We start from the raw sequence: 125,655 nt of genomic DNA, 5'->3' as shown, positions 1-125,655 counted from the left end.
ATTAAAGAAGTCCTTCCTTCTCATTTTGAGGCGTCTGGACTCCAATGTAGCGCCCAGAAAATGCACAAGATGGCGCCCAAGCTCATTTGGAAATGGGCTGATTTGTCTGCTGGGAATTTGTGTCAACTAGTATCAAATAGTAGTCTTGGTGCAACACACAAACGATTCACTATCGCATTATTTGGTTTTTTTCCTTCTAATTTCGCAATCAACACGGTTCAACACGATGTTTTCAGACCAAACAAAGTACCCAAAATGCATTGTGTTGCTTTCTCGGTCAGGGGCGTTTCAGACGTGACGTCACGTCAGGCATTGTCATCAACTCAAAAACAAGACTTCCTGAATATTTAGTGCGAGTCTTAAAGGACAACCAACGTCACTTTTTTGTTTTATAATTGACACCAGAAAAACGTTTTATAGCATCTAAAATACCCAAAACATGCAGTCTGATATTTTTTGTAAAATGCAAAACACCAATAAAAATGACTTAAAGTGTCCAAAATCTGCAAAAAATCTGCGAGCTGCGAATTGGGCATTTTCAGAAAGTCCCGCCCCCATTTCATGACGTCACGCCAATACGTCTTGCATTGCTTGTGAAACAAAACAATGGCTTCAGATTCGGAGAATATGCTTTCTTGTTACGCATCCAGTTATGAATATGATTCAAATAGTCCTGATGAGCAAAGCATACAGGTTTGCAATCGATTAAATAATTTATTTGGGCCGTTTTGAGGCAACATTGGGGGACAATCTCTCACAAAAAAAAGAGGCACAAAATGGCGACCAGCTCCGGTGAAGAATGAATCAGCCCCTGATATATTCCTTCCATGGAGTTTGCCTCCCTCTGCTGGCGGCTTTTGGGTGTAAGACATGGTTTTCAAAAAAAAAAAAAAAACAGTACAGCAAAATACATTGACGTATTGGAAAGACGCTACAATGCGTCTTTTTTAACGGTGAGGAGGCGGTCCTTTTCTGACGTCACGTACGCACTCGTCACCAACTCATAAACAAGACTTCCTGAATGTTCAGCGCGAGTCTTAAAACGTAAAATATAGCTATATGCTGTGGAATCTTATTAAAATATGCCCAGTATAAGTCATTTGAAGCCATTTTACAAATTATGGACACAAGTTGTCCGGAGACGTCGGTTGTCCTTTAAGCAATGTTGTTTGTTATCGGTTTGTGTTATGACATCATGCTTGGTTCGGAGATAGGCAAAAGTCAGGGTAGAAATTCTGGTCCATATTTACATTATGACCTCAGGGCTATATGATCCACTTTGACAGCTGGGGCATGTTTTTTAGGGGTAAATCTAGGTAATAGTTCACTTTTTTGGGGGGAGGGTGGTAAAGTCTAAATGCTCCTATTCTGGCTGACCTGCGCCTGCCTCCTCGCATCCAGCCTTGGATCGAGGCCACCATGCTGCCACATATAATCCGCCAGCATGTACCTAACCAGCGTCTTCACTTCCTCTTCATTGTCGTTGCAATGAGGATGCCGCTTCGTTTCGCCGTTACCTACAGGACTAAAGGTGATTTCCTGTTAAAAAAAAAATCTTCATATTTGTTGCGGTTGTATAGAAAGCCTCATCTATCAATGTTTTTTTCTTCACCCTTGCGTTAACACAAAGATGGAGTCATCATCGTAAAAGTGAATCCAAGCTGAACCATCGGTGAGTCCCAATATCATTTTTGAGGTTTTTATTAGATGTTTCTGATTTTTTTTTGTCGTTCAACTCATCAGAGATAGTGAACATTTGATGTAAATAAACAACAAAACACTATTTGAAGGTTTATTTTTCAAAATGTCAAATATGATTATTAACATTATTGTATAGAGAAAGTGCACTTACTTCATCGAAATGACAACTTTTATACAGTTATTTTTTTTTGACATGGGAGGCGAAAAAACGAATACTGTGCTGATATTTTGTAATTATTTTTAAAAAATGTTACGTGTTGCGTGTATGGTTATCTTTGTAATTTATTGAAATATGCCAACATGGGTATTTGCCTATATGAGAAATGAAAATGTTAATGAAATGTTTCATTGTAAATAATATATTTGATCAATTTTGGTAATTTTTTTATTTAGCTCCGTTTGTTTTTTTTTATCAGTGGCGGACCGTCAAGGCCTGCATAGCCTTCTCTGCTGGTCTAAAATTATCTGAATCACGGACTGATGTGAATCATATTTTGTCCATTAATTCTTATGAAATAATTCCAAATTGTCTCGCATCTTCCTTTCATTACTTTACCCTGTTGCAATGCTTCCAGATGTGTGTTTTCATATTTAATCATTTAACCAATCACACCTTCATAATCAGTTCTGCAGGCCCTGGAGCTTCAAATATGTGGATGGAACTATTGTTCTAAACAATCAGATTTTGAGTTAGCAACTGGTTAACGTCAGAGTTTTTGCAAACTATGATTGGCTACTTATTAGCCAATCATAGTTTGCGAATATTGCTTTGATAACAAGCCCTTAGTGACAAGGGCATACTGGCCAGAGCTAGCACACTGTATCTGTAGCGAGCTGCATGTTGATTTAATAGCAGTTTTGTCAGACAACAATGGCTGATGGAGGACAACAAATGGATTTGTTTGGAGACATTTTCAAGAAGGACTTTTCAAGAAAAAAATGGACATCATCAAGTATGGTCGGTCAGTTATTTCCTGGCTAATGGTAGCCTCTAGTGGACTTGCATTAAATCACACCACACTTTTTTTCAGTCTGGATTGATTCAAGCGTAGCACTACTGAAGGCCTAGCGCTGAAATCCACGGCCCGCCACTGTATCTTATGAGATTTTTCAAAATCTGTTTGTGTTGTGACTGATGTTTGTCAACTCAATGATTTCTCACTTTGCTGCAGTTTCCTCCAGTCTGCTCCCATGCAGGCAAGCCACCATTACTTGCTGCGGTGGGGGGCTTTTTGCATTCTGACTGCCGGCTTGGCGGTGGCCTCACAAGCGTTGGGGTCTTGCCCTCACCGCTGCTACTGTGGCGCAACTGTGTCCGCTGTCAACTGCTCTTACGCTCAACTCGTCGCGGTTCCAGACCGCCTGCCGGTTGATTCGACCGGACTCAACCTGAGCCACAACGCCATTCGGACTCTGGCGCCTGAGCAATTTGCGGCTTTGTCACGACTGGAGGACTTGGACTTGAGCGACAACCACTTGGCGTACGTCGACGTCGACGCCTTCGTGGGCCTGTGGAGCTTGCTGGATCTTCGTTTGACTCGCAACCGCCTGAAGGTACTTCCAGTCGGAGCTTTTGCCGGCTTGTCGAGACTCCGGCTGCTCGAATTGAGCCGCAACGAGATCCTCGGCTTCCTGGATTTCACCTTTGGAGACTTAGCCGGCCTGCGCGTCCTGGAGGCGCTGCACAACGGTGTTGTCTTCATCTCCCGCCAGGCCTTTGCGGGTTTATCCGACCTGCGCCAGCTTCACTTAGATGCCTCCAACCTCACCTTGGTGCCCACTGAGGCTTTTGCACACCTCGGCGGGTTAGCCGTTTTACATCTGCACCGTCTTGATTCCAGCGTGTTGCCAAACAATGCTTTCCTTAGCCTGGCACATCTGAAGGAACTCATCATCGCCGATTGGCCCAGACTGGAGGCGTTGTCAGCAGACAGCCTGGTTGGCCTCAATCTCACGTCCCTTGCAATTCGAAACTGCAAACTAAGCACCGTTCCTTATGCTGCTTTAAATCACCTTGTCTACCTTGTAAACCTTGATTTGTCTTATAACCCAATCGGTTACATCCAAGGCAACCAGCTCAGGGACCTCCTCAGGCTAGAAGAGTTCCGCCTAGTAGGGGGGCGGCTACGGCGCATCAAAATGGCGGCGTTCCAAGGTTTGGCACATCTGAGCTCGCTCAACGTGTCGGGAAACCTCCTGAGTACCCTGGAGGAGGGCGTCTTTCACTCAGTGGACACCCTGCAACATCTTGGACTGGACGGAAACCCGCTATCCTGCGACTGCCGCCTGCTTTGGCTAACGCAAAGACGTTGGTCCCTGGACTTTGGGAAAAGCCTACCGACGTGCGGTGCTTTTGGTCAATGGGATTTTCTGGACTACACCGCTGTGGAATTGGCCGACCTGCTCATGTGCCGGCCCCCTCGAGTCCAACTGCAGCAACCTGGGGCGGTAAGCGTGGACCAGGGCCACACGGCAATGTTGCACTGTAACGCGGATGGTCAGCCCGAGCCGTGTGTGACCTGGCTTGACCCGAAGCGTAGAGTTTTAATGGATACTGGCAGGATACGGGCAGTCGCCAATGGTTCGATGGAGGTTCGCTACGCCCAGCCGCAGGATGCAGGCGTTTACCGCTGCGTGGCATCCAACGCGGCGGGATATGATACGCGGCCTATTGAGCTCCACGTCAGAACCCTCACAAAGAACAAGGCCTTTCACTTCAAAAGCTGGCTGGCCGCCTTGCCATCTTCATCGCCGGACACGCAGGAGCCACCGTTTGATGTCAAGACTCTCCTGATAGCGGCGTCCATTGGCTTCCTGTCGTTTTTCAGCTCGGTCGGTCTGTGTTTTGTCGCCATCTTTTTCTGGAGTAAGGGTAGAGGGCAGATAAAGCACACTGCTAACATTGCATATGTGCCACATAGCGCTGCTACCGGCAGGAATGGCGGCACAGGCAACTACATGGAGACGAGCAGGTTTACAATGAAGCTTATGTAAACATGGACGCGAATAAAAAAAAAGTTGATCGTTCAGTACGCAGAGGTTTTTCAAAGGAGGGAGTATGCAAAAATAACTGAAATAATGAGTGCCACAACTGTGCACAACCTCTAAAAAGTGGGATGTGGTTGTGTTCAGAATTAATTAGTCACATGTTAGGATTCAGATTAAGTGGGACAAATAAATGCCACCATTTAAAATGCCTCTGATGAATCACAAATAAAGTTCAGACCATCTTGGCTTTTCTTTACATTTATAAAAAATGTTTTACATTAGTTTCTGATCTGTTTATCCTTACAAGGATCGTATGTAGCCCACAGGTCATGTTTCCCATCATTGTTATAGAGCATGCTAAGCATGCATGTAAAAAACAGTCGGTGCCAATACAACAATGCATGTAAAATTGTATCTTGTATATTATATTACGAACCTGCAACATTCTTTCAAATCAAATAAAGTTAATCATCAAATTTTAAAATGTCATTTCGTGAGTTCATTGACGCATTTTCTTTTATTTCAAAATAAAATAAAGCACTCACACCACTATCACGGCGGAAATACGCGAGCTATGCAAGTTCGAGGATAGAATTTGATTTTGATAATTATTTTTTTTTTTTGTTTGAAAGCGGACATTTTTTACAAAGTAAGCCATTTTACTGGCCACCGGAGCAAATCAACCCTGAATCATTATTTTGACGACAAGCTATCGGTACCGGATGTACATATGATAAACCGGAAAAGAACTGGCAAATGCTAGCTAAAAACTTTCATGGTGATTTTCGACGCATTCATCCATTAAAAACTACTCAAAACACTTATTTAAACACTGTTGCTTATTTATGGATTCGACAAGATAGTTTACGTCCTTGAAAAGAGACCGAACTTTTAAGAAATACGTTTGATGGTAGCGCGCCGCACTAATTAAAACACAGCCGGCGATTAGCTTTGTTAGCGTAGCTAGCTTTGTTTGCTATTCAATGCAGAAAATGAGTCTTGCAGTTCACCGCGAGCCCCGAAAGACTGCGGGGAATCGCATGTCCAAGTTGCTGGACGCCGAGGAGGAGGACGAATTCTACAAGACCACATATGGAGGCTTCAACGATGTAAGGTTTTAGTCCTACGTGCACTGTACATGCAAATTCACAGTTATACTGGACCGCTCGGGGAAACCGAAACAGCAAAGATGCAATTTACCTTTTCAGATATTCATCGAACATTTCCCTGCATATTTTACGACTCAGTGAACTTTCAATCACGCCCCCTGGGGATATTTAGTGTATCTGCCGTTGACAGGGATAGGATGGGAGCATACAGTAATAACAAGAGCCAACTTTATGATGTTTTCACACCTATTTTACTTTTGATTTTTTTTTCGTGCCACTCAAGGAATCAGGAGACGACGAGTACCACGAAGATCACTCGGACACAGAGGACGAGGTGGACAGCGATTTTGACATCGATGAGGGAGACGAGCCTGACAGCGCCCAGGAGGATGATGCCCCTCGGAGGAAGAGTCGCGTTGTTACCAAAGCGTATAAGGTGGACCTGTGATTTTCAAAACAAAATAAAAATGCATCCGAGTACTACCATCATGACTACAATGCACTAGATCTAACAGAAAGTCATTTGTTCAGTTCCGACTCCGGCTCCATTAAGAGATGGGTTATGCTCGCAACAATGTTCTAACGAGCGCAGCAGTTGATTTTTCAATCTCCATGTTTATTTGCCTTTTTTGGACAAACACTCAGTGACAATTATTTAAACTTCTATTTAATGCTGTGTATTTGTGCATTCCCTACAGGAGCCCATCAAGTTGCCTAAACCCAAGCCCAAACCCAAAAGGCCATCAGAGGACACAAAAAAGACAGAGAAGAAACCCAGAGCGGAACTCAAGAGGAGGATTCCTCAAGAATTTCAGGACTATGGTGGTACGGCCATGCCTGATAATTACTAAATTGACTTATCACTTGTTGAAAAATGGAATGGTTTGACTGCACACAAGCACAGACCGTACACATACACAAACATGAATGTGAATCAAACTGATGTAATTCAAGGATTTTTGTTCTAACATCATCTTACTTACTTACAGTGCAATTAGAAAATTACATTCACAAAATTAACATGTGCGATAACTCAGCGCTTTGGAAAAACTCCTCTCAAAACTATTTGAAATTCTTTTAACGGTTTTATATTTCTCTTGTAGGCCGCAAGTCAGTGCGCCAGTCCACCAGCGAACACACCCGCAAGACAAACCTGCGACTGCAGGAGCGGCAGCATGCCCCTAGGCGCCGTCGGGGGGCTCATCGTGACCGGCCTCTCACCCAAGATGAACTGCTGGCCGAGGCCAAGATCACAGCAGAGCTCAACATTCGTTCACTAGGTACCGAGTTGTTGTTTTTGTTTGTTTAATAATTCCAGAGCTATGTTGAAGTAAGTTGAGGGGCTTGAATTGTTGTCAGTAGTGGCTTGTGCCGGTCCCAAGCCCAGAGGGTTGTGTCAGGAAGGGCATCCGATGTAAAAGCTTGGCCAAATCAAACATGCGGATCAAACCTCTAAAGATGGAGGACACTGATTTGCTGTGGCAACCCCTTGTAGAGAAAAGCCGAAAGGAAGAGTGGCTAATAGAAAAGTAGTGCTTTGCTGCCATCTTGTGCTAGATTTAAGATTTAAAAATATTTGTTTATTTTTGCGTTGGTGGTTTCTGTTCATTTAAAGTTTGACTCTTAATTTGGAATTAGTGTTAGAAAAGCATCATTTGAAGGACCATTTACAACATTTCATTCTTCGTGTAGAAAACTACGAGCGCCTAGAAGCGGACAAGAAGAAGCAAGTCCACAAGAAGCGGCGTTTTGAGGGTCCCACCATCCGCTACCACTCTGTCCTAATGCCCCTCGTCTCGCAGTCACTTCCCAAAGAGGAGAATGTAGATGTTGAAGGGTATGTTTGCAACACTGACCTGTATGAACTGATTTTTTTTTTAATCTGCTCACCAGAAGCAATTTTGTAGGGGATGCTTTAAATGCTTAATCCCTTTTTATATCGTCATATAAGAAAAAAAAACAGTAATATGACTGCTCATGTAATTTGACTGCGGTAATTTTTCATTTGTAGGAATTTCTTTTTGGGAGTATTAGGTTGCGCATGACGCTGAAAAATGCCTGCTTTTGATTGGATTAGCCTTTATTAGTCTCGCAGTGGAGAAATTTACATTTCACTGAATGCATCAAAGTGATGAAAGTAAGGAAAGGAATGGAAGAGGTAGAAAAATAAATACAGGACCTGCTATATATGTGATACAACACAAGACACCCACAGTCATTCAATTTTAAGCACTTTCTGCACCCTCTTTGTTGTATGTAGCAGTTCTCGATGAAAGATGAGAGGAACAAAGCTTCCTTTTCACCAGTGGATCATGGTGAAATTTGCATGTCTACTACAAGCTAAATGTTGAAAGCAAACACAAAGTAGCATCCATTGACGAAAATATATTGTCTCACATCTTCTGTCCCACGTAAATCCGCTTCAATTCCAAGCCGCGACAGTTCCACATAGGCATAGACACGTTGGCTCACCGCGCCGTCAACTTTGATTACGTTTTTGATCAAATGAGTATAAAACAATGATTGTTTTTTTTATCTTAAGTTTGGACCAAGACGTCGCTCCAACGGTGCCGCCCAATCCTGCCACGCCGTCTCAGCAGCCTACCGGCGGCCTCTGCTCACGCACCTACATGACGTTCAGCGACGACGAGGCGTTTGAGTGTGCGTTCTCTCGCAGCGCTCAGGCAAGTCCGCAGGTCCCCGTTCAGGAAATCTGCCCCGTCACCCACAAGACGGCGATGTACCGGGACCCAGTCACCGACATCCCCTACGCAAACGCCAGAGCCTTCCGCATCATCCGCGAGGCCTACCGTAAGTATGTGGCCATTCACGGCTTCCCCAACGCGTCGGGAGGGATGAAGGGACGCGACGCGGCCTCCAGGGCGGCGCGCCACAGGATGGCAGCCAAGCACAGCGCAGTCGCCACATAAATGGGATTTTTTTTTCTTCATCATGGGAAAACTCTAAAAACTGCACAATGGACAGGAGGGTTCATTCTGGAGATTAAGTCCTGGAACTGTAGCTACAAATTGAGTGCATTAACGCATACTTTTGGACTCTCTCTCCCATTCTCCCCCATTTTTCTGGGGGTGCGGGGGTTCTTTTCATGTTTGTACTGTGAAAATATGAACTTTCTACAAGAAATAAATCATGGAGTTATTTCCGGTTTTCCACGACTGCAGTTGACGGTTGCGGGGTAATTATGCAATGATAAATGTTGCGTTAAAAAGCAAGTACAGTCATTGTACATTTCGTGGAGGGGTTTTCCCCCTTCAAAACAAAATATTAGATTTTTTTTTGGAGGGAAAGGGGTGATGTCGTCATTCATATAATCTAATCGTATCGTAAATGCTATTCATTAGACTGATGGTCCTACTTTGCATTTCACAACAATATTTTTAGCATTTGCTACAAGCTACAAGGCCCTACAACTGATTTGTGTGCACTCCCATGGCGGTCATCGCCAGCGAGGCCTGCTGCTAATAGCAAAAATCTTCTCAAGATAGTCCCAAATCACAACTGTCGTATTAGACAGGCTAAAGGTATGTAACATGCACACTTACCGAAAGACTGCTTCAATTCTGCCATGCCAATTTAATCGTATCCAGTTTACTTTGATTGACAGCTTTCCACATCTCCTGCAAGCTCCTTGTTGGTAATGCTCTTCGAGCCAGGCATCAAAAAAATATTTCAGTGAATCGAGGACCTTCATTTGAACTAAAGTCACGCTTTGTCACCATCATGGGACATCTCCAGGTATACGCAACTATAAAGCTTGTTTCGCAGGGTCTTCGTTACTTTCAGGTTTCTGATATTCCCAGCAGTGCACAACAGCTCTCACTGAAGTCTGGATTCTTACCCCCCAAATAAAAGGTATTTTCTTATTTTCTGGCACCATGGTGAAAAAAAAAGTGATTAGAATGATTTGTTTTGATGTTACGGAGCCAAACGTGTCAACGTTCTGCCCATCCGGCACTCGCTTGTCATGATGCAAGTGAAGCATGTGAAGGTGAGCTCATCTTCCCCTTTAGATGATGGTTAATGATGATGGTGATGATGAAGCATGTGTCGTCACGGTGACAGAACAAAAAGAAATGCTTCCCCCAGCTTGGCTAATTGATTCGTGTGTTGTGACAGTGCAGCTCCAGCGCAATTATCATCATCATCTAACTGCGTGGCGCCGTAACATCAATTAGGTGAATGGAAAACATTGCAAACCACAAATAAGTTTTTGTGCACAAATGACTATGACGAGGATCTTCTATGACTGTCCCAGTTGGTGTTCACCTTTTTTTGGCACTTATTGGACGCGGATTTCAAATCGGTTGGTTGTGTCTTAATTTTGGGTGAATGCAACAATGCGGGTCTACAACAACAACAACAAACAACAGAGATGGATTTATGTGTACCTGAATGCAGTGGTGGCGTGTAGATTTCATCTCTAGGCCTTCAGTAGTGCTATGTCTGAATTAAAGGACAACCGACACCATTTTTTTTGTTTCCTTCTTGGTTTTTAAATTTCACCCATTGAAGTTTGCGCAATATGGATTTGAAAATAGTTGAACATTTATCACTGTGACGTTCCAGGAAAAAAAATATATCTGAACCGTTTTTGTCATTGTAATATTTGGCAAAATTTTACATGATTATTAGTATACAGTGAGACCTCAACTTACGAACTTAATTGGTTCCCAGACAGAGTGTGTAAGGCGAAAAGTGTGTATCTAAAAAAAAAATTCCCATAGAAAACCATTAAAATGGGAATAATCTGTTCCCAGGTTTCCATAAAATATTTACTTTTCAACTAAATAAGCCTTAAAACTACACACAACATACCTTATTCTATGTATAATAAATGTGCTATTGTATTGTAATGAAAGAAATACACTGCATTGTATCATAAAGTCACTTTATTTACATTTGTGATGGCTATTGATGGCTTGATGGAATGGCGTTGGAGGTCGAAGGTCAAAGGGAATTGCTGTTTGGAAAGAGGCGCATTACATGAGGACTGTAATTAAAGAAATAAGCTGCTGTAAAATAAAGTTTTATTTACCTTTTTGATGGTTGTTGATGGCTTATGGAAGGAGAGTCACCTTCCATAAGGACTGTTGGTAACTTAACCTCTGGTGCTGTTCGGTTGTGTGCTTCCGCCGAAGATCACTCCGCCAGCCGTGGTGGGTGTGTATTATGAAAATAGTCCTTATTATAAGGTTTAATTTTCAGAAATTTGACGTTTGTAAGACGAAATGTTTGTAAGATAAGGTGTTTGTAAGTTGAGGTCTGACTGTATTTTGAAAACCTGATGTTTGAGGACAAAAATGGAATTCATGCAAAAAGAAATGCACGTTTTCTTGCATCTGATGAAAAAAAATACAACATATACTGTATTTGGGTCTTCCGTCAGTGACCTGTGACTTGACTTCAGCATAGTTAGTGCAATTAATAAAAAATTTGTCATGACAACAATTTTGATGAAATTACTTAAAGTAATCAATGGGAAACATTGTGTGTAATGATTTTTTTCCTTACAAACGGGCCACGTGGCTCTTCAGAATTTCGCCTGTCACAAGCACATTTAATTCTATTTAATTTCACCTTCAACCGCAACGCTCAGCTTACGTCCAAACGAGTAAACACTTGGCACAACGGCGTTATCCCTCTCCTTCCAGTGTGGCAGTTGCTATGGCGACCAAGTGTAGGTGGTGTACTGTGCTGTACTCTCTTCTCATGTACAGCCCCCACCGCCACCCATCCCTCCTTTACAATCCTAACCCATGTTGATCTCTCGTCAATACATGCCCGATGTTGCCTTCGTGGACCTATAGTTAGATTGTGTATTGCGTGGGAACTGATGACAACGTCGACCAAATATGTCACCAGACAGCCATTTTAATTTACTTCAAGTTGTAAATTCAATTCAGTCAGAAGCGATTTCAGTCTCTCGCTTCGTGTCTCGGCCAGTCCTCAAGATTTTTTTTTTCTTTCGACTGGACATTCCATCCCCCAACTGCCCATGCATAAACTTTTTTTTTTCTTTTTACAGGCAAGCTATTTTATCAGTTTCCATGGAGATGTGCTTGATTTAAAGCTGATGTTTGATTTAAGAAGCAAGAAAAAAAATGCAGATAACATGGACGAAAAGACGTCAGTTGATTTTTGACGATTTATCGGTACGTGTGTTAAAAGTTGATGAAAGTAGTGGGCCGTGCTGTCCGCACAGCGCACCCTTCCACTTCTAAAAATACCCCCTTGCCCATCATCCGAGCTCTTGTTCTTGTTCATTTTTTTTTTTGCAGAAAAGTGATTCTGTTATCAGTTTCCATGGCAATGTTGTGTGGAAGATGGCAGGCAAAGAGTAAGAAAGGAGAAGTGTCACTTAGTCGCTGTTTATATTTAGGAGTGTGCTTCGACCACTGTCAAATTATGTTCCTGACAATCTAAAGTCGACTTGTTAAGTATGATTAAACCCATCTTCATTCATTGTTATTATTATGATGATAATTATCCTGTTTATACAGAACTGCCCAGACTCCTCCTTCCTGTGAACAATTCTGATACAAATATTTGAGTCATCGTCCCAACATTGCCTGATAAATGGGAATCACTGGAGGTCAGTTTTGATACAACATGTGCTTTTAAAAAATATATATTGTATCAGTATTTAGAGCGATTTTCATGTGAATTAATGAATGCTCAACAGCAAATATTTGGCAATCTGAAAAAGCATTGATCCACAGCCAAGCAGAGTGAGTGGATGTGGGCTGGGTGTGAAATTTGACACCATACCTGTCACCAGATATGTTGTGCTCCAAGCAATTGTCACTGTCTCGCAAATGTGCATTCTTTTCTCCATGTGGTGTTCTCCAGGGATGTATTCTTGGGCCTCTCCTATTTAACTCATTCACTGCTAGAAGGTCCGCAAAAATATATCCACTCCAGTGCCAGGGTTTTTGTCACTCGAATTCCAGGACCCACAGAATATTGAGTTTTAGGATTAATTCCTAAATTCTATGGATTTGGAGTTCTCTGAGCTTGAAATGAGGGTGGCTGTCCAAAATATAAGCTGAACAAAGCGCTAACATGGAAAAAAAGGAAATGCTGCCCCCTCGTGTAAGGAAAAAAAAATATTGTCAGAGGCCATGGCCAGCACTTTATCGGCACCCAAACAACAAAACCCGAACAAATTCAGAAATGGCACTCTACGTCATATTTTCAATTCCCGAATAAATTTGTGAATGGCAGTGAATGAGTTCATGTTGTGATTGCTCTCATGCTCTTTTTTTTGCTGGCTTAACAGATAAAGCACTCCAAAAGTCAAGTTCTTTCAACTGCTGTGGCCCAAATTCTATAAAAAGCAAAAAAGGTACAGTGAGACCTCAATTTACGGACTTAATTGGTTCCCAGACAGAGTGTGTAAGGCGAAAAGTGTGTATCTAAAAAAAAATTCCCATAGGAAACCATTAAAATGGGAATAATCCGTTCCCGGGTTTCCATAAAATATGCTTTTCAACTAAATAAGCCTTAAAACTACACACAACATACCTAATTTAAGTATGATAAATGTGCTATTTTATTGTAATGAAAGAAATACACTGCATTGTATCATAAAGTCACTTTATTTTCATTTGTGATGGTCATTTATGGCTTGATGGAATGGCGTTGGAGGTCGAATGTCAAAGGGAATTGCTGTTTGGAAAGAGACGCGCATTACATGGCGACTAATTAAAGAAATAAACTGTGCTGTAAAATAAAGTTTTATTTACCTTTTTGATGGTCGTTGATGGCTTATGGAAGGAGAGTCACCTTCCGTAAGGACTGTTGGTAACTTAACCTCTGGTGCTGTTCGGTCGTGTGCTTCCGCCGAAGATCACTCCGCCAGCCGTGGTGGGTGTGTATTATGAAAATAGTGCTTATTATAAGGTTTAATTTTCAGAAATTTGACGTTTGTAAAACAAAAAGTTTGTAAGTTGAGGTGTGTGTAAGTTGAGGTCTCACTGTATCTGTGCATCACTCCATTTTCATAGATTCACTAATTACATTAGAGCGCTTAGGTCACAAATTTCAAACTGCTGTCCTTCAGAGCCACTATCATCTGTGATACCTGATTCAAATGGTCTGCTTATTTGACTCAAGTGCGAAACAAATACAGTTTACATTAATAATTGCCAACTAGACTTGTCTACTCTGCACTTTTGTTTTTAGGGCAGTTCGAACATATTTGTGTTGACATTGAATGTCAAACAAGGGTTTCTCCCTCACAAATGCAAAATAATAAATCGCCATCAGTGATTTTCACGTCTGTGTGGGGGATAAAACTCACTCGTGTTGTAATTTGAGCTCTATCGCACACTTCCAATCTCCTCCCAATTAAGGGGCGCTGTGGGGTTCCTCCAGCTCGAGGAGAACACTCGCAGGGTGGACTATCGCCTCTCGTAGGCGGTGCTTCCTCAACCCCCAACCCCGCTTCACCCTCTATCCGGCTATCTCACGCCCCATCTCCGCCCTCCGGGGAGATTCGCATTCGTACAGCAAGCGACTCTTTTTTTCTTTCTCCTGCCACCGTGTTTAATCGCAATCGGGTTGCTGAAGAAGACGCCGGTTCGGTACGCGGCTCCCGTAGACCTCACTGTGGATTCACCCCCCCCCCTTCCAAGATTTTTGTGGGAATCGAAGCCAGAGAGAACCAATGCCGCAAAAATGTGGACGTTTACCTTATTGGGATGCGTGCGGGGCTCGTCGCTGTCGGATGGCAAAGTGCTGTTAATGCTTAACGGGAGTTCCTACTGATTCCAGGTGACCGTGAACGCATCATGTTCCCAGCCAGCAGGCACCAAAGAGACTGTGCAACCACTCAGCTGTCCCCAGTGGTCCTCACTAGAGTTGGAGGAGGAAGAAGAGAGGTAATGCTAATCATGAAGATGATGATGCTTCAGTCATTTGATTTACGCGCGCACTTTTGCTCATAAAACATGACCAAGCCCGACGCTCACGCATTTGCAGGGGATGAGTAAGGGGTCACTCCAGGGGGACGCACAGGTGTGATTCTCAGCCTAACCGCTGTCGCCGTGGCAACCTGACAACCGGCCCGGTGGATCCGCATCCTCGGATGTGACTGAGCTGTCAACGTTTCATCTCTAGGAAGCAAACCCCCCTTCATTTTGGGTGAGTGCTGTACACAGTATGCAATCAGTTTGGCAGCAAAACAAGCAAGCGGGGGTCTTCCATCTGTATGCTAACTGTAATCGCTATTAGGGACCCCCATTCAATGTCGTGTAGTAGATCCAAATGCTCCAAACAAGTGCCTAATACAGTATTGATGATCTTCACCATGCACATTTTCAGCAAAAGTGAACCCGTATGTTGATTCTAGAGCTGTTAAGAGGAAGCAGCAATGCTAAATTAGCAAAAAAATACTGTCCGGCAAATGTATATATATTTTCTGCTGAAATGTAACTAACCTTCTTATCCTTCAAACTGCTTAACTCATTCACTGCCAGATGATGTGCAAACGTGTCCACTCTAGTGCCAGGGTTTTTGTCAAATTTCAGAACCCACAGCATATTGACTTTTAGGACTTCATAAAGATGCAATGCAGTGTAAAAAAGACTTTTCATCTGAAAAAAAAAAAAATTCTAAATTATATGGGTCTGGAGTTATGTGAGCTTGAAATGAGGGCAGCTGTCCAAAATACAATGCAATACATACATATTGATTCATTTTGCGCTTAAACAGCTGAAGCTGGGAAAAAGCGCTAACATGGAAAAAGGCAAATACTGCCCTCTTGTGGACGGAAAGAACATTGCCAGAGGCCATTGCCAGCGCTCTATCGGCACCCGAACAAATTCGGGAATGGCGCTCTACGTCACATTTTCAATTGCTGAATAAATTAATGAAAGGCAGTGAATGAGTTAATTCGCTCTGCTCGTAGTTACTTTACTTCCTGTGCTAATTACCACGATTGCACGACATCATCCTATTTTGTATGAATTAGACGTTAAGTTAGTTTGTCTCTTGTTGCCTTTGGCCCAATTATAGTGTTTGGTACAAATGAGGTTTATACTTGCCTTATTTCCGACCAAGTATGAGTCACTACACTTCGTGTCCCACAACGTCGGTATGAATTGAAAGAGGTATGAGACATGGTTATCTGCAAAAGGACAGCGTTGACACAATACTATTTTACAAACATTGCGTCACAGCAATATGTATTCAAGATTACTCCGCATACACTTCATCTGCTTTTTCTCAAGTGACAACTTGGAATTGAAATGGAGTTGCATGAAAAGTTAACCAGGCCAAACATTAGTTTAATTGTTTCGCTTTGATACCCAGAGGTTCATTTTCTTCCATTAATAATGCATGCGAGGAAACACTCAGTTTCCCCACACTTGAGTGCTATAATACAAATCTATTTCAGAGTGTTTAAATATGTTTCCCTCTCAAATTAATGATAGAAATAAATACTGGATTTTCTGGCGTATAAGGCGCACCCCCAATGAATGGTATATTTTCAAACTTTTTCCATTTATAAGCCGCACCGGACTACAGTTAAAAAATGAAAAAGAGACACTAATCAAAAAAAAAATGTAGAATTTGTGTTAGTAGACTACTTCCTAGTTCAAAACAATTGGATATTTTAGATTTCATATTTCTGTTAATATACAAAATCTCTCATGTACACGCCAGTCAGGAATAAGAGCGAGCGTAACATGCATGTGGAATAAAAAAAAAAAATCCCATCAATTAATCATAAGAAGAACAGCTTGAGGTTGAGCAGGGGCCACGGTGACATTTGGGCCGTAAAAGGGCAACCGTGATAAGCTTGCAGTTTTGTTTCGACCTGTGACACAGGATGCTGAAATTCATATGATTGTTTCCCCAAAAAATATCGCAGGAAAATATGTACAACAACTCCAAGATGAAGTTGACTTTGTGTGTGTGTGTGTGTGTGTGTGTGCGCGCCTTGTAGCTGCATGGACGCGTCGTCAAAATCGTGGCTGCCGCATCAGGGTCAGTTTGGTTTGGGTGGTCAAGTGGAAGTGTGCTGTGGCGGACCCGGCGTGTTAACCCCAAGTGAGTGCGTTCTGACCAATTTTTGTGTTTCACGTCCCCCCCACCGTGAAGGTTGTCTCTATTTGACGTGGTGCTTTGTTTGTTTTGTTTTTTTTCTTGCATGTATGTATCGCCTTGGGAAGTGTTTTTTTTACTTATTCACTGCCAGATGTCCAAAAATGTGTCCACCCCAGTACCAAGGTTTTTGTCATTGTCACTTGAATATTGAGTTTTAGGACTACATAAACATTCAATTCAGCATTACAAACCTTAGACTCTCTTCTTTCATCAGAAAAAAAGTTTTAATTATTAAATTATTAATTAAAAAGGTCCAGCCTTAATTGCCAAAATAAAGCCCAAATATTCTAGAATGTTGTCATTTTATAATAATTACCAGTATTCTAAGTGAAATTGGGGTGAAAAAAAAGGAAAACCAAGTTATAATCTCACTTGAATATTGAGATTTTTCTCCTTGCTAACATTTAACCGTAATCACAGTTTTCCCCCCATTTTAGTTTTTACTTACACCATACATTTTATCCCACATTGGATCACATGTCATCCCCCCAAAAAAATGTATTCCAGTTCCAACTCAAGACCACAGATAACATAAGATATAAAATAATAAAGCCTTTAATAGTTCCGCAATGGGGAAATTTGCAAAGAATGCTAAACCTGCATCTTTAATGACATCTTAACATTTAACAAAAGTGATAGCTTGGCTCTCGGGGGTTTATGCAAAGTGGGCAAAGAAAGACAAGTGACACTTCTGACTGCAACTATTTTTAGACCCGCAGGTAGCAATCAAGTAAAAAAAAAAGAAAAATAAACACGGCAGAAAAAGGAGAAGAAGGAGCGCTGCAGGATTTGAACAGCAAAGGTGGGTGGAGCGGTTGAGGTAGCGCAGTGTGGGGGCGGGAGGAAGTTGCTCAAGGCCAGCTCCCATTGGCTACAAAAATGGGGATGAGCGGGAGATGACATCAGCACGATATGTCACAAAAAATTGAGGCAAAAAAAGGCTGTCAGAGAAATGTTATATCTTTTTGTTGTTTTTGTAGTTCTGCATTCTCGCCTTTTACCAGAGCACAGGCAAAAAAAAAAGAAAGAAAAGACCATGGCCTGGTTGCCATAGGAACATCGTTAGCTCTCCCTATGTGTGTGTGATTTTTTTTTTCTTATAAACACAGCATGGCGAGTTTGCAAATAAGCAGGTTTATCCACCCTTAAAACGTCTCATTTTCTGGGATAGTTAAAACGAAAAAAAAAAACCCTCCAACAAGACAAAATCAGACAATGGAATTCACCCAAATCGGCTCCAATCGGAAGCCTTCACAGACGGGTGATGCTAAAATGCCAAACTTCTTCCCACCCCCACGCAATCGGCTTGGCGGAAAATTGCGTCCATTTTTGATCATCATATTGGATGATTAGACGTAAAAAAACAGGTCTGTTCACTCCTCCTTTGTAGTTTTCAACTTGAATTCCTATGTATGAATTTGGTTCATGATACACATGCAACATGTCAATTCACATTTTAACTTATTCACTGCCATTCACAAATTTATTCTGGAATTGAAAATATCACGTATAGCGCCATTCCCGAATTTCGTCCTTTTTTTTTCCATGCTTGGGTGCTGACAAAGTGCTGGTCAGCCCTCTGGCAATGTTTTTACCCATCCACAAGGGCGCAGCATTTGCCTTTTGTCTATGTTAGTGCTTTGTTACAGCTTCAGCTGTTGTTAAAGGACAACCGATGCCTCGGGACAAGTTGTGTCCATAATTTGTAAAATCACTTCAAATGACTTCTACTAAGCATATTTTGCAAATATTCCACCGCATATAGCTATATTTTACGGTTTAAGACTCGCGCTGAATATTCAGGTAGGCTTGTTTTTGAGTTGTTTGTGACCGGGAAAGCGACGCACAATGCATTTTGGGTACTTTGTTTGTTCTGAAAACTTCGTTTTTGATCCGTGTTGATGGCGAAATTCGAAGGAAAACACATAAATAACGCGTTGGTGTCTCGTGTGTTGCTCCAAGACGACTATTTGATACTAGCTGACACAAATTCCCAGCAGACAAATCAGCCCATGTCCAACTGAGCTTTGGCGCCATCTTGTGCATTTTCTGGTACGCTATATTGCAGTCCAGATGCCTCAAAATGACACGGGAGGACTTCTTTAATCGCTTGCAAACATTTATGCTTTCCTCTTCAGAACTATTTGAATCATATTCGTAACTGGATAACGAGAAAGCATCTTCTCCAAATCTGAAGCCATTGTTTTCATTCTCGGGCAAGACGTCTTAGCGTGACAAAACGAACAAAGGGGGCTCGACCGTCTGAAACTTTTTGAGATCATTTTGAAGTAGTTTTGGGACACTTTAACTCATTTTTATTGGTGTTTTTCATTTGACTGAAACTATATATACAGTAAAGTCTCGTTATATCGATATCGGATATATCGATAGTCCCGGTTATATCGATACTATTTCTATGCACGCACGGAGAAAATTACATGCAAACAGGGTCGGATATATCGATAGTCCCGGTTATATCGATATTTTTTCGGACTCCCTTGAATATCGATATAACGAGACTTTACTGTATTTAGATGCTATAAAACGTTTTTCTGATGTCAGTTAGACAAACAAAAACATGGTGTCGGTTGTCCTTTAAGCGCTATATAAACCAATATGAATGTATTACATTGAATTTTGGACAGCCGCCCTCATTTCAACCTCATAGAACTCCAGACCCATATAATTTAGGAATTCACTTTTTTTCTAATGAAAGAAGTCGAACATTTCTAACGCTGTATTTTTTTAGTTTCTTTTGTCACAATTTACACACAAGCGGCTGTTTTTGTGAACCATACAAATTTTTAGCACATGATATTTCAAGGTCAGGTTCATACGTATTGGGAATTTAAGACCGTCAAGAAATAACCTGCGAGCATTTGAGACGTTGGACCTTTGACGCACTTGGGCTCAATCCTCCTGGGGTAACGCTGTCAGCTTGTCAAAGAAGCATCGACTTGATGTGTTGATTTTTTTTTTTTCTTTCTCTCAATGCCGTCATGGAGGGTGATCGCTTCGACGGCTCGCTTCAAACGAGCCACTCAGACTCCTTCAACCCTCCCCCATTTTTTTTTCAGCCACATCAACCATTTCAGACCCAGAAGTAGACTTTAGTCTATAAAGTCTAGCGCTGCTTGATCACTGCAGCGTCGCAGCTTTTGGCCATTTGGGATGGATTTCCTCAATTTGCTGAGGAATTGTATCATGTTGCATAAGTTGATGTCATTATTTATGACAACCATATTGTCGTAGATTTAAAAGTCCCTGCTTCTCATCGGGTGCCCCGGAACTTGTTTCAAAAGGCTGTTATCTTCATACAAAAAGTATATCACCAGTAGTTTTTGAAAAACTCACCTGTTTGTGGGATTTTATTACATTTTCATTAATGCTGTGGTAGAAAAATGTTTGCTTTGGTGTTTTCTTTGGGCCAAAGAACTATGTTGAAGTGAGTGGTGGAGCCTCAATCAGTTAGTTTTCAGTTTTGGCTTGGATTATTTTCTTCAATTTTGTGGGTCTACTCATGATAGCCATTACTACTGAATTTCCATGGTTCAATTTGTTCGGTTTGGGCCACAACTTGAGGAGCAAATAAACAAAATCTTGGGGTTAAATTTGTCTTTGAAAGGACCACTGGATGCGACAAAAATGACCTAAAACGTTTTTTTGTTTTTATTCGGGGGGGGGGGGGGGGTGAGGACTTTTTAAGACTGGAGTGTGTTTGGGTGAGTCATGAACGCGTTCACTGCCAGACAATGTGCAAAAATATGTCCACTTTAGTGCCAGGATTTTAGTCATTTTCACTCAAATTCTAGGAGTCACAGGATATTGAGTTGTAGGACTACATAAGCATTCAATCAAGCATTGGTTTATATAGCGCTTTAACAACAGCTGAAGCTGGAACAACGCGCTAAGATGGAAAAAAAAGACATGTTGCCCCCTTGTGGAAGGGAAAAAACATTACCAGAGGTCTGACCAGCGCTTTATCGGCAACCCCATGCAAGACAAACACAAACAACAAATTCGAGAATGGCGTTCCATGTCATATCTTCAATTCCCAAATAAATTTGTGAATGGCAGGGAATGAGTTAAAATTCACTACAATGACAAAATAATAAAAATGGTTCAGTTTTGCCTTCAAATAGTGTCTCGTTGTGAATGTAACACATTTTTTTTTGGGGTGGGGGTTGCAATTTCATTCTACTGTGATTGAATTAAAAGCCATGTATTCATAGAATAACACATGCATGAAAAGTGGCGAGTATGTTTCTCTTGACACCCACTCAGTAGTATTCTTCCTCTGTATCGCAGTTAGCTGGAGGTTGGATCCACCCACACACACGGCAATTTACATCCCGAATGGGGGGAGAGGCAAAACACAACACACACACACACACACATGCATTTTGCGTCACATTAGTTCGTTAGGTGGCCGCTCCACTGCTCGGGTTGAGGAGGTGCACTGCGTCTTCTTTGTTTTGTTTGTATCGCGCCGCCACCTTGAACGGTTCAAATGTGAGCTCGTCGTTTCCATGGAGACCAAACAATTAGCCCATGTTTCAGAATAGAATCTGGCAAGCGGCCCATTTGAAGGCTTTGGGAGGAAATCACAAGGATGACGGTGTGTGTCTTTTGCTGACATTAGTTATTGAAGTCAAATAAACAGACCTAAAAATAGATTTGAGGAGGAACAGGAAATAGATTGTGTCAAGGGAAACATTTTATCACAAACCTGTTACATATTTTCAATGTGGAGAAGGAAAAAAGTTACATAGTTCCTTGGTGAAGGTGTGGCGTCACCGGTGCGCACGGCGTCCTTGATGTCTTTCAAGCCCTTTGATCTCCTTGATATGCACATCAGCCTGACGCATGTCCCACGCTTGAAAATGGTATAAAAGTAGCAGACATAGAGAATCAGAAACATCTCGGACTCATACAGACGCAAAGAGACTCGCAAAGACCCGCACAGGCCAGGCGTCGGACGGACATCACAGCACGACGAACGTCCTGCTCGACTCCACGGCACTATCAAGCTCTGCGTGTCACTTGTCTGGGAGATCTGACAACGAACCTACTTACAAATTAAAGAGAAACATTAAACGTTTTAAAGGCTTTTAAGGACCACACTGAAAATGCTAAAGCTACAAGAAATGTTACCTCATGTTTTTATTGTTAACATGTTTTCATGTCTGTCGTGGTTTTGTCATTAACTTGTGTGTGAGCTCTGTTCAGCCAACTCTCCAAAGTGGAACACTTTCAACTGTGATATGAAATTAATGATCCTGATTTATTATCATTTATTCTTAGTTTGTTTAACCTATGGTTCCTCTTATACACTTCCCAGATCAATCGCGCAGGGCAAGTTTTGCCTCTGTGCGACAGTCAAGCATGGAAACTCCTCCCAACGCCACCCCGCAGTCCTTCAGACAACCTGTGAGTGAAAAAAAAAAAAAAACATTTGTAGGACTAAAAGCCACTTTTGTGCATTTTTTGTTATGTCACATTGGATTTGGAGTTGTTTATCGTGCGTTTATAACTCCAGAAATACTGGCCATGAATGTGTGGATTCATGATAACCTCAAAAAATTGCAATAAATTGCAAAAAAATTGCAATTGCTATTTTTGCTAGCTCTGGAGCTGTCCAACCTTAACGATGTCCATCTATTCTTGAAAAGTCAGTCTTGAAAATGGCTTTAACAGTTAGTCTGCAACCAAATCCATTTCACACAATGGCTGAAGGAGGAGATGATGGCCATTCAGCCATTGTGGGTTGACAAAACAACAATTACATCGACACAGCATTCATTATATTTGCTTATGCAGCTCGCTACAGATGCAGTGTGCTAGCACTGGCCAGTATGCTCTTATCACTCGCAGCTGGTGATACTATGATTGGCAAGTGACTCGCCAATCATAGTTTGTGAAAACTCTGACGTTGCCAGCGCCTTCCAGCAGGCCTTGAGTTGCCAACTCGAAATTTGATAGGTTAAAGCAACAGTTTCATCGACACTTATTTTATGCTCCAGGGCCTGCAGAACTGATTGTGAAGGCGTCCAGGTAGATTTCTGACCTTGGTAACAAATGATGGCTGAAATATGATTGATTAAATTCTTAAATACTTAAATGCTTAAATACAAAAACACACATCTGGAAGCAGCATCATTCAAATATTTTTAGGCCTGCAGAGAAGGCCCACCACATTTTTTTTTATGGACTGAGGTTTCTAAGTAGCTAAACATTTCTTCTCTTGTTTTTCACATTCAGAGTTTCCTCAACAGAAGGCTGAAGGGCTCCATCAAGAGGGCCAAAAGTCAGCCCAAACTTGACCGGACCAGCAGCTTCCGACAAATGATTCTGCCCCGGTTCCGTAGCGCTGATCAAGAAAGGTTGGGCATTTTTATATTTACAGGGTTTGTGGAAAACAATGTGAATGGAACTGCTTTTAGGTATTATTTTATTCCATCTGTGTGTCAATGCGACGAAGCGGAAAAAGAAGAAGCAGCACCATGCGGCTGTGATGCCAGAGTTTTGTTTTTCATCCCAACGCGAGGGTCACGTCTCAGAGGAATCCGTGCTGCATTGTTGTCAGACTTTTTCTGCTTTACTAACACAATTCAGTCACGACGCCAGCGAACGGGAAGTGAAGATGTCAAGGCAGAAAGTAGCGCTGTTGTGCTGACGTTACCCACAGGAGGACAACAATAGACATTTTTGGGGCAGGTGCACGGGTCCACTGTTGTTCATGTAGGGAGGCTTCATTTTAATCCATTAATTTTGCCATTTGTTATTCTTTGCCCAATAAGATTTAAGTAATAACGGTAACTCATTGACTGCCATTCACAAATTTATTTGGGAATTGATAGAGCGCCATTCCCGAATTTTTCGGGTTTTGGTCTTTCTTGCTGGGGTGCCGATAAAGCACTGGCCAGACATGTGCCAATATTATAAAGCGCTTGCCAGAACTCTGCCAATGTTTTTCCCTTCCACAAGGGGGCAGCATTTCCCCTTTTCCATGTTTGTGCTTTGTTCCAGCTTCAGCTGTTATTAAAGCACTATATAAATCAATATGTACGTATTGTACTGTATTGTATTTTGTACAGCCGTCCCCATTTCAAGCTCAGAATACTCCAGACACATAACTTAGGAATTAACTATTTTTTTTTTTATGACAGAAGAGAGTCTACGGTTTCTTACCCTGAATGTGAATGTTAATGTAGTCCTAAAAGTCAAGATTCTGTGGGTCCAGCAATTTGAGTGAAAATGACAACAACCCTGGCATTGGAGCGGATACATTTTTGCACATCGTCTGGCAGTGAATTAGTTAAAAGTGAAATTGAACAAGTTGCATGAGCTAAGTCGCTATCAGTTGTACAAAATACATTACAAAATAACATGTAAGACATTTTGAGGTTATGCCTAAGTCTCCAATGATGCTTAGTGGCTTGCTAACAAAATAATTTTCACATTAATATAATAAACATGGGGGTTGCTGTGGAAATGTCGGAGTTGCTCAGCTCAGGGCTGTGGTCACCTTGACTTCCTGGCGGTGTTTCATACCACTGCCTGACAGCTGCCTTCACAGCCGGCTTCCCATTCTGCCCATACACACTTAATTCTTCCCGTTGATGCTGCAAAGGCATCCGACGTCCAACTTCACACTCTTCTCTTCCCATCGCAGCTGCTCGTAGTCGCCTGCCAAGCTCTGGTTTTTTAAAGCATTTTTTCTCCTCATATTTTTCATCCAATGCTCACTGAAGAGTAAAAAAAAAACATCAGCTTATTTGCTCAAAATGTAATATTACTTTTCTTTATTTTGTTTTTAAATCCCAAATTGAAAATAATGCTTTGTGGCGAAATCAGCTAGCATGTGCCATGCTAGCTGATTTCACTACTGTTTTCTTTAAGTATTCCTCTCTGAGGAAGAACAAAATCAAGACAATTCCCCCCCAAAAAAGTAAAAACCATGATTCACTTACTTTCCTTTACATCAGTAAGGAAATGATTTCCGCCCATGAACATTTTCCACCGCCCTGCTGTTAGCTCCAGCTAACAAATGACACAGATGATTCGCATCAACAAGCCAAATCGCAAACAGCAAGACTTACAATTCTTGAAAAAAAAAAAACTCATTATAAAAGGATCATCTCCAAAAATATATATTTAGATTGTCAAGTGTGATGACGACTCTGAGTCTCTGTGACTCACTTGTGTATTGAATCCAAATCTTTTGCGCTTTTAAGGATGACGACTTTTGATTTAAGGATGACGACAGTCACATTCGAAAAGCTGTGAAATAAAATGCATTGTTGTTTTGTCTTTCTTTCTTTCTTTCTTTCTTTCTTTCTTTCTTTTTTCTTTCTTTCTTTCTTTCTTTCTTTCTTTCTTTCTTTCTTTCTTTCTTTCTTTCTTTTTTTCTTTTTTCTTTCTTTCTTTCTTTTTTCTTTCTTTCTTTCTTTCTTTCTTTCTTTCTTTCTTTCTTTCTTTCTTTCTTTCTTTCTTTCTTTCTTTCTTGCTTGCTTGCTTTCTTTTTTTCTTTTTTCCTTTCTTTCTTTCTTTTTTCTTTTTCTTTCTTTCTTTCTTGCTTGCTTGCTTTCTTTTTTTCTTTTTTCCTTTCTTTCTTTCTTTCTTTCTTTCTTTCTTTCTTTCTTTCTTTCTTTCTTTCTTTCTTTCTTTCTTTCTTTCTTTCTTTCTTTCTTTCTTTCTTTCTTTCTTTCTTTCTTTCTTTCTTTCTTTCTTTCTTTCTTTCTTTCTTTCTTTCTTTCTTTCTTTCTTTCTTTCTTTCTTTCTCTCTCTCTTCTCTTCCCACAAGGACACGCTTGATGCAGAGTTTCAAAGAATCCCACTCCCACGAGTCGCTTCTCTCACCCAGCAGCGCTGCCGAGGCTTTGGACTTGGTACTGGACGAAGACGCCGTCATAAAGCCGGTCCACTCCAGCATTTTAGGACAAGAATATTGTTTTGAGGTGGGTACTCACACACCCACATGACACCACCTCACCAATTGTCGTCGCATTCCTTTTTCTAGTGTCAACCCAAAAATGCACTATTGTCTTGGAATGCCCAGTAGACTACTGTATTTTCCGGTGTATAAGGTGCACCAGAGTATAAGGCACACCGCCAATGAATGGTGTATTTTCAAACATTTTCCACATATAAGGCTCACCGGACTACAAGTTGCATCTTCAATGATTGAAAAAAGGTTTCCAATATAATATACAACGTATTTTCCGGTGTATAAGGCGCACCAGAGTGTAAGGCGCACCCCCAATGAGTGGTGTATTTTAAAACTTTTTCTATATTGGTATATTTACTGTTTTTTGCCATCTTTAGGTGACCACAAATTCAGGGACAAAATGCTTTGCCTGTCGTTCTGCATCGGAGAGAGACAAGTGGATTGAAAACCTGCAAAGAGCCGTCAAACCAAACAAGGTGAACCGAATACCCATGAAATTGTGAAGATCTTCGTCACCAAATTCCAAAATTCAAGGCTCATGAAATTATATATTTTTTTTCTTCAGGACAACAGCAGGCGCGTGGATAATGTACTGAAATTATGGATCATCGAAGCCCGGGACCTTCCGACCAAGAAGCGCTATTACTGTGAGCTTTGCCTGGACGACATGTTGTATGCCCGCACCACCAGCAAACCTCGCACAGACACCGTCTTCTGGGGGGAGCATTTTGAATTCAACAACCTGCCCACCATTCGTAGCCTTCGGTTTCACCTCTACAAGGAGACGGACAAAAAGAGACGCAAGGTAATGTTACGCTGGTGTTTTATTTAACTCATTCACTGCCAGACATGTGCAAAAAGGTGTCCACTCTGGTGCCAGGGTTTTTGTCATTGTCACTCGAATTCCAGGACCTACAGGATATTGAGTTTTCGGACGATATAAACATTCAAAGCAGTGTAAGAAACTTTAGACTCTCTTCTTTCATCAGAAAAAAAAAGATTTAATTCTTAAATTCAATGGATCTGGAGTTATATGAGCTTGAAATGAGGGCGGGTTCTCAAAATACATTACAATACATACGTAATGTGTTTATGTAGGGCAGGGGTGTCAAAGTCATTTTTTTGCAGCGGGCCACATTGTAGTTATGGTTTCCTCTCGAGGGCCATTATGAATTTGGGGAACCCATTAAAATGTTTAAATCCCTTCAAATATTACATATAGAGCACACAGCAAATTAATGAATAACTCGTTTTCAAATCTGAAGTCAAGAATAATGACTTTTATTGTGGTTGACATCCAAAAATATGAAATTTTGGCTCAGATTTTAGCAATCATCATGGAATTTAACAAGTTTGATTTGCTTTCGCGGGCCGAAAAAAATGATGTGGCGGGCCGGATTTGGCCCGCGGCCCTTGACTTTGACACCTGTGATGTAGGGCTTTAACAACAGCTCGAACAAAGCGCTAACATGTAAAAGGGAAAATGCTGCCCCCTTGTGGAAAAGAAAAAAAAACATTGCCAGAGGCCATTGCCCGCGCTTTATCAGAACTCAAAAAAGAAAAAAATTGAATAGTTGGAGATGTTCACATCTGTGCTTCTTTGCCCAAATGGGGGTTGACTATTTTAACAAATATGGATTCTTGCCTAACCCAAGTGACCACATTTTGTTCCAAATAAACGGCAACACTGTCTTGTCCCCATTCTAGGAGAAAAGCACCTACCTTGGCCTGGTCAGCATCCCCATCTCCAGCATCACCGGCCGTCAGTTTGTGGAGCAGTGGTACCCCGTCATCCAGTCCAGCGTTTTGGCCAAGAGTGGCGGCGTCGGGAGCGGCAAAGTCATCAACGCCTCGCTCCGCGTCAAGTCGCGTTACCAGACTATGAACATCCTCCCCATGGAGCTGTACAAGGAGTTTGCCGAGTACATCACCAACAACTACCGAACGCTGTGCGCCGTCCTGGAGCCGCTCTTGAGCGTAAAGAGCAAAGAGGAAGTGGCATTTGCCCTGGTGCACATCCTCCAAAGCACCGGCAAGACTAAGGTAAACAAGACCGACCTTTATTGGGGATTTTAACATCAAATGTGCTATCTTAAACAAAATAAATATGACCCGCTTGAAGGAGTTCCTCTCCGACATGGCAATGTGTGAGGTGGATCGATTCATGGAGCGTGAGCACATGATCTTCCGGGAGAACACGCTCGCCACAAAGGCTGTGGAAGAGTACCTCAAGCTGATTGGTCACCGATACCTCAAGGAAGGCATAGGTAGGATCTGCGGGACAACCTGAAATTTACCAAATACAGTGAGACCTCAACTTACAAACACCTCAACTTATAAACTTTTTGTCTTACAAACGTCAAATTTATGAAAATTAAACCTTATAATAAGCACTATTTTCATAATACACACCCACCACGGCTGGCGGAGTGATCTTCGGCGGAAGCACACGACCGAACAGCACCAGAGGTTAAGTTACCAACAGTAACTTACAGAAGGTGACTCTCCCTCTATAAGCCATCAACGACCATCAAAAAGGTTTATAAAACTTTCTTTTACAGCACAGTTTATTTCTTTAATTACAGTCGTCATGTAATGCGCCTCTCTTTCCAAACAGCAATTCCCTTTGACCTTCGACCTCCAACGCCAACTGACTTTATGATACAATGCAGTGTATTTCTTTCATTACAATACAGTAGCACATTTATTATTAGAATAAGGTATGTTGTGTGTAGTTTTAAGGCTTATTTAGTTGTAAAGTATATTTTATGGAAACCCGGGAACGGATTATTCCCATTTTAATGGTTTTCTATGGTAATTTTTTTTTAGATACACACTTTTCGCTTTACACACTCTGTCTGGGAACCAATTAAGTTCGTAAGTTGAGGTTTCACTGTATGTTTCCGGTTGTGTGAAAACAATAGTTGTCAACATCAATTGCAATGACCATATTTTCCGGTGTCTAAGGCACACCGGAGTATAAGGCGCACCCCCAAGGAATGGTGTATTTTCAAACTTTTTCCATATATAAGGCACATTGGAGTATAAGGCGCACCTTCTATGAATGAAAAAGATTTTCCAAATATAAAATAGAATTCTGAAAGTATGCGACTGACAGCTAAAATCCAGTTAAAATGTCCCCCTGATAAAAAGTCAGAAAGTATAATTTCCTGTTTGATAAAACGCCAAATTATCACGCGCATTCTTTATTTTTGGACAAAAGTTGCCCAAATCTCCTCCCAAGCCTCTTTATTACCAAGTTATCACATTCCGGTTGTTATTTCTTGCAAAATCAAATATAATCTGGTTTCCATTAAAAGCTAAGCTATCAAATATTGTTACTTGCCTAAAGTGGGCTAAGGGTTCATTTCCCGACAGCTCAGTTAGCAAACACGCTGACAAGTAGCTAATTTAGCATACAGCCTAAAAGATAAGTGAACAAATATATTCCTCAGCTGTGAAACACTTCACGAGCAAATATTCCGCGATATCCTTCAGGCGACTTCATCCGAGCCTTGTATGAATCTGAAGAGAACTGCGAGGTGGACCCCATGCGAGTTCCACCATCAGTCCTGGCTGACCACCAAGCTAACCTCCGCATGTGCTGTGAGCTCTTACTCTGCAAGATCATCAACTCCCTGTGGTGCGAATCTTATCTATCCAAGATATATCATCTCCGTTAATTCGCCGCATTCTCTCTGACATGAAGTCTGGTCGTACTTGTTTCAGTATTTTCCCTCGCGAGCTGAAGGAGGTGTTTGCCTCGTGGCGGGCCCGCTGCGCCGAGCGCGGCAGGGAGGACCTGGCTGACGGACTGATCAGCTCTTCGCTGTTCCTCCGCTTCATGTGCCCGGCCATCATGTCGCCTTCGCTCTTCAACCTGACGCAGGAGTACCCGGTGGAGCGTACTTCGCGGACGCTCACGCTCATCGCTAAGGTCATGCAGAACTTGGCAAGCTTCAACAAGTGAGTCCTTTAACAACTTAACTCCCTGATAAAAAACATGTTGCAGAATTCATTCCTTGCCCAATGATCAAGGAAATTAACAAAGTGGCTCCTCACTAATGATCGTGATAACGTTGATCAAAATCCAATGAGTTTCTTGGCTAATTTAGGTTCGGGCCTAAGGAAGAATACATGTACTTTATGAACGAGTTCCTGGAGATGGAATGGGGCTCCATGCAGCAATTCCTCTATGAGATCTCCAACATGGACGCTGGAGGGAATGCAGGAGGCTTTGAGGGCTACATCGACCTCGGCAGAGAACTGTCCATGCTCCACAGCTTGCTGTGGGAGGTCATGGGCCAGCTCAGCAAGGTTCATGATTGTGATTAATTAGATTTTTTTTTCTTCATGTTAATATAAACAGTCCAATTCTGCTTTGTTTGCGGTGGCATTTTCCCCTAACAGGACGCCATTCTCAAACTGGGCCCGCTGCCACGGCTCTTGAACGACATTAGCGTGGCTTTGCGGAACCCTCAGCTCCACGCCGCCACCAACCACCAACCCGAGCGACCTAAGGACAGACTCTTCTCTCGGCCAACGTTCAATCGCCTAATGTCTTCTGACTTCCAGAGCCTGATGATGAGAGATTTAAACAGGTATGTGTTAACTCATTCACTTTCAGACCATGTGCAAAAATGTGTCCGCTCCAGTGCCAGGGTTTTTGTCATTTTCACTCAAATTTTAGGACCCACAGAATATTGACTTTTCGAACTACATAAACACAATACAGTGTTAGAAACTTTAGCCTATCTTCTTTCATCAGAAACAAAATGGTTAATTCCTAAGTTACATGGGTCTGGAGTTATCAGAGCTTGAAATGGGGGCGGCTGTCCAGAATACAATCCAATCCATACATATTGATTTATATAGCGCTTTTACAACAGCTGAAGCTGTAATAAAGTGCAAACGGAAGGGAAAAAACACTGCCAGAGGGTTGACCAGCTCTTTATCGGCACCGCCCCACAAGAAAAAAAAAAAAAAACCCGGACAAATTCGGGAATGGCGGTCCACGTCACGCTTTTCAATTACCAAATAAATTCGGAAATGGCAGTGAATGAGTTAGTTTAAAATTTCGCAAAAATGTAGGAATTACACCAGAAAAATTACAAAGTGATTTGGCGAGAACTTACGCAAAGGAAATCACTCCAGTAATGTTTTTTTTTTTTTACTCAACCTGGACCTTTGTATCTGTCAGACCTGACATAAACCGGACATTTATGTCGTGTCTCAAGTTCCATAGATATCAATCGCTTGCCATCGCCCCCCACCGTGTCGGCCGTTGAGTCTCTCTCGTCCAACCTCAACATGAGGCGTCAGGCCGAACGAGACCTGCGCTCGTCCCGCGAGGTGTTCTATGTCACCCGGCCTCCGTTGGCCCGCTCCAGCCCGGCGTATTGCACCAGCAGCTCTGACATCACGGAACCCGACCCCAAGGTAACGCAACACAACTTTGATTTGGATCTTGCATTAAAAGACTTCCGACACCTCCGGACAAATTGCATCCATAATTTGTAAAATCACTTCAAATGACTTCTACTGAGCGCATTTTACAAAGATTCCACCGCATACAGCTATATTTTATGTTTTAAAAACCGCGCTGAATATTCATGAAGTCTTGTTTTCGAGTTGATGACGATGCCCTAAGTGACGTCACGGAGGGAACGCCCCTGACCGAGAAAGCAACACACAATGCATTTTGGGTACTTTGTTTCATCTGAAAACACCGTGTTGATCGCGAAATTAGAAGGAAAACTACATAAATAACGTGATGGTGAATCGTTGTGTGTCGCAGCCAATTGCGGTAACTTGCATAAAGAAGGTGTAAATTGACACAAATTCCCACCGGACAAATCAGCCCATTTCCAACGGAGCTTGTGCGCCATCTTGTGCATTTCCTGGGCGCTACATTGGAGTCCAGACGGCTCGAATTGATACGGAAGGACTTCTTTAATCGTTTGCAAACATTTATTTTACATTGGGGGGAAATGTATCACCCAAAAAGAGGCAGAAAATGGCGTCCAAGCTCCTGTGATGAATTAATCAGCCCGTTTCCACAGGCTGATTAATTCCTTCCATGGAGCTTGGACACCCTCTTCTGGCGGCTTTTGGGTGCAACACAAGGTTTTCAGACCAAACAATACAGCAAAATACATTGGATTGGATTGGATTGGATTTGCCTTTATTAGTCTGGCAGTGGAAACATTTACATTTCACAGCAGCAAAGCGATAAAAGGAATGAAAGTAGAAAAACAAAATACATGAGCTGCTGGAAAGGCAGCGACTCTCACGGCACCGTCTTGAAGTCAAAAGAACAAAGAATACAAATATGACAAAACAAAGACAATATTACAACACAAAGACACAGAGAGGCATTCATTCTTTAGCACACAGGTGTCAAAGTCAAGGCCCACGGGCCAAATACGGCCCGCCACATCATTTTTTTCGGCCCGCGAAAGCAAATCAAACTTGTTGAATTCCATGATGATTGCTAAAATCTGAGCCAAAATTTCATATTTTTGGATGTCAACCACAATAAAAGTCATTATTCTTAACTTCAGATTTGAAAACGAGTTATTCATTAATTTGCTGTGTGCTCTATATGTAATATTTGAAGGGATTTAAACATTCTAATGGGTTCCCCAAATTCATAACGGCCCTCGAGAGGAAACCATAACTACAATGTGGCCCGCGGCAAAAAATGACTTTGACACCCCTGCTTTAGCACTTTCTGTACCCTCTTTGTTACATAAAGCAAATATGAAAGAGGAGAGGATCAAACCATCTTTTCACCAGTGGATCAGGGACATCATGGTGGAATGTGCACGTCGACTACAAGCTAAATGTTGACGTGATGGAAGGACTGCTACAATGTGTCTTTTTCGGTGTGGGGCGTTCCTTTAGTGACGTCACGTACGGACTCGTCACCAACTCAAAAACAATACTTCCTGAACATACAGCGCGAGTCTTAAAACGTAAAATATAGCTATATGCGGTGGAATCTTTTTAAAATACGCTCAGTAGATTTGAAGCCATTTTACAAATTATTTACACAACTTGCCCGGAGTCGTCGGTTGTCCTTTAAGTCATTTTTATTGGTGTTTTGCATTTGACTAAAAATATCAGCCCGCGTGTTTTGGGTATTTTAGATGCTATAAAACGTTTTTTTCTGATGTCAGTTAGAAAACAAAAAAAAATGTCAGTTCTCTTTTAATATTATTATTTTAATTTCTGCTTTTCAGGTTCACAGCGTGAATAAAAGTGTGTCTATGATGGACCTCCAAGACTCGCGCATGAACAGCATCTCCAACCTGAATTCCGTGGGGGATATGCTCACGTCCTCGCAGGCTTCCATCGCCGGCCTGGGCCACAGCTTCGGCAACTTGGGGGGCCCACTCCGAATGGCCGGCCACCTGCCAAGCGGCTCGGCGGGCTCCGGTCTGAGACTGAGCCAGATCGGCCACATCGGCGGCCCCACAGAGTCAATTTCCCAGCAGCAGCAGCAGGCGGCGGCGGCCATGCACTACCCGCTGTCTTTCCAGAACCCTCTTTTCCACCTGGCGGCGCAGAACTCCCCGGCCCAGCCGCCGCCGCCACCCCTCCTGTTGGCCCCGGAGCCGGAGAACGGTCACCATGACTATACCCCGGCGTTTGGCAATAACGTTTTCTCCCGCAGCGAGGACCTATCGGCGCTACGCTCTCAGAACAGCTTAGTTCAGCCCAGTATCGTCCACTCGCACAGCTACAGCGATGATTTCACCCGTCAGAACCAGAACAACGACTTAGTTTGGCATCAGCTCTCACTGCAGGTGCAGGTAGGTGTGCTGCTTCCATCCATGTTAATTACTGTTTACTACAAAAAAAAACTGTAGTAGCAGCTCGGTATTGTAACTGCAAACCCAAACAGGCACGGAAAAAAACATGCAAACTTCACACAGGAAGGTCCAAGAAGGGATCGAACCCGCAACCTTAGCACTGTGAGGTCGACACGCTGACCACTGGGCCGCCATGTATAATAATAAATGTTATTAACTTATCAGTCATACTGTGTAGGCTGCAGCGGTTCTAATGATAACGTAATGTACTGTGTTGTTCTGAGCTATTTTTGTCCTGGTGCGTGGGCTGCAATGAATCTCTGTCGCTTTTTTTTGTACAGTTGTTGTGAGGACAATTGTTCTTGTTGAATAAATTACCAACTTGTCAGTTTTTAATCAAATATTAACTTAGCGTGGGTTAGCTTATAACAGCATATTCAAATTGTATATTTGTTTGAATGTGCATGTTTACCGCATTTCAGCGAAGAAGACCCACAGCTATTTGAGCCTTGCTTTGCATAAAGGAGCACATTAAAATAATAATAATAATAATAATAATAATAATAATAATAATAATAATAATAATAATAATAATAATAATATTACTAATAATAATAAGCACCTTTCAAAACTCTCAAGGACACTTTACAGTCACATTTTCAGGTATAATTTGTTTTATTTCATTCTGAACTCATTCGCTGCCATTCCCAAATTTATTCGGGAATTGAAAATCGGGATGTGGAGTGCCATTCCCGAATTTGTTCCACGAGGGGGCAGAATTTGCCTTTTGTCCATGTTAGCGCTTCACCTGTTGTTAAAGTGCTATATACATCAATATGTATTGTATTTTATACAGCCACCCCCATTTCAAGCTCAGATAACTCCAGACCCATATAACTTAGAAATTAACTCTTTTTTTTTTCCTGATGAAAAATGAAGAGTCTAAGGTTTCTTACGCTGAATTGAATGTTTATGTAGTCCTAAAAGTCAATATTCTGTGGGTCCTGCAATTTGAGTGAAAATGACAAAAACCCTGTCACTGCAGTGGACACATCGGTTGGCAGTGAATGAGTTAATACAGTCCAAGCAATTGAAAAGTCCATTTTCCATTGTCCTTCCCCCATTAAATTGAAATGTCCACCTTTCTCTTCTCTCAAATCGTGTTGTCAGGAATCCCTCCAGAAGCAGCACATGATGGGCGTCGCTTCTCAGACGCCCACCGGAACCGGGACGCCCGCTTCCTTGGCCACGCCGCCAACGACCGTCCACCCCGTACGCCAGTCCTCCATCGCCCCCCACCTCCTCAAATCCCAGCGCTCCGTCAACGCCACGGCCACGCCCCCCAAAGCCCGACCCCAAAGCAGGAATCTCCTATTGGAGTCCACCGACGCAAACTTTGTCCAAGCCAAACAGCGGCAAACTCAGCCACCGTCACAACAACAGCAACCAACACAAACACAGAAGCAGGACACTGTGACGGATAGTCCGGCTCCCGGTTTGCCTTTTCAGACGGGGGCCGCTAAAGAGAACCAGAACCCGTCTTCGGCGGTTGCTACCGCCGAAGACTCGAAGGATACGCCAACCAAGAGCGGTAAAAAGTCTCAACAGTTGCAGCCACCGCAGCAACATCTGCTTAAGCCCCTCGGCAACAAACAGGTGAGTTGAGTCATTCAATCTCGTCATTTGCTTTTCAATTACACAACTGCAAGAAAAGTGTTGTTATAGTGATTGTATCCAAATTTCAGAATCAGAATTATCTTGGTTGGTCAAGTATGTAGAACACACAAGGAATTTGTCTCCGGTAGAACACGTTGCACTAGTATCCTCATAAAAAAAATCTATACAGAAGCTCTATACAGTTAGATTTTGGTTACTGTTTATAGAGTTACTGGCTAGGGGAAATAAAATTATTAAATGTCTGCTTGATTTGGTGCGCATGGATCAGTAGCGCCTGCCTAAGGGGAGTTGTTGGAAAAGGTGTTAGGCAGTGTGCGGAGGGTCTAGTACACTTTTCCGTCCAGAACTTGTTTCCAACATGACACTTGAATTCACCTGAGACATTTTTTATGTCTGTTTTTATACTGCCATTTTTAGGGTTCCCAGTCAAACCTGAATGAGCGCACGGTGGCTTGGGTGTCCAACATGCCGCATCTTTCCGCCGACATCGAGAGTCTGAGACCCGACCGTGAGGGCCAGCTTAAGGAGTACTCCAAGAGCATGGACGAATCCCGCCTGGAGAGGGTAACCACAACATTTTTTTTGTACGCTTCAAAGTATATCGTCCAGTGTGCTGTATCATTCATTGAGTGAAACGTTACAGGTGAGGGAGTACGAGGAGGAGATCCACTCTTTGAAAGAGCGCCTGAAAATGTCCCATCGCAAGCTGGAGGAATACGAGCAGAGGCTCGCGTCGCAGGAGCAGCAGACCAGCAAGATCCTGCAGCAGTACCAGTGTCGTCTGGAGGACAGTGAGCGGCGTCTTAAACAGCAGCAAGTGGAGAAGGACTCCCAAATCAAAGGCATCATCAACAGGTGACGCTTTAGAGAACGTCCTCATTTATATACAGTAAAGTCTCGTTATATCGATATTCAAGGGAGTCCGAAAAAATATCGATATAACCGGGACTATCGATATATCCGACCCTGTTTGCATGTAATTTTCTCCGTGCGTGCATAGAAATAGTATCGATATAACCGGGACTATCGATATATCCAATATCGATATAACAAGACTTTACTGTATTTTCATTTTACCACGGCAATCATGACATATATTTTGTGGGAGGTATCATAAAATTGTCAATATCCAGATGAAAAAATCAGGAGAAACTGTCAATTCTAACCAAGAAGTGTCCAAAATTCAGCTTTAGGGCCCTTAGCAGCCATTTTTTTTTTGGGGGGGGTTGCCTTTGTTAATCTTGCAGTGGAGAAATTTACATTTCACAGCAGCAAAGTGATGCAAGAGAAAAAGAAAGGAAGAAGTACAGGAGCTGCTGTAAAGGCAGCCACTCTCGCGGCGCCAAATTGTAGTCAAAATAATAACAAAAAATAATATGACAACACAAAGACACAGACAGTCATTCAATCTTAAGCACTTTCTGCACCCTCTTTGTTGTATGAAGCGGTATGCAAACATGCAATAGTAAATGGAACAAATTCAGCATGCCATGGCCTTAATAAATTCAAAACGACAATAAAAATGACTCCATTTATTCAGCATGATCACATAGCTGCACATAGCTTTCATTTAATTTATATTTTTGACAAGCGCTATGTTTGCTTCTATTTCCCTGTTGTCAGACTCATGGCTGTGGAAGATGAGCTGAGAGGGGGTGCCATTCCTGATATTAAGCCTCGAATCCTCACAGACCAGGTTAGTGCCTGAGTCTTAAACACCATTCTCCATTTGCTATATAGTCAGTGCAGGGTCTCGTACAAATATAGCACCTTGTTACTATCAATTCCAAACTACATCCAGAGGGAAAGTCAAAAGCTGGATGCTAATCCCATTGGGGGAAATAGAGGGTTGGGTTTGCGGAGGAATATCATACCCTCAACACTCAAACGGAAAATAATGTACTGCAATATACGTTTATTAAAGCCCGGTGTGACTCACCAGCGGGCGGTGAGTCCTGTGGTCTTGTGAATTATCTGACACCACTGCTGTGTTTGAGCTGTAATCATAACCGATTGATGACGTATGCTATTCCGGCAATATTTGTTTGTGCGGCGCTTTCAAATGTGAAAGCAAAAGCCATTTTGGGTTGACGGTGGAACCTCTACGGGTGCAATCAAGACACCTTCTACTTAGCCAATCGAAACGCAGCAGTGAATAAGCATCACCTAGTGGTCGAATAGCTCCAAGAAAAACAAAACAAACAAAAAAATACATTACAGATACTGTAAAAATGCTCTTGAAAAGGCTATTTGGTAAACGTCATAGTTGTTCAAAACCAACTGGATATAACTTTTTTCATGACTGTAATGCTAAGATAACAAGGTTAGCTACATGGTCATGGTAGGGCTGTTTCGGATTTATGCAAAATTGTGAGCAATGGTTTGCAACAGCCTCTATGTTGTTTTATAGGACTACAGTAAACATTCAATGTTTGTGTCTAAGTTTAGTCGTTGTTATATCGATATTCAAGGTTATATCGATATTCAAGGGAGTCCGAAAAAATATCGATATAACCGGGACTATCGATATATCCGACCCTGTTTGCATGTAATTTTCTCCGTGCGTGCATAGAAATAGTATCGATATAACCGGGACTATCGATATATCCGATATCGATATAACGAGACTTTACTGTATATATATATATATATATGTATATATATATGTGTGTGTGTGTGTGTGTGTGTGTGTGTGTGTGTGTATATATATATATATATATATATATATATATATATATATATATATATGTGTGTGTGTGTGTGTGTGTGTGTGTGTGTGTGTGTGTGTGTATAGATAGATAGATAGATATAGTTTACATATTTATGTATTTGTAGTGTGTAATGTTACTCATTATAAGTCTAATGTTCCATGTATTGATTGTCCTTTTGAAATGAGGTCATTACCGCTCTCTGTATAAATAACATCTGTGGGGGAAGAGCAGGCGCGCTCCCCACTGGTCTCTCTCTCTCTCTCTCTCTCTCTCTCTCTCTCTCTCTCTCTCTCTCTCTCTCTCGCTCTCCCTCTCTCTCTCTCTCTCTCTCTCTCTCTCTCTCTCTCTCTCTCTCTCTCTCTCTCTCTCTCTCTCCTGTGAAGAGCATTCTCTGTGCCATTCCAAGAATAAATAATCTTTCTGTTCATCATTTTGATTACTGCTGATTGACTATTTAGACCAACACAAGCGAAGAACATGAACCAGGAGAAGAACAACAACTTTGATACAACATTGTTTGTCTAATTTTCAACATGGCACTCATCATCACGCCAATTATCAGCCTCAGCTTCATCCTGTTTTTTTTTCTCCCCTATAGTCTATCTGCCAGAGCTATGGGGGCCTCCCTGGATCCTGACTGCCACTACGAAAGCGACCAGGATCCGTGATGGTCATCCAAGTGTGAGTGGAGAAGTGCCAACCGCTCCTCTTGAAGATCTGCTTGCCAGTCAAGTAGGACCACACACACCCAGGCTCCTTCTCGCTACCAAAACTTTTCCCCCAAAAGGTTCTGACAATCACTTCACGGAGGAGACTAATTTGTACAGAGACTCCGACATGAGCTAACGTTCCAAGTTTCTTGTGCTAAAACTACAAAGGTATGAAGATTCCAGGCTGCAATGCAGCACTTGAAAATGTCGAAGCACATACACACACAAAAAAGCAGGCAGTTTTAGAACCTCTTCAAATCTGATCTGAAAGGCCAATCCCCCTAACTTTTAGGACATGGTGCATTGGATTTTCATGTTATTGTTTGCAAATTCCATCACTTTCAAACCTTTCATTTCCACAGAGTCCATGTGCCCTTATTTTCTATTTTCAACTGTCTATTGAGTGGTAAATTTAGTCTAACACAGTAAAATGGATTCTTTGATCCTTGGTTACGATCAAAGGTAAAAAAAAAAATGAAAAACAGGTCATAAAAGTAAATTAGACTTTTGTACTTAATTGTTACCTGACTCAAAACTTTTATAATTACGTTTACTTGACAGGCGTCATAATTCATACAGGAAGCGATCAAATTACGCATCATTATACGCATCATACGCATCATTGTGCCTCAGGCAAACGTCACAACATTTCAAAGTATAATCTTAATACGAATTCTGTTGTTTTTTTCCTTTTTTATTTTAAATTAGAGCAAAAACCTAAGTCATACACACACACAGGCATGTGGAAAAATGTGTCCACTCCAGTGCCAGGGTTTTTGTCATTGTCACCCAAAAATTCCAGGACCCACAGAATATTGAGTTTTAGGATTATATAACTATTCAATGCAGCGTAAGAAACCGTAGATGGTCTTCTTTCATCAGAAAAAAAAAGAGTTAATCGATATTCAAGGGAGTCGAAATATATATCGATATATCTGGATAGAAATAGTATCGATATAAGCTTCGATATAACGAACTGAGGGGTCTGGAGTTATATGAGCTTGAAATGAGGGCAGCCACCCCCCAAAAAATAGTTTTTACCAATATATTCATGGTGGTGGTCTATGTGTACATACGTAAATATAAATGACAAAGCAATTAGTTATTGGGAAAATGTTTTACATAATTTACAAATGACTTCCATTAAAAAAATGTGGCTCTTGATCACAAAAATTTGCTCATCTCGCTATAAACTCGCATTATTTCTACTTTCTTGTAATAACTTGAGTTTGTAAAGTGTTGTACAAAACTTTTTTTCCAGGTATATCGCAAGTCGTGAGTGGACTGACTCATGTGTTTGTGAGGCGTCAATGTGCATGAGCTTTTTAAAAATGCGAGGCTGAGTAAGCTACCTATTATTAAGATGATGATGTACATTTTCTAAAAGACATTTTCTCTCATTCCCTGACTTTTTTTTGCCATTGTCCTCCAGAAATAGGGGAACAGGTGGATAAAAATAAATAAATAAAGGGATGCAGGGTAACGGGAAATACAGCAACAGTGCCAACTCTTTTGTAGTCAAGTGATGAACTAAAACTGTGTTGTATCACTGAGTCATTTCTATTACCGAGTTCACGAATGACTCTTTTAAGCTTGTTGCCTTTCAAAAAAGAAAATGTTTCCATTTCATAATGAGTAATGAAACTGTGTCGGTTACCAGAAACAGGTAACGTTCCTGTTAAAAATGCACTCCCATTATTCACTTTTTTATTTTTTTTTTGCATTACTTAGTTCCATGTAGGTTTGGCTTCTTAACTGATGAGGGATTATCTAATCATACGTGTATACTTTTAATCGAAGGCTGTCAGGCATGGACTTGTTGTGAGTAAATTATCTACTGTACATTTTTCTGATAATTTAGATGAAATCTTCGGTCTTAAGAGAGTGTGATGATGACGCCGAGATTGAGTCAAGGTACAATAATGCATTACAATTTTCTTTAGTATTATGCATCCATTTTTTGGGTTTGTGCTTTAATTTTGATCTTTGGATTCTCTTGTGTGGGGTACAAAAAAAACAACTTCTATGAAAAGTATACGATGGGATGTTAAGTCCATTTTTTTACAATCCTTCTTTAACTCATTCACTGCCAGACGTGCAAAAATGTGTCCACCGCAGTGGCAGTTTTTGTCATTGTCATTTGAATTCCAGGACCCGCAGAATATTGAGTTTTAGGACTACATAAACATTCAATGTAGCATTAGAAACTTCAGACTATTTTCTTTCATCAGAAAAAAAAAGAGTTAATTCCTAAATTATATGGGTTTGGAGTTATATGGAGCTTGAAATGAGGGCGGCTTTCCAAAATACAATGCAATACATACATATTGGTTGATATAGCGCTTTAACAACAGCTGAAATTGTAACAAAGCGCCAACATGGACAAAAGACAAATGCTGCCCCCTGGCCATGGCCAGCGCTTTATCGGCACCTTAGCATGAATCAGAATCAAATCAGAATCAGAATCATCTTTATTGCCAAGTATGCAGAACACACAAGGAATTTGTTTCCGGTAGAACACGCTGCACTAGTATCGTCGCCCAAAAAAAACTGCTAAGAAAACCAAAAACTAATTCAGGAATGTCGCTCTACGTCATATTTAAAAATCCTGAATACATTCGTGACAGGCAGTGAATGAGTTTCTTTTCTTCATTTTTTGGCTTTTTGCTTTGAAAGACATTTGTAAAATATTGCTTTTATTTGTGATATTTAACGGTTGCCGTACTTTTAATTCTTTTATTTTTTCATCTGGTGCCGTTCACAAGTCAGTCTTGGTACGATGCCTCGCTTATGTTTTGGCAAACCTAATGCAAAGAAGTAAGACCAATTAAAAATGTTAACTTTTTTTTAATTGTCATTTTGACAACAGCAGCCAAACAGGAAGTGGACTGACCGAAATCTGGAGAAAAAAATCAGACATTTTCATTCATGATTCCAATCCATACAAAACGGTCTCATTTCTACGATTATATTTCATTACCAAATAAGTAAACAGCTAGCTCATGTTCTTTTTAAACTCCAATATGCTGTTCTAACATTGCGTTTAGAACACAGGATATTTTTTTAGATGTCAGTGCTCCACAAATGAGTACATTGGTACAAGTTATGATTTTAAATGTATTCCACTATATTGGTGCATATCGGTCTTACTCACTACGCCGTTTTTTTTACCAATATATTATGATTATGTTTTTTTTTCGGAGTTGGTTATTCTATTTAAGTGCCATTAGCGTGAATATCATAATTGTGTCTTGGTCAGAACACAAGAGATGATTCATCTTAAATTTTTCTCTGTGCGGTCAAAAAGCACAACAAAGTGTAATATGGAAAGATAGAATCTTATATGAATGATTCAATTAGCACTTTGCGTTGTCATATTTTGCATATTCTATGAAGAAAAAAAAAAGACAAATTATAGAATAGAATACGACATATATTTATGAGCCTTTTGGCCGCTTCACCTCATCGGTAACGGGAAATATCTTGTACTGTATATTTTAAATGATAACATATTTAAGTATCTAAAAAAAGAGGATGTATTAAGTAGATTATTTATTTCTTGGCAGCTATTTACTCTGCACAATTGACTTACTGTGCCACAGATGATCTAAATATTTTTTTTTTTTTTGGGGGGGGGTCGTGGATGAAACGTGTTCATTGACTTGACGTTTGCTTTGAAACAAGCCATGCTCCATTGATAAAAGCCATATCCTCCCCCGATGTTGTATGGTGAATGTTCGATGTCGGGACATTTTTTCATTTTTTATTTTTAGCTCATAAAAATAACTATTGTAGGTATGATTGTAATTATGATACCGGTAATTGGTGTACGTGGGTTGACATAATTTATGTTTGGAAAACTAAAGGAATGTATTCATTTTTCAAGGTGATTTATTATTATCCCCCCCACCCCTCCTTCCTGAGTGAATTAAATAAAGTCATACATTCAAAGATGGAAATATCTGCTTGGCAATTTGCTCTTTCTGCTTTTGTAGGTATCGTCAAATGGTGAGTCGTTTGTCTTTAATTTACTTTTATCCACTGTTGTTCATATATATACTGTACATATATACATACCTGCTTTTCATCATGTCTAAGTGTGACTTAAACATATCCATTCAATTATTTGTGTCTCTGTGGCGTCTTTTTATTTTCTTTTGCATTTTTTGTAGTTGCCTTGTCGTCTTTCTTATTTTACAGCCACCAACGGTACACTCCTCCTACACATTGAGTAAATTGTCGACTGTTGACCGGCGGTGAGTACATTTCCTTTGATTTATTTTCCTAGACTGATTTTTTCTCCTTCCTTTTAAGCTCAATATCAGTACAGTGTATCGCTACAGCAACTTTAAAAGTGCAAATGAAAAAGACCAACAGCACCACCATGTGGTATTGGAATATCAAAGGCGTTGTGTCTCGCTACACTAACAGCATCAGTCTGAATTTGATATACAGTGAGACCTCAACTTTCAAACACCTTATCTTACAAACTTTTCGTCTTACAAATGTCAAATTTCTGAAAATTAAACCTTATAATAAGCACTATTTTCATAATACACACCCACCACGGCTGGCGGAGTGATCTTCAGCGGAAGCACACGACCGAACAGCACCAGAGGTTAAGTTACCAACAGTCCTTATGGAAGGTGACTCTCCTTCCATAAGCCATCAACGACCATCAAAAAGGTAAATACAACTATTTTACAGCACAGTTTATTTCTTTAATTACAATCCTCATGTAATGTGCCTCTCTTTCCAAACAGCAATTCCCTTTGACATTCGACCTCCAACGCCATTCCATCATGCCATCAATGACCATCACAAATGTAAATAAAGTGACTTTATGATACAATGCAGTGTATTTCTTTCATTACAATACAATAGCACATTTATTATACATAGAATAAGGTATATTGTGTGTCGCTTTCAGGCTTATTTAGTTGAAAAGTATATTTTATGGAAACCCGGGAACGGATTATTCCCATTTTAATGGTTTCCTATGGGAATTTATTTTTTGAGATACACACTTCACGCCTTACACACTCTGTCTGGGAACCAATTAAGTTCGTAAGTTGAGGTTCACTGTACATATATGTATGTACATTTCCCCATTGTGGGACTATCAAAGGCGTTCTGATTCTCATGAGTTTGTCGCTGCAAAACAGAATGTCGTTCATCCTTTTACAGATGATAATAGCAATTGAAAAGTGAGTTTATATTCGATTTAGGAATGTCAAAATGGATTGCAGATGCTTTTTGGGGTGCTTGGAGTGAAATTCTGTATTACTGTATATATGTCATGATATATTTTACGATGTTTTCAAAACCCCGGTTCACTACAGTATTACTGTAGAGCCCTACTTATATTTTTAATATTCATAGGAACAAAAAAAAAGCGACAGAGAATGGACATGAAAGAAATCACACGTTTGCACACACTGAGTGCACTCACTAAGATCTCATTAGATTGTGCAGTCGCTGCTAAATCTATGTACATATGATACAATTAAATACAGTAATTATTATATCCGTGCTATCAGTCATTTAATAAAATCTGACCAGTGCTTTATCAGCACCCCCCTCTCAAGAAAAAAACAAAACCTGAACAAATTCGGGAATGGCGCTCCACGTCATACTTTTGAATTCCCGAATAAATTTAAGAATGGCAGAAACCAAGAATCACATGGGTCTTACTCACTACGCCGTTTTGATAAAAGTTTGGGGCGGAAGGCGACGTCGCCCCACACACTGAAGAAAGCAATGGGGAGAGAGGCCAATTTTTGGCTTCCTGTTGTGCTCTCGGCCTGTCGGCCTGAGCCAATTTTTGTAAACAAGGCGTTCTAATTTGGAATGACCGTGACCAGTGCATATGACTTATGTCTTTGAGTCCAGCAAAGATGTAGACCCCCCAGACTTAAAGAACAACTGATGCCTCCGGACAAGTTGTGTCCATAATTTGTAAAATCACTTCAACTGACTTCTACTGACCGTATTTTACAAAATTCCACCACATATAGCTATATTTTAAGTTTTAAGACTCGCGCTGAATATTCAGGAAGTCTTCGTTGTACTAAGTTCATCCTGTCTACTTGATATCTAATTTAAAGCAGATTCTTTACTTACAGACAGTGTAGGTGTTCAAATACCTGACATGTTTCGGCGTCTACTTCCGCCTTCGTTAGAGTGTCCCCAGAGTGACACTCTGACGAAGCTTCGAAGCTACTTCCGCCTTCGTCAGAGTGTCACTCTGGGGACACTCTGACGAAGGCTGAAGTAGACGCCGAAACATGTCAGGTATTTGAACACCTACACTGTCTGTAAGTAAAGAATCTGCTTTAAATTCAGTAAGTCTAGTTTTTGAATTGGTGACGATACCTACATGACGTCACGGTAGGTATTGTCACTGACCGAGAAAGCGACACAATGCATTTTTGGGTACTTAGTTTGGTCTGAAAACTTCCTGTTGATCCGTGTTGATGGCGAAATTAGAAGTGTGTCGCACCAAGACTACTATTTGATACGAGGTGACACAAATTCCCAGCAAACAAATCAGCCCATATCCAACGGAGCTTGGGCGCCATCTTGTGCATTTTCTGGGACGCTACATTTCAGTCCAGATGCCTCAAAATGACACGGAATAAGTCCTTTAATCGATTGCAAACATTTATGCTTTCCTCTTCAGAACTATTTGAATCATATTCATAACTGGATGAGTAACAAGAAAGCATCTTCTCTGAATCTGAAGCCATATTTTTGATTCTCGAGCAAGGCAAGACGTCTTGGCGTGACGTCACGAACAAAGGGGCGGGACCTTCTGAAACTGGCCATTTCCGTTTTCATTTTGAAGTAGTTTTTGGACACTTTAAGTCATTTTGATTGGTGTTTTTCATTTGACTAAAAATACCAGCTTTTTTTTACCCGGTTTTAGGTATTTTAGATGCTATAAAATGTTTTTCTGATAGGAAACAGAAAAATGGTGTCGGTTGTCCTTTAACATGCTTGTTGCCTTGACCTTGTCACTTGTGATGAAAAGGTCAAGTGTGTTTGTTTGTTTTGGATCCATCCACTTGTTCTCACGTGAGTCATCAATAAGTTGGGGATAATCAAAGTGGGCCTCTGATTCCCAATATAACTGATTCCAATCGTGAAATTAGCTTCCGGACCTAGCTGCTTGCTATTTCATCCACTGGTTTCCCCCCATCTTGTTTCTTTAAACCAAGAAACTCCGACCCCAACATGCTAACAAAGGTGCTAACTGTCTCTACAAAGTTGAGACCACCGTCGGTAGTATTGACAAGTGTGCGTATCGCCTCGAGTCCGATTGGCTCGTCTGGCTGGCCATGTTGCTCAGGGGGATGGCCATCTGTCCCGCTTGTTCTGAGCCCTCGTCATTGTTGACGGCGTAAGGCATCTTGGACATGATGGCCAGGCTCAACTTAAAGAAGATGTTGCAGAGTGCCGCTCGGTACTCCTTGCGAATCAGGCAGTAGATGACCGGGTTGAAGCAGCTACTGGTGAAGGCCAGACAGTTAGCCAGGGGGAAGAAGTAGGTCTGCGCCCCGTAGAAGGAAGGACTGATGTCGACAATGTCCAGGTGGATCAGCACGCTCCACAGCGTGAGGATGTTGTACGGAAACCAGCAGGCGCAGAAGGAAAGCACCACAACCGCGACCGACTTGGAGATATCAGTCTTCCGTCTGGAATCGCCGCCCTTCATCTTGTGGCGACACAGGAAGCGTAGCAGGAGCAGGTACGACAGGATGATGGTGGCGTACGGCAGTAGGAACCCCAAAACCACACGCAGGAGTTGGTTTATCCCAAGCCAGGCGGTGCCGTCTGGGAACCGAAGAAGACACGCCGTGTCGTTGCCGCTCCCTACGTGACGCATGTCGGCAAACACGGCGCGGGGCATCGCCGCCACTAGCGCAGACGCCCAGATGACGACCGTCGCCGCCGGGAAGGTGCAGTGTTCGGCGCAAGGGGAAGCCTTGGGTTTGAGCGCGGTGGCTACGTAGCAATAGCGTGTCAGGCTCATGGCGGTGAGGAAGAAGCAGCTGGCGAAGACGTTGAGCCCCGTCAGCAGCGACACGGCTTTGCACATCACCGTGCCGAAGGGCCAGCTGTAGTCCAGCGCCACGTCCATTGCCCAGAAGGGCAGCGCCAGGGAGAACAGGAGGTGCGCCACGGCTAGGTTGAAGACAAAAAAGTTAATGGTTCCCGTGGTGATGGTGCGGGTGGAGTAGAGCAGGAACAACACCAGCAGGTTCCCCACCACGCCGGCCGCGGCCACCGCGAAGTAGACCACCGAGGTTAGGATCCGCAACCACGGCGAACCGTCCCCGGCCAGCTCCAGCCCTTCCGTGTCGTTATGCATCAGCAAGTACGAGGAGTTGCACGACATGTCCGCGCCGCAGCCGTTCAGGAAGTTTCGGAAAAACTCCATTCTCTTGTGCTCGCTGTTGGACATGATGTTGAACTGGGCGGCCTCCCCTGCAGGATGACAGTCGTCAGTCGCTACGTGGAAGGAAAAAGGAAATCATTATTGCGTAATAGGCGCTGCGCTTCCATGAACAGATAAATAGATTAGCCTTGTCAGGTGAACAAATTACACCCAAGTGTCAGCCACGGAGTTTTCTAATCTGATTTCATCTCCGAAGAAGACAATTTCTCTCATCAGATAACGTAATTGACAACGATGGAACATTTTGAAATGGTCACATTGTTGTCACTGCCATTCCCAAATGTATTCGGGAATTGAATAGCATGACTCGGAGCGCCGTTCCCGAATTTGTTCGGGTTTCGGTTTTTCTTGCGGGGCGTCCCGATAAAGTGCTGGTCAGACCTCTGGCAATGTTTTTACCTTGCACAAGGGGGCAGCATTTGCCTTTTTGTCCATGTTAGCGCAGCTTCAGCTGTTGTTAAAGCACTATATAAATACACTTTTTATATATTGTATTTTGTACAACCGCCCCCATTTCAAGCGTAGATAACTCCAGACCCATATAATTTAGGAATTAACTATATTGTTCGTATGAAAGAAGAGCATCTAAAGTTTCTTATACTGCATTGAGTGTTTATTTAGTCCTAAAACTTAATATTCTGTGGGTCCTGAAATTTGAGTGAAAATGACAAAAACCTTTGGCACTGTCGCGCAGTCAATGAGTTAACTCTTAGCTAGCTAGCTAGCTTTCTATCTCTTTGAGTTACTTCCGGGTTGAGTGATTATTACCTAACTCTTTGCTAGCTAGCTAGCTTTCGATCTATTTGAGTTACTTCCGGGTTGAGTGATTATTAGCTAACTCTTAGCTAGCTAGCTTTCTATCTATTTGAATTACTCCCGGGTGGAGTGATTATTCGCTAAGTCTTAGCTAGCTAGCTAGCTTTCGATCTACTTGAGTTACTTCCGGGTTGAGTGATTATTAGCTAACTCTTTGCTAGCTAGCTAGCTTTCTATCTATTTGAGGTACTTTTAAGTTGAGTGAACGCTGGCACGTGTGGCTGCCGCTGCTCACCCAAAGAAAAACTTATCCTGTGACTGTAAAGTGACCTTGAGAGTTTTGAAAGGCGCTTACAAATTAAATGTATTATTATTAATAGCCTTTTATCTTCTGCACTTGAGAGGGACCAAGTCCTGACGTGCATAGCGAAAATCCACGGTCCCCCGTATCATTCATGACCGCGTCAAGATGAAGTGTCTCTTTTCACTTCAACAAAGTTCCTTAGCACCAGGAAGCTACAATATTGCACAAAGTAAAACGTGTACGTTGCATAGGAGAATTTTGTGGTCAGTAAAAAAAAAAAAAAACTAGCCCTTGAAAAAAATATCACAGGAGAAAAACAGCAACATTGTCATTTATATTCAACCTATTATTTTTGTCAAACGTTTAACCATGATTTTTGAAATCCACATGATTTGCAATGTGCCGATGACCATTTTGTGTTTGGGAGCATTTTACTGAGCGAGTTGCTTGTTCTGTAGCCACAAAGGGACTTAAGTCTTCTTGTGCCGGTCCCAAGCCGGGATAAATACAGAGGGTTGTGTGTCAGGAAGGGCATCCGACGTAAAAGCTTCGCCAAACCAAAAATGCGGATCAAACCTCTAAAGATGGAGGGCATTGATTTGCTGCGGCGAAAAAAAGACGAAAAGAAGAAATGATTTGCCAAAATATTGGCCAAAAACCAGATCTGGAGAAAATTCATTTTTAGGGTAGTGGCAAAACATGATATTGCAGGTTTAAAATGAAAGACCTTAACAAATTTACAATATAGTCCTTTCATCTTAGATAAAAAAAAGCAATTAATTTCACCCGCAATTCATCGTGCATTTATGACCAATTAATTGAAAAAAAAAAAAAAACTTACCAAATGATCCCGACTGTATATGTTTTTCTCCTTCCCTCTCCACCACAGAGGTATTCTGCTTGCAGCGCACAATGTGGAACTTATCTCCGAGGCGGTGGTGGACCACAACAATGCGATTATCGCCGCGTTGACGCTCCACCCCATCCTCTTCCTCACTGGAAATGACCTGGTACGATACGACCACTTGCACACACTTGGATGGAATAGCAATTGTCCAAATCAGGTGCATCTTGCTCAAATATGGAATATTGGTGAGAATTTGTTTTAATTTGTTGAAACGGCATTCATTAAGAATTTCACTTCTAAAAAGTATTTTTGTTTTGTTTTTGTTGAATATACAGTAAAGTCCCGTTATATCGATATTCAAGGGAGTACGAAAAAATATCGATATAACCGGGACTATCGATATATCCGACCCTGTTTGCATGTAATTTTCTCCGTGCGTGCATAGAAATAGTATCGATATAACCGGGACTATCGATATATCCGATATCGATATAACGAGACTTTACTGTATGTGATGGAGAATAAAAGGTTATCATATTTAAATGTTTCATGCTGTTATATGCTTAGTCAACATGTGTGACTCAAATACACAATTGAAGCACAGACAACCTGGGGTCAATCAGGGGTCAACAGACACAGCTTTTTAAACTGTCATCTAGGAGATCTGGCCTTGGACAGAATTCAGGACTTGGGAAACTCCTTTATCACAGGAGCAATTTACTACTTGAAAGTCCTTCACAGGAAGAGCTCATTAGCCAAATTACAAATTTATCAGTTCATGGAAAAGACAATGTTTTATTGCTTACAAATGTTCGTGCTTAGAACTCTAGAGGTGTGGTATTCTAATCGAGAAAACTATGTTTTACTAATGTATCACTTTAATTTGCATATACTCTCAATAAATAGCTTGGCAGAGCGCTGCAGAATTCAGACGTCTGTCATGAATGGCTCCGTCTTCTGCCGGCAGTAAAAGATAATCTTTCTGGGTCCGAGCCTTCGTCCACAGTGTCCGATTGAACATCTCCGACAATATGATACTGTATGTGAGTTTCACTTTTGGGTTGAACTTGTGAGAATCATGATTCTATTCTATTCATTGTGATGCACATGTAAAATATGACTGATTCAGGCAATTTTCAGAACCTCCATTTTCTTTCCTTACTTTTTTTAGTCTAATTAACTCATTCACTGCCATTCACAAATTTATTCGGGAATTAAAAATATGACGTAGAGCGCCATTCCATAATTCGTTTTTTTTTGCGCTTGTGTGCCGTGACATCACTGGTCAGACCTTTTTCAATGTTTGCAAATCTTTTGCATTTGCCTTTTGTCCATGTTAGCGCTTTGTTCCAGCTTCAGCTGTTGTTAAAGTGCTATATAAACCAATATGCATTTATTGCATTGTATTTTGTACAGCCACCCCTATTTCAAGCTCATATACTCCAGACCCATATAATTTAGGAATTAACTCTATTGGTTTCATGTTTGCTCTGTGAATGTTGCTCTTTAATTGTATTGTAATTTCATGTATTTTAGGGCTTCAAAAATGAAAAACTCTCACTATTAGCACAGGGCAATCTGTTATTCTCTATTTATACACCAGGATGAGCCCGGGGTGGTTGCAATGAGTCATCGTTACCAGTCGTTGATAGTGGAAACAACATCAGCGATGAATGACCAAATGAAATTAGGTGGCAACGGGCGGAAGAAGACGCTGCTGTTATTGGCCACATTGATCAATGGCACTTGTCAAAAACAAATCCTTTTCCATAAAGTACACCCTGCAAAAAGCGTCTGTCAGGCAGGTGCTACAGTTCAGTAACCAAAACGTTGATTCACATTTTCCCATGTCACATACATGACAGGCAAATTCTACAAGGAATTAAGTCACTTCCAAAAAAACACATCAAAATGTCAACGTGTGTTTCAAGATTTCTGCAATATAATTATAAAAATAATATGAAAATAAAATTATCATTGCCTTTTCGAATAACACGATATTTCTAATAGGACAATTGTGAGTTTGTAAATTTTAAATTTTCATCATGGCGCCATCTGCTGGATTTAATGATCATCTCGTAGATTTAAATTTGCCATCCATGTGCAATTTTCTATTCACCTGCTCACCATTATTTCCATTTCCAGGAGTAAAGTAAACAGACTCAGTTTTGATAATATTAACTTTAGTCAGAATAATATTTAAATTTACTGGCCAGGTATGTAGAACACATAAGGAATTTGTCTCCGGTACTACAGACTACACAAGTATCATCAATAACAACCCACTTCTTTGAACAGTGACATGCCTGACAACTAAATATGGAAAGACATTCCGTATATATATTTTTATATGTGCGTATATATATATTTGTGTGCCTGTATCGCGAATGGCTGCCGCTGCTCACCCGTACAAAAAAATCCCATGACTGTAAAGTGTCCTTGAGTTTTGAAAGGCTCTTAGAAATTAAATGTATTATTATTATTATTATTATTATTATTATTATTATTATTATGTATACACTATATAAAATGGTGCACTGTCCCTTTAAAAAAATGCCATCAATTAATTTGCACTATTTCTCCTTAGTTGAGCTTCGTCTAAAACAAGTTGACGAGCAAGTAAGGGGCGAGTTGGATCACCCACCCATCGGCGCCGTCTAGTTGCTGGATGCTTGGCGCGTGCGCGCATCCACGCACGGCCACCAGGCGGAGATGCTCAACCGCTCCCGTTATTAACGTTATTAACGTTATCTCTGGCGTCACTCGCCTCCAGGAACGAGACGGCACCCACCACCCGCACCATCACCGCTGGCTTCGACAGAACGTGGCGGGGACAGGTGCACCCCATCCCGGCCGTGATTTCGACTACTGCAGCGACAAAGTTACGGGAGAAGCAAGTATGTCGCCATTGTGAACCGAGTAGTGATGGGATTCCTCCGCCTTCTGCACCCCGAGCGAGGTAAGCAGACTTGAGTACGACTCCAATTCGGAGTTAGCTACTTGTCACTTTTCTTGTTGTTGTCCCGGGACAACTATCTCCGCCGGTTATCCCCCCTCCTCACTCACTTGTCCCGACTTCCACTCTTTTCTCGTTTTCGCCTAGTCCATGTTCGTTTTTAATCAACAAAGTTGGCGCAAACAAGGCGACCATTGTGGAGGATCAGTGGTGGATTAACGGGCATTTCTTGTTTCAACACCTCCCCCACCCTTGCATGGCTCTTGCATCTCTTTTAGACAGCTCCGTGAAAGCCCTTCTTGAAAGTCAAATGTGTTGAAATGTATCTTGCTTTGGGGGAAACCCAGTAATGATGCGTCGTGCTTGTTGTTTCCACAGTCTTAAAAGGGGATTAGCGAGCAGGCCACTGTTCTGCCTGGGTAGCATCCCAAATGATAAACACATCTAAATATATTAAACCAACATGAAAATCAATAATAACAGACGGATGCTACATAGAAAAACAATTGTGGTCAAGTCATCAATTTATGTTCAGACATTTTTGGGACATGCTTTAATAATTGCTGAGGTTGTTGATGAATGCAATGTGAATTTATTTATTTATTCAGGGAAAGCAATTGAAAACAAGTTTTAATTTGCAACGGTGAAGAAATAAAAACAAGAAAGTTGCATAATGTCACATAATAAAGTACATTACATCATAGTGCATGGTGACAAAAAGATTCACAACAGGTGCAACGATCGTGTTCTGTAATCTTTGCCAACATTTTGGAATATATTGATTAATATTGATTTTGAAGCAATGGAAGCAAAATGCAGTCCTGCTATGGCTACTTGCTATGTCTGTCAATCATTTTAATAAGCATTAGCATTCTCAAAGCGATTTTTGATTTATCCTGGTGTCTTGAAGAAACGGGGAGGGGGGGGGGTAATAAAAATGTCATTTAAAATGACAAAAGGACACAAATTTCGGACTCTATAGATACACATCTGCAATCCTTTTGGGACATAGGAATAGTCTAAATCAGGGGTGTCAAAGTTATTTTTTGCCGCGGGCCACATTGTAGTTATGGTTTCCTCTCGAGGGCCGTTATGAATTTGGGGAACCCATTAGAATGTTTAAATCCCTTCAAATATTACATATAGAGCACACAGCAAATTAATGAATAACTCGTTTTCAAATCTGAAGTCAAGAATAATGACTTTTATTGTGGTTGACATCCAAAAATATGAAATTTTGGCTCAGATTTTAGCAATCATCATGGAATTTAACAAGATTTTCTTTCGCGGGCCGAAAAAAATGATGTGGCGGACCGGATTTGGCCTGCGGGCCTTGACTTTGACACCTGTGGTCTAAATATTTCCTTGATCATTATGGGATCATTGATTTTAATTTCTTGAATGCAAAAAATTTCACTTTGTTTAAATCTGTTAGTTTTGCACAAACTAAAATGCCCGTCAAGGTCAATTGACAAAGTCTATCGAAATGCGAAGCGTCACAAAAGACACGTCGCTATAAAATCATCTTTAATGTGTAAATTGCTTCACTTTTCATTCATTGGTTAATTGTTCAGTGCTGCTGCGTTGGTTAGCAACATAATACAAATTGATGTAGCAGTCAAGTCTTTAGTGCCCATCAATCTGTCGTTAAACAATAACAGGTGTGTTCCATAACCCCAATTTCTTCATGCCAATATTTACCCCCCACACCCTACCCCATTTGCAAAACAAGCTCCAAATTCCACTTGCTTCCTTCTTTTTACATCCGCTGTGCTCCCTTTCCCCACCCTACCCTTGCCGTATGTGGCCAACCCAACATGTGGGGAGGTAATCCCAGCTATTAGGGTAATCTCCTCAGCATGACGATCAATAGAGGAGGGTGCGCGCCATCTACCAGACGAGAGAGGGGGAGAGGGAGGGCATGTGATGGTGGGAGTATGGTGCATATATGAGGGAGGGGGGGGGGGGGGGGAATTTGGGCGAAAGAAAAAAATGATTTAATCATAGAGATTGGGTCAGGGGGGGCTGGACAGGGGACATGGCTTGGGGGATGGGGACATACTGAGCAGACAAAGATGAGACGGGGCAAGGCCATCCTTAGTGGCTGACACATTTGTGAACTGGTTTTAGCTTTATGTGGTTCTCTCACGAGATTGAAGTATATTCATCCAGTCATCAAGGTGCGTTCAGGTACGTTGGCCTACCTGACCCCTCTAAAAATTACTCCAGTGTTACTTTCTTTTTTGTGTGTATGTTTTCTTTTTGACAACCACACAAAATTTAATGAAGTCTGGCAAGTGTTTGAAATGACTTTTTGAGGAGGGAGAGCTCGTGTTTTTTTTTATAGTGACTGTTTGAATTTGTGAAAAGTGTTACATGACTGACTTGATTCTCACCCTGTTGCATCCCTTTAAAGCACAGGTGTCAAAGTCAAGGCCCGCGGGCCAAATCCGGCCCGCCACATCATTTTTTTTCGGCCCGCGAAAGCAAATCAAACTTGTTAAATTCCATGATGATTGCTAAAATCTGAGCCAAAATTTTCATATTTTTGGATGTCAACCACAATAAAAGTCATTATTCTTGACTTCAGATTTGAAAACGAGTTATTCATTAATTTGCTGTGTGCTCTATATGTAATATTTGAAGGGATTTAAACATTCTAATGGCTTCCCCAAATTCATAACGGCCCTCGAGAGGAAACCATAACTACAATGTGGCCCACGGCAAAAAATAACTTTGACACCCCTGCTTTAAAGGATAACCGACACCATTTTTTGTTTCCTAACTGACATCAGAAATACGTTTTATAGCATCTAAAATACCCAAAACACGCACGCTGATATTTTTAGCCAAATGCAAAACACCAATAAAATGACTTAAAGTGTCCCAAAACTGCCACAAATCAGCTCGAAACTGGGGAGATTCAAAGTCCCGCCCCCTTGTTCGTAACGGCACGCCAGGATACTCCTTCACAAACTGCCTTGCTCCAGAATCAAAACAATGGCTTCAGAGAGTTCAGATTCGGAGAAGATGCTTAGTTGTTACTCATCCAGTTATGAATATGATTCAAATAGTTCTGAAGAGGAAAGCATAAATGTTTGCAACCGATTAAAGAAGTCCTTCCGTATTATTTCGAGCCGTCTGCAAGCGATGAAACCGGTGAATATCTGGACTCCGATGTAGCGCCCAGAAAATGCACAAGATGGCGCACAAGCTCCGTTGGAAATGGGCTTATTTGTCCGCTGAGAATTTGTGTAAACTTACTTTATGCATGTTACCGCAATTGGCTGTGACACACGATTCACCATCGCGTTTTTTATGTAGTTTTCCTTCTAATTTCACAATCAACATGGTGTTTTCAGACGAAAAAAAGTACCCAAAATGCATTGTGTGTCGCTTTCTCGGTCAGGGGTGTTCCCTCCGTGACGTCACTTAGGGCATCGTCATTAACTCGAAAATAAGACTTCATGAATATTCAGTGTGAGACTTAAAACATAAAATATAGCTATATGCGGTGGAATCTTTGTAAAATGCGCTCAGTAGAAGTCATTTGAAGTGATTTTAAAAATTATGGACGCAACTTGTTTGGAGGTGTCGGTTGTCCTTTAAAGATTTGTTTTGAAACGGTGCGCGAGATATATCCAGATGGAAGGTGGCGGCGACGAGTAAGACGTTGCGCCCATACTTCCTTTTCTTCTGAGACTAGATTCCGTGAACGCGTAAGGGAATCGGGTTACTCTAGAGCCATTCTATTCGTGAGCAGCAAGGGCGGCGTAAAAGATGCAGTAGCCCCAGACGGGGGGAAACCTAATCCAAACCGCTGCTGCCAGCTGTCATTCTTCTGCTTTGCCGCAGGGCAAAATGGCTGAGTACGTATTGCCTTACCGCACCGTGATCATCACCTTGATCGGCGCTTGAGACTGTTAACTCATTCACTGAGAAACGATGCGCAAAAATGTGTCCCAAAAAAAAAAAAAGATGAGTATTCGGTGACAAAAATCGAAGTGACAAATTTACATTTTTCTTCTTTGCTCAAAAATAAAGTGAACAGAAAAAAATTGATCAAAATGCATGCACAAATCTGATCCTGGTAAAAAAAAGGGATGAAGGAAATAAATTTATGACAAAACGATACTACAATATCAAAAAAAAAAAAAAAGGAAAATTGAAGAAAAAAAAGAAAAATGTACTCAAAATAATAATTAAAAAAAGGTAAAATAGAACAATAATGCACATGAATTAAAAACGCACACAAATGTCTTTCTTGAATTTTACTGACAACAAATACTGTCCCAAAGTATCTTCATCACTCAGATTAGGGAAAAGGTGCTAAAGTCAAGACCCGGGGGCCAAATCTGCGAAAGCAAATCAAGTGCCGTGATGCTTGTTGCTAAGGTCCGAACCAAAATGTAAAATTTTCCCATGTAAACCACAATCACAGTCATTTTTTTACTTCAAATTTTAAAAGTAGTTATTCATTAACTCCTTGACTCCCAAATGATGTGCAAAAACATACTTCAGTGCCAGGGTTTTTGTCATTTTCACTTAAATTGCAGGACCCACAGAATATTGAGTTTTAGGACTACATACTATGCAGCCTAAGAAACCTTAGACTCTCTTCTTTCATCACCAAAAAGAGTTAATTCCTAAATGATATGGGTCTGGAGGTATTTGAACTTGAAATGCCGATAGAAAGCTAGCTATCTACTAGACAGCTAATAGCTAAGTAACTCCGATAGAAAGCTAGCTAGCCAATAGACAGCTAACAGATAGCTAGCTAGGCCTACACTCAACCCGGAAGTAATTCAGATAGAAAGCTAGCTAGCCAATAGACAGCTAATAGATAGATAAGTGACTGGGATAGAAAGCTAGCTAGCTATCCAATAGATAGCTAGCCAGCCAGCTAGATAGCTATATAGCTAATAGCTTGCCAAATATCCGGCCAGGGAGCTTGATAGCAATCCATACACATCTAGTAGTTGAGTGAAGGCCTAGCTAGCTATCTGTTAGCTATATATTAGCTAGCTAGCTTTCTATCTGAGTTACTTCCGGGTTGAGTGAACGCTGGCGCGTGTAGCTGCCGCTGCTCACCCGCAGAAAAACTTATCCTGTGACTGTGTAAATGGCGGTGGCTGTACAACAGGCCAATACTGCCCCCTCGTGCAAGGCAAATACATTGCTGACCAAAGCTTTCGTTTTTGATCGAAGATGGTGACCGTCTTTTCGGCGTACGACCAGCATACGTGCATCTGTCCAGCGGTTTGAAACCAACGAGGCCATCGAGAGAAACACTTACTTTGAGTCTAGGCTGACCTTGCCGCGATAATCTAATCCCTTGTCGAGAGTGCTTTTTTTAGAGTGGAAGTTAATGCCCGCAGATTATACACTAGTGTCTCCCACACCAGCCAATCCATGCCAAATACCGATCGGGTGCGCAAAATCGGAAAAGTTAGCCACCAAAACCAACGATGCCCCAGAGACTATTTCGGGGGAAATAATGAACGCGTTTGGCAGCGTTCGCCTTTTCCTCGCGGCTTTGATTTCATGATAAAAGGGCCACTCGCGAAGCGGCTTGCCTAGTGCCGCGAAAAAGAATCATCCCCGTGTATGTTGTGTAACTGCACACTGCCTTGGCTAGGCGGCGGGGCAAACGAATAAAAGAAAAGATGCACAAGTTAAAAGAAATGAACGAACGAACGGAATGGATGAATGACTAAATAAATAACTAAACTAAATAACTGATTAAATAACTGAATACAGTAAAGTCTCGTTATATCGATATCGGATATATCGATAGTCCCGGTTATATCGATACTATTTCTATGCACGCACGGAGAAAATTACATGCAAACAGGGTCGGATATATCGATAGTCCCGGTTATATCGATATTTTTTCGGACTCCCTTGAATATCGATATAACGAGACTTTACTGTACATAAATAAACAACTGAATAAATAAAGTACCAACTGAATAAATAAGTAACCAACTATCAAAGAGAAACTATTAAAGGCCTTCTGAAAGAAATAACTAAATAAGTAAACATACAGATAAAGAAAGCAAGCAAAATGAATGACTAGATTACTATATAAAAACAAAATAAATATACAAATAAATGAATAAATAACTAAATAGCTGAATAACTAACTAACTAAATAAATAAATGAATAAATAAGTAACGAAAACGGTTAAAGGACAACCGACACCATTTTTTTGTTTCCTAACTGACGTCAGAAAAATGATTTATAGCATCTAAAATACCCAAAACACCCAGGCTGATATTTTTAGTCAAATGCAAAACACCAATAAAAATGAGTTTAAGTGTTGCAAAACTGCTTCAAAATGACCTCGGAAATGGCGAGTTTTAGAAGGTCCCGCCTCCTTGTTCTTGACATCACGCCAGGATACTTCAGAGCGTTCAGATTCGGAGAAGATGCTTTCTTGTTACTCATCCAGTTATGAATATGATTCAAATGGTTCTGAAGAGGAAAGCATAAATGTTTGCAATCGATTAAAGAAGTCTTTCCGGGTCATTTTGAGGCATCAGCACTGATGTGTAGCACCCAGAAAATGCAGAAGATCGCCCAAGCTCCGTTGGAAATGGGCTGATTTGTTTGCTGGGGATTTCTGTCAACTAGTATCAAATAGTAGTCTTGGTGCAACACAATTCACCATCGCGTTATTTATGTGTTTTCCTTCTAATTTCGCCATCAACACAAAGTTTTCAGACCAAACAAAGTACCCAAAATGCATTGTGTGTCGCTTTCTCGGTCAGGGGCGTTGCCTACGTGACGTCACTTCAGACATTGTCATCAACTCGAAAACAAGACTTCCTGAATATTCAGCGCAAGTCTTAAAACGTAAAATATAGCTATATGCCGTGGAATCTGGAAAATACGCTCAGTCGAAGTCATTTGAAGTGATTTTACAAATTATAGACACAACTTGTCTAACTAATAAATAAATAACTAAATAGATAAATAAAGAACAAAAATAAATGAATGAATAAATAACTACATAAATAACTAAATAAATAAACAAATACAGTGAGACCTCAACTTACGAACTTAATTGGTTTCCAGACAGAGTGTTTAAGGAAAAAAGTGTGTATCTCGAAAAAAAAATTCCCATAGGAAACCATTAAAATGGGAATAATCCGTTCCCGGGTTTCCATAAAATATACTTTTCAACTAAATAAGCCTTAAAACTACACACAACATACCTTATTCTATGTATAATAAATGTGCTATTGTATTGTAATGAAACAAATACACTGCATTGTATCATAAAGTCACTTAATTTACATTTGTGATGGTCATTTATGGCTTGATGGAATGGCGTTGGAGGTCAAAGGTCATAGGGAATTGCTGTTTGGAAAGAGAGGCGCATTAAATGACGACTGTAATTAAAGAAATAAACTGTGCTGTCAAATAAAGTTTTATTTACCTTTTTGATGGTCGTTGATGGCTTATGGAAGGAGAGTCACCTTCCGTAAGAACTATTGGTAACTTAACCTCTGGTGCTGTTCGGTCGTGCGCTTCCGCCGAAGATCACTCCGCCAGCCGTGGTGGGTGTGTATTATGAAAATAGTGCTTATTATAAGGTCTAATTTCCATAAATTTGACGTTTGTAAGACAAAAAGTTTGTAAGTTGAGGTGTTTGTAAGTTGAGGTCTCACTGTACATAACTAACTTTTTTTTTCTTTTTTTTACTTCCGGGTTGAGTGAACGCTGGCGCGTGTGGCTGCCGCTGCTCACCCGCAGAAAAAATATCCTGTGACTGTAAAGTGTCCGTTAGAGTTTTGAAAGGCGCTTATAAATGAAATATATTATTATTATCATTATTATTATTATTATTACAAGTTAAACTGCACGGTCGGCGGCTGTTTAAATCTCTTTGCGAAATGAGGCTGATTGCCCACATCCGGCCGGCTTCATTCTTGCGAAATCGCTCGAGGAACCAGCTGAGGACGACTGGGGCTTGGAGGATTGATTTGTGGCTTTTTTTGACACACGGCAGAAAATTAGATCAATACCGACAGCTCTCTCTGATGTCTAAGGATATCAAAATGGCCACCGACACCATATATCCATTCCCCTTTCTGATCGCAGTCATCAATGCAAGTCTGAGATGTCCCGAAAACATTTTGTGACGATATGAACATTGCGACCACCCACTTGGTAATTAAAGTCTCCATTAATTAATTCATTGCCAGACAATGCGCAAAAATGTGTCCACTCCAGTGCCAGGGTTTTTGTCATTCGCACTCAAATTTCAGGACCCACAGAATATTGACTTTTAGGATTACCTCAACATTCAATGCAGCGTAAGAAAACTTAGATCATCTTTTTTCATTAGAAAAAAAATGTACTTCATAAGTTACATGGGTCTGTACATAAGGCAAATGCTGCCAGAGGTCTGACCAGCACTTTCTCGGGCACCCTCCCCCAAAACTAATTAGGAAATGGCGCTCCACATCTTGTTTTTCAATGGCACTGAATAAGTTAAAGGACAACCGATACCCCGGACAAGTTGTGTCCATAATTTGTAAAATCACTTCAAATGACTTCTACTGAGCGCATTTTACAAAGATTCCACCGCATTTGGCTAGATTTTACGTTTGAAGACTCGCGCTGAATATTCAGGAAGTCTTGTTTTCGTGTTGATGACGATGTCTGACGTGACATCACGTCAGGAACGCCCCTGACCGAGAAAGTGACACACAATGCATTTTGGGTACTTTGCTCGGTCTGAAAACATCGTGTTGATGGCGAAATTAGAAGTAAAAACACATAAATAACGCGATGGTGAATCATTGTGTGTTGCACCAACACTACCAATTGCGGTAACACCATACAGAAGTTGACACAAATTCCAAGCAGACAAATCAGCCCATTTCCAACGGAGCTTGTGCGCCATCTTGTGCCTTTTCTGGGCGCTACATTGGAAACCAGACGGCTCGAATTGATACGGAAGGACTTCTTTAATCGATTGAAAACATTTATGCTTTCCTCTTCAGAACTATTTGAATCATATTCATAACTGGATTAGAAACAAGAAAGCAACTTCTCAGAATCTGAACTCTCTGAAGCCATTGTTTTGATTCTGCAGCAAGGCAGGGTGTGAAGGAGTATCCTGGCATGATGTCACGAACAAGGGGGCGGGACCTTCTCAAACTCATCATTTCCGAGGTCATTTTGTTGCAGTTTTGGGACACTTTAATTCATTTTTATTGGTATTGTGCATTTGACTAAACATATCAGCCTGCCTGTTTTGGGTATTTTAGATGCTACGTTTTTCTTATGTCAGGAAACAAAAAAATGGTGTCGGTTGTCCTTTAAGAAAGAAATATCACAACTGTCTTATTTTTCTCCTCTCCTTCCTGATTTGTTGATAAAATGCAATTTCATTGAATATTTCTGCTCGCAAATCCTCAAGTTGTCATTCACTTTTGTTTTTGCCAGTTTTTTTCCAGTTTTTACTAGTTTTTGTAATTGTCTTCTGTCTGCCTTAGTCTTTGCTCTCTTTGATTTCATACCATCAGTTTTGGCTCTTGATTTCATACCATCAGTTTTGGCGCATCACGCACACCGGCGGGGGCTATTTTCATGCAAGAACATGCTCTTCAGTATTCTGCGTCATATTTGGTTGCTCATTCGTACTGACATTTTGCACGTTTTAGCATAATCGAATTTGGATTATGGACAATCACCTTGAATTTGAGGTGAACATACAGTGAGACCTCAACTTACAAACACCTTAACTTACAAACTTTCCGTCTTACAAACGTCAAATTTATGAAAATTAAACCTTATAATAAGCACTATTTTCATAATACACACCCACCACGGCTGGCGGAGTGATCTTCGGCGGAAGCACACGACCGAACAACACCAGAGGTTAAGTTACCAATAGTCCTTATGGAAGGTGACTCTCCTTCCATAAGCCATCAAAGACCATCAAAAAGGTAAATAAAACTTTATTTTACAGCACAATTTATTTCTTTAATTACATTCATTATGTAATGCGCCTCTCTTTCTAAACAGCAATTCCCTTTGACCTCCAACGTCATTCCATCAAGCCATAAATGACCATCACAAATGTAAATAAAGTGACTATGATACAATGCGGTGTATTTCTTTCATTGCAATACAATAGCACATTTATTATACATAGAATAAGGTATATTGTGTGTAGTTTTAAGCGTATTTAGTTGAAAAGTATATTTTATGGAAACCCGGGAATGTATCATTCCCATTTTAATGGTTTCCTATGGGATTTTTTTTTTTTTAGATACACACTTTTCGCCTTACACACTCTGTCTGGGAACCAATTAAGTTCGTAAGTTGAGGTCTCACTGTACTCTGTTTTTGAATCAATCCAGTACCCTGAAATGTAGCTCCTCAAAGCTAACCCCATTCGCGGCTCAAAGATATGCTCTGTGTTCGGCGTTGACATTATTGTTGTCGATTGTAAATTTACAGGATTATTATTATTATCAGATGAGCGGGCTTTGTATTTACCCAACAAAAAAAAAAAGATTTGTTTGATGCCGTTTGATGAACACGGACAGGATTATTGGTCAGAAAAACAGTAGATGAGAGGTGCGGCTTAGTGAGCTAGCGAGCAAAGCTCTGGACACAAACATAAGGACAGTCGGTCACGTGCTCGCTCTCCGGTCAGCGGTAGGCTTTGGCACAGGCCCGCTGCGACTGTTTGTTAGGAATATTTAGATGACCTCACCTCAAAAGCACTTGAGATATATGGTGAACAATATAGCCATGCCGCCATACTTGGTTACAATGTAATGGCCGACCTAAGAATAGCCACAAAACACATTTATGTTGCCTTGCAGAAAAAAAACAATCATATTCAGTCGTGATGCTATTTGTAGTCCTTGGCAGGAAATTACACCATCAGTTTTGGTGCATCACGCACACCGGCGGGGGTTATTTTCATGCAAGAACATGCTCATACACACCAAGAGCACACGGCGGTCACACCGTAGGGAGTTTGTGCTGAGCTAGTTGCAGGACGTCAGGATGAATCAATGTGGGGACAGCTGACTGGCCATGCCTATTCATCTGCCAAAGAAAAGAGAGAGAAAAGGGGCCAGAAGCTTTCGAAAAGATATGCGCAAGCACCCCCCCCCCCCAACCCCCGGAGCAACATTACTTCGCGCAAAGGCACGATGAGTGCAAGGGGTGAACAAATGAGGAATGAGAGCGAGGAAAATATTTTATATATGTGTGTATGTGTATATTCAGCAGTGGCAGGCTGTGGATTTTATCACTAGGCCTTCAGAAGTGCTACGCCTGAATCAATCCAGACTGAACACAAATGCTGTGTGATTTACTAGAGGGTACCATTAGCCAGGAAATAACTGACCAACCTTTCTTAATGATTTTCTTGAAAAGTCCGCCTTGAAAATAGCTTTAACAGTAAATCTCCAACCAAATCATTTTCTTCCATTGCTTCAGCCATTGCGGGTTGAAAAAAAACGCGATGAAATCAACACAAAGAATGCATTTGCTTATGCATCTCGCTATAGATACAGTATGCTAGCTCTGGCCAGTATGCTCTTATCACTAGCCGCTATTGATACTATGATTTACTAGTGAACAGCCAATCATGTGACTAGCCAATCATAGTTTGCGAAAACATTTCCAGCGCCTCGAAATCTAATTGGTTAAAGCAACAGTTTTCATCGACATTTATTTTATGCTTCAGGGCCTGCAGGACTGATTGTGAAGGCGTCCAGGTCGATTTCTGACCCTGGTAACAAATGATGGCTGAAATGTGATTGGTTAAACGCCTAAATACAGAAACACACTGGAAGCAGCACAACAGTGGAAAAAATATGAAAGGAAGCTGAAGGAAAATTGGGAATTATTTTATAAGAATTCATGGACAACATATAATTAACATCAGTCCGTGATTCAGATATTTTTAGGCCAGCAGAGAAGGCTTTGCTGGCCCTAACGGTCCGTCACTGGGAATACCACAGCAGTGTTTCAGAGTGATTTGAAAATCATTTTGCTTCAATAATTTTGAATAGTTTGTTACTTAGTCCATACTGAACAAATTTATTAAAAACAAATAACAATTCAAACAAATATGTTTTTAATGGTGATAGAAAATACCCAAAACAATTCATATGAAAAATAATACACCTCAGACAAAAAACAGAAAACAAATCTAATTATAAAGCACTTATTAAAAAACGTAATTATTCGAGCTCTTGCATTTATAATAGTATGTCACAGGAAATCAAACTGGAAAAGAATGTCAAGTGTCAACACTTGATGGCAAATGGACAACCAGCTAACCAATTTGCAAGAATGATGTGAGTCATATTTAGGAGAGTTCCACTTTATAGGTTGCTCTTCATGCTGTGGTGTCCCACCCCCCAACCACAAGACTGATGGCCTCCTTATTCCCATCTGTTGACTTCATCCCTATTGTGCTTTAACCATCACCCCCTAATTGCCACCCTCAAGTTTCCCCTGCACCCCCCCCCCCCTTTAAGAGGAGGACGGCGCGCTACGTTAGCCGTACGCTAATCTGCCGGCGTCTGCAAACACTGGTGAAGGGACTCCATCCCTTGCCCCCTTCCCAGGACAGATGCCTTCTGTCGCCCCTCCAGAAAAATCACCTCAGTCGCACTCGTCCGTACGAAAACCAGCAATTGGACCGCAGACCGCGGCCTCTCTTGCTTAAACAATGACACCCCCCCCCCCCCACCCCGCGAACACTCGACCGAGACGGCAGGGGCCCCCCTAGACGTGAAGTGATGTGACAGTTGTAGCGCTGCCGACACAATAGCAGGTTCGCTGCCCGGATGGCGATCGGACTGCAGAGTGTACGCCCCCCCCCCCCCAAAAAAAAAAAAAAAAAAAAAAAAAAAAAAACGTTGCCGTGTGTGTTTGACCCAGTCACATGTCCGGCAAGCTCGTTTCAGAACAGGCGCCATTGTGCGCCTAAGCGCGTGTCTCACAGCGACTTCAACCTCCTTATCCCACAAGTTTGAAAAGACGAACAGTAACTGTGCTTCCATTGGAAACGTCTGAGGACTCCAAAATGGAAGGTTTGATCTTCGACTTTTTTTTTTATCTTTTCCTTGCAAAACAGTACAGCGATAAAGCATGTGCATTCTCGCCGTCTTCTCAGTAAAACGAAACCAAACTAAAGAAGCGTGGAAAGTAAAACCTGTACCGGAAGCGACAACAAACCAACGTAATGAATGTCAAGAAAATAAAGCACAGTCATCTGCTGGTCAACTATGGGATAGCAGTTATAGACAAATGTATCAACAGCATTACAGGAACCATTGAAATCCTTCATTAACTCATTCACTGCCATTCACACATTTATTCGGGAATTGAAAATATGACCCGAATTTGTTCGAGTATTGATTGTTTGGGTGCCGATCAACGCTGGTCAGACCTCTGGCAATTGTTTTCCCTTCCACGAGGGGGTGGCTTTTGCCTCTTATCCACTTTGTTACAGCTTCAGGTGTTGGTAAAGCGTTCTATAAATCAATGTGTATTGTATTTTGGACAGCCACCACCATTTCAAGCTCAGATAACTCCAGACCTATAGAATTTAGGAATTAACTCTTTTTTTTCTGATGAAAGAATAGAGTGTCAGGTGTCTTACGCTGCATTGAATGTTTATCGAGACCTAAAACTCAATATACTGTGGGTTCTGGAATTTGAGTGACAATGACAAAAACCCTGGCACTGCATTTTTGCACATGTCCAGCAGTGAATGAGTTAAACGGCCATGCTGAACATGCCACCGCCAAACAAGACCGTCATGTCAGCGCTTGGCATAAGTGTGCGTTTCCATGTTCACCAAAGTTGGGACATAATGGATTATTGATCGTAAATGAGTGGGTGCTGACCCCGAGGGCCCGTCCTCACTGGGCCGGCCGGGAATGAATATGTCTCTTTATGCTTGGCCTCACACACTCAATTTGGACAGAGGCTGGCCTGGTGCTCTAATAGATGCGGACAGCCGCCTCGCCACCGGTTGAAGGGACAATAGGTTTCCCTACTCGGGGCTTCTGTCATTGCAAATTGTCTTAAATGGATTGTTGGTGTTGAGTTTGCGCTCATTTAGGACGTGAAACAGAGTTGAAACGACAACAAACAAGTGTTTGGGTCTTGAAAATGGTTCTCCATTAATTAGCCTGGGAATCAATTCTAACTCTTTTGAATAAATTGCATGGATGACTTTTTTTGTATTTTTACACCCTTCCTCGGTAAATATTCATGAAAACAACCAGCTACAAATTTGACCTACTGTCCTAAATGAATAGATGGTTTGAAAGGGGGGGTAAAAGAAGCGATTCTTATAAAACAACAAAATCCTTCATTAAACCGGTCTGGTGGGTTGAGGTTCAATTTATTTTAATTAGGCAACATTCGTAATGCTGATGAGGTGATACCGGAGGGAGTGGGGCAAATAGGCCAGTCGTTAGTCAGGAATGTAGGAACAATCAGTGGGGCCACAGGGAGTGGTCCTCTGCTCCCCCAACCTGAGATTAGGGACCTATCATAGCTGTGTCCGGCGCCGCCATGTCTGGACATTAGGGGTATATAAATAGGGCCGATACGACCAGTCAGACTTTAGTTCGCTGACGAAGCCTCTTGGATAGGAGGCGAAACGTCCGAAACCTTCGAATTTGTACAGATGACAGCTGAAGAAACCTTCTCATCGATGGACCACTCCTGTACGACTGAGAGCTTACACAACGTGTCCTAAATGAAGCCTCTCCCGCCCTTTGTCATGTGCAAACCGCATTTTACACCCACAGAAAAAAATATCTGTACTGACTGTAAAGTGTCCTTAAGAGTTTTGAAAGGCGCTTATAAATGAAATGGATTATTATTATTATTATTATTATTATTATTATTATTTTACCACATCACATTGGCTCTTTGAATGTGTTTTTCATATGCAACTTTTGCTCGCCGGTTTAATTTTTGCCGCCTAATGAGGAGATGTAACAGAAAGGAGAGTCCGGTCATTTCAAAATAAGACGTTTCAAAATAAGACTGCTCGACTCATTTAACTCATTCACTGCCATTCACGAATTTATTTGGGAAATGGAAAATTTGACGTAGAGCGCCATTCCTGAGTTTGTTCAGGTTTTAGTTTTACTTTTGTGGGGTGCAGCACTGGTCAGACCTCTGGCAATGTTTGCATTTGCCTTTTGTCCATGTTAGCGCTTTGTTACAGTTTCAGCTGTTGTTAAAGCGCTATATAAATCAATACGTATGTATTGTATTTTGTACAACCGCCCCCATTTCAAGCTCAGATAACTCCGGACCATTAGAACTTAGGAATGAACTCTTTTTTTCTGCTCTTCTGTGAAAATGACAAAAACCCTGGCACTGGAGTGGCCAGATTTTTGCACATGTGTGGCAGTGAATGTTAATAAATAAAATATGAATAATGAATTATTGTATCCCTGTCCGCGGCCCAGTATTGATTGATCCACGGACCGGTAGCGGGTTTTGGGACCGCTGCGCTAAATGGATGCTATTGTGTTTCAGGTTGACTCGAGTTCGCGTATCGGAGCAAAATGGCGGGATCAGCCCAAAGCGGAGATGCTTTCCAGATGTCCGCCGACCTAACAGTTCTCTGAAAGCGACCTTTTTGGGGCAAAGTCCCACCTGCAGCACTCGTGGAATCGATGGAGGCCAAAGCGAGGCGGCAGGAAGACGCACCGCCGAAAGACTCTGAGCCGGAGGACGACGCCGCTTCGGGCCACGTCTGCGGCGTGTGCGGCCGCAGCTTCCCGCTCCTCAGCTCGCTGTCGCAACACATGCGGCGACACACTCGCGAGAAGCCCTACAAATGCCCCTACTGCGACCACCGCAGCGCGCAGAAGGGTTCCCTCAAGGCACACATTCGGAGCCACAAGCTGGGCCTGTTCGGCCTCGGCGACCCCCAACGCACCTCGGCGGACATATTGGACGCTCCCGAGATGGGCAGAAAGAAAACCAGCAAGAAAAAAGACTCTGAGGTCGAGGAACTGGACTTTTCTTGCAGCGTGCGTGGCCAACACTTCCCCCAGGTGCCGTCGCACATGAAGCAGCACGGCGGCGACGCGCAGGACCACGGCTGTCGCATCTGCGGCCGCCGCTTCCGCCAGGCCTGGTTCCTGCAGAGCCACATGCGCATCCACCGGGTCAAAGCGCAGCTGCGGGGCGGCAAGACGGACGAGCCGCCCGCCACCGTCAACGGCGTGCCGCAGGACTCCGCCGCGCTCGCCAACGACGAGTGCCTCTACGAGCTCTGCGCTTACTGCGGACACTTTTTCGTGGACCGCAAGACCTTGCGAGCGCACCAAAGTTTACACAAGCACGGCCACGATGCGCCGCCAGACCGCCAGGCCTCGCCGGTCACCAAGAACCGTTTTCTGGAAGGCCTCAACCTCACTCCGAAGGACGCCCGGACAGACAGAAATGTGGGCCGGAGAATCCCGGAATTGGATCCCGTGTGCAGCTTCCAGGCCTGGCAGTTGGCCACCAGGGGGCGACTGGCAGAAGCTGCCGAGAGATCCCCGAGCTGGCAGGAGCAGCCGGCCGACGCCGAGGCCACCTCGAAGGGCCAAGACGTTGCCACCAAACCAGAGAAGAAGAGAAAGCCCAGCGAGGTGCCGCCTCCCGGCGCCAAAAAGAAAAAGGGCGATGGCGGCCTCGAACAACCCGAGAAGAAGAGCTGCCAGAAAGATCGCATCTTGCTCAATGGGCTCGGGCAAGCTTTTTACGAAGCGTTGCAACACAGAGCCCAAAAAGACAAAGCCATCAACAGCAATCACCAGCAGGAAGGTAACAATCAATCATTTTGACAAAATAGGGGAGTGGAAGGCATATTTGGGGGAAAGATAAAAAAAAAAAAAACTTTTCTCTACAAAATAAAAGCTCATGGGCGAAACACAGCAACCCATTAGATGGAAAATATGACAACCATAAAGGTTATTACAAAACCTAGATTAAAAAAAGATAAATATTAGGAGAGAAAATCAAAGTGACAAAATTACATTTTTCTTGTGGAAAAATATTTTGATCAAAAATAGAAAAATCGATCAAAATGCAATCCATTTTTCACGAAAAAAAGTGATGAAGGAAATACATTTGTGAAAAAAGATACTAAGATATCAAACAAAAAATGGAAAAATAGAAGGAAAAAAATATGAAAGGGCATGGAACTGGACCTTCCGCACCCTGCCCACCACCTTTTCCAGCAAACGATCCATGCACACCAATCCAGCAGATATTTATAACCGCTTCTTCCCCCTCGCCATTGCCTTTTGTCTTTTTATGCTGTCCGTCTCAGCAAACTCTTGAACTCACTTCCTCCCAACATTCACATCGATTCTCTTCCACCTTCAATCCCATCTCAAAACCCACTTATTTAAAATTGCATTTTCTGTTTAGCTCTTTCTCTTGTTTCTATTTATAATTGTATTCTATTTGTGATTGTATTTTATTTATTACAGTACCTATGCTTGTCTGTAAAGTCCTTTGAGAGCTTTGAAAGGCGCTTAAAATAAAATGTATTATTATTATATATTGTTATGCGGCGAGACAGCAAGCAGGTGGAAAGATGATAAAAGTTCACTCAGTCAGATGCAGGAAGGGTATTGTGAGTTTTCTTTATATGAAGTTGTGGTTGATATCAGTTTTCGGCTGACCACAGGTAACACTGCTCTCCTTTCTCCCTCTTCCTCCTCGAAGTGACTGGCTCAGTCTGGTTTTAAAGGTGCTTCACCTGAGCTTCTGGCCAATCAGGTCCCAGCGGCAATTGGCCATTCCCAGGTGGTTGCAATCAGCTTCTCGGAGTCAATTAGTGGTCGCCCAACTCTACTGTTTTGAATGGGGAGAAATGCGCGCCTTTCTCCCATCCAAAATCCAGAAAACATAAAATGATTTAACATTTCTTTTGGCATCATGACGTATTATTATTATTATTATTATTATTATTATTATTATTATTATTATTATTATTATTATTATTGGATTGGATTGGATTGGATTGGATTGGATTGGATTGGATATGCGTCTCACACATTTCACAGCAGCAAAGTGATGAAAGGAATGAAAGTAGAAAAACAAAATACATGAGCATTATTATTATTATTATTATTATTATTATTATTATTATTATTATTATTATTATTACTCAACCCGGAAGTGTCTCAAATACATAGAAAGTTAGCTAGCTAATAGATAACTCATAGATAGTTCGCTAGATAGTTGAATAACTCAAATAGGTAGAAAGTTTATAAACTAGCTAATAGATAGTTAGCTAGATAGTTGAATAACTCAAATAGGTAGAAGGTTAGCTAGTTAGCTAATAGATAACTAATAGATAGCTAGATAGCTAGATAGCTATCCAGCCAGATAGCTAATAGATAGTAAATAGTTAGCTGGCTAGGTAGCCAGCTAGATAACCAGCTCGTTTGCTATCTCAAGTCAACAAACCGGGAATCTAACTACACACCAAAGGTGATTCATATGACCAGCTCAAGTGTTTCCGGTAAATGTGCGGGTGTATAACCTATCTATCTGGCTATCTATTAGCTATCTATCTAGATAGCTATCACGCTAGCTATGTATTTGCTAGCTATTAGCTATCTGAATCAGAATCAGAAAACCTTTATTCGTCCCACAATGGGGAAATTTGCAGTCCATAGCAGCAATTTGAAAGGGGATGGGGGGGGGGGGAAAGGATAGAAAACAAGATATTTTAAGCATAGTAAAATAAAAATGTCAACTGTATACTGTAAATGTGCAAAACCGTTTCATAAAAAAAACTGTACATAGTGCAAGTATCAAGAAAGGCATATTGATATATGTAGCTGTACTGCATCAACCCATATTTACAAGTGTCCAGTTTTTTTTTTCTTTTCACATGTGATCATTGAGAAGCTAGCTTGCTTTCTATGTATTTGAGTTATTCCGGGTAGCCGCGTGGCTACCACTGCTCAGAAAAAAACTTAGCTTGTGCCCTTGAGAGTTTTGAAAGGTGCTTGTAAATGAAATTATTATTGTAAATATAGTAAATGAAAGTAATATTATTATTATTATTATTATTATTATTATTGTTGTTGTTGTTGTATGATGATGCGAGTGCAGTGTGTTCTACCGAAGACAAATTCCTTGTGTCTTCTACATACTTTGCACAATCAAAATGATTCTGATTAACTCCAAAAAACAGCCCCTCGGCCATTTGAAGTTCTTGGCCGATGTTTTTTCATGTTTCTGCCTTTCAGATGAGAAGCCTTTCTCGTGCCAGCACTGTGACTTCCACGCCGCCGACGCCACCCTACTCAGGTCTCACGTGCACGCGCAGCATCAGGACGGCAAAGAGAAGGCGGTCAGTGGTTCCAAGGCCTCCAGGTACGTGGACTACCTCAGGAAAAGGAGCGCTCTGCTCACTCAGCCATATTGGAACCCTTACCCCGGCTTGCCCGGTGAGTCCAACGTCAAAACGGAGACGCCGGACGACGGGGGGACGAAGACGGGCAGCGCTTCAGGCGGGCTCCTCAACTTGTCGGCGCGGAAAGGACAAGATGGTCTTCAGAAAGACGCTCTGCTGCGGCATGCGTGTCCGTATTGTTCCCATGCCTCGTTGTACCCTGAGGTGCTGTGGATCCATCAGCGGGTCTCGCACAGGGTGGGCAACGGCAGCTCTGCGGCCCCCAAGTGGGCGCCGTGCGCTAACGGCCTCCGAGGTCCGAAAACATCCCGGTGCAGGCGCACAGGACCTCCTCCCTTCCTCGAAGGGAAAGACTGCCCGACGTTGCCCGCCCCCCGAAGCCGCCGCCTGCAACCGCCTGCCAAGAGCCAATCGGGTGCCAAGTCCAAGACCCCCAAGGACGCGAAAAACACACGCGTGAGGGCAAAGTCCGAACAGAAGCCGCCGTCGGCGAGTTCGTCCGGCAGAACGGCGGCGACGGCGGAGGGAAACTTCCCCAAAGAGGGCCTGGGCTTCATGTTGAGTCACGGCGGGGGGTCGAGCGACTCGGATCGCCACCGCTCCCGCACCGCCCCCGCTCTGAGTCCCAAAGGGGCCGAGCTGTGGACCGCCATGAGCACCTGGGGTCACCGGGCCTACTTGGAACCGCTGCTTTACACCCAGGCGAAGAGCAACGGCGCCCCCGTGGCGGACACCCCCCCGGATTTTGATGCGGCGAGCCTCCTGAAGGGCTACAGTCCTCACGAGCTGGCGGCTCTCTACCAGCGTTGGGGTTTTGTGGACCCGAGGCTGGACCCCCAGGGTGAGCGGCACCTTTGCACCCAAAACCTTCCCCGAGAGTCTTGATGACGTTTTGACATTTTTGTGTCTTTTCAGCAATGTTACGGCTCAACGGACGTTTTGCAAGTGAAGTCCACCGCCCCTCTGAAGTCTCCAAGCAAGTAAGTTTCACTTTCCAAACGAAACAAGAGTGTACGTACGTACAGTGATACCTCGGTTTACGAACCCCTTGGCTTACAAACTTTTCGGTTTACGAACGTTAAATTTCTGGAAATTTTACCTTGGCATACAAACTATTTTTCGGGATACACACGGAGCACAATAAGTGATGTCGTTCGCAAACAAGCCTGTTCTCCTAACAAGGAAATGGCAGCTGACTTTTTTTGTCCTATATTCCCTGCCCCCAGTCTTCGGTTAAAGCCACGTGATTGGTCAAGGACGCAGGGAGTTGCGGGGGTAAACATTAAAGAGACAGGCAGACAACAGAGAGAGAGAGAGAGAAAAAACAGTGAAATTTGGACTCGTTTCAACTTTGATAGTTCAAAGGCAGAGTGTAGACTGTAAGGTTAAAATATCCCATCAATCAGGCTCCAGAAATAACTCGCACAAGCCATCTGTACACTTGATGCAAAAAGCTATCAACCCAGTTAAACAGAACACAATTGATGAGGAACTAAGTAACATTATCGCAGAGAAAGCAGCTACAAGGGATCATTCCTCAAGATGGTGAAAGAAGGCTACGTTCCTCATCAAGTGTTTAATGCTGATGAAACCGGCCATTCCATTCCATCAAGCCATAAACGACCATCACAAAGCTCAATAAAACCACTTTTTTATACTGTACAGTTTATTTCTTTAATTATAATACCATAGCACATTTATTATACATAAAATAAGGTGTATATTTTGTGTCGTTTTAAGGCTTAGAAAATTAGGAAGTAGAAAATTATGATTTATGGGGACCTGGGAACGGATTATTCTCATTTTAATGGTTTCCTATAGGCAATTAATTTTTGGGATACACATTTTTCGCCTTACACACACACTATGGTAACCAATTAAGTTTGTAAGCCAAGGTATCACTGTACTAGCTTATTTGGAGTGATGGCAAAATGAGGCTTCATGAAGCAATGAAGCTTTCTATCCAAACAGTTTGCTTTTTGGCCAATGCCAATCACGAGGCCTCATTTGTTCGCCATCATGTGGAAAATAAATGTCATGACACAAAGAGTGATTAACTCATTCACTGCCAGACGATGTGCAAAAATGTGTCCACTCCAGTGCCAGGGTTTTTGTCATTCTCACTCAAATTCCAGGACCCACAGAATATTGAGTTTTAGGACTACATTAACATTCTATCTGTCTAGCTATCTGTCTAGCCAGCTATCTATCTAGCTGTCTATCTAGCTGGCTATCTGTCTGGCTATCTATCTAGCTATCTGTCTATCTAGCTGTCGATCTATCTAGCTATCTGTCTATCTATCTAGCTATCTGTCTATCTATCTAGCTATCTGTCTATCTATCTTGCTATCTGACTATCTAGCTAGCTATCTGTCTATCTAGCTAGCTCTTTAGCTAGCTATCTAGCTTGCTATCAATCCTTTACAAGGGCAAAGTCCTCAAAGCTGAAAAAGGGGGTACTACCGGGTTGAGTGAACGCTGGCGCGTGTGGCTGCCGCTGCTCACCTGCAGAAAAAAATATCCTGTGACTGTAAAGTGTCCTTGAGAGTTTTGAAAGGCGCTTATAAATTAAATGTATTATTATTATTACATTATTATTATTATTATTATTATTATTATTATTATTATTATTATTATTATTATTATTATTATTATTATTAAATCAGCGTAAGAAACCTTAGACTCTCTTTTTTCATCAGGAAAAAAAGAGTTAATTCCCAAGTTATATGGGTCTGGAGTTATCTGAGCTTGAAATGGGGGCAGATGTCCAAAATACAATACAATAAATAAATAGTGATTCATATAACACTTTAACAACAGCGAAAGCTGGAAAAAAGTACTGGCATGGAAAAAAGAGAAATGCTGCCCCCTTGTGGAAGGGAACAAAACTTTGCCAGATCCATCTCGTGCAGAAAAAAACCAAAAGTCAAACACATTCGGGAATGGAGCTCTGCCATATTTTCAATTCCCAAATAAATTCGGGAATGGCAGTGAATGAGTTAAAATGCTAACTTGAATTGTATTATTGTAAATTGTCAAAATGTATGGAAGAGGATGAGGGCCAACAGAAAATAATAAAAATAGAATTCAGAATTCTCATTTTTATCTCAGAATTCATTAAAAAACTTTAAATCGGAATTAGTGTTTGTCATTCTCAGTGTCATCCCTTCTTCTTGACTGTCATAAAGTGGAAATGTCTTCTGCACAGGTGACCAACCGCTACACTTCCACCTCAGGGTCTCTTCATAAAGGAACGTGAAGACCATCAAAGATACACAACTCTGCTGACAAAAAAAAGTGTTGCTCTCACGCACACACACAGAGCGATTGATGCAAGAACAAAAAAATCACATGAGAATGTTATCGAATGTTCCAACTAGCTTAAAAGTTTTGATTGTCGGCAGGAAATGTTCAGCTCCAAAGATGTCTTTGTATTTTCGGGTTACCCCTCTTGCTGATGTCACGTGTTTGCAGACGTATTTAGTGTGTTTATACTTGTAGTTTTTGATTCATTTGTCCCACACACAAAATGTGTTTGTACCAAAACAAAAAGCCGTCCATTTTGTGGGACATGAGAATGACGGGTTTTAATGTTTTTTTTTAGTTTTTTTTTTTAGTGGGGGTGCATAATTTGTTCAAGGTCTTGGAGTGTTTCAACTCCACTTGGAATGAACAAACAAATCACGGGAGTCCAAGTTTGGTCCTTTGTGGCCAAAGCTTTCCCACATATGTTCAATCGTTCCCTGGTGAAATCCACTTGATTCAAACGATCGGCTCTGGAGGAGCCCCAATCATGATCATTTGATTCAAGTGCGATGCAACAGGGAGGCGTGGGAAAACAAACAGCAAAGCGGCCGTCACGGACTGAGGTTTGACACCTGGGCTCAAAGTACTTCATAGTTGTAGTTGAAAGTGTTGAAAGAAAGAAAATAAATAAAAAAAAAGCTACTCCGAGCCCTTTCTGTGGGTCTGACCAACATTCACTGCCTGACATGCAAAAATGTGTCCACTCTTGTGCCAGGGTATTTTGTCACTGTCACTAATTCCAGGACCGACAGAATATTGAGTTTTAGGACGACATAAACATTCAATGCAGCGTAAGAAACCTTAGACTCTTTTCTTTCATCAGGAAAAAAATAAATGTTAATTCCTAAATTATATGGGTCTGGAGTTATATGAGCTTGAAATGAAGGTGGCTGTCCAAAATACACATGGTTTATATAGCTGAAGCTGTAACAAAGTGCTAACATTGTCAAAAGGCAAATGCTGTCCCCTCGTGGAAGGGAAAAAAATGGCGCTCTCTCTCTCATATTTTCAAGTACACAGTATACAGTACACATTTGTGAATGGCAGTGAATGAGTTAATATGAACACTTTGAATCAACCACAACAGCACACTTTTTTTTACAATACAATACGTTTTTAGTCTTGCATATGTGTTATGAGACAATGAGTAAACAAATTATTGTTGACAGATTACTCCAGTCTTTTATTCTTGTTCCGCAGCCTGTGAGAGTGCAAGCTCAATCATTCAAAAATTGCTTCGTGTCTCTTCGTTGTGACACATCTGTGCAACTCGCGCTGTAACCTAACACGAATGCCTAATTACCCATTACAAGTCATATGTTACAACATTTAATGCAAACATATGCCAAGACAACTTTAACCAGTCCTATTGCGTCACCGCTTGGCCTTCAATTCGCTGGTGTAGCCACAAGGTGGCAGCAAAACCAAAGAATAGAAAATGCTTGTGCAAATCATAATGCGGTGACACAGGAAGACCATGCAAATCTACCATTATATTTTAATTCATTTTTATTTACATTTTAAAGCATAGTTTTGACCAACCAGAGAACCACCGAAATGTGTTTTGTCTTTTTATCAGGTTTCCATGCATAAACATTTTATTTAACGTTTCTGTCATTTTCTGATCCTTTTTCCCCACAAAGGTCGCTGGAAGAACATGGAGGTCTGAGCGGGGATTGAACTGTGAGGTCGACACGTGAAGCACTTCATAACCCACCAGACCACCTCACTTTACAAACATGAATAAAAATTAAATCAAAACCGAAAGGCCAAATTGAACCAGTAGAGTATTCGCTCATTTTCTTTTAAATAGTAACAGTAAGGGAGATAGAACGTAGCGATGAATAGGAAAGGCAAAAGGGCTGTCTGTAGTTCCGGTGTCCCCGGAAGTTGTATTCCTCACTCCGACCACAAGATGGCGACAGCGCCGCGATCGGCTGCTGGCCCCAATTTATGACACGATTCACGAGCAGACGGTCGGCTCGGCTGGGCGGAAGTCAATATGTCGGACGCCGGTGCAGTTTGATTGTGTCAGCGGGCGTCGCGTCGTGAAGTGAGTACACGAGAACAAATGTTTGGTGGTCGACAAAATGTTTGGTGACCCTTGCACCTACTCACGGTGACAGATTGATTTTTTTTGTTTACCTTGTTTTAAGATTGGTCTTTGTTTTTATACGTTATATTTTACTTTTTGTAGCCCTCCATGTTGTACTCCATGTTGAGGATGCTCAGAAGAATAAACATAAAAAAGATGTATTGTATATTTTTTGCATTAGTAATTCGTTTTACATGATTATACATTATTTTTGGTAGTAAATTAATTTAAGCAACAAAAAACCGAGGAGCCATTTGGCAGCCGAAAGAGCCCGAATTCCTATCACGTGATATAAATAATACGGAAACCAAACACGCGCATGCGTAAACGGTACTCTCTCCTTTCTGTGACGTTGTAAACACGTGTTTGTGTTCCACCAGTCAAATCAAACGCTCCCCAGACACCGGAAAAAGAGCATCACATTGTTTTGGACGTTTCCTTTTGCTGCTTGCCTCTGTTGTTTACCTCCTCTGCTGCCCATCAAACCGTCAGTTTAGACAGGAAATTGTCATTTTCAGATGACGTACTAGACTAAGAACGGCTCGATAGACTTCTGATGCTTTATTAAATGCCCGTTTCAGTTTTTGGGTGTGGTAGGTATAGTAAGGCTCCCCCCCCCCAAAATAATCATCCCCCCCCCAAAAGGTGTTTTTCAGGCGTTTGTGTAGTCATCCGTTTTTAGCTCCCCCAAAAAACAACCATATAGATAAAAACGACCATTTAGTAAAGCGTTTTGCCCAAAAAACAACCGTATATAGTCAGGTTTTTTAGCCCAAAAAAAAAACAACCATGTATGGTAAGGCGTTTTTAGCCCAAAAAATGACCATGTATAGTAAGGCGTTTTTAGCCAAAAAAACCACCATGTACAGTAAGGCATTTTTCGCCGAAAAAAAAATGACCATGTATAGTAAGGCAATTTTAGGCCCAAAAAACGATCATGTATAGTCAGGCGTTTTTAGCCCCCCCAAAAAATGGCCGTGTATAGTAAGGCGTTTTTAGCCCCAAAAAATTACCGTGTATAATTAGGCGTTTTTAGCTGAAAAAAAGACCAGGAAGGGTTTATCCGAAAAAAAGACCATGTATAGTAAGGCTTTTTTAGCTCAAAAAATGACCATGTATTATAGTACGATGTTTTTAGCCCCCCCAAAAAATACCATGTATCGTAAGGCATTTTTAGACAAAAAAACGACCATGTATAGTAAGGCGTTTTTAGCACCAGAAAATGACCATGTATAGTAAGGTGTTTTTTAGGACGTCAGACCAAGTATATTAAGGTGTTTTTAGCATGAAAAAAAGACTGCATAGTAAGCCGTTTTTAGGACGTAAAAAAGACCATGTATAGTAGGGTGTTTTGAGACCTAAAAAAATAAACATAAAGAAAATATTGAACATTAACTGTCCTAAACATTGCTTATCTTGCCTACTTGTTGAGCTCCACACACAAGTTTCATTCATATCAATCATGCGGGCCGCACTAACATTAATCTTTCATATCAAGGTGGGCCGCAAAATATTATTTCGGGGGCCACATTTGGCCCGCGGGCCGCGAGTTTGAGACACCTGGTGTAGAGTAAGGCGTTTTTCACCCCCCCAAAAAAATCACCATGTATATAGTAAGGCGTTTTTAGCATGAAAAAAAGACTATGTATAGTAAGGTGTTTTTATGATGTTAAAAAGACCATGTATCGTAAAGTGTTTTTAGGACGTTAAAAAGACCATGTATAGTAAGGTGTTTTTAGCCAAAAAATGACAATGTATAGTAAGGGTTTTTGGCCCGATAAAAACAATTATGTATAGTAAGGCATTGTGAGCCAAAAAAATGACTATGTATAGTAAGATCGATGAGAAGGTTTCTTCAGCCGTCATCTGTACAAAAGTGAAGGTTTCGTAACCTTCACTTTTGTACAGATGACGGCTGAAGAAACCTTCTCATCGATGGACCACTCCTGTACGACTGAGAGCTTACACAGACGTATGTATAGTAAGGCGTCTTTAGCCGGAAAAAAACGACCATGTACAGTAAGCCTTTTTTTAGCACGAAAAAAAGACTGGATAGTCAGGCGTCTTTTTAGCAAAAAAAAAGGCCTGCGCTGGATTTGAACCCTGCACCTCAGCGGTGGTTAACCACAGCACTAACCATTTTTCCATCAAGGCACCTTCGTTTGAAAGGTAAAGGTAAAATGGTGATTTTTTTTAAGCTGGAAAAAAAACACCCATGTATGGCAAGGCGTTTTTAGCACGAGAAAACGACTATGTATAGTAAGGCATTGTGAGCCCCCCCCAAAAAAACGACCATGTATAGTAAGGCATTTTTAGCCCAAAAAAATGACCATGTATAGTAAGGTGTTTTTAGCATGAAAAAAAAAAAAAACGACCATGTATATAGTGAGGCGTTTTTAGCACGAGAAAACGACCATGTATAGTAAGGCGTTTTTGCCCAAAAAAACAACTATGTATAGTAAGATGTTTTAGCATGAAAAAATGACCATGTATAGTAAGGCGTTTTTAGCCCGATAAAAACGACCATGTATAGTAAGGCATTTTTAGCCCAAAAAAACAACCATGTATAGTAAGGCGTTTTTATCACGAGAAAACGACCATGTATCGTAAGGGGTTCTTAGCACGAAAAAACGACCATGTATAGTAAGCCATTTTTAGCCCGATAAAAACGATTATGTATAGTAAGGCATTTTTACACACAAAAAACGACCATGTATAATAAGGCAATTTTTAGCACGAGCGTGTATAGTAAGGCGTTTTTAGCCCGATAAAAACGACCATGTATTGTCAGGCATTGTGAGCCAAAAAAAAAACCCCACCATGTATAGTAAGGCGTTTTTAGCATGAAAAAAAGACTGTGTAGTAAAGCGTTTTTAGGACGTTAAAAAGACCATTTATAGCAAGGTGTTTTTAGCCCAAAAAAATTACCATTTATAGTAAGGTGTTTTTAGCCCAAAAAAACAGTTATAGTAAGGCTTTTTTAGCCCCATGTATAGTCAGGTGACCAACAGAGGACGCTCAAGATTCTCTGAACCATTGAGTTCACGCCATATTTGCTGTCTCGTGTACTTCCTGTCTGGCCTTTGTCATTCCCACATGGACCCCCCCCCCCCCCACTACGCATCCTCGGTCTCACGCATCCACACGCACGCATAGATGCACACTTCCTCTCGCCTGGAGAAAGGCAGCTGCAAAAGGCTTTGGTGGCGATGGCTGACGAGAAGTGACAGGTCTCTGTATCAGTGGCTCGCCTCTGACAGTTGACAGACGCGGCGGGGGGCACACACGCCGGGAGAGCGAAGTTGAGCTGGAAAATAAATAAATAAATAAAAAAACCACATATTTGGCCGCCATGCTGGAAAGGAGGTGGTCTTCTGAACAAACATGACATTCGATCTTTTGTTCACCCTGACCTGAAAAATGAAACCTTTGACTCTCCTTTTTTCAGAAAAAAATACTTAATTCCTAAGTTATATGGGTCTGGATTTATCTGATCTTGAAATGGGGGCGGCTGTACAAAACACAATACAATACAGCGGTACCTCGGTTCTCGAACGCCTCACAGTTCGAACAAATCGGTGTTCGAACAAAATATTTGCGATATTCTTGCTTTGTAGTTCGAACATCAATCGGTGTTCGAACGCCAATACGACGCGTGAGTGCGTACGCGAGGGTGTATCGCTCTCTCCGTGACCAACTGTTGTCGCTAGCGGACGTGCTGCGTTTTGCTCTAGCGTTTAAGATAGGTGTACGAAGAGTTTTAGCCCCTAATCATGCCTCCAAAGAAAGTAAGTGCTGCTAAAAGTGCCAAAAGAAAAGTAGTGCGTACAACTATTGCATTTAAGAAAGAAATAATCGCAAAATATGAAGGAGGTGTGCGAGTGTCTGATCTGGCGAGGGAATACAGCATGGCGAAATCTACGATCAGTACGATATTAAAGAATAAGGAGGCTGTGAAATCTAGTGATGTGGCTGTGGGAGTGAGAGCAAGTGTCATTGGATAGATATTTGAAGAGAAAAGAACATCCTGTAGCCGCGTCACCCGAAGCTGTCACGTTCTGAGCGAGAGTGACGGCAGCTGACTCGTCAGAACATAGTGGAATGTTTGGGATCCCAAAGCAGGCGGCAGAGACGTACTACCCAAGCAGAATGTTTATTCGCAAATAAAAGAAAACACAGCGAGTAAGAAGGCAGGGGGTGATCCGACCCGCTTACTACCCCAAAAAGCAAATGGCACACGAGGGTGCAAAATTACGCAATCCCGGAAAATGACATACATTTACGGGACGCGAGGAAAATACCTCGGACCGGATACACTCGCGCATCGAAGGAAGAGTCCAGGTACGGTGGCGAGGTGAGTCAATCATCCGGCATTGACGAGGTGATCACGAACCGTATAAATGCCCAGTGTCCGTGATTAGAGAATTGACAGCAGGTGGAGAACGGCCGGGAGAGGCAGCCCCCCCCCCCCCCCCCCCCCCCCCCCCCCCGCTGTCAACTCGCAAGTGACAGGAGCAAAGAGATGGCTTTTCGAACAGGGTCCTGGAACGAATTATGGTTGAGAACCGAGGTATCACTGTATTGGTTTTTTTCGCGGTTTAACAACAGCTGAAGCTGGAACTTAGCGCTAACATGGAAAAAAGGAAAATGCTGCCCCCTTGTGGCTTCACTTGGACAAGACCATGCTTTGTCGCCATCTTGTGGTAGCTTGGTGAAAGTCTGAACATGAAAGTTTTCATGGCACAAGACTCAAGTGGTGATACCTTGGCTTACAAACTTAGTTGGTTCCCAGAGTGTGGAAGGTGAAAAGTGTGTACCCCAAAAATTAATTTCCCATAGGAAACCATTAAAATGAGAATAATACGTTCCCAGGTCCCCATAAAACATAATGTTATACTTTCTAATGTTCTAAGCCTACACAAAATATAGCTTATTTTATGTATAATAAATGTGCTGTGGTATTATAATAAAAGAAATGAACTGTACTATATAATAAAGTGGTTTTATTTACCTTTGTGATGGTCGTTGATGGCTTGATGGAATGGAGTGACCGGTTTCCTGAGCATTAAACACTTGATGAGGAACGTAACCTTCTTTCACTATCTTGAGGAATGATCCCTTGTAGGTGCTTTCTCTGCGATAATTTTACCGTGTTCCTCATCAATTGTGTTCTGTTTAGTTGGGTTGATAGCTTTTTGCATCAAGTGTACAGATGGCTAGTGCGGGTTATTTGTGGAGCCTGATTGATGGGCTATTTTAACCTTACAGTCTACACTCTGCCTTTGAACTATCAAAGTTGAAACGAGTCCAAATTTCACTGTTTTCTATCAATTTTATCACTCTCTCTCTGTCTCTAACCCCCACCCCCTCACTGCTGCGTTCTTGACCAATTACGTGGCTTTAACCGAAGACTGGGGGCGTCAAATAGAAGACAAAAACAGTCGGCTGCCATTTTGTTGTAAGGAGAACAGGCTCGTTCGCGAACGACACATCAATCATTGTGGCACTCTGTGTATCCCGAAAAATTGTTCGTATGCCAAGGTAAAATTTTCATAAATTTAACGTTCGTAAACCGAAAAGTTCGTAAGCCAAGGGGTTCGTAAACCGAGGTATTACTGTATTTCAATCAATTAGCTAATTGCCGACATTTAGTCTGCTAACTGTTCAGACTTTTCTAAGAGGATTCAAAGATTTGACATGCAAAGCGAGTTTAATTCCAAATGAGACAGCGGTAAGATTTTGAGGTCTGACGGAAGGGGTTAGAGGCGCGGAGGCGCTGATGCGGGTCCGGACCCCCGCGGCTGCGCTCGCCACAGGACGGGAAGGCCCCCGACTCCGCCATATGGAGGACACGGTGCGATATCAAGTCATGACTTTCATCGTACAATCTCAACAGGGAAGTGATGAAACAGATTGAGAATCGTAAAGAAGGGGTGAGGGGTCTCACCAGAATCCCGAATGAAGCAGCCAGGAACGCTCTTAAGATAGCGTCAATGTTAACTTTATTCCACCGGTGGGAGGTCAGGGCCTCCTCTGCTGACCTACAAATATGTGAATCACAGACTAATGTGAATTATATTTTGTCTGCTTCCAGACATGTTTTAAAAGTTATGGAAGTAAGAGGAAATAAAAGTCCCGCCCCCTTGTTCGTGATGTCACGCCAGGATACTCCTTCACAAACTGCCTTGCCCCAGAATCAAAACAATGGCTTCAGAGTGTTCAGATTCGGAGAAGATGCTTTCTTGTTACTCATCCAGTTATGAATATGATTCAAATACAGTAAAGTCTCGTTATATCGATATTCAAGGGAGTCCGAAAAAATATTGATATAACCGGGACTATCGATATATCCGACCCTGTTTGCATGTAATTTTCTCCGTGCGTGCATAGAAATAGTATCGATATAACCGGGACTATTGATATATCCGATATCGATATAACGAGACTCTACTGTAGTTCTGAAGAGGAAAGCATACATGTTTGCAAGCGATTAAAGAAGTCCTTCCGTATCAATTCGAGCCGTCTGGACTCAAATGTAGTGCCCAGAAAATGCACAAGATGGCGTTGGAAATGGCCTGATTCGTCCGCTGGGAATTTGTGTCAACTAGTATCAAATAGTAGTCTTGGTGCAACACACAACGATTCAGCATCGCGTTATTTATGTGTTTACCTTCTAATTTCGCCATCAACACGAAGTTTTAAGACCAAAGTACCCAAAATGCATTGTGTGTCGCTTTCTCGGTCAGGGGCGTTCCAGACATGACGTCACGTCAGGCATCAACTCGAAATCAGTCATTAACTCGAAAACAAGACTTCCTGAATATATAAAATAATAGACAAAAATGTCATTTAGCCATCACAGTCAATTAATAGAACACTGTCAAATCATATGAGGAAGTTGTGACTCGCAACGGCTAAAGTGTTGATGCGCCGCACGGATGTTCCTGTAAGCTCTTGACGAAAAATCAAGCGCCGATTAAAGTTTGGACCGCTGTTTCTTCACAAGTTGGGTGACGTCGCCTACGCGGTGAAAAACGGAGGACGCGGAGAGTGTGACGAGACATGAAAACATTCCCAATGAAAGGTGCGTCGCCGCGGCTTGTCAGTACCTCAGCCACCCGCCCCTCGCGCACCCCAACATGAAAGGGGTCTCGGCGTCTTCTGTCGTCAGGGGTTCAAGGATTTGTCGGCTAAGATTCCAACAAACACTTGTACAATAATTACAAGTAAGACTTTTCTTCAACACCACGGGCGAAGGTGAGGAGCCTTTAATTGTCACTTTTTATTAACCCCCCCTTCACCCCCAAGGCCGTTATTCTGCGATTAAAAAGCGCACGTCGGGATCGAGTGGGGGTATTTAGTTCAGGTATTAGTCAGGAAATGAAGGTGTCGTCGTCATGCCAAAGTTCCCCTGACACCTTTTTTAAATTTTTGAACCACTTTAAGGCTTACCGTTTCCTAAAGCTTCCTTTTAAAAGTGCCCGTCTGTCTTTTCCCTCACAAGTTAGCTTTGCGTCCAAAAGCGCTCAACTGACCGGACAAGTTTCAGTCGGATTACGGCGCGGCGACAAAGTGGGGAAATATATTTTTGCTCATTTTTACGAACAAAAGTTTATTTTAACTTATTCACTTCCAGACTGTGCAAAATTGTGTCCACTCCTCTGCCAGGGTTTTTGTCATTTTTCCTCGAATTCCAGGACTCGCAGAATATTGAGTTTAAGGACTACATAGACATTCAATACAGTGTTAGAAAAGCTGAGTATCTTCTTTCATCAGAAAAAAAGAGTTAATTGCTAAATTACATGGGTCTGGAGTTATCTGAGCTCGAAATGGGAGCGCCTGAAACATATACAGTGATACCTCGGTTTACGAACTATTCAGTTTACGAACATTACATTTATGATTTATTTATAACACACGAGGGTGCAAAAATACGCAATCCCGGAAGATGACATAAATTTACGCGACGCGGGGAAAATACCTCAGACTGGATACACCCGCGCATCGAAGGAAGAGTCCAGGTACGGTGGCGAGTTGAGTCAATCATCCGGCATTGGCGAGGTGATAGCGAACCGTATAAATGCCCCGTGTCCGTGATTAGAGAATTGACAGCAGGTGGAAAACGGCCGGGAGAGGCAGCCTCCCCCCCCTGCTGTCAACTCGCAAGTGACAGGTGCTAAGAGATGGTTTCGGTGTTCAAAAGAAATCGCTTTTCGAACAGGGTCCTGGAACGAATTATGGTCGAGAAACGAGGTATCACTGTATATCCCTAATATCCAGACATGGTGGCCCCGGACACTGGGCGCTACACAGGTCCCTACTCTCAGGTTGGGGGGAGCAGAGGACCACTCCCTGCGGCCCCACTGATAGTTCCTACATTCCTGACTAACGGCCTGATTGCCCCACTCCCACCTTATCAACATTACTAATGTTGCCTAACCTGTTTTGCCTAAGCAGACTATTGTACGAACGATCCAAACTGAACCTCACCCCACCATATCGTTTTAATGAAGGATTTAGCTTTTTTATGAACATTGCTTCTTTTACTCCCCTTTCAAACCATCTATGTTCTTTCGCTAAGATTTTTTAACCTCATTGTCATCAAATGAGTGGTTGCTAGCTTTTAGGTGCAAATGCACTGCCGATTGAGGCCCACTAGTATTATCCCTGCGATGTTGATAAAGTCTTTTTTGAGAATTTGTTGAGTCTCCCCAATGTACTGCTCTTTACAATTTTCATTCTTACAATGTATTGAATAAACTACATTACTTTGTTTTTCATTCGGTAGCCTATCTTTTGGATGCACTAATTTTTGCCTTAACGTGTTTATCGGTTTGAAATAAGTAGGAATTTTGTGTTGCCAAAGGACACTTTGTAATTTTTCAGAAACTCCTGCAATGTAGGGTACTGCTACTCCTCTCCTTTTTGTATCGTCGGAATTTTTGGTTTCATTCCCTATTTTTTCTTTCTGGCATTTGTTAAACAACCACTGAGGGTACCCACAGTTTGTGAGTGCTCTCCTGATATGTTTTGACTCCTTTTCTCTGCCTTCGGCGCTTGTTGGTATTAATTTAGCCCTATGCTGGAGGGTTCTGATAACTTCTAGTTTGTGTTGTAGAGGATTGGTCTGACTGTTACAAATTATTCGTATGAAACCAACTAACCCCCGAAAAAGTGGAAAAGGTAATTGATCGAGCAAAACATCGCTTTGAAAAAACAGCATTTAGGCGGAAACAAATTTGAAAAAAAATAAACAAACACACAAAAAAAACAATGTGTGAGTGAAAGAACTGGCAAAGGAAGACAAAATAAATAGCAAAAAAAGCATTAAAATACATCTAATAGGATTATCATTTGTGTTTGTTTGTCACAGCGGATCACGGAAAATTTGCAGTTACGACGAAAAGAGCTTAAAGGCCCGCCAACGGAATATTTTTCTGTTCATTTTTTGTTAAGCTTTTGCATTTAATTGGTCGCTTCATAATCAGGCAGGAAAACAAAAAGTGACGTCTGAGTGGGAGGGAATTCGGGGGGGTTAGACGATAGACAGCCTGTAGGTTGAGCACTTACCTGTGTCAACGATATAAACATTTCAATTTTGTTTCGGTGCCTTCCGGAATATCTGTCAACACTGGACGGAGCCTTTCACCACTCAGGCCGGACGCCTTTTACTACCTGGGGGAGAAAACAAATCATGTCCCCAAGTTAGCAGAGAATAATATTTTAAAACCATAACAAAGATATTAATTTTCCCAACAGTAGCACACTGGTGTCAAAGTCAAGGCCCGAGGGCCAAATCTGGCCCACTACATCATTTTATTCGGTCTGCGAAAGCAAATCAAACAAAATTCCATGACACTCAACGACGCAACCAAAATTTCTAATTGCCCCATGTAAAACCACAATAAGTCATTATTTTTTTATTTAATATTTGAAAAGTATTCATCCATATTTTTTTTGTGTGCTCTGCATGTAATGTGTGGAAGGGATTAAACATTTCAATGGATTCCCCGAATTCACAACAACCCCCTTAGCACATTTCATACACAAGGTAACCCCATGTATTTCACAATCAAAAGTCCATATTGTACACATAGTCCATATTGTACACACACATATATATATATATAGGGCGGCCCGGTAGTCGAGTGGTTAGCACACCGGCTTCACAGTGCAGAGGTCGCCGGTTCGCGTCCCGGTCGAGCCTCCCTGTGTGGAGTTTGCATGTTCTCCCCGGACCCGCGTGGGTTTTCTCCGGGTCCTCCGGTTTCCTCCCACACTCCAAAAACATGCATGGCAGGCAGATTGACCACTCCAAATTGTCCCTAGGTGTGAGTGTGAGAGTGACTGTTGTACGTCTTTGTGTGCCCCGCGATTGGCTGGCAACCAATTCAGGGTGTCCCCCGCCTCGTGCCCGAAGACAGCTGAGATAGGCTCCAGCAACCCCCGCGACCCTAATGAGGAATAAGCGGTACGGAAAATGAGATGAGATATATATATATATATATACATATATATATATATTTTTTTCCCGGCTGAATTTCTAGTCTTTTTATGTATACAGTGAGACCTCAACTTACGAACTTAATTAGTTCCCAGACAGAGTGTGTAAGGCGAAAGGTGTGTCTCTAAAAAAATAATTCCCATAGGAAACCATTAAAATGGGAATAATCAGTTCCCGGGTTTCCATAAAATATACTTTTCAACTAAATAAGCCTTACAACTACACACAACACAACTTATTATAAAGTTTAATTTTCATAAATTTGACGTTTGTAAGACGAAACTTTGTAAGATAAGGTGTTTGTAAGTTGAGGTCTCACTATATATATATATATATATATATATATATATATATATATATATCTTCTTTTCCTTTCGGATTTTCCCTTCAAGGGGTCGACACAGCAAATCAGTGGCCTCCATCTTGAGAGGTTTGATCCGCATGTTTGTTTTGGCCAAGCTTTTTACGTCGGATGCCCTTCCTGACACAACCCTCTGTATTTATCCGGGCTTGGGACCGGCACAAGAAGACATATGTCCCTTTGTGGCAGTGACGTGCAGTCAGTGGTGGCAGGTGAGGCAGTGCCTCACCTGTCATCATGGAAAGCTGTCATGGAAATATCAAATGAAAAAATAAATTAAACAGTTAGATGAATTTAGTGATTTGTACTTTAAAGTTCTTGTCCATTTAACTTCACCGTTTTAGGATTTTTTTCAAAATCGCTGAATTTACCGTTCAAATACTAAGTAGAGACGAGCGGTGACGTCATTGATGACGTCAGTGCCTCACCAGCCATGAACCTCACCGAACGTCACTGCTTTGTGGCTACAGAACAAGCAACTCGCTCAGTAAACACAAAATGGTAATCGGCACAGCAACATTCAAAAAAGCAAAAACTATACTCACCATTTGATGATAATTATTTGATAATAATAATAATAATAATAAGAAGAAGAAGACGAAGAAGAAGAGATGACATGAGTGCCTTTTTAAAATTTTAAAGTTAAGAATAAAAACTCGGATTTCCATTTTTTTTAACTAGAGAAAAATTAAATACAATTAAAAAATGTCCTATTTTTTGTGTGGTAATCAATATATATAATAATAATAATATATATAAGGTTTTCTGATTCTGATGTCGGGCATGGTGGTCCGCTACTCGGACTTCCGCTGTCTCTCGTCTTCCCGCCCGGTGACAGTCGCGCGACGTCGTGGCCTTAAAGCACAACGCGGATGCTCCTCGTGGAGGTCGAATGAAAACTCCCGCCGACATGTGTCAGGAGCTCGCCGCGTCGCCTCGGACTAATGATGGCACGCCGGCCGGCCCGCTGCCCTCGGCATATGCCCACTCCCACCTAAAGTGTAACGGGGAAAGGCTTCGTTCGTCATGCTGATTAAAAACAACCCCCCTCCCTCTCTGCACTCCCACATCCACTAACAAAGCCCCCTCAGAAAAAAGACAGCGGGGAACATGAAGCGGTGTCAGGTCGGCCCGGGTGAGACCGTCGGACGGGTGTCACCTGAATTTAGCCGCCTATTATGACAGCCGCCCGGTGACGGCTTGTCGGCCGAGTGTCACTTTGCCGGAGTTTTGGGGGCCCCCATTGTCATGCAAAGCATTCGGACCACACGTGAATGAGGCTCGTCGCAGCGACCGCCGAGACTGCCGGATGAAACGCGTTTGACATCCCCGCCACCAGGAATAGTGGTGAATAATGAGCAAAATGGCGGCAGCGCAACGGTTGTAACCCATTTATTTTCTACTTGACGCACACACGCACATGTCACAGGGAGGGTGATGTCACCGTCTGCAGCGTGGTCATCCGGAGACGTCCGCAACCTACATTTCATGTGACAAGTCCCAACAATTTATGTTTTTCCAGGATTGCGGCCAGCAGTAACACACACACACACGCACGTGCACACACACGCACGCACGACACCGGTGAAAAAGTTGCAAAAAAGCATCAGAAGTCAACACGTTCCAGGTGGACGTTGCCCTTTTCGATTTGTTTTGACGATAATAATAGTAAAGTCTCGTTATATCGATATCGGATATATCGATAGTCCCGGTTATATCGATACTATTTCTATGCACGCAAGGAGAAAATTACATGCAAACAGGGTCGGATATATCAATAGTCCCGGTTATATCGATATTTTTTCGGACTCCCTTGAATATCGATATAACGAGACTTTACTGTAATTGGATTGGATTTGCCTTTATTAGTCTCGCAATGGAGAAATTTACATTTCACAGCAGCAAAGTTATCAAAAGAATAATCATTTTTTTAAGCGCCTTTCAAAACTCTCAAGGTCACTTTTAAGTCGCAGGATAAGTTTTTCTGTGGGTGAGCAGCAGTAGCCACACGCACCAGCGTTCACTCCATCCGGAAGTAACTCAAATATATAGAAAGCTGGCTAATATATAGCTAGCTAGACAGATGATAAATTGCAAATAGATAGCTAGCTAGATAGCAAATAGCTAGCTAGATTGAGCGGCAGCCACACGCACCAGCATTCACTCAACCCGGAAGTAACTCAAATACATAGAAAGCTAGCTAATATATAGCTAATAGCTAGAGAGATAATAGATTGCAAGTATATAGCTAGATAGATAGCAAATAGCTCACTAGGTAGATAGCTAGGTTGAGCAGCGGCAGCCACACGCACCAGCATTCACTCCACCCGGAAGTAACTCAAATACATAGAAAGCTAGATAATCTATCGCTAATAGCGAGCCTGCTAGATAGCTAGCCAAGCTAGCCAGATAGCTATCTAATATCTAGCCAGCTAGTAAGATAATAGATTGCAAATATATAGCGAGCTGGATAGCAAATAGCAAGCTAGATAGCTAGGTTGAGCTGCGGCAGCCACACACGCGTCAGTGTTCACTCAACCCGGAAGTAACTCAAATACATAGAAAGCTAGCTGATATATAGCTAATAGCTAGCCAGCTAGATAGCTGGATTTTGCTTGGGACTTTAGCAAGCATCGTGGAATTTCACACATTTGATTTCCTTTCGTGGGCCAAATAGAATGATATGGTGGGCCAGACTTGGCCCCCCGGGCCTCGACTTTGACACCCGTTCTCTGGCACGTGTGTGGAAATTGACAATAAAAAAGGTATAAACTTGACCGGCACTGTAATGCTTGATTTTCTTCTATTTTCCGTTATTACGTTATTTTGAGGCCTGTCTTGCTTAGTTACTGTTGCTAAGTCTGGTACGCTTTCAATTTTTTTGTTCCATCGGGAGCATGAAGAAGACATTCTCAAAAAATGACTGCCATGTTGTCAACATGGCAGTCATTTTTTTTGTCGAAACAAGGAATTTTAGGGCCAACCAAGAGTCTGTGATGTATCACAATCGAGACTTCATCCGTCGGCCGCCGAGACAGGTGCGATTCCTCTGAAAAGTTGTCACTTGTTGAATGAAAAGCCTCCTCCTTTTCCCTTCTCGGCCTTGACGCACAACGGGGGTGAGCTATCTTAAACAAAAACAAGTTCCACTGACAGGAAATGCCAACGCATCTCGGCAATAGGGGGGGGGGGGGGGCGTGGTTGACAAGGCAAACGTCCTTGGTGATTTAGAAACCTTTGGCTTCCTTCAGAGTCAACCTGTAAAGTTCTTGTTTTGCTGTCGAACAAGAAACGAGTCCGCCGCTTTCCCAGATGAATGCCTCACAATGTGATATTTTGCTACCGATGACAGAATTCAGATTGAATGACTGTCTGTCTTTTGTGTTGTCACATTATTTGCTATTTTGTCGTTTGAATTCAAGATGGCGCCGCGAGAGTGGCTGCCCTTTACAGCAGCTCCTGTAGTTCCTTTTTTCTAATACACTTAATTTCACGACAGTATTATTACTGTTGTGACATTAAGTGTATTAGTAACTATCTAGCTAATACACTATTAGCTGTTTAGCTATCTAGGTGGTTAGCCCTCTAGCTAGCTATCTGTTGACTATCTATTAGCTATCTACAAGCTGGCTGGCTAGCTTTCTAGCTATTTAGCTATCCACTAGCTGGCTCGCACGCTTCGCTATCTATTTAGCTTTCTATTTAAAAAAACAGTTCTTCATCCCATGACTGTAAAGTGTCCTTGAGAGTTTTGAAAGGCGCTTCAAAATAAAATGTATTATCATTATCTATCTAGGTGGTTAGCTTTCTAGCTATTTAGCTATCCAATAGCTGGCTCGCTAGCTTTCTATCTATTTAGCTTTCTATTTAAAAAACAGTTCTTATCCCATGACTGTAAAGTGTCCTTGAGTTTTGAAAGGCGCTTCAAAATAAAATGTATTATTATTATCATCTATCTAGGTGGCTAGCTATCTAGCTACCTATCTGTTGGTTATCTATTAGCTATCTTCTAGCTGGCTAGCTAGCTTTCTCTCTAATTAGCTTTCTATTAGCTATATGGCTATCTAGGTGGGTAGCTATATGTTGGCTATCTATTAGCTAAATACAAGCCGGCTAGCTAGCTTTCACTCTAATTAGCTTTCCAGTAGCTATATTGCTATCTAGGTAGGTAGATATCTGTTGACTATTAGGTATCTACTAGCTATCTGTTGGCTATCTGCAAGCTGGCGTTCCCTCTAATTAGCTTTCTAGTAGCTATATAGCTATCTAGGTGGGTAGCTATCTGTTGGCTATCTATTAGAAATCTAGCTAGCTAGATAGTAGATACCTATCTATTTACTTCCGGGTTGAGTGAATGCTGGCGCATGTGGCTGCCGCTGCTCACCCACAGAAAAACTTATCCTGTGACATTGAGAGTTTTGAAAGGCACTTGAAATCTATTATTATTATTATTATTATTGTCTTTTCCTTTCCTCACTTTGCCGCTGTGAAATATAAATGTCTCCACTGCGAGACTAATTAAGGCTCCAATTCATGTGGCGCCAACTACTGGTGAGGAGGACTTATTTGATGCCAGATTTTTACTGTGTATATTCAGTAAAACATGGCCGCCCATGGCTCGATGCCAGACACCTGATATCGGTGTACTGGCCCATTGCTAATCAAAACCACACCAGGTTGACATTTTTTTGCTTCAAGTAAACTTGAGGATGACTGGACTATTTTGCCTCTTTGAATCTTGACATTGTTTTCAGCTACACAGGTCCTTGAATATGGGGCTCAAGGGTGTATCATTCTGAATGGACCCCCAAAACCTTTGAAGACCAAAGCGAGAGAGACTTCTAAGTAACCAAAAGAGAAAAAAAGGCATCAGATCCTGGTTTTTTAGGGCGGCAGTGGGGGTCCATTTTGTAGAGAGAGAGAGAAAGCACAAGCTTCATTGTTCCTGGGAGTGAAGACGCCCGAGGCGAGCGTTCAAGAGCAGAGTAGGGCGGGACCGTGTCGACTTAAATGCCCTCGGTGGAAATGCGGGTTCTTGTTTTTTTTTTTTTATCACCAGGTGCCTGGCGAACAGCAAAGCCACGCTTCACGTCAAACACGCGCATCAAAAGCTCATTTCGCCCTCTCTCCATTTTATCAGCAACAGACGACGATATAGGGATTATTATTTTAGCGCATTCATGGCTCGGAAAATTCCGAAATGCAAAACAAAAGTCAATCAAGTGTTCTTAAAACGCAACATTAAAAGAACAGACATCTGAAAGAACAGACATCTGATGTTTTTTTTTTCTTTCAGTATTTTTTTGAATTGATATTTTCTCTTAAAACACACAAACACACACACACACAGTCATAACTATTATTAAAAATGATTCTATTGGATTATAGTCATTATTATGCTGCCAGTTTGTCATATTTCATCTTTGTACCCAAGTGTCCTTGGGAGATTTTCAAACCTTTCAAATACAGGTAACATCCGACTTACGACCGAATTCCGTTCCGACCAAATGTTCGTAAGTCGAAACGGTCGTAAGTGGAAATCAATTCAAAATGTTGAACAGAGACTCAGAGGCTAAATGTCTTGCAATCCCGAGAGTGAGATGCTGGCTGGCTAGCCAAAATTGTCAAACGCGTTGCCGGCCTGCTAGCTAGCGCGTTGTGGTGCCAGGCATACATAGGATTAAAATTAAAAAAATAGGGTCTGGAGGTCATGGTCGTAAGTATGGGTGGTCGTAAGTCAAGATGGTCGTAAATCGGATGTTACCTGTATGCTGTAAAGAGTGACAATGTTGAAGTTTCAACCGTTGCATTTATTTTACAATCAAAGACAAAAATAGCATTGTTGTAAATTAACAGGATCAATCTCAAGGGAAAAAAAAAGTTGAGAATTTGTTTTTTTTTTTGTTGAGTGCTTTTGTGTAAACCACATTTGAGGGGAAAAAACAAACTTTCTACACTTTCAGTCATCTTCTGTTTAGAAAATAACAAAAATTCACACAGTACAAATAATGAGCAAGATATATCGACTTGCTGATTATTTATACAGTAACTTCATTTTACAGCGGTTACCCAACTAATGCAAATCCTGTACAGATTCAAACAATTCAGTTTTTAACTGTTTTTAAAGCAGCCCTGTTGTTTTCCATCTTTTTTTAAATAGCTGGAATGCCAATTTTAAAGCATCCTTCAACTGCTTCGCCTTCATTTAAATGACGGTCAATTATTTAAAAAAATAATAAAATGGAGGTCTCATTTGCCCACAGCTTTATATTGAAACATGCACAAACAATCTCATAAATAAACGGGAGTTGACCATGGCAGAATCAGGGGAGCGCCGGTCCAGTTTTAAAACAACAGATGGACAATTCCCAAAGGCTCATAAAAGATGCATTGCGCCAGCGAGAGCAGCCATCGGTCGACCTCGCCGCCATTTTGGTACAATTCACATCACATCATGCCGGAACATTTTTTTCTATTGTATGGCCATAAGGCAGAAATGTGTCATAAAAATGCAGGTGTCATTCTTTATTTCCAACATTAATTCTTCATCAAAAATGGCGGGACAAAAATGTCAATGTGTTGACCCTTTGTTAACTCATTCACTGCCATTTCCGAATTTATTCAGGAATTGAACATATGACGTAGAGTGCCATTTCAGAATTTGCTCGGGTTTTGGTTTTTCTTGCTGGGGTGCAGATAAAGCGCTGGTAAAAAAAAAACCTCTGGCCATATTTTTCCACTTCCACAAGGGGGCAGCATTTCCCCTTTTTCCCATGTGAGTGCTTTGTTCCAGCTTCAGCTGTTGTTAAAGCACTATATAAACCAATATGTATGCATTGCATTGTATTTTGGACAGCCACCCTCATTTCAAGCTCAGATAACTCCAGACCTATGTAATTTAGGAATCACCTTTTTTTTAATGAAAGAAGAGAGTAAGGTTTCTCACGCTGCATTGAATGTTGATGTTGTCCTAAACCTCAATATAAAACTCAATATTCTGTGGGTCCTGGAATTTGAGTGACAATGACAAAAACCCTGGCACTAGAGTGGAGAGATTTTTGCATGGCTGGCAGTGAATGAGTTAATGAATTACTTTTTTTTATATGTATGTATTCATTTATATGTTAATTTATTTATTTTATCATTTCTGTATTTATTATTTGCTAAATGTAATTTATTTTATATTAAAAAAATGAAGTGGGCCACAAGCTGAGAGGCATTGAGGTGATATTTTGTTGTTGTTGTTTTTTTTTTAAATGTATTCATTTATTTTTAGGTTGGATTTAAAATTTGGGTGCCATTGATTGAATCAGTTGATGGCAGTGTAAAGTATTTTCGGAACAGCCACTGTTGTACACCGCGTTTGCCGCATGCTTGCATAGGAGATGATATGAGATCATCTCCTTGATAGTTTGTGAAATGGGAACCCTTGCAAAAACAAAATATGTCCGTTTTTTGTGTGTGTTTTTTCTTTTTCTATTTTTATTTTCAAGTGCCAACTGAGACTGAAATGAAGATTTGATGCGAGCGGTGGCGTTTTGTAGAGTTTTTTTGGACAATATCGAAAAAGCTGGGCAATGTAGTGCAACGGTGATCCCACCAATGGGTCACTGCTTGCCAAACTCTTTGACAAAGAACAGGTTGTCCTCAGGAGACTTGCCGTGCGTCTTGCAGAGGTGCAGTTTGATGGCGTGCTCGGTCACGAAAGTCCGACTGCACAGTTTGCACTGATTCAACGAACCGCCGTCGCTGTCGTGTTCCGTGAACTCCGACGGGTCCAGAGTCTTTGCGTCCATCCTGCCGACAACCTGCCGCTCGAGGAAATCCACCGAGAGCTTGGTGAAGTCCTGCAGGGTGAAGCCCAGATGGGATTCCAGGTGGCGAATGTAGGAGGAAGGAGTTCTGAACTGGGAGGCGCAGTCACCGCAAAGAAACAGCGGCTGGCCCGAGTCCATGTTCTTCAAGAACTTGGTGCTGCCCGTCCGCTTGAGTTGGTACTTCACATTGGCCAGCCAATGCGAGATGGTGGTCATGGAGAGACCAGTGAATTTACAGATGTGTACACGCTCCTGGGGGCCCAGATCGTGGATGACAAACTTCCCCTCGCCGGTTTCCCGCAGGCTGGAGACAAACTGCGCCTGAAGGATGAGGAGGTGCTGCGGGTTCCAGTTGGACTGCCTGCCTTTCCTCCTTTGGATGGGAGACAGTTCCTCCAGACTGTCTTCCAAAGCGGCCCCGTCAACGTCGGACTTGTCCGAGATGGACGACGGTGTGGTGGACTTGGGCGTCAAGCGGCCCGTCAGGTTCTTCACCATGTCCGAGATGTCCATCAAAGCGTTCTCCCGGAGGGGCGGAGACGATGACCGTGACGTGTTTTTGGAGACCGTTTGTTGGTTTGATGGGTTACCGTTCACGGGGGATCCGTTTGTGCACCTGGATTTGGTCAAATTCATGGGCTGGTCATCGTTTTGGTACTCAACGGGCGGCTCGGCTGGCTTGGCGAGAGCCGATTTGCCGTTGTGCTTGTAGAGTGAAGCAAAGGGGTCGGTGAAGGTCACGGTCGCCTTGGTGGCTTTGCCCAAGTGGGTGTTCATGATGGACTGCAGGGCACTGAGGGGGTTGACCAGGGGCTGCTCCGGGGAGTGCTCCGTGATGATACTCAGGTTCGTTGCCTCTTCTTTGATTTTTCGACTTTCGGAGCTCCTCGATTCCATTTTGCAGACTGCAGAATTTTCCGGATTGGGTGAAACACGTTTGTCTTTACGATACGGGGACGGCGACTTGGCAAAAGCGCCCTTTTCTTCCTTTTCACTCTTGACCGAGCTTTTCCCGGTCACCTTCTCCACCAGTTTCTCCATAGCCTGCACATTATTCTTGTGGCTCGGTGATGCTGAAGGGCTAGCGGACACTAAGTCAGAGGGCGCTGCCTTTAGTGAGTTGCTGCTAAATAACGGCTGAACCTGCGGGCAGGAAGGCAGAGCAGATTTGAGGCAGCCCTGGAGCTGGTAGGCGGCGTGGATGCTGGGATAGCCGCCCCACGTCGGGGTGCCCGTTTGGGCCTTGCTGATTGCACTTGAAACTGTGTTCGCCAATGACTTCAAGATATCTAGTCCACCTTTGGGGACCTCCTCCAAGTCCTCTTCTCGGAGATACTGGTATGACTTGGTCTTCTCTGGCTTGTCTGACTTCTCGGGGGGATCTTCTTTCTCCTGCTTAATTTTTTTTTTCAGCTCCAATGGCAGTTCAGTCTCTTCCTCTACCTCCTTATCGACCTCCTCCCTATCGTCTTCCACGGGGTTGACCGGCTGCAAAGGGGAGTTCGGTCGCAACCCCCCGTTGGGAGCTGGGAGCTTGGTGGTCGTCGGAGGCAGAGGAATGGACTGGAATTTTTGCTCGCTCGCGGGATCGAAAACAAGCTGCTTGCCCTTTTTCGAGGCCGAATTGGTGACTTTGAGAAAGTGCCCAGTGACCATCATGTGCGCCGTCAGTTGTTGCAAAGTGTCGTGGGAACTGCCGCACTCCATGCATTTGAGAATCTGCGCCTTGCGCGCCTCAAACTGCCACGTGTAACTGGCCCCGTTCTGGTAACCGTATCGGTTGTTGGGCGTGACGTATGGATTGCTAAGCCTCTGGTCTTTGGGAGTCTCCCCGAGCGCAACGTTGGAGGACACGGAGTCGGGGGAGCTTGGGGACATCAAGTCTTGAAAGGATCTTTTTTTGGTCGGCGGGACGAGTTTGGAGGCCAGAGCCGGCATTGGTTCTTTCAGAGGCACTTTCTGATAGTGTTTCGTTTTGATCATGTGGACGCTGAGATCCTGCAAGGACTCAAACGAGTGGCCGCAATACATGCATTTTAGAACCTTCTGGGCGTCCTCCTTGCCCTCCATTTCCAGCAGAGAACGCTTGCGGGGTTTGGACCACTTCTTGCCCCGATCGTCCTCCGCGTCCTTGTTGTCGTCGCGGTAGTGGCCCGTCTCATTCATGTGGATGGTGAGGCCGACTAAGGTGTCGTAGGCTGCGCTGCAGTCCTTGCACCGGAACTTGCTGGCGCCCGTGAACACGGGTCCATACAGCTTGTTATTTTGCCTGTAGAGCTGCACGGTGCTGAAGAGGCTCGGTTCGGGGAGAAGCTGGTAGGGCGTGTGTTGAAATGTTTTGGCTAAAGCCGCCTGGTGCCAATCGTAGGCCAATCCCGAATTGACGGCGGTGTTGTTGGGTGCGGTTCGAGATGTTACGGTGCTGCCGGTGGTCGTGTGAGTGCTGGTGCAGGTGCCACTCAATCTGCTCTTTGAGGGGACGTTCGCTGGGCTGTGGTGGTTTGGAATCCCGTTGCTCTCCTTCTGTTCGCTTTTGTTGTTCTCGCCAGAGGCGACGTCATCGTCCCGTTTACCTTTCAGCGCGTTCAAAGCGACGCTTGACCACGAGGCGTCCGTGATCAAGTTTGAATAGGCGGCTTTCATTTTGGCCAAACTGTCCTGCAAAGTGAGACCATTGAGCGACTGGCCGCTGTCCTCCGGTTTATCCTCCGGCTTTTGCCGAGCGTCGTTGACAAAGGGAGGTGACTTGGGGTCCGCCAGGTGGTCGCTCGCCACGCTGAGCGGCGAGGCGTAACCAGCGTCCGGGTTGGTGCCGTTGCTGAGAGGCGAGTTCTGGCAACTGAAGCGACCCCTGGCGTCCTCGCTGAACAAGTAATCGGTATCCTGTCCGTCCAGTGAGAGGCCGTCATCCTGGAGGAGCTCCTCTTCATCGGCTTTGTCTGAGCCAAACTCATCCTCGGGACCGTAAGCTGGAAGAGAAAAAAATGTTTTGTTAATTCCAAGGACATGTAGCTTTAATGATGTATTAGTGCAGGGATGTTTAATCAGTATGACGGTTGTGAATGAAACAACACAGATATTGTACGGATGGTTGAAATTATTTTGGTCAAAAACAAGTTGACAAATATAGTCATTATAGCCATCACTCATCGATTTGAATGCTATCATACAATTGACCGAAAAACATTGATTTTGAAAAAGTGGTGATAGAAAATCGCACCAAGCAAATATTTTACATTTGAACACATTTTCAGATTCTGTTCATGTATGTGAAAATGTGTTTACTTTTTCTTCCGTCAAAATGAAAAGGAATCAATTTAACTCATTGACTTAACTAATTTACCTTTTGTACAGTCACCCCCACTTTCTATGCAGATAACTACAACAAAATAAGCTTGAAAGAAACTTTTTTTTCTGATGAAAGAAGAGATTCTAAGGATTTCTTATGCTGCGTTGAATGCTTATGTAGTCCTAAAACTTCTGTCCTGCAATTTGAGTGAAAATGACAAAAACCCTGGCACTGCCATGGACACATTTTTTTGCACATCAGATGGACGTGAATGAGTTAATCTAAGAAAGGAAAAAAAAAGTGTGCAGCTTTTATTAATGGTAGAGAGCCACGTCATTTGATGCAGCTGGCTGGATGGCCCACGGGTATTGCATCTGACAACACATAGAAAAATAGTCACACCGCCATTAAAAGAGGAAACCGGACCATTCAAATTCAACAAATGGGAAATATAAGGATTATATAATTAAACAAGAAACGTCCATTGTTATGGTGATTGATGAAATAACCAATACTGCTGAAACTGCACCAAAAAAACACTGTTGGACAAGGATAAAGACAGATTTACAGCTAAACAACATCCACCATATTAGCACTTGATCAAAAGTACTGAGTGTGTGTACTTGCTGAGGAAGGGTGAAAACGGACGCAATCCATGGATCTGAGTGGACACTAGCGTACAATTTGGCCTCCCAAGAAATGGAGATCGCGCTAGGACGGGAGAGCATGCCAATTCCGTGCGCCTCACCAAGCTGCGGCTGGCAGGGAGGAGTGAAATTGGCAGCGGCGGTGGAAGTCTTCCCAGCGTGAGGCGAGGGGAAAAGCGCCAGCGGACATGACAGCCCGGTCGCGCTTTGAAAGACGCCTGACTGAAAATGAGGCGACATTGTAAAGAAACTAAATATTTCCAGGAGGGAGGGGGGGGGGGGGGAATAAAAGAGGGTTGGGTATAAATAAAAAAGGGGCAAGTGGCTATCTCCCCCCTCCCGGCCCCCCAAATCCATCTCGGATCAGATGCTTGTCTGAGGTGCCAGAATGAGTCTCCAGCGAGGAGGCCGATGTGCTGTCAACTTCAAACAGCGTGTTGCACTCCATCCCATAATAGGAGTGGACATAATACCTGATGTGTGTGAGGTGCCAGTCGCAGCTGCCTGGGAAAAGCTGGAGGTTCAACAGTTGCAAGCGCCCCCTCCCCCTTTTCTCTTTCTGCGCGTGTATTAGGACGCATAAAATTCTCAATTGTTAACACGCATCGGATTATTTTGTCTTAAAAAAAATACACCCTTATAATTACACATGACTCGGGCCATTCATCAAATTGGGCCTGTTGAAAATGCTTTTGTCAAAGTGGATAAATAGAAAGGCGGCGGAAGGCATTCACAATCAAGTTCACTTTAACTCATTCCCTGCCAGACGATGTGCAAAATTGTGACAACTGCAGTGCCAGGGTTTTTGTTATTGTCACTCGAATACCATGACCCACCGAAAATTGAGTTTCACTTCTTTCATGATAGAAAGAACGAGTTAATTCCTAAAATATATGGGTCTGGAGTTATATGAGCTTGAAATGAGGGTGGATGTCCAAAATACAATGCAATACATACATTTTGGTTTATATAGGATTGTCCTTGAGAGTTTTGAAAGACGCTTATATATGCAATGTGGTACTAGTACGAGCGTATTTTCCGCACTATAAGGCACACCTAAAAGCCTTCAATTTTTTTCAAAAGCTGACCATGCGCTTTATAATCCGGTGCGCCGTATATATGGATCAATATTGAGCCGCAACGGGTCTCATAACTACGGTAAGCAGCCGAGATTCCATTTTCCCCCGTAGAAGAAGTAGTGCGCGGTGCATGCTGCGATATATATATATATATATATATATATATATATATATATATATATATATATATATATATATATATATATATATATATATATATATATATACAACGCGGCGTAAACAGAGCCTTCAAAGCTAGACTGCTAACTGCGTGCGAGCGATGGATGCAGAAGGCGAACAAACGTTCATGAAGACGGGAGACAGCGCCGGACGACATACGCCACTAGCTGTTCAATTCGGACACGGAAGAAAAATAATTCTTTCCAGGGATTCGAACATGAGGAATGAACTGATAAAGTGAGATTTACGTGTTTCCTTTGTGTGTTTATAGTTCAACAAGAGTTGGTCATATTGTGAATATGGACCTTAACGCGTGAACAACCGTTATTATGCTATTGCCTTAGAGCAGGGGTCTCAAACTCAATTTACCCGGGGGCCGCTGGAGGCAGAGTCTGGGTGAGGCTGGGCCACATCAGGATTTTCACAACAAAAGCACAGATAAAACATTCCAATGTTCTCAAAATCTTTATTTTTAACACACAAAAAAATTAAATAAATGAATAAATGGAAAACTTAATAAAAAAGAAATCAACCAGTAATAAATAAATAAAATAATTATAATTATTATATGGCAGATACAGACGACTGAAAAAAAAAACAGGAAAACTAATTATTTTAATAAATTTTCAAATGTCTGTATTCACAGTTCTTTAACCTTCAACTTTCTTAACATAAAGAAAATATTGAACATGAACTGTCCTAAACATGGCTTCTCTTGCCTACTTGTTCAGCTCCACACACGCTCCATTCATATCAATCATGCGGGCCGCACTAACATTAATCTTTCATATCAAGGCGGGCCGCAAAATATTCTTTCGGGCCGCGAGTTTGAGACAGACGCCTTAGAGTTATTATTGTTATTGCTTTGCACTTTTAAGAGTGTTAGTATATTGTGATTGCATTTACGTTTAATTAACTGAAACAGCATCAGAATGTTTTTTTTTTTCGTTCCCCTCCACTACTAGCACTAACTAGCTGTTGTAAAAAGATAAACTGTGTCACGAAAATACGAATACAGTGAGACCTCAACTTACAAACACTTTATTTTACAAACTTTTCGTCTTACAAACGTTCAAATTTCTGAAAATTAAACCTTATAATAAGGACTATTTTCATAATACACACCCACCACGGCTGGCGGAGTGATCTTCGACGGAAGCACACGACCGAACAGCACCAGAGGTTAAGTTACCAAGAGTCCATATGGAAGGTGACTCTCCTTCCATAAGCCATCAACGACCATCAAAAAGGTAAATAAAACTTAATTTTACAGCAGTTTATTTCTTTAATTACAGTCCTCATGTAATGCGCCTCTCTTTCCAAACAGCAATTCCCCTTGACCTTCGACCTTCGAAATGTAAATAAAGTGACTTTATGATACAATGCAGTGTATTTCTTTCATTACAATACAATTGCACATTTATTATACATAGAATAAGGTATGTTGTGTGTAGTTTTTTAGGCTTATTTAGTTGAAAAGTATATTTTATGGAAACCCAGGAACGGATTATTCCCATTTTAATGATTTCCTATGGGAATTTTTTTTGGAGATACACACTTTTCGCCTTACACACTCTGTCTGGGAACCAATTAAGTTCGTAAGTTGAGGTCTCACTGTACTTTACCCCCTGAGAAAATAATAAAACATTTGTTTATTCATTTTGGGAGTAAATGGAGTTGTCAGAAAGCTGATTTGTAATCTATTAATATATTTTGACTGACCTCTCTGACTGTTTTGTTGACATTCCGTTTAGCGCTACACCGTCGAAGCAGCGTCTAGCACCGAATGCACAACGCCTTATAATACGGTGCGCCGTATATATGGAAAAAGTTGTAAAATATGTCATTCATTGAAGGTACGCCTTATAGTGCGGAAAATACGGTACTTTTACAACGGCTAAAGCTGAAACAAAGCACTAACATGGAAAAAAAAAGGAAACTGTCCCCATCTGGAAAGGAAAAAAAAAAAACATTGGTCGAGGTCTTACAAACGCTGTATCGGCACTGAAATAAGATAAAAACCATTTCTGGAATGGCGCTCGACGTCATATTTTCAATTCTCGACTAAATTTGTGAATGGCAGTGAATGAGTTAAAGACAAAGCTAAGCTGACAGTGCAACAAAAAAAACCAAGAAGCACTTCAGGACTGTGACTGTATCTGTGTGGGTAGGAGGGGCACGGAATGACAAAAAGTCCCAAAAACCCATCTATGTACAACAACAGTGAAGACAACAAAAAAGCTGCGAGTGCCACCTCCGGCTAATAAGGCAATCAGAGATGGGGAAAGATTGCTGACGCAGACGCTTTCGGGCTGAACAAAAGACGGTGAGGGAGGAGGGCGGCAATGGGAGGGGGGGATTAAAATGGAGGTGTCTGTTGTGGTTGTCAGTCAAAAATGTACAAAGCCCACTCAGGGAGGATGTGGGAATGAAGTTAAACGACTGCCAGCAGGCGCGCAAGTACAGGAGTTTTCAAAAAAAAAAGTCACAATGTCATTGTGTTCCCATTGATTATTTTGCACTATTTTGCCAATGATGTGACACATTTCAACACACAGGAACAGGAACCACAATGGCGGCAACAAAACTGGGCTAACTACTGCAAAACAACAATACGTGTACACAGATGGAGTCATCCCACAAATTAATGACTGCTCTGTATTAAATAGGTGTCTGTGTGTGTGTGTGTGTGTGTTGTGTAAATAAAAAAAAAAACAATGCCATCTGTGTGTTTGGAGTGCAGCCATTCACTGTTGCCGTGTGCAGTCCAGAATTTCCTGCTACAGACAGGTGACACCACAGTGGGGCACCATTACACCCCCCTACACTACAAAAAAATAACATACTGTACACCCCCAAGGGCAGGGAGAGGTGTGTGTGTGTGTGTGTGTGTGTGTGTGTGTGTGTGTGTGTGTGTAGATGCTAGATTAACAAAGGGCATACACACACACTCAGGTTCAGGCCAAGAGGTGTTTCGCCAATGATAGTGCCAGTTTGTTTGAGGAGTGGACTCCATTTTGTTTCATGCACTTGGCATAAAATGGCCGCCATTCTTCCAATGGTACTTGTTAGCGCAAAAATGACTGAGCTACTTCAGCTTGTCCAAAATGTTTTACAACCCAATAAAATAGCACTTGTCCTGCGTCAGCCATTTTGTGACATGGTGACAAAAACAATCAACTTCCTGCGCACACACACACACACACACAGGCACGCGCGCGCACACACACACACACACACACACACACACACACACACACACACACACACACACACGCACACACATACACACACACACACACGCACGCACACACACACACACACACACACACCTTCCCCCGGTAAAGCACCGTCATTTATTCATGTCGTCTCGACCAAGAGGGTAATCCCGCCTCTGATTTGGTGCGCTAATGTCCAATTCCGCCAGCTTTCACCCCCACTGATTTACCCGCCGCGTTCCAGCCCGACGCCCGCACCCTCATCGCGCCATTTAGCCACCCCCCCCCCCGCAACGGGCAGCCCCTTATTGCCCCTTTCTATCCCGTTTCGCTTTGTCACCAGGTCCTGCATTTGCTGCCACTCACCTCTGATGGCTTTGGACAAGCCTGATCAGTGTGTGTCACTGACCTGCGGGGAGGCGGAGGTTGTAAATAAAATGACATTATTACTTTCCGCCGGCTACACTCGCAGGATAGGCAATTATGCCGACAGTGAACACGGAACGACGTCTCGGTTTTCGGCGGGATACTCTTTTCGGTACACCTGCACAATGTCACGACGTGCAAAATGAGGGTGCAGATTTCTGTCAAGGCCCAAAGTTCCTTTTTAATCTACCGATTTTGGTTTACCGGCAAAAATGCTAGTTTCCTTATGCTGTCAGAGAAGCGCATGTTATGAGATTAAAAACGACCATTAGCTCACCACGCCTCCCATTCTATGCGTGCAGACATACACACATCTGGTTTGCCGCTTTTCTTTTTCTTTAAGTAAAGTGCACATAAAGCATTACTAATGCTAACTAAAATGATGCCACTGTGAGACACTGGCTCAGCTGACTCCATCTAGGTCAAACAACATTTGTGTATTCAAGTAACGCATGGACTCTCATTCACAAATGTATTCGGCAATTGAAAATATGCGGTAGAGGGCCATCCCCAAATGTGGTTTTTTTTTTTTCCATGCTTGGGTGCTGAAAAAGCACTGGTCAGACCTCTGACAATGTTTTTCTCATCCACAAAGGGGCGGCATTTAACTTTTGTTCCATGTTAGCGCTTTGTTCCAGCTTCAGTTGTTGTTCAAGCGCTATAGGAACCAATATGTATTTTGGACAGCTGCCCTCATTTCAAGCTCATATCACTCCAGACCGATATAATTTAGGAATTAACTTGTTTATTGTATGTTTATTTAGTCCTAAAACTCAATATTCTGCATGTCCTGGAATAATAATAATAATAATAATAATAATACATTTCATTTCTAAGCGCCTTTCAAAACTCTCCAGGTCACTTTACAGTCACAGGATATGTTTTTCTGTGGGTGAGCAGCGGCAGCCACACGCGCCAGTGTTCACTCAACCTGGAATAACAAATAAAAAGCGAGCCAGCTAGCTAATAGCTAGCTAGATAGATACCGATATAGCTAATAGCTAGTCAGCTAGATAGCTATCCAGCGGGCCAGACAGATAATAGATAGCTCGCTAGACAGCCATCCAGACAAACAGACAGACAGCTAATAGAAAATAAATAGCAAATAGCGAGCTAGCTAGGCGTTCAGCGTTCACTTAAGCCGGAATATAACTCAATTAGAGGCACAATGAAAAAAAAAAACCTGGCACTGGAGTGGACATGACTGGCAGTGAATGAGTCAACTCAACACACACACATACACATGATTTGGGTTCACCGACAATGCCCCGGACCATCTTCCCGTCTTGCCGGCGACTAAACAACATCTGTTCCCATCACCTAGCAACAAGCTGCTTGACGGATGACCCCCAAAAGATGGATAATTACCATAAGGGGTGGACAATAGCAAGCGGAAAAGCATTGACAGATGAGTTTTTTTTACTTTTTCCGCGGTGGGGAAAAGTGCTCGGCGACTCTGGAAGACAATAGAAACTGTGAACCAAAAAAATAAATAAACATTCGAGCCTGCCCATGGTACTATGAATAGAGGCGTTAAAATGGAACTTTGTGCGAGTCAAGGGACCCAAACGGCGATGAAGGAAACAAAGTTAAGGTCAGAGGAAGGAAGAGTGAAACATTGAGACATGGATGGCACACAGATTATATCTAAACAAGAACTATACCTACCATACCTATCATAAACACTAAAAGTGAGAAACAAGTCATATGACTTAAAGGGCAACTGTCGTCACTTTTTTGTTTTTTAACTGACATCAGAAAAACGTTTTCCAGCATCTAAAATACCCAAAACACACAGTATGATATTTTAGTCAAATGCAAAACACCAATAAAAATGACTTAAGGTGTCCAAAATCTGCAAAAAATTCAGCTGCGAATTGGGCAAATAGATAGAAAGCTAGCTGGCTAGCTAACAGATCGCTAATAGCTAGCTAGCCAGCTAGTAGCTAATAGATTGCTAGCTAGATAGCTGACGAGCCAGCTCGATAGCAAATAGATCGCAAATAAAGTGCCAGCCAGGTAAATAATAAGCTAAATAATGATCAGAAAAACATTTAATTTCTAAGCGCTTTTCAAAACTCTCAAGGACACTTTACAGACTTCACAAGCATTCAATGCATTGGAAAACTTACTCTCTTCTTTCAGCAGAAAAAAGAACAAATTCCTAAATTATATGGGACTGGATTTATATGAGCTTGAAATGGGGGCAGATGTAGAATATACAATGCAATCCATACATATTGGGTTATATAGCGCTTTAACAACAGCTGAAGCTGTAACATGGGAAAAAAAGGAAATGCTGCCCCCTTGTGGAAGGGAAAAACATTGCCAGATGGCTGACTAGCGCTTCACCGGCTAGGACGTGTCCCTTGATTTATTTTGATCTGCATTGAAATCAAGTCATAATGGGTAAAAATGAAAGTATGATTCACATTTTTTTTCCTTTTCAGCGACAGTAAAAAAAAGAGAAAATAAAAGGAACATGAAAAACCATAAAAGTGACTTCAGGGAAATTAATTAGAACCACAAAAAGCCTCCGGGTGGAAGTCGACTCGAGACGACCGAGACGTCCCCAAATTTTTGAGCGCTTTCAACCACATGTGTCACCGGGGAAATTCCGCCAATTGTGCACCGTGAAAGCCATTATCCTTTATGCCTGTCCAAGTTTTTGCCATTTGCTCTATTTATTTTTTCTTTCTCTACGCAGTCAAAGTGCGACTGAAGGCCGACGTTCCATTTGCCAAAGTTTTCACTGCTGTCGTTTCAACATGGACGAGATTAAGGAGGTTTATAACCTACAACGAAAAACACAGCAGCAGATTTAATAAGGGCAAAACTCCATTCGATCCAAAATGGCGCCCAAATAGGCAGCTGTCGGCAAATGATCCCATGAGCTTTTTTGTTGTTGTGTTGTCTTTGTGCTTTCTTTTACTTTTTTTTGCCACGACATTCATCAAGGAGAAGACTGTGCTGATCGGTTGCACCTTTTCGGCACAAGGAACATGCCAGCACTGTTTTTGATTGGGAGGTATGTCGGTGCCATTTGACTATTATCGCCGGACAGCTCTGGGGCGATTGTGCTTTCTTTTGTGCCTGTAATGGGCAGAATTTCCAGAGCCCCGCTTTGTTCAGAGAAAATAAAAAAGAATGTGGAACTGCCGCGGCTCGGAATTGAAGCGGATTTACGTAGGATAGGAGATGTGACCATCTCTTTTCATCAATGGATGCTACAGCTTTGTGTTTGCTTTCAACATTTACCTTCTAGCAGATGTCACCATGACGTCCCTGATCCACTGGAAAAAATGACATATTTATCCTCTCATCTTTCATCTGGAACTGCTTTATACAACAAACACAACAGAGGGCGACGAAAGTGCTTAAGATTGAATGACTGTCAGTGTATTTTGTCTTGTGTCATATTACTGGTGAGTTATTTTGTTGTAGTTTTTTTTTTTACTTCAAGATGGCGCCGCGACAGTGGCTGCCTTCACAGCAGGTCCTGTATTTTGCTTTTCTACTTTTTCCTTTCCTCTTCTTTTCATCACTTTGCTGCTGTAAAATGTCAATTTCTCCTCAGCGAAACTAATAAAGTCGTATCTAATCTAATCGAACACTTTATAGAAATCAGATTAAAAAACCACAATGAATCAATAACATGAGGAAGAAGTGGCATCATCGAACGAAATCGGCGTCAGCCCAAAACAACCTCTCTGGAATCTGATGCATCACGACGTCTATGTAAGAAAATGCAAAACATTACCAACGATTCCAAAATATCACACATCACAATATTTAAATGAAACATATCACATTATTTTATAAGTCATAACTATTCCAGCATCATAAATTCCACAATAGCAAACCTGCATTCTGTCCCACTGCTAATATTTATGTGAGAGAATTAGGACCTACGCAATCAATCGTCTTCGTCGTCTCTCACTCCTCACACCACTGCTATCCTCTTTCATAGTCTTGTCACCTCCATGATTAACTCTTGCAATTCATTTCTCTTTGGTGTCCCTCAGAAACTTCTCCGCAAACTTCAACTCGTCCAGAATTCTTCAGCCCAGATCATCACCAGAACATCATCCTTTCACCACATCACCCCCGTCCACTCCACTGGCTCCCGGTCAAATATAGAATCAACTTTAAAATTATTCTTTATATATTTAAAGCTATCCATAACCTTGCCCCCACATACCTATCTCACCTTGTTCAAATTTATATTCTCTCTCGTGCACCTCTGTGTGCCCCCCTGCCCATCTCAGCACGATGGGTGACAGGGCTTTCAGCTGCTCTGCCCCAAACTCTGGAACTCACTTCCTCCCAACATTCGTAACATCGATTCTCTTCCGACCTTCATGTCCCATCTCAAAACCCACCTATTTAAAATTGCATTTTCTGTGTAGCTCTCTCTCTTGTTTCTATTTATAATTGTATTTTATTTATTGTATTCTATTTGTGATTGTATTTTATTTATTATAGTACCTATGCTTGTCTGTGACTGTAAAGTGTCCTTCAGAGCTTTGAAAGGCGCTTAAAATGTAATGTATTATTATTATTATTATATTATTTTGAAAAAAAAAAGCGGTACGAAATAAAATGATGTACTGTGAGCTTGTCATGTCCAGCTAATTGGTCTGTATGCGATTATGCATGTCTGCCTGTGTGTGTGTGTGTGTGTGTGTGTGTGTGTGTGTGTGTGTGTGTGTGTGTGTGTGTGTGTGTGTGTGTGTGTGTGTGTGTGTATGCATGCAAGTGAATGAGCGTCGGCTCAAAGCAGCCTCCCAGCCGAGAGCATGGCAGGAAGAGAGGAAGCCATCCTTCAACGCAGCACAATATCCGACTGCGGACAGACAACCAACGGCTGTGCGGGTGTGGAAAACGCTCGCTACAAAAATACCCGTCACACACTCATACACACATACACACAAACGCACAAAAAAGGCAACATGTGTAGGAATGCTAAAAGAGGAGCTTTGAGTGGGCGAAGCGGGTGTGTGCGACGAGGTGCTACTACACTACAGGATGTGTGTGTGTGTGTTGTGTGTGTACATCAGGAGGTCAGGTATGCACCCGGTGAGCATGCGTCACGTGACGTGGGAGGGAGACTGATGTGCGTCAGCGCGCATCTGTGGACCGAGTGAATAAATTAGGTTTATGAAGACAAATGAATGAGCGCTTGAAAGAGGAGACGATGGGGGGGGGGGGGGGGGGGGGGGGGCTGGGCGAGATCACAGAAGAGGACGTGATGAAGGAGGAAGAGAGGCGTATGGTGGGGACTGCGGCGGCGGCGTGCATACAAAAACAGAGAACAGAGAGTAGCATTGGGCTTTGAGAGTTAGCAGCTTTGAAAAGATCCCCAAAAACCGGAGCGTACCAGTTACGTTGATTTATATTATTTGACATGACATATTTTTAGGATACTCTTGATTTTTCTTGAATCCTGCATGATTGAACATTTTGGTGTTGGAATGCATGGGGTTAATTCGGATTTATATGTCTGGTTCACAGATAACTTAAAGGACAACAGACACAATTTTTTTTTTGTTTCCTGACATCAGAAAACATTTTATAGCATCTAAAATACCCAAAACACGCAGACTGATATTTTTAGTCAAATGCAAAACCAATAAAACACCAATAAAAATGACTTAAAGTGTCCCAAAACTACTTCAAAATGACCTCAGAAAGTTTCAGTTTCAGAAGGTTCCGCCTCCTTGTTCGTGATGGCTTCAGATTCGGAGAAGATGCTTTCTTGTTACTCATCCAGTTATGAATATGATTCAAATAATTCTGAAGAGGAAAGCATAAATGTTTGCAATCGATTAAAGAAGTCCTCCTGTATCAATTCCAGCCATCAGGACTCCAATGTAGCGTCTCAGAAAATGCACAAGCCCAAGCTCCATTGGAAATGGGCTGATTTGTCTGCTGGGAATTTGTGTCAACTAGTATCAAATAGTAGTCTTGGTGCAACACACAATTCACCATCGCATTATTTATCTTTTTCCTTCGAATTTCGCCATCAACACGGATCAACACGATGTTTTCAGACCAAGCAAAGTACCCAAAATGCATCGTGTGTCGCTTTCTCGGTGAGGGGCGTTCCAGACGTGACGCCACGTCAGGCATCAACTCGAAATCAGTCATTAACTCGAAAACAAGACTTTCTGAATATTCAGCGCAAGTCTTAAAAGGTAAAATATAGCTATATGCTGTGGAATCTTTGTAAAATGCACTCAGTCGAAGTCATTTGAAGTGATTTTACAAATTATGGACACAACTTGTCCGGAGGTGCTGGTTGTCCTCATGGTTGTACTCATTAACTGCCAGACGATGTGCAAAAAAGTATCCACTCCAGTGCCAGGGTTTTTATCATTGTCAGTCAAAATCCAGGACTGAAAGAATATTGAGTTTTAGAACTACAACAACATTCAATGCAGCGTAATAAACCTTATACTCGCTTCTTTCAACAGAATAAACAGTTAATTCCTAAATTATATGGAACAGGAATTATATGAGCTAGAAATGAGGGCAGCTATCCAAAATACAATACAATACATATATTTTGCTTTATATGGCGCTTTAACAACAGCTGAAGCTGCTACAAAGTGCTAACATTGAAAAAATGGAAATGCTGCCCCCTTGTGGAAAAGAAAAAAAACACTGCCAGAGGTCTGGTCAGGACTTTATCGGCACCCAAACATGCAAAAACAAAACTCGAACAAATTTGGAATGGCACTCTGTCATCTGTTCAATTCCCGAATAAATTGGTAAATGAGTTAAAAAATGAAAACACATATGGAAGCAGCACAACAGGGGAAAAGTAATGAAAGGAAGAATTTTAACAGTAAACTATTTCCGACAATCTTAGTTTTACTCCCTGGTGCTTTCTACTATCTTTGTGACTGCTTTATTTCCTGTATATAATAGTTGTTAATGCTAAGCGCTTTGTTACAGTTTCAGCTGTTGTTAAAGCGCTATATAAATGCATTTCTATTGTATTGCATGGCTTTTCAGCTATGGTGGGGGGCACCTGGGACCACCATATATACTTTTTCTTATCAGGCATAATAAGAGTTTGGTTCACAGAATGCCACGATACACTGCTGTAGATCCAGGATTTTTGTCACACAATCCGTCGACGACCCCCACCCGGCGCCCCCTCGTTTGATAAATGACACGTGTCATTCTGTCAGCCCCTGCCATCCGGGCTGGGAGGCCCCACGCTGATGTACGGCGAGCCCGGGCTTCAAGGAAATGGCCATGTTTTGGCAGCGGCCAAGAAAAAAAAAAAAACATGGCCTCTGTATAAGGCTACGTGTCTTACAGTGTGTATCGCCGTGTGTGTGCTTATTAGCGACGGCGTACAAGCATGTGCGTGCTCTGAAAGCTGTCAAGCGGACGGGCAGAGGGAGACAAATCATCGTCATGGCCGCCCCAGCTGTTCCCCAAATTTGGTGCGAGGAAAGCGAGGAGGAGGAGGAGGTGGTGTGTAGGGCTGGGGGGGGGGGCGAGAGGGAGAAAAATCAGGCCGTTTGAGTTCTAAACGGGTGACGCTTCCCAGAAACAGTGAAGCCAAGTGGAGCTGACACACAATCACACACACACACATGCACACACATACGCATAAACACACATACGCACAAACACACACACACACACACACACACACACACACACGCACGCACGCACGCACGCACACACACACGCACACACACACACACACACACACACACACACACACACACACACACACACACACACACACACACACACACACACACACAAGTTTGGAATGGGAAGCTAGCCAATCCCAGAAGGAAGTATTTTCTCCGCACGCAAAAACACATCAAACAAACAAAACCATGCTAGTACGTCTGGTCCAAACCAAGTTTTTTTAAGCAGGGGTGTCTGCACACCTAAAAGAGGGCGAGGGTGAGGGGCGACAAGCCACCCACCATTTAAAAGAATAAGCAAGCAATATTGGATGATAAAAATAAAAAAGGGGCCTACCTACAAATGAGAAGTTGGCAAGTAAAAATAAAATAAATAAACAAACAAACCATTGATGCTTCCCTACTTTAGCTTTGGGCTAATTACAAGCTCTGATATGTTTATGACATCTCATTACATAAATCTGCTGCATGATGAAAGTGACTTTTTTTCCGAAGAAAGTGGCATTTTTTTTCCAGGAATATAGTACAATATTGAAGGGTACTAATTAAAAAAAAACATTTCCGGAATTAAAAGGCACATGATAAAAAATAAAGAATGAATTAAAAAAAAGGGGGAGAATTCACCCGTTGAAATATGACTTTGCTCTCATTGGTTTCTTGGAAAAATTGAAGAACATTAACACCTTTATTTCAAAAAAATGACAGGATATATGACCATTTTTTTCCTTTAAAATGTGAAGCTGCTTTATTCCTGGTATAATGGTGTGCATGTGTCAAATTTGATTAGTGTTCAGATTATGAAAAGTCTTCTAGGAAAAAAAAAAGGGAAGCTCAACAGCAATTTCTAAAAACATTTGGAACAAAATGTCACCAACAACTAGTCAGGCATCCATTTTCAAACATATGTCGTCTTGGTAATATTGAAATGACCGATGGAATCTATCTACAACCGGCACGCCATTTTATCTGTGGTTTTGTTTATGGCTAAACTCCAAACACCTAGCTTAGCATATTCCGACATTATGGATTGCATGATTATACAATGTTCCCATCTTAAAGTGGTCGTATGTGGCTTCTGTTGGCTGGAATTCTACCGAAAAACAACAATGCCATGACTTTGATACGCAATTCTGGCTAATGACTGACTTCCCCATGTTTTTAACGTTTAACTTATTCAAAACTAGAGATATTTAAAGTAACAGCTCAGACTCAACTAAAGAGATATTTAAAGTCACAGATGGTATTTAAGAATGTGCATATAAAATTACCCCATCAGTAACAAAGCGCTAACATGGACAAAAGGCAAATGCTGATGCTAGCTAGCTACCGAGCTATCTATTTGCTCTCTATTAGCTGTCTAGCTGGCTGGCAATCTAGCTAGCTATTTCAATGAAAAGGTTTCTTCAGCCGTCATCTGTACTTCTTTGAAGATGCCGGACTTTTCGCTTCTTATCTTATGATAGACTGTCTCCAAAAGTTAGAGAAAGGAAAGCATAGACAAACAGATTTTAGATTATACCCGGGAGAGGCCACGCCATGTAACTATGGCCTGCCTAAAATACATAAAGAAGGGTTCCCCCTCAGACACATTGTTTGTAGCATTGACTCCTCTACATACAATGTAGCCAAATATTTAAAAACTATCTTAGCTCCGTTGGTTGGTTAACACAGAATATCAAAGACCTCATATTGCAACCTGAGGAAACATTGGCATCTTACGACGTGACTTCTCTCTTCACATCTCTCCCTACCCCAGCAGCAGTCTCATGAAAGAACCAAACTTAAACCGGACCACATCTGCCAATTATTGGAAATCTGCCTTAATACTACGTATTTTCAATTTAGGGAGACATTTTACAAACACATTCATGGATGTGCTATGGGTTCACCAGTTTCACCCGTAGTGGCTAATCTGTAGATGGAAGAGATGGAGAAACAGGCTTGGTTTAGATATGTGGACGATACGTTTGTCATAATTAAAAAACAAGAAATTCAATCCTTCATAGATCACCTCAACTCGGTAGATATTAACATTAAATTTACTCGTGAGGACATTAAAGAGAACCAACTAGCCTTTTTGGATTGTAAAGTAATTATAAAAGGAGACAGAGCGCTAGTCTGGAGGAAGGCTACGCACACTGAACAATACTTACTTTTCGATTCTAACCACCCTTTACAACAAAAACTAGGAATTATCAGAACGCTCCAGCATAGGGCTAAACTTATACCAACAATCGTCAAAGGTAGAGAAAAGGAGTCAAAACATATCAGGAGAGCACTGTGGGTACCCTCAATGGTCATTTAACAAATGTCAGAAAGAAAGAACAGGGAATGAAACCAAAAATTCTGAAGATACAAAAAGGTACTGCTACTCAGTAGCAGTACCTTAAATTGCAGGAGTTTCTGAAAAAACTACAAAGAGTCCTTTGGCAACACAAAATTCCTACTTATTTCAAACCGATAAACACTTTAAGGCAAAAATTAGTGCATCCAAAAGATAGGCTGCCAAATGAAAAACAAAGTAATGTAGTTTATTCAATACATTGTAAGAATGAAAATTGTAAAGAGCAGTACATTGGGGAGACTAAACAAATTCTCAACAAAAAAGACTATCAACATCGCAGGGATAATACTAGTGGGCCTCAATCGGCAGTACATATGCACCTAAAAGCTAGCAACCACTCATTTGACGACAGTGAGGTTAAAATCTTAGCGAAAGAACATAGATGGTTTGAAAGGGGAGTAAAAGAAGCGATTTTCATAAAACAACTAAATCCTTCTTTAACCCGATATGGTGGGGGGAGGTTCAATTTGGATCGTTCGTACAACAGCCTACTTAGACAAAATAGGATTAGGAATACTGATGAGGTGATACCGGTGGAAGTGGGGCACTCACACCAGTCGTTAGTCAGCACAATAGGAACAATCGGTGGAGCGGCAGGGAGTAGTCCTCTGCTCCCCCCAACCTGAGGGCAGGGACCTATCATAGCAGAGTCCGAAACGCCATGTCTGGACAGTAGGGATAGATATATAGGGCCTAAACTACCAGTAAGACTTTAGTTTGCTGGCGAAGTTTCTTGGATAAGAAGCAAAACGTCCGACACCTTCAAAGAAGTACAGATGACGGCTGAAGAAACCTTTTCATCGATGGACAACTCCTGTACGACTGCTATTAGATAGCTAGCTATTTGCCTAGCTAGCTAATAGTCATCTAATGCCTATCTAATAGCTATTTATTAGCTGTGTAGCTGGCTGGCTAGATATCTATCTATCTATTAGCAATCTATTAGCTAGATAGCTAGCTTTCTATCTATTTGAGTTAAGTGCTCACCCACAGAAAAACTTGAGACTTGTAACCTTGAGAGTTTTGAAAGGTGCTTATAAATTAAATGTATTATTATTATTCATGTTCCATATAATTTCGGAATTAACTGTTTTTCTGTTAAAAGAAGCAAGTCTAAGGTTTCTTACGCTGCATTGAATGTTGATGTAATAATAATAATAATAATAACAATAATAATGATTGTAATAATAATAATAATTATTATTATGCCCCGCTGGTGTTGTAATAATAATAATAATAATAATAATAATTATTATTATTATTACAATCATTACTACTATAATTCTTATTCTTGCTATTATTAGTTATTATTATTAATTATTGCTATTATTACTATTATTACTATTTTTACTACTATTATTATTATTACTGGCCTTGCATGTACATTACACACTTCCAGCTGTTACTACAACAAGGATTGTGTTGACAGCATCTGCATGAGATTCTTAAAGGACAACCAACGTCTCCGGACAAGTGGTGTTCATAATTTGTAAAATGCCTTCAAATGACTTCTACTGAGCGTATTTTAATAAGATTCCATCGCGTATAGCTATATTTTAGAAGACTCGCTCTCAATATTCAGGAAGTCTTGTTTTTGAGTTGGTGACGAGTCCGTACGTCATGAAAGGACCGCCCCCTGACCGTAAAAAAAGACGCATTGTCGCGTCCTTCCATCACGTCAATGTATTTTGCTGTACATGTTTGGTCTGAGAACCGTGTTGCACCCAAAAGCCGCCAGAAGAGGGAGTCCAAGCTCCATATAAGGAATTTATCAGCCTGTGGAAGCAGAGGTGGCCACTGGAGGTCGCCATTTTGTGCCTCTTTTCTGATGATCCATTGTTGCCCCAATGTTGCCTCAAAATGGCATGGAATAAATTCTTTAATCAATTGCAAACATGTATGCTTTCCTCTTCAGAACTATTTGAATCATATTCATAACTGGATGTGTAACAAGAAAGCATATTCTCCGAATCTGAAGCTATTGTTTGGATTCTCCAGCAATGCAAGACGTCTTGGCGTGACGTCACGAACTGGGGGCGGGACTTTCTGAAAATTCGCAGCTCATTTTTTTGCAGATTTTGGACACTTTAAGTCATTTTTATTGGTGTTTTGCATTTGACTAAAAATATCATTTGGGTATTTTAGATGCTATCAAACGTTTTTCTGATGTCAGTAAAAAAACAAAAACGTGACGTCGGTTGTCCTTTAAGTAAAAAATAACATTTAAAAAAAAGTGCGAAAAATCTAATTTTTCAACTCAGACGTATCATATCAATCATTGCCGTCCCCTTTCGGACAGTTTTCAACAACAGCGGTGGTGGAGGACAGCCCCACCTGGAACTTGTGAACTCTGAGTGACCCCGTTGGGTCGGGCTGAGTACCCGCCTACTCAACTCCTCTCAGAGAGTCCTCGCTCCCACGGAGGAAAGAGGGAGGGGGCGACTGGCGGGGGGAGGAGAAGAAAAAAACAGCATCATTAGGCTGTGAGTGATGAGTGGCAGCCATGGGTAACATCCTCCCCTCTCTTTTTCTTTCTCTGTTCTGTCGTCCAAATGCCTTCAACCCCCCCACAACCACCCTCATTTTCCTTGATACTTTTCTCCCACTTGCTTTATTTCGCTCAAGTCATTTTTCTTCCACTTCTTTCTGTCGCTCGGCCTCCTCTTTTTCCACACCCCTCCTTCTCTCATTCTTTCTTGTCTGCTGTCACTCTCCCCCCTTTTTTCTTTCTCCCCTTGTCCCGCTGATGCTTCTCGGTCTCAGACCCATCTAGGCCCACGTAGACACCCCCGACATAAAAGATCCCCCAAAATCCAAAGAGCCAAAATGGGGTGGGGGTTGCCCACTCAAATTCGGGAACTTGTAACTAGTCGCATGTAACTATAAAATTCAGGATGGAGGGCGTTAAATTGTAAAGTTACATCAAACGTAACAAGAGCGCTACTTCACTAATTGTGAGAACATTAAAAAACATAAATTACAGTATTTGTTCCAAAAACAACTTGACCTAAATATAATTGCAAGGATGGGGCAAAATCTGATTATTTTCGCATCCTTACACCATTGGGCCAAGTCATATTCTCAAATCATTTACGAGCAAGCCATTTTAACTAATTGACTGCCAGAAAATGTGTAAAAATATGTTCACCGTTTTTGTCATTTTCCCTCAAATTGCAGAACCCACAGAATATTAAGTTTTAGGACTACATGAACAATCAATTCAGCCTAAGAAACATTCCACTCTTCTTTCAAATAATAATAATAATAATAATAATAATAATAATAATAATAATAGTAAGTTATATGGGTCTGGAGTGATCTGAGTTTGAAATGGGGGCAGCTGTACAAAATACAATACTTAAATATTGATATATAGTGCTTTAACAACAGTTGAAGCTGTAACAAAGCGCTAACATGGACAAAAGGCAAATGCTGACCCCTCGTGGGAAACACAGCCAGAGGCCTGACCAGCGCTTTATCGACACCCCCGCAAGAAAAAACTACATTTGGAAATGGCGCTCTACGTCATGCTTTTCGATTCCTGAATAAATGGCATAAATAAATAAATGGCAGCGAATGAGTTACAGTGACTTTTTTGATCCGATCTAAGCAAGATCTAATGACACCAAATTAGCGGACGCGTTTGCTATGCGAATAGTTTTGATGTCATTTTACCATCAGACAACTTATGTTTCTTAAGCTTCCCCTCACCCTCCCCCGGCGATGTCAGAAATAAAGAATGATAGTATCCTTGCTAAATGGGATATAAAAAAAAAGGTAAATAGATTCCTGCTGTTTTATTCAGTCAGACGACTTAACGGTACAGAGCTGGGCTTAGGACCACCTGCCTACACCCTGTAGGAAGTCTGAGACAAAGATTTGATCTTGGAGTGGGGGGAGGGGGATGGCACCTTTACGTCAAACAGACGAGGGATCTCAAGGTCCTAGCAGCGACGCGGCCCACCATTGCGGCGAAGCAGGAGACTACAAAGCTATGACTTTGGTGTAACCTCGAGCAAATGGCAATCAATGGCTTCCCTTTGACGTTGAACGCCGCCAACAGAAATATGCTTTGATTCCCTCGCCGAGTGACATGTTTTATTGCCTGGCATGAAGGGAAATGGCCTCTTGGAAAATATGTGACAGTCATGAGTTTTTGACTTCAAAAAGACCGTCGTCGGCCTGTGATGTTCCCACTTGTTAAGATTGAGGAATTCAACTCCAAAATAGACTGCTGTTTAAAAAAAGGGAACGAATCCATCTATATCTATATATATATATCTATATATCTATATATATATATATATATATATATATATATATATATATATATATATATATATATATATACACACACACATACACATCGATAGTACTGCTTATTACGATACTATTTCTATGAACTCGAGGAGAAAATTACATGCCCGCAGGATCGGATATATCGATAGTCCGGTTATATCGATATTTTTTCCGACTCCCGAGAATATCGATATAACGAGACTTTACTGTACATATATTTTTTTCCCCCTAAATGCGAGCACATTTCCCCAATGCGAGAAACTAATCGGTTTGTTTATTGATCCTGCCATTTAGGGCCACCGCCATTTCTAGCATGTAACAGATCGGCAAAGAGCTCCTCCAACTGATGATGGAGAGAAAGTCCCCATTAACTCATTCACTGCCAGACGATGTGCAAAAAAAGTGTCCACTCCAGTGCCAGGGTTTTTGTCATGTTTCACTTAAATTCCAGGACCCACAGAATATGACTTTAAGGTCTACCTAAACATTCAATACAGCATTAAAAACCTTAAGACTCTCTTCTTTGTTCTGAAAAAAAAAAGTTAATTCCTAAGTTATATTGGTCTGGGGTTATCTGAGTTTGAAATGGGGACGGCTGTACAAAATACAATGCAATATTGATTTATATTGGGCTTTAATTACAGCTGACGCTGTAACAGAGCACTAACATGGACAAAAAGCAAATACTGCCCCCTCGTGGGAGGGGAAAACATTGTCAGAGGTCTGACCAGTGCTTTATCGGCACCCCCCTCAAGAAAAACCAAAACCCGAACAAATTAGGGAATGGCTTTTCAATTCCAGAATAAATTCAGGAATGACAGCGAATGACTTACGTTGCTAATTAAAAAGCCAGACTGACGAATCAATCACAAGATACAAGTGTGATCGCAATCGTCCAATACGGAAGATGAGGGGGCCTCAAACGCCACAGCAAGACAAACTTTCATTCCACAGGCTAATTAGCATCGTCTGCTTTTCCTTACAAGAGGGGCGGATGTGTCACATGACTTGATCTGATTAGGTGATGGAAGACGCACAATGTTGGAAAACGAGGGAGTTTCCATCACAAGCCACAATGTCCACTCAACTATCCCTTTAGTGACACAAATGCCTTGTGAGCTTCCAAAGAAATGTTCATCATGAGAATAACAAACTGTTAAAAAAAACTATTTTTCATACAACGCTAACACAAAGGCTAGTTGGTTAACATTGTGGTTCCGCGAAGGCCCAGCCGCCAGCTTTAAAGGGCAACCGATGTCACTTTTTTGTTTTTTAACTGACATCAGAAAAACGTTTTATAGCATCTAAAATACTCAAAACACACAGTATGATATTTTAGTCAAATGCAAAACACCAATAAAAATGACTTAAAGTGTCCAAAATCTGCAAAAAATTGAGCTGCGAATTGGCCATTTTCAGAAAGTCCCACCCCCAGTTCGTGATGTCACGCCAAGACGTATTGCATTGCTGGAGAATAAAAACAATGGCTTCAGATTCGGATAATATGCTTTCTTGTTACACATCCAGTTATGAATATGATTCAAATAGTTCTGAAGAGGAAAGCATATATGTTTGCAATCGATTAAAGAATTTATTCCGTGTCATTTTGAGGCAAACGGGTGGGGGGGAATGTCTCACCCAAAAAGAGGCAATAAAATGGCCACCAAGCTGTGAGGAATGAATCAGCCCGTTTCCACAGGCTGATAAATTCTTCAATGGAGCTTGGACTCCCTCTGCTGGCGGCTTTTGGATGTAAAATAAGGTTTTCAAAAAAAAAACAGTACAGCAAAGTACATTGACGTGATGGAAGGACCGCTACAATGCGTCTTTTTTACGGTGAACGGCGGTCCTTTTCTGATGTCACGTGAGGACTCGTCACCAAGTCAAAAACAAGACTTCCTGAATGTTCAGCGCGAATCTTAAAACGTAAAAATATAGCTATATGCGGTAGAATCTTATTAAAATACGCCCAGTAGAAGTCATTTGAAGCCATTTTACAAATTATGGACACAACTTGTCCGGAGACGTCGGTTGTCCTTTAAGTGACAGCGACAAGGGTAAAGTTTTTAAAAAAAAATTCTGGAATAAAGTGAGCTCACAGGGATTAAGGAGAGAGAGTGAAAAAAAACAAGCGGTGTGCCTTGGCGCAAACATTTCTAAACTGATGCCTGTCACAGTTACGGCGGCAGCCATCGCTCACTCCGAGTGCTGTTCGTCTGTCACTTTCGATGGCCTTCATTCACAACGGAGCCGAAACCCCCACCGGGATTGACTTCGGACCCTTCTGCGGGCTACTACTGGTCAATCGTGCTGCAGCATATGACCAACCAAGAGTGGACTTTATTTTGAACAATTTTTTTAACAAAAAGTATGTTTTGACAGAAAAACAAACAACTGAAGCTAACAACTGACACTAACAACTGAAGCTAACAACAAGCTAACAACTGAAGTTAACAACAGAAGCTAACTACAATCTAACTCCTGGGCTAACAACTGCAGTTAACAACAGAACCTATCAACTGAAGCAAACAACTGAAGCTAACAATGTAGCACTTGTAAGCGGAAAGTGAACAACAATTCCCTAAAACGCCCCCGGTGTAAAGCAAACGAGCAAAACAACCCGCATGACAAGCCCCTAAAGCAGGGGTCTCCAACTCAATTGACCTGAGCGCCGCTGGAGGCAGAGTCTGGGTGAGGCTGGGCCGCATCAGGATTTCCACAAGAAAATCACAGATAAAACCTTCCAATGTTCTCAAAATCTTTATTTTTAAACACGCAAAAAAATGAATTAAATGAATAAATGGAAAAATGAATAACAAATAAATTCACCAGTCATAATAAAATACAGTAAAGTCTCGTTATATCGATATCGGATATATCGATAGTCCCGGTTATATCGACACTATTTCTATGCACGCACTGAGAAAATTACATGCAAACAGGGTCGGATATATCGATAGTCCCGGTTATATCGATATTTTTTCGGACTCCCTTGAATATCGATATAACGAGACTTTACTGTAATTATAATGATCATAAGGCAGATGCAGACGCATGAAAAATAAAACCACAGGAAAACGAATTATTTTAATAAAGTTTCAAATGTCTGTATTCACATTTCTTTAACCTTTAACTTTCTTAACATAAAGAAAATATTGAACATGAACTGTCCTAAACATGGCTTCTCCTGCCTACTTGTTCAGCTCCACACACAAGTTTCATTCATATCAATCATGCGGGCCGCACTAACATTAATCTTAAATATCAAGGCGGGCCGCAAAATATTCTTTCGGGGGCTGCAGTTGGCCCGCGAGTTTGAGACCACTGCCCTAAAGTCTTCCCTCAATCATGACTCATCGATTTTCTCCCACTTTTCTGCCCCATTCTGAAACCTGCACGACGACAAATGTCAAATGATTTCACAAGGCTGCACCTCTGAACTCAGTCCAGTTGCTTTTTTCATCCTGCGTCTTCAACCAGCAAAATTAGCATAAAAACGCGGGGTTAATTAGTGACAGTGTCTGCTTCCCCGTCAAGGATTTTTGTTTTATATTCGAGTGGAAATCCAGGCTTTTCCTGTTTCGCCCCTCACCCTCATTAAAGTGGCGGATAGGTTTACCTTGTGGCGGCAGGGCCGAATGCCGCTACGTCGTCGCCCGGCTCAATTTCTGGGAATATTCGACTGGTTTTGATTCTACAGGTCTTCCTTTCATGCGTCACTGTAACCGCCGTTGAGGAGACGGCGCGTCGGTAAGCGTCCCTTCACAAACGGGTATTTGACCTTCGGAAAACCGTAAAAGGGCCATGTGGATAAACTAAAGCGTGGATGAGTTCCCCGCGTCGTATTTAACTCATTTGCTGCAAGATGACGTGCAAAAATGTGTCCAATCCAGTGCGAGCGTTTTTGTCTTTTTCACTCAAATTGCACGACCCACAGAACATTGAGTTTTAAGACGACATCAACAGAGAATGTACTTCCTGAGGCTGCTAAAGAAGCATGGCCTGCCACAGGAGGTGCTGCAACATTTCTACACAGCTGTCATCGAATCCATCCTGCGTTCTTCCATCACTCTTTGGTTCGGGGCCGCCGAAAAAATGGACAAAATCCGACTTAAACGGACGGTTAGGACAGCGGAAAAAAAATCATTGGCACGGCCCTACCCACTCTCGAGGACTTGCACACTTCAAGAATCCAAACTAGGGCGCGGAAAATCCTACTGGACCCTCCGCACCCTGCCCACAACCTTTTCCAGCTACTCCCCTCAGCCAGGCCCTACCGATCCATGCGCACCTAATCCAGCAGACATTTAAACAGCTTCTTCCCCCAAGCCATTAACTCTTTAAACAGTAACCCAAATAGAACTGTATCGTAGTCTTTGCAATTTTTTGATGATAGTAGTGCAGCGTGTTCTACCGTAAACAACTTCCTTGTGTGTTCTACATGCTTGTCAATAAAGATGATTCTGATTCAGAACATTCAATTCAGCATAAGAAACCTTACTCTTCTTTTATCAGTAAAAAAAAAGTTTCATGAGTCTGGAATTATCTGAGCTTGAAATGGGGGTGGCAGTGCAAAATACAATACATACATATTGAGTATTACAGTCAAACCTTGGTTTTTGAACATCTCAGTTCTCTGCCAATTTGGTTTTCAAACAAAAAAAATATTTTTTTAAAGCCTCCTCATTGTGACGGACGCATTAGTATCGTTGAATAAAGTTTTTTTTTTTTTTTTTAACGAAGAAGCAAACGCGTTTGGCTCAGATCTCCGCAAATCAGACGTTATACTGGTGTCGCGTTCCACTGTGAGCAGGCGTGTTTGTATTGTTCAATCACGATTAAAAACAAAACAAAAATTAAACCGAACAAATTCGGGAATGCAGCACCATGGCACGCTTTTCAATTCCCGAATTAATTTGAAAATGGCAGCGAATGAGTTAAGATCACCTTATATCACACAAGGACGCCATTTATCATTCTGATTGATTTCAGTCACTCCACAACGTTGTGTTGAGCCATGAGTTTTAAACTCCAAATTCACCTGACATGAATTGCACAAATAAAGGCCTCCCCCCGTCTGCAGGTGAGTAAATAAACATCCCCGGGCAACTATTTGCAGACACCCCGCTATATCCGATGTCTCCTTCAATCAACGTCACCCCTTAATGATACTTTGCATACGCCGACTTATCGCCGGATCGCACTCGCACAAACTCGGCGAGGTGTACACAAGCGCACGTATTCCCACACCGCATTCTCGTGTGCATTTCAAATATTTCCTCCCGCGGCACGCCACCAAAGCCCTGACAAATGTCATTAAACGCTTTATCGGATGGCATCCAAATAGGTGTGCCGGCAAGGTGCTAATAGCGTGATGCTCGCACGCCTTCCTTGGCTGACAGCTGCCGTGCGCTATATCGACACGCGAGCTAACAATAACCGCCGCCATAGCCAACACTAAGAATATTTATTTGGGAACGGAACGGCATATTATTCCTTTGTTTTTGTTATTTTAAACGAAAGCTAAAAATAATTTAGCATTCCATTGTACGCATTTACTTCTGCAGTCAAATGTAGTATTTCAACGGTAATAAATTAAAAAAAAACAAAGCCTTAAGCACACATTTCATACAAAATATAACACTTAAGCAACTTACGAACAAATTCACCTTACGAACGACCGTTCGGAATGTATCTCGTTCGTAAGTTGGGGAGTGCCTGTGTGAATTGTATTGTGTTGTGTTTTGTACAGGTGCCGCCATTCCAAGCTCAAATAACTCCAGACTGACATAACTTAAAGGACAACCGATGTCTTCGGACAAGTTGTGTCCGTAATTTGTAAAATGGCTTCAAATGACTTCTACTGGGCGTATTGTAATAAGATTCCACCGCGTATAGCTATATTTTACGTTTTAAGACTCACTCTGAAATATCAGGAAGTCTTGTTTTTGATTTGGTGACGAGTCCGTACGTGACGTCATGAAAGGACCGCCCCCTGACTGAAAAAAGACACATTGTAGCAGTCCTTCATCAACGTCAATGGATTTTGCTGTACATGTTTGGTCTGAGAACCGTGTTGCACCCAAAAGCCGACAGAAGAGGGCATCCAAGCTCCATATAAGGAATTTAACAGCATGAGGAAGCGGAGGCGGCAACTGGACGTCGCCATTTTGTGCCTCTTTTTTTTGGGGTGAGAGATTTTCCCCCAATGTTGCCTCAAAATGGCACATATAATTCTTTCATTGATTGCAAACATGTATGCTTTCCTCTTCAGAACTATTTGAATCATATTCATAACTGGATGTGTAACAAGAAAGCATATTCTCCGAATCTGAAGCCATTGTTTAGATTCTCCAGCAATGCAAGACTTCTTGGCGTGACGTCACGAACTGGGGGCGGGACTATCTGGAAATGCCCAGTTCACAGCTCAATTTTTTGCAGATTTTGGACACTTTAAGTCATTTTTATTGGTGTTTTGCATTTTAATAAAATATCATACTGCATGTTTTGGGTATTTTAGATGCTATAAAACGTTTTTCTGCTGTCAGTTAAAAAACAAAAAAGTGACGTCGGTTGCCCTTTAAGAATTAACTATTCTTTTCTGATGAAAAACGAAAGTCTAGGGTTTCTAACGCTGAATTTAATGTTTATGTAGTCCTAAAACTGAATATTCTGTGGGTCCTGCAATTTGAGTGAAAATGACAAAAACCCCGGCACAGGATTGGACACATTTTTGCACATCGTCTGGCAGTGAATAAGTTCATAACCCATTTTGCGCACACGAGCACGCCTTTTGAAAAAAATGACGACAAATGACTGCAGCAAAAGAGAGCA

The 125,655-nt window shown here is 41.9% G+C and overlaps 6 protein-coding genes and 1 long non-coding RNA gene across 9 annotated transcripts in view; 4 read left to right on the top strand and 3 right to left on the bottom strand.

Moving 5' to 3' along the window:
- The first annotated feature begins 817 nt into the window (after positions 1–817).
- Positions 818–5,264, top strand: LOC148882741 (leucine-rich repeat and immunoglobulin-like domain-containing nogo receptor-interacting protein 1). 2 transcript variants are annotated; one of them, XM_089023629.1, is made up of 3 exons: positions 818–1,531; positions 1,631–1,672; positions 2,874–5,264. In XM_089023629.1, the coding sequence occupies exon 3, from the start codon at positions 2,893–2,895 to the stop codon at positions 4,693–4,695; it is 1,803 nt and encodes a 600-aa protein (XP_088879755.1). In that variant the 5' UTR covers positions 818–1,531; positions 1,631–1,672; positions 2,874–2,892; the 3' UTR covers positions 4,696–5,264. The 2 variants fall into 2 exon arrangements, with proteins under 2 accessions (XP_088879755.1, XP_088879754.1); XM_089023628.1 differs by having other exon boundaries at positions 818–1,672.
- Positions 5,265–5,444: 180 nt separating this feature from the next.
- Positions 5,445–10,287, top strand: vps72a (vacuolar protein sorting 72 homolog a). Of its 2 annotated transcripts, XR_016118655.1 has the most exons (7): positions 5,445–5,798; positions 6,082–6,234; positions 6,497–6,623; positions 6,902–7,078; positions 7,491–7,635; positions 8,341–9,340; positions 9,424–10,287. XR_016118655.1 is itself a non-coding variant. In XM_089023630.1 (6 exons), the coding sequence occupies exons 1-6, from the start codon at positions 5,673–5,675 to the stop codon at positions 8,726–8,728; spliced, it is 1,116 nt and encodes a 371-aa protein (XP_088879756.1). In that variant the 5' UTR covers positions 5,445–5,672; the 3' UTR covers positions 8,729–10,287. The 2 variants fall into 2 exon arrangements, 1 of the variants encoding a protein (XP_088879756.1); XM_089023630.1 differs by having other exon boundaries at positions 8,341–10,287.
- Positions 10,288–14,315: 4,028 nt separating this feature from the next.
- On the top strand, positions 14,316–39,682 carry syngap1a (synaptic Ras GTPase activating protein 1a). The gene is made up of 21 exons (XM_089023650.1): positions 14,316–14,701; positions 14,802–14,963; positions 16,771–16,874; positions 22,273–22,361; positions 23,193–23,314; positions 25,738–25,891; positions 26,259–26,357; positions 26,447–26,686; positions 27,589–27,924; positions 28,004–28,148; positions 29,380–29,524; positions 29,611–29,847; positions 29,997–30,198; positions 30,292–30,482; positions 31,119–31,320; positions 33,126–33,698; positions 34,869–35,354; positions 35,793–35,939; positions 36,019–36,230; positions 36,999–37,071; positions 38,685–39,682. The coding sequence occupies exons 3-21, from the start codon at positions 16,775–16,777 to the stop codon at positions 38,721–38,723; spliced, it is 3,792 nt and encodes a 1,263-aa protein (XP_088879776.1). The 5' UTR covers positions 14,316–14,701; positions 14,802–14,963; positions 16,771–16,774; the 3' UTR covers positions 38,724–39,682.
- Positions 39,683–45,756: 6,074 nt separating this feature from the next.
- On the bottom strand, positions 45,757–47,266 carry LOC148882738 (relaxin-3 receptor 1-like). The gene has a single exon (XM_089023584.1). The coding sequence runs from the start codon at positions 47,261–47,263 to the stop codon at positions 46,058–46,060; it is 1,206 nt and encodes a 401-aa protein (XP_088879710.1). The 5' UTR covers positions 47,264–47,266; the 3' UTR covers positions 45,757–46,057.
- Positions 47,267–51,795: 4,529 nt separating this feature from the next.
- Positions 51,796–75,525, top strand: LOC148882737 (zinc finger protein 516-like). The gene is made up of 5 exons (XM_089023101.1): positions 51,796–52,123; positions 67,683–68,963; positions 71,411–72,418; positions 72,493–72,557; positions 74,786–75,525. The coding sequence occupies exons 2-5, from the start codon at positions 67,823–67,825 to the stop codon at positions 74,834–74,836; spliced, it is 2,265 nt and encodes a 754-aa protein (XP_088879227.1). The 5' UTR covers positions 51,796–52,123; positions 67,683–67,822; the 3' UTR covers positions 74,837–75,525.
- Positions 75,526–79,358: 3,833 nt separating this feature from the next.
- LOC148882736 (uncharacterized) lies at positions 79,359–86,845 on the bottom strand. Its single transcript, XR_016118664.1, has 3 exons — positions 86,549–86,845; positions 82,926–83,019; positions 79,359–80,285 (listed from the first exon to the last, which is right to left on the bottom strand). It is a non-coding gene; the product is annotated as an uncharacterized LOC148882736 (long non-coding RNA).
- Positions 86,846–93,425: 6,580 nt separating this feature from the next.
- The window catches only part of LOC148882735 (teashirt homolog 1-like), a 37,870-nt gene continuing 5,640 nt past the window's right edge, over positions 93,426–125,655 (bottom strand). The window contains exon 4 of the mRNA XM_089023765.1: positions 93,426–98,629. Within this exon, the coding sequence (XP_088879891.1) occupies positions 95,451–98,629 (3,179 nt within the window). The 3' untranslated portion in view covers positions 93,426–95,450. The remainder of the gene's footprint in view (positions 98,630–125,655) is intronic.

Source organism: Hippocampus bargibanti, linkage group LG20 (assembly GCF_051943395.1).
Source record: "Hippocampus bargibanti isolate YZ-2025 linkage group LG20, ASM5194339v1, whole genome shotgun sequence".
In the NCBI taxonomy this organism is placed as follows: domain Eukaryota; kingdom Metazoa; phylum Chordata; class Actinopteri; order Syngnathiformes; family Syngnathidae; genus Hippocampus; species Hippocampus bargibanti.
This window is presented reverse-complemented; position numbering and strand designations above follow the sequence as displayed.

Bases quoted from the DNA above. Each gene is read 5' to 3' on its own strand.
- syngap1a (XM_089023650.1), top strand. From the start codon at position 16,775: ATGGACGCGTCGTCAAAATCGTGGCTGCCGCATCAGGGTCAGTTTGGT. The intron at 26,358-26,446 runs GTGAACCGAATA...TTTTTTCTTCAG, and splicing joins GAGCCGTCAAACCAAACAAG to GACAACAGCAGGCGCGTGGA. The intron at 30,483-31,118 runs GTATGTGTTAAC...TCGTGTCTCAAG, and splicing joins ATGATGAGAGATTTAAACAG to TTCCATAGATATCAATCGCT.
- LOC148882738 (XM_089023584.1), bottom strand. From the start codon at position 47,263: ATGTCCAACAGCGAGCACAAGAGAATGGAGTTTTTCCGAAACTTCCTG.
- LOC148882737 (XM_089023101.1), top strand. From the start codon at position 67,823: ATGGAGGCCAAAGCGAGGCGGCAGGAAGACGCACCGCCGAAAGACTCT. The intron at 68,964-71,410 runs GTAACAATCAAT...TCTGCCTTTCAG, and splicing joins CAGCAATCACCAGCAGGAAG to ATGAGAAGCCTTTCTCGTGC. The intron at 72,419-72,492 runs GTGAGCGGCACC...GTGTCTTTTCAG, and splicing joins CCCGAGGCTGGACCCCCAGG to CAATGTTACGGCTCAACGGA.
- vps72a (XM_089023630.1), top strand. From the start codon at position 5,673: ATGCAGAAAATGAGTCTTGCAGTTCACCGCGAGCCCCGAAAGACTGCG. The intron at 6,624-6,901 runs GTACGGCCATGC...TTTCTCTTGTAG, and splicing joins AGAATTTCAGGACTATGGTG to GCCGCAAGTCAGTGCGCCAG. The intron at 7,636-8,340 runs GTATGTTTGCAA...TTTTATCTTAAG, and splicing joins GAGAATGTAGATGTTGAAGG to TTTGGACCAAGACGTCGCTC.
- LOC148882741 (XM_089023629.1), top strand. From the start codon at position 2,893: ATGCAGGCAAGCCACCATTACTTGCTGCGGTGGGGGGCTTTTTGCATT.